This window comes from Gobius niger (assembly GCF_951799975.1).
Source record: "Gobius niger genome assembly, chromosome: 8".
Classification (NCBI taxonomy): Eukaryota; Metazoa; Chordata; class Actinopteri; order Gobiiformes; family Gobiidae; genus Gobius; species Gobius niger.
In genome coordinates, this window is record NC_136859.1 from 38,250,802 (window position 1) to 38,394,980 (window position 144,179).

Here is a 144,179-nt window from a genome sequence, read left to right on the forward strand (position 1 = left end):
CCGGTTGTTTACGTTGTAGACGGTGATGTGCTGTTTAATATGGACACTGTCTGAAATGAACGTTCACGTGAAGGAAACAATGGACAATTTTAACAAAACATGTAACTAATAAAGATCCTATTTTTGTAAACGAATGCCTCTGTCCTGCCAATTTTACGAATCTGTGTTGCCTTTTTCTACATGTTAAATTTAAGTTTAACCTGCAGTCCACTCTACTACATCTGCGTACGGAGATAAACAGAAACTGAAAGAACTGAGCGACCGTTCATATGTAGAGCTGCTTCAAAGGGAAAAAACTCTGTGCAGCTGCTGCTAAGCCCTAACATAACTAAATAACGCTTTCCTGATTGTTTGTGCTTTGGTGACAGCGGAATAGTGTAACTAGCCTACATTTCTCTGACACTCTCTTTCCTCTCTCCCTCTCCTGGATATTATTTCAATACGTGTGGGTTTGAGTGAGTAGTACCTGTCTGTCCAGCAATCATGTATAAAATAACATGTTTGTAATCCAGTGCTTTGTTAAATGCGCCCACGTATGATTCCTCTGATCCAAATGCCTGGGCTCAGGAGCGGCATTTCAAACCGCAGCTGCTGTGGCTTTTCCTCCTCTTTCAGACGCCGTTTTCGTTTCACTTGTGTCTTTATGATGTTGGTTCAAATTAAGATGATCCTGCCGTGTCCGGCGCGTTCACGCCGCTCTGAACAGCTGGTGAGCGTTGAGCTGATTGACACCGCTCCGGCGCTCATCACCCGCACATGTGCCCACACTTCCCACTGACGATGCACAGGAATCAACCGCACCTGCCGTGTGAAAAGTGTTTGGTGTGAACGCACCTTAGAGTCGTGGTCAACGGACACAGAGGGACAGACCGCTCCACATCTGGGGAGCTCCACATCTGGGGAGCAGCAGCGGCAAAAGCTCATGTCTCCTCTGGTTTTCATGTGCGTTTAGGGCACATCCAGAAGGAGCAGGTCAGCTGAGCGAAGTGCCCTGAATAAGGCGTGGACAGAAAGCAGCTCAGGCCCTGTCCACACGAAGTCAAGCTGAGGACCAAACACAAATCCAGTTCATCGTCCATACGAGCCCGGCGTTTTGGGGGTCTGTTAACCAACATTTTCCAAACTAGGTCCCGATCTCAAAATGCCGTTTACGTGGCGCCGTTGTTACGACGCCTCCGCAACTTTTCCTAAAACGATGACATCCCAGAGCGGTGTCTGTGATCCATAATCTACTGACCTTATGATGAGCTTTACTCATGGATTTATGATGGTTTGACTCCGCTCCTCTTTGCTCCACTGCCGTCCACAAGCCACAGGTGACAAGTAGAAAAACACGAGTCAGTCTGTGTTTTTGGACTGACCGTAAAAGTCACTGACAGGTTTTTCTGCTTTAGTCCCGTTACGTCTGAAGAATAAACTCTCCTCCTCGTCTCTTCTGTAGATCCTAAATCCTTGAATCAGTTTCATTTTCACTGTTTACATTCCACAAAAGTTTACTGCACATGCGCCTCTACATCTTGTTCTATTATCTGTGTTAGCGCCACAGCGCCTCACACAGGCCGGGAGGATGAACTGCGCCGTTTTCACAGACCTGAGTCGACCCATGTGGACGCACACATTTACTGAGCTGCTTCAGGCTCACAAAGACAGTCTCTGAAAACATAAGCGTTTTGTCTTCGTGTGGATATAGCCTCAGATAGATATAAAGGTGCCAAGCCATTTAAACATTTTAAAACAATCAAAAGAATCTTGAAGTGGATTCTATGACAGACAGGAGGCCCGAGCAGACGGGCGAGCACAGGTGTGATGTGCTCTCGTGGCCTGCCTCCGGTCAGCAAACGGGCCGCTGCGTTTGGGACCATCTGCAGCCTCTTTATGGAATGTCATCTTTGCAGCGCAGGTGGAAGACTGCAATGTTTTTCCTGACCACAACATGACCCCCTTTGGATGCAGAAGTACTTTTTGAAGTACATCGCTGTCAGCACCAGTTTGGCTTCCCAAAATCTTCTGAATACTGAGAAGTTTGTTTGGATGTGGTCTGCTTTGGGTGGGGCATTGTCTCTGCACCCAGATTCAAACATCTCTTCAGAAATGGCACACATTATTTCTAGATACAAGGATGTGGGTGACTAGGACTGGAGATGGATTGTTGTGATTGTGCATTCAGTGAGATGTGCCTGTGGGGGTGAGGCGCGTGTTGGGGGGGGGGTGCTGTGAGGTGAGGGAGGTGCGGCGCCGGTCTCCTCCTGCTGTTAGCGAGTGTGGCGCACACGATGCAGCGGTGCCGGACCGGCAAAACGGGATCGCTTAGAGCAGCTTTAAAGTAACATCGGCTTTGAGGGTGAACTCACTGCACACGGTAACTCTAACTCCCACAGTCTTTGAATGTACAGTGGATAATGGTGTAAATAATGGTGTGTCTCTTTTGGATGTGGAAGTGTTGAAAAAAATAACGCTAAAATGCGAAGCTACAAAAGCGATGAATCGTTCTTAGACCTGCAGCTATTACATTTGTCCATTCTAAACCTGGAAAGTATTGTTCTTTCCAGGATCGCTGTAGGGCTTGCCAGTCTTTTGGGTTAATGAAAAAAAACAATGGTGCTTTTGGAAGATTGCCTGAAAAAAACGTCTTCTTCTTCCAGGCTTGACACAGGGAGTATAGTGTTCTCTATTTGACGACAAACAAACAAATAAACAACACATGAGTATATACTGTAACACTGGACTGTATCATGTATATCATTTATCCACAATAATTACACTCAGAGCTGCTCAAATAAACTACTCATGGTGACAGTCCAATGCAAAGATAATAAGCTTTGTGAACTTCCATCTTCATAATAATGAAGTTAAGTTAAGTTATACTTTATTAATCCCCGTAGGGAAATTCATCCTCTGCATTTGACCCATCCTCAATGCCGCTGGGGCGACCTGTAGGAGCAGTGACCTGTAGGAGCAGTGAGCTGCCAGCTCGGGCCGGCGCTCGGGGACCCATCTCCATGATGTGCAACCAGGCTGGTGATCAGAAACACCTGGCTGGAGGATTCACCTAATGTACATGTTTTTAGTGGTAGGGGAAACCTACACAGACACGGGGAGAACATGCAAACTCCACACAGAAAGGCCCTGTCCCTGGTGGGAATCGAACCCCGACCTTCTAGCTGTGAAGCACGAGCGCTAACCGCTGTTCTACCGTGCCGTCCAGCACCAGTGGGTAATGTAAATAACAAAAGCAGGTGATTAGTGCCATCATCTGGCCAAAATGTATGTTGGCCTCAAGAATGAAAAAAAAAACATGACATCACAAAATCAATTACTTTATGCAATACATTTTAAATCTTTGTCTCTCATCTGTGAAATACAAAGTTGTGACATATTGATGACTCCCACAGGCCCCGCCCTCATGCTCCTGTGTCAACAGTGTTTCATTGTTTTCTATCATGTGTTTAAATTCCTGGGGGAAAAAGAAAAGTGTTAAATTCATATGCGCCGATTTAAGTTTTTTCCAGTTGGTGCCAGTCCAAAAAAAAAAAAAAAAAAACTCGAGGCTGGGATCGATCTTGCTGTCTTGTAATTGGGAGTCCTGCGCTTTACCTATGGAGCTAACGGAGAGGAACATATCTGACGACCTGTGACAGACAGCCTGTTCATGCTCGGCCATGATTTCTCAATGAGCTCTGTGATCGTTCGTGTGGTCAAGTGCTAATTAGTTGAACCAGTCTTGAATTAGTGACATTAGCCAAGCTCGGTGTCTCTTTGGTGGAACCCAAAAAATCGATCAATCAGTCAAACTTTCTTTATAAAGCGATTTTCAAACCGAAAGGTATCACATTACGGATTACAACATTTAAAACAATGTGCCTGGCACAACCTCCCATACATATTATATATTACCACTAAATAAAAAAAACTCCTCGCTAATCCTTACTTAATCAACAGTTTGTAATTACTTTGGACTTGCATTTGAACTCATATTGAATAGTAAACATGGTTTAATACATAGGAAACACATTAGAGCTGAAAGACGAGGTCCCGCATGTGAGAGTGCTCATCCATGCCCCCATACCCAATAATATAAACATACAATATTATTCATTGAGTCCATGCCCAGGTGCACTCACTGCTCTATTTTTATTTATTTATTTAGTTTTAAGTGGGACAATGTACATTAATGAACATTAGGACAATGTAAATGTACCCGAATTAGCCAAAAGGCTAGTTTTCACCGGTAGTCCCCCTGCCAGATCTCATAAGGCAACCTAGAAAGAGTAATTAAAGAATCACATGTGCCTGTAGGTCAGTGTCACACTCTTCTAACTGTAGAGTTAATGGACACACTGCCCTCCTTACCTTCAGTGTCTGTGTGGTGTGTGAATGCAAGTGTGAATGAGTGAGGAAATCTTTCTAAATTCTCCTTCTTGCACATGCAAAAAGCATCTCCCCTTGTTTAGAGTTCACCATCTTTAGGTTGCTATTGTGTCATATCTTGACATCTTTGATCATTGTGTCTGTCACATTGAATAACAAACTCATTAAAAATCCTCTCCTCCGCGCCCTCGTTCCTTCTTATTGGGGAAACTAGTCTGGAATCAGTCCCGCTTCAAGCCCAGAGTCAGGCCTGTGGTCTGATCCAGGACATTCCTCGGAGCCTCATTAGTGAAGCAAACGGTGCCAAAGCGCTCCATCTCCTCCATCTTTCTCACTTTTCTGCCCACACAGCTTTCCAGACACTATACCATTGATTTATTCTTGTGCTTCAGTCTAAATTACACCGGTAATTAATGACTATCGTAAAAAGGTTAAATGGCCTAAAATGTTCTTGAATTCAGAGAGTTTACACAGATTTTGAGATGATTTGGACAATCGTGAAATGAGATCAAAATGAGATCCCGAGTTCCAGTATCAGTCTCATTTTACGTCAGTCCATATCTACTGTCTTTATCCAAGAACTAATCCAAAAGCCCTTCTCATGGTGCGTTCCAGGCAACTGGTGTCTTTCCCACTTTAAAATGATGCATTACGACCTCAGAGTGTCCAGGTGAACAAAGTCGTATGTAAACAAAATGGCTAATGCTACAACAGTTAGCTCATACAATGCTAACGTCATGTGAACATTTCTCCAAACCAGATATAATAAAAACATGCACCATAATGTTATATTGAAGGCTAAAAGTAACGTTCATGTCACTGATGCAGTGGTTTTTATCATTAGCTGCACTCCTCCACTGGGGGGCGCCATTACTGTGTTCACCTGGAGGTCTCTTAGTTTACAAGTAGTTATTACCAGTCTGGAACACCATTAGTTTGCAAAGGAGGAGAGCGGGGGCGTCTCTCAGTCTGTACCTGTGCGACTGGTGTGCTCGTGGACTCGTGAAACGTCATCACGTTCCTAAGTCCTGTTCTGATTCAACTTGCTCCGCCCGTTTTACTGAGGATGCATCAGAGGAGACTTATGTGTTCTCCGCCAGCTATGTTTCCCACAATCCATTTCGCTTTGACCACGAGCCTCCGCACAGAGACAATGGATTGTCTCCAAAGGAATTCAGATTGATTTGAAATGACATCATTTTTGTGATAATCACAATGACTTTGCTACTATTACAAACATAACGGTTGTTTTTTCAACACTGATTAACAGCAAGTTTTCTGCAAAACTGGCTTCTCAAGTCATTTCCCGCTTTGCTCCGTTTTCTTTTGCAATCTATAAATGTCACTGATAACCTCATGAGAGCCTCATGTTCCTCTGTTCTTCATATTAATGTCATTTTTATCAGATGTGCAGCCCCTTTTCAGTCTTTACACTATACATGTTTTTTTGTGTTTTCTTCATTAACAAAATAATAATAATAAACCCGTTCTCAAAATGTTCTTTTTTAAACGACCACTTCACTGTTCGATGTGATCAATACTTAGTACTGGCATTATCAGATTCACTTTAATCAAACATGTGCACTTTCAATGGCGCACATTGGGCTAACCTGCCTGTATCTTTAGCTGGTGCTTCTTACCCTGTTTTTTCATATGACACATCTGAAAGTAGTTTCGCCGATGAGAACTTGAGTTAAGTCCAAACGCGTGGGAGACTGTGCACGTTCGCAGGAGGGAATGCGGCAGCGGTAATCGGGTTCGGGCCTTTCTCCTCCTCGTGGATAAGACATGGTTTCCGTGGGAACGGCTCCTCACGGTCTGGAGATGCGTGTGGACGGGGCCAGCGGCCGATAAGCCTCTAACGCCGACACAACGGGGGTCAGGGGTGATGGAGAAACCCGAGGAAAACATGTACACAAACTACACTCACACACACCTAAATGTTATCAGTCTCCAGTCCAACAGGTGTGTAGAAGTTTTGTTCAATTTACTGCTAACTAATATAGCATTAAAAATGTGCTTTATGACAAGGCCTCAAAACTGTCTCAATAAAGAACCTGCTGAGGTGAGCAGTACAGTAGTGAACAACTGTAAATTATTCCGCATCAGTACCAAACTTAGATTTCCATATGGAATAATTCTCATCCCAAACATGTATGTTAACGTATGGACGGACGGACACGTATGTGTTTTGTTATCTAAAAGTGACGTCAAACACTGTATAAAACACACAGTTTCAGGCGCTGGGTTACCACTAAAGGACTTCATTGAACAATACTCCTGTTGTCGTGGTCTCAGAAGGAGAGCATCAACGTATGAGATTCATCATGACATTTTGTGAGCTCATCTCTCTGATTGTTGTGTATTGATGTGAAAAATTTAGAATTTCAGATTGTTGTCACGACTAAAACATAAATCAGACAATGAAGCCACAAACAATTACTCAAATTAAACTTACATTATGTTACATCCCGTCAGCCATGGTCAATGCTCACATTGTACTGCAATACAGGGAAAAGGTCATTTACGGCATGTACACTGAAAACCTGCACGGTGGATGGAAGGATGGATCAGGCGTAGAACTACGCTGAGTTCGAAATCATTATGCAAATTGTATTGTTAAGCCCAGTTCAGGGAAAAAGTTCTGAAAAAGGATGTTTCACTTGACTAATCAGACCATCATCTTCAAGCAATAAGGGAAAGAAAAAGGATCTCTCTGCTGATGAAAAGCATAAAATAGTTGAATGCCTTGGTCTGAAGGTGTGAAAACTTTGGATATTATATTAAGCGTAATCATCGTGCTGATAGAGAGATTTGTGGATGATTCAGACACACTCGGGTTTGTGCAGATAAAGGCACAATGAGGACGGTTTCTGCCAGAAACACATCAGATTAAGAGAACAGATGCTACAAAGCAGCAGACAGGTATTTGAAGCTGCTGGTGCCTCTGGAGTCTCTCGAACATGAAGGTGTAGGACCCTCCAGAGGCTGCAGTTGTGCATAATCCTTCTATCCGGCCTCTCCTAAACTGTTCATTGAAGCTGAAGCAGAAACAGCTGCAGTGGCTCAGAAATACATGAGACTCATTTTCAAACAGTCTTGTTCACTGATGAGGCCGTGTGACCCTGGATGGTCAGATGGATGGAGTAGTGGATGGTTGGTGAATGGCCACCATGTCCTAAGAAGGCTGTGACGTCAGTAAGGAGGGGCGGAGTCATGTTTTGGGCCTGAATCATGGTGAGAGGAGCTGGTCGGCCCTTTAAGGCTGAAACACCTGGTTTGAGGACAACCCTACTGTTTTTAGTGATAGGGGAAGCCAGAGTACCTGGAGGACACCTGCGCAGACACAGGGAGAACATGCAAACTCCACACAGAGAGGCTCCGTTTAAGTGGGTATCGAACCTGTGACCTTCTTGCTGTGAAGCACGAGCGATAACAGCTGCACTACCATGTCAACCTAAAAATCCAAATGAACTGAATTGTCTCGGGAGGTTAAATTCTCACATTGTGACGATTTATAGCTGTCTTTCCTTAACGCTTATTGAACAACTATTTTTAATGAAAAGACAATATTTTACAAGTCCTTGGGTCGGCGTGTGTCGTCCCAGGGTGACTGTGGGTCCCGACGTCATTCCAGTTGAGAAGCACTGCCCCTGTGTGTACATTTAATTGCTGGCTTGACGCCTAAAAGTCGATGGATTGACGCCTCCGAAACTTCACTAACTCCTGTGTCTCTTTTTCAGCCGGTGTGAGGTCGACTAACTCTAATAATCACGAGAAGGCGCGTCTTAAACGTAGCGACATCATTGCCACCGCTTTCATCTTCCCAACTCTCAGTTTCTCACCGAAGCCCCTCCCCCGCCCGCCTCTCGCTCGGAGGGTAACGTAATGCCCACTTGTTGCCATGGCGCCCAGTGTTGGAGATCACGCCGCCCTCCCTTTATGCAGCGCCATGTGTGCCAATACGAGAGAGGAGTCTGGAATAAAAAAGAGTCGCCGCCTTTTGTGTTTTCTGGAAATAGAAGCAGTTTCCGAACCTTCCCCCTCCCAGTGTATTTGTGCTGCAAGACTTTCTGGTGAAGGCTTTTTCTTAGTTTGACTGCTAAGGCTTAAAGTGCATACGACTGCTTTGAAGGTTTTACGAGGAAGCCTGTGGGAAAGGTTGTTGAACTCCGTGACAGTCGCCAAATAATTACAGAGAAAATGACCAAAAACGACTCTAAAAATAGTTCTGTAGACTATTAGTACAGCAAATTAACCTTTCTGTTTTCAAAAGAATCATTTCTGTTTTAACACTTGGAATATTAGGCCTGTATAATAACTTTGAAAGGGGGAAAAAAAAGTAAAGAGAATCGAGAAGATTCAGAGATGACTTCAAACATGTGTGAATGCCTCAAATCACAGCTCCATTTCATTGAATTTTTTTATTCTCCAGGAATGTTTTTGATGAGGGAACGTTACAATAAGGTAAAAAAGTTAGTTTTACACAATACCTTACCTTTATGCTGGGTTTACACATAGGCGCCATGCTTTGTGAATGGCATTTTTCCATCAGTCTTGACATTCGTAACATTACTTAATGCATCTGAATCAAACAGAGCACATCGGCTTGTGTTCGTGGAGGATGTTTTTGGCCAAAAAATCACAATTCGCCTTCAAGTCATGGAGGTCGCAGCAGCGTGTGTCCTTTCGTGATGATTAGTGGTGATTCTTCATTCAGCCTGAGAGGATTCTTAAAGCATTGATAGGTGTCCATGTTGTGCGGAGAGAGGCGCAGGTTAAACAAGACAAATGTGAAGCAAAGGCATGAACCAGTGCACAGTTTCTCAATGTTCCAATAGCCCATCATTGGAACAATATGGCCTAAATCAGGGGTCCTCAAACTACGGCCCGCGGGCTAAAAAACCGGCCCGCAAAATGATTTAATCCCTGAGTGTGTCAAACACAAAGTAAGTCTCTAACCCATTCCTGTGCGGAGTTATGACTCATTCCAGCCACTAGGGGGTAACTTAAATAAAAAATAATTCCACACGTGTCCAGCAGAGGGCACTGAGAGTGAAGTGAATGAATGACCACAGTGACCACAAGTGTAAGCACTTATTGCTTTGGTCACATTATGCAATGATATAGTTGTTATAGCCAACCCGGCCCGGCCCCCCATCACAGTCAGGAACAATAATGTGGCCCCAGAGAAAACAGTTTGAGGACCCCTGGCCTAAATGAAGGAAGTTTTGTGTAGGTTTGTTTTCACTCATAACATAAACTGTAACTGCACATGGCTGATTTACATGAACTTCAGCAATAGCAGTGCCCAACAGTGTGGGACGATATGTGTAAGAATTCATGCCATTAATTAGGCCAGTGCAATTTCTCGAAATTCAATTAAGATATTGATAATTACACTAGACGACTAGAAAAATGAGAACAAAACGATTTTTAACACATTGCATAAACTGCGTGTGCATTTAAGGCCTATTCATACTCCACAAGACGCGAGAACTTTGTTCTCGCACCCAGAGCTGCGAGAACAAGCAGAACAAACAACAGCAGAACTATTTTCGGCAAGGCTGCGAGAACTCTGGCTGTGATTGGCTGGATTTTTAGTGGGCGGGGTTATTCTAGCGGAAGCGGGAAGCGAGAATCCAATGTTTACGTCCTAACACCAGTGCGGAAAACGGAGACAACACGGATAGTTTTGCGGCACCGCTCGCGGCAGTAAAATACTTCGCTGAAGGATTACACGGACACGCACATGGCAAAAAAGTCCATGGGGAGAAGCACGCGGACGTTTTGGGCGAGGACGAAGAGGAAACAGAAGAGCCTGGCACTGCCTGCGTGAAAGAGGCGAGTGATAAAGAAAAAAAAAAAGTGGTTCAGGCTTGTGGACAGAGGAATACCAGGCTTGTACATCTCAGACCCTTTCATCAAACACCGGGAAACATCACCAACATGTTCAGTGAAGGTTCTTGGATGGACAAAACCTGTACTGAGCTACACAGACGTGAAACTATTAGATATTATAAGACTTGTTCTTCTCCTCTTCTCCGTTTCATTCATACCGTGTTGGCTTGGCGGTTTTATTGTGATTGCACAACATCACTTTTGAATGAAATAAATAAAATGAAATGAAATGAAACAACATGGTTTTACCGAGTGACACGGACTTTTAACGTTAACGTTTTCTAACATAATAAACCAGCGCGAGATGTGGCTAAACATGAAGTCAATCTTCAAAATGTTTTCAATATCGTGACTGATACATTTTATAATAGTTTGAAGTCAAATGGCTTGTTTTATTTCGGTCATTCCTTGTTTGTTTTGGGCTAGATTTGGCCCCCTGGCCTGACGTTGCCTACCCCTGCTCTATATCCTTTGTCCAGGGCTGGTTGTTGCAGAAAAGTCTAAAACTCTCCTTCAGGAGCAGATCTCACAAACGCAGCTCAAAGCAAACTCGTATTACTTCATGCTGCTGTGATTATTGTTTCTGTTTCCTTCTCACTTCACATGCTTTGGTCCGACATTAACAAACAGCGCCGTGTGATGATGTCATCAGGCCGCGCAGCTTGGTTTGCTTGGGCAGGTGTGAGGGCTGGCCAGCAGGGGGCAGGTGAGCCGGGGACGTCTCTATAGAGGATTAGTTTAGAAACGGTAGCATAGTTAATATAACTCTTTTTTAACTGTCCAAAGAAAATATTTTGCAATTTATATACAATCGTGATTTCAATTATTATTATTATTAACAGTTTGTGATACTCGCTCACGGATGTGGATTTGTAATATGATGTCATCGTTATGTGTGAACCTAGCATTAAATTCCATAAGCCATGCCAGAGTTGCTAGTAGTTGCTGTTTTATCGTTTAGACCGGCCCACTTGCCCCCACTACTTTTAGCTCACCTTGTAGGGTGTTAGCTTTGTAAGTCAGAGGTTGTAGGGTCAGTCCCAGCACTTTTCCTTCACATGGGCGGCTCTACTCACACAATCTGGGCCTGACACGTCTCCACAGTCAGCACATGGAGGTATGAAAATAAAATATTGTTTATCCACTTTTCATACATTGGACACTGATGTCTTTCTGTGGTCTCAGCCGGATTGGACTGTGCCAACTCGAACATGCAATTGAGTTTGTTTTCACAGTAATATCATGTCATTCTCACTTCAGCCTGTAGAGGAAGAACCCCAAAAAAATCCTCACCCGTTCATCTTTCACTTCTTTCTGTCTTTTGCATTATTTCAAATCTTAAAATGGCAAATATCAGTACAGAAGCACACAAACGAATGTCCATTAAGCCTCCGTTATGCTCGATTTGCAGACTAGACATGTTTTTGTCCCTGGGTGTCGGAAAACGATGCATTTTGTGAGGCCACAGAGAAGTCACATAAACAGTCAGGTGTCGGAAACATTGTGTCCTGGTTCAGTAAATAATATTACCTTGTGTTAGACGTCTGCTGACAAAATACTAGCGTCCCGAACCTGTTTTTTTTTTTTTGGGTTCCTCGGTGTGTGGGATGTTTCATGCGGCCGGCCTGAGAGTGTCCATGTGCAGCTGACAGATGCTTTGTCTCTGCCTCAATGTGGATGTAAACGTATACAAAGCTGTGTGGTCTTTTCAAACAGTGGCATGGAGTGGAGTGGAGTGGAGTGGAGCGAGTGTGTGTGGGAGAGAGGGTCACAGATATGAGCATATGAACAAACAGACAAGCGTGTGACCCGTGAGAAAACCACTGTTGTCTTCATGACTTCAACGTGAAACACGACCTTTAACAAACAGTAATTTCTCATATTATCAAGGACTTCATTCACAGTTGACACAGTTTTTATTGTACTTAATTTCCCTGAATAGTTGGTCAAATCTCTGGTTTACATCCGCTAATATTTACTGCAAGTTTAATCACTCCGCACGACTAAAACCTCAAAACTTAACATTTCATTGCAAATCAGAGCTGGCTTTGTGGTTCCAAGGCTGAATAAAGGGTTAAATCCACGCACTGACCACCAATTGGGAAGGTTATAAATGATACTTATCTGTTTACTCTACCGAAGACCAGCGTAAATCAGTAAAATAATATGACCTCCAAAACATTTAATGGGATGCCAATTCTTGAGTAATTGTAATCTGTTAACATGAATGATGTCATGATTTGTGCTTGGAATAGTACAAAAAGTCATGTCATGCTTAAACTGAGGAACATTGAGGAGATTGAGGAACTTCTAGAGACATTCTAAAGAAACTTTGACACACGGTTTTCGGGGTAGGATCCATGTGTAGACCCATAGTTTATATTTTTACTAGTAATGGTTTTTGAAGCTTTTAATAAATGCAACTGTCTGCTGTTGCTTTGATCTGACTCTCATACTAAATGGGATGGATTGTAAACCTTTAGTGTGTTCTCTGTACTCTCTGGCAAACATTTTGGTGGTGTTACATCAGGCTGTTCTTTCCCCGGTTAGCCTTGACCCCGCATGGTCAGGTCTTGTACGTTAGATTCTCAGGGAGGATGTAGGTGTGGCGCTCAGTGGGGCTTTGGCCGAGGTATAGATACAGGCGGCGTCTCGTCATAGAAGGGGGCGTGGCTTCGCCAAGGAGGAAAATAGAATCTTTAAAGAAACACAATTTTCCACTCTTTTCAGCCATTTTCTGGTGGAATATGAACTTATTTATCACATAAATAGAGTCAATCGTAAAGTGGGCCCATATGGATATTTCCTCACAGCAGATTGTTCAGTAGAAGTGAAAAACAGCAGTTGTAGCTAGTGCTAGCTAACCGTTAGCATTAGCCCAATGCTAACATAAAGCATCAAGTTAACATTCTCCGTTATTTATGCATTTATGGGCTGTTGAAGCACTTTTCTCTGTGTCTTTGTATCTTTATGTAGTAGAAAACTATATTCATAATTCAGCGTTTGTTAAAGTAGTTTTTGAATAATTAGAGAAAGTTCTTAGATTTTTGTAGATTTTTCTCCAAATTGTTTTCCGTGCATCAGCGCGTCTGGACCAGGCTGGTGCCACGCTCGACATGGCTTTTCCTGAGACCTCTGCAATTGACGAAGAGCACTGTACTCAAAGCAACAATAATAATCTTTTCCATTTGTATGATCAGACTTGCTGTGAGTCACCTGTAGACGTTGAAAAACAAACATGAAAACCATTGTGTATGTGTGGACAGGGGTGCCCGTTGTCTCCATGCGTGTTTGAAGCAGCGTTAATGCATCCGTCAAAGCCATGCAGGACGCCCGGGGGTCAAGAGAGGAAGCAAGGGAACACACAGCGGCCATTTTGGGTCATGTTAAAAAGGTTTTATTTCAACAACTGTCTCAATATTATTATTTTTTTTGTTTACTCTCATTTCAAAGTTGAAAAAGTACAAAAAAAAAAAAAAATCAAAGTACATCAAAGGATTAGAAATCACACCAATGAAAACCAAGACACTGTGTTCCATTAAAATCAATCCAAGCAAAGTTTCCAATATTTATACACACGCACTGGATTAGTCATACAGCAACATCAAAAACGCTCAGTAGTTTCATCTTTTTTTTCATTATTATTATTATTATTATTATTACAATGACAATAAACTTCTGTATGGTTTATTTTTTATTACAAAATACACCGATGCAGGCAGGGATGAGTGTTGAGTGTACACATTAAAAGCGTGGCTATGTTTTTATTTTCACTTTTTTTTTTCCACTGTTTGTCTATATGTGCATGTGCAAGTCGGGGGCAACAGGGGGCAGTAGAGTGACAATAACGATGTACAGGGGTCAGAAGGGGGAAAGCAGAAGAAGAAGAAGAGGAAGAGGAAGAAGAAGAGAGGTTATATTCAGCGGGGCAGTGGCAGCCATAGACACCAGTAGAGTCGTAAAGCTCTAGTCCTGACATCTTTCTCAATTGTGGAGCGAAATCAAACGATCAACTTAGAAGTTACAGAAGTTACTAATCAATAGTGATGGGTGGATCGATACCAAAATATGCATATTTCAAAAGGTTTGAAGTCGTTTAATTAATTGTGCCAAAATCAATAGTATTAAATTGGATTAAAACTGGGATTAAATCTATTTTCACCAATCAATCCTAAACATTCAACTGCATTTTTGGCTGAAATTCTACACCGTTGATTTGCTCAAAAAGTTGCACACTGTATCCAAATTGCTTTTTTTTTCTTCTACTTTTTATATCATTTTATTTCATCCAGGAAAGATCCATTGAGTTTAAGAATCTCTTTCACATGGATATCCTGGCCCAGATGCAAAAGTTTCCCCTCATTCCTCTGTTTCATGGAATTTTTGAAAATCTTCCAAAATGACTAATGTGTATTTGTTTTGAGTTTGTGATATTACAATGGTATTAAAAAAACACACACCTTAAATTTGACTTGAATGCTTGACCTGAATAAACCCTGAAATAGCAATAGATTAAAGTGATAGTTTGTAAGTTTAAATACCAATTTAATAGCTTACGTATAACTGGACTCGGGCCTGGACCTGCAATTTGATACGTAATATTAAAGAAATATTAAAGAAATATATTTTTTCTTCTTTCCCGTTCCAGTTCTCAGTTCTCTTTGACCAATGAGACGTGCTTTCCTGTGAACATCCAATCAAGAGGCGAGGGGGAGGGACTGCCTTTCTCTCCTCATTCTGCAATCTTACAGACTATCACTTGTATTTCTTTAAAATGATGTTCATTTGCCTGATGAAGGCCATAGCGCCGAAACGTTGACCTGATAAGATCAAATATATTTTTGCAAGTTTTGGCAGGATTTTTCCTGATCGATGTAACATGGGTCGCTCCCTCGTCTCCTGCGCACCTGCTCTAAGTATTTGATGTGTGAACTCCTCTTCTCTGTTTAAAATGATGCTCGAAAACAATTTCATGGGATTGGCTTTACATTTTTCGGCTCGGCTAGCTCTGAGTGTCATAGCGCTTCTTGTGAGCAGCGTGAGAGATTTTGGCTTGTTTCGGTGCATTTGAATGTAAAACGCATTGGTACAACACAAATCTTAGCCCTGTAAGTATTACGTAGCACCGGAGCAAATCACTGGCATCGCCCATCCCTACTGATCTACTCATGGACTTATGGCTGATGTATTTTAGAGATGTGTAAAAATTGGCAGTGTGCTGAAGATCATGTTAAACCATGTTGGTATGAAAACTAGAGCCTAATTCGAAAGCGACCTAAGAAATTCCATTAAAAGTCGTGGAGTCAACAATACATTGATTGCCCTCACCAATTTCTTCAAACCCGTCAGTGCCACGTCAATGGACCAGCGTCGCAATCGGAGCATCTACTGATGACTATGGTGGCGGCCTTGGATGTATTAGAGAACCATAGAAGGAGTGGAACAAGCGTCTTCCTCTGTTGTTTTTAATGAGCCTCTCGGGTTAAATCTTACTTGAGTTATTTACAACAACTATAATAAACACATAGCCTCCAAATTCAGGGTCAAGAGTTGGCAAGACCATGGGTAAGATCATCCAATATTCTTGAAGACTGTTTTCAGGTTCAGATATTTTCAGTTGGGAGAAGCAGACAGCAAAAGCCAGGCAGACAATAACACTATAGTCCAGAAACCCCGAATTTGATGGACTGGAATGTGGGGACAGTGTCATATTGGTGTAAAACGTTAAAAAGCTTTGTCCGTCTCTCCAAACTGAATATGCGATTGCAGAGGCTCCAACACTCACATTATTTTCGTTTCAAAACCAGATACAGCATTTGGCAATAGAGAAGTCTGTAGTTTTCCCAAAGTTGTAAAGGATTAGTTTTACATTTAAATAACAAGATTCATACTGTATTTGCGACCACAAATCAGAGCCGAGGGTGTTAGAAACATTTTTTTCAATATACGTAAACCAATTTGGTCCAAAATACAAAACGACATTTCATAATCGATGGACCTTGCGTCGATGCAAAGATTTAGATTGTCCCTTCAAAGACAATCGATAATTCTGCAATCAAATCAACCAAAATGGTGCAATTTTTCATAAACCTTTGCAGTTCTCGTAATACATCCATGGTGGCAGCGGAGGTGGAGTGCGGTTTATTTGATTTGTTTTGTTTTTGAAGCAGCAGCAGCCGGGACTGCTTGGTGGCAGTGTAGCCGTTACAGAGACGGTTGACAGACTTGGGTTGTCAGGCTGGTAGTTGGCAGGCTGGTTGGTTGGTTGGTTGGTCGGTGGGTTGGTTGGACCGGTCAGGCGGGCGCAGAGGTCAAAGACAGAGCTGAGGAGGAGGAGGAGGGCGCCCCCTCCCTTTTGCTGATGTCAAGTGTGTCTGTGTTTCACATCATGTTGTTCTGCAGTGAGTTTACCTCGGAGTTCTCCTCTCCCAGGACCTTGTGGTGGTCGGGCTTGGGGGTCAGGGAGTTGTGGATGTTGAGGGAGTCGTCCTCTTTCGGCGGGGCCTTCACCGGGTCCTCCAGCTTGTTCTGGGAGTGAGGATCATCCTGCCCAAACAGGGGCCGAGGCAGGGCAGAGAGCACAGTTAGAACACAGTCGAGAAGTTAGCGACATGTCAGCCTATGCTTCTATACTCTCCTGTTGTCCCATAAACTAAGCGCTTTATACAGTCAGGGTCCTCTCACACCCTATACTCAGACAGCCTGGACTGAAGTAGATACGGTATGTGAGTAGCGTGTGTGTTGATTGCATGTCTATTGGCTCTACATACAGTGGCGATAGGCTACACCTGACTGTCCTTTCAAACGGCCAACCTCCCTGTGTTTTGCTTGAAAAAACAAATCAATGTTTCAAGACTCGGGCTGGGTACTGTTAATATTTATTTAAATACCAGTACTTTAACCATACTTGGTTTCAATACCAATTATTGACATTTTGTGGGGAAAAAAAAAAATTATAATAATTGTGAAAACTAAAAATTGGAGCAAATTAAGAGAAAATAATGAGAAGAGAAATGGGAAAACTGAGAAAATGGAGCAAATATTGGACAAAAAAATTTGAAAAATTGGAAGAAAAAAATTTGGGGGATAAAAATCATTTATTTGAGCTGAAATATCCAAGTCACTTCCTTTCTTGGTGTCCCTGGACCAACAGCATCAAAACTTGGACATAAAGATATACTTTTTTTGGGGGGGGTATCTCTCGATACCGGTGGTACTGAAACTTTTTTTCCGATACCATACTGGCATCGTTTAACAGTACCTAGCCCTATTCAAGACAGCAAGTTTCCTAAGGATAATGTTCAAACATAACTGGTCCTACTCCAAATGTTACTTCTCTGCTAGGTAGGTGTTGTTGTCCTGAAGATAATGCAGAAGAAGGACCTAGTGGCCAAATCCTTTATTCCAGCCTGCAAAATACTGTATGATCCTGACCCTACACTGGTTAATAAAGCTGATCTTGTTGTGTGTAATGTGATGCCAGTCTTCTATATGAGAACGGCAAATTCAAAAACCCATTGTGGCCCATACATCAAAAAGTTTACCCCAGCTAACGGCTAACATGAGTGAAATTTAAATACAAAAATATGAACTGATTAGAATTAAAAAATAACACACCATCTTAAGTTTACTTTCTATTTAGTTGTTTAATGTAGTTTAGCTTTAGCAGTTAGCTCTCACATAAAAACGTTTATCTTTATGAAGTATGTTGGACTCCATATCTGCCATGTAAACTCTATATTGGCTAATGTCCCATCCCGACAGAACGGCCGTCTGAAAGGGCATTCAGGAGGTCACTTGTGTGCATATTCTCCATTAGGCTTGTTTTATCGATACAGAATGTTTTATTCTTGTAAATTACTTACTTTCTTACCTGCTAAGTCTGAATAAAATGCAATAATTAACATATGCAGTTTATGCTAATTTCTCAATATATTTGAAATACATCATTCTATCAGATGTATTTGTTTTCACATGCACAGCCTGGGTCGCACCAACAATGATGGATGTAGCAACTGTTAGCATTAGCATATTGTTTTCAAGCTAGCATAACTTAGTTTCCATGTGAAATCATTGCTGCTGTTACCCAGTTACAGTCCACGCTAAGCTAACCCATTCACCTAAGGCAAGCTGCTAATGCAACCTCTGCGGCATTGGCATTTTTTTTGGTTTAGCAAATGGCTAATGGTTTGAACCCCATGCTCTGTTGAGGAGACTGGGTGACCTGTCGAGCGACCCCACCCCGGGCCCCGCCCCCATGGCTTGAGCAGCACAGTCAGAGCGCATGCACATTCACTTCATGCAAGACCAGCGGCCTGTCGTCGCTCACACAGACCACCTCCGTCTCCTCAGCTTCACAACAGATTCGCCCTAGAGTTGACCTGGTAAGAGAAGTGCGTACCACCATCAGACATTCCCAAGCAGTCTGTTTTTAAGAGCTTTCGGTTCACTTCGCTGGGAGCCCATTAAGGTCAGGGGGGGGGGGGGGATTGATTGCGGAGTCCATTTTGGATGTTTTTTTGTCCAGCCTGTTATCCCGGTTAACACTGGACTGATCTGATCGACACAACTGCTCAGGGGCAGGATCCTGGGACCACTAGCTTTTACGATCAAAGACATTTGTTCAGAGAGGTCACGGACTTATAATTCTCTATTTTGTGAGCATTTTAGATCTGATATTGATATTGATATTGAGCATTTTCTTTACTACAGAAACGGGTTGTCATTTCGGAATTGAGTGCATGGGTCCCAAACTAAAACTGCTTGAGGTCCACAAACCTTTCCTTGCAATTCATCTGCGGTCTGGACATTGTACTGTGTACATGGTTTATTTGGGGAAAAGCGAAGTAAAGCTGATTATACTGAAATAAATTGATATATATAGTGTTCGTACTATATTTAACTTAATCTAAGCTTTCTGCGCTTTTCAATTTTATTTCCACAATAGTTCTTATTTGTCTACTTATAACATTTCAGACAGTATAACAATGTCTTTTGGTAATTGCTGCTGTTAATGAATCATTATGTTTGTATTCGAGATTAACAATACTCTGGGGTCCATACAAAAACCTCTGGACAGAGGCCCGTCGTATATGCATTTTTTATTCATAGATGAAAGATTTACACTTTGTTTAAAGCTAAACTTGTGAAAAATGTTCCAAAATCTGCATTGGTGCTGTTTCCTGGCTGTTCATAATAACAAACAAGACATGATGTAATCCATTGAGGACCAGTGTGGACGGTAAACACACTGGTCAAGTAGAATTTGTACATGACCTTTTTTAACATAATAGTTTTGCGTGCCCAAGTTATCTAGTACTTTTTCAACACAGTCACCTATTAGTTTGGATTGTCTCCTCTCTCAGCCTCAGCATTTCCTCCACCCAGAACATACCTGTCTTGTTTTGGATTTGAGCTGCGAGCTGTCCCGCTCCAACCAAGCACCAAGAACGGTCAACTACGGTGGTTTCCCGGCAGAAACGGGAGACTCGGCAGCTATGCTAACCTCGCGACAATAATACTTGCGATTCTAATGACAGAGTTTAGTTTTGAGAGGCAGAGGAATGTTTTTTTTTTTCCCTTTTTTTATAATACGGAAGAATTACGTGATAATGCTAATACGTGAGGACGGTAGAAAAGAGTAACATGCAGTAGTTTCTTGGCCAAAGCAGGAGATTCGGCAGCTATGCTAATCTCGCGCCAACAGTTCTCGCGAGACTGATGACAGAGTTCAGTTTGGAGAGGCAAAGGAGTTTTTTTTCTTCTTTTTTGTGCTTTGGTAAGTGAGAGGAGAAGCCGTCTATCCACTTTCAGCTCTGTGCTTTTACTACTTAGTTTTTTCATTGCGTGAGCCACAGACTGTTTTCAAACTCTTTGCGAAGACCAATCTGTTCATCTTCACCCAATTGTCCGGCCTTTGAAGGATGCCACATGCTGATGCCTCTTATTGTGGACTGTTGCTACAGTTTGTCAGTGTAAATATAGAAACAGCTCCCAACAAATGGATTCATCGCGCTGTTATTTTCGCATCCATAAAAAGAAGCTATGGTTTGCCTGGTTTAGCTTCTACGGCGGCTCTGCTTGTGAAATGAAGCAGCAGGTAAGAGATAAATATTTATCATTGCTAACTTTCATGTACAACATTAGCTAGTTTTCCAGAGGAGTAACAAGGAAACCCGACTGAATTACTTTTGAAGGTTACAATAACAGTAGATGAACCTGTTGCTGCTAATATCTGAATGCTGTTCATAATATGGCGAGTGCAATCTGAATTTGGCGGAGTAGATCATGGACCAGCTACACACATGCACAGAACACACAGTCCAGTCGTCTGTCTCACATGTAATGAGCTGGGGGGGCAGCATTAGCCTGACTTTGTGCCGGAGAAAGGTGGAACTTTGAGAAAAGAGCATTTACCCACTGGCTGCTGGCCTAGATAGTAACTTCAGGCAGGACGTGTGGGTACGTCACTTCCATGGTGACGGGATAGGGGCCCTCTGTCTTCCCGTCAGCGTGAAACTGGAAAACGTTGGTTGGTTGGTTTGTTGGTTTACAGATTCTTAAATATTGAGTATGGCGGGGGACGGGGGTGGAACGGGGGAGGCACCAGGACTTCAGAGCGGGTGTCGTTTCGGGAGTGGGAACAGATATAAACAAGGCTCTGATGGAGATGGAGATGAGGATGGAGGCACAGGACAGGCCCGCAGTTCATTACTATCCAGTAAGTTCAGCTGCCTCACGATCACAATGAAGCTGATACTTTTGTCAAGGGATAGTGGGCGTTGGATTGAAAATAAGTATTTGAATTATGAGAAACGTAGTGTTTGGTAATAACAAATAAACTGTCCTGATAAAGTGGCTAATCTAACTTTGGGCATTTTGTTTTGTCTTTTAAATTCTACAATTTTAAGACTCTCACGGTCAGTAGAGACAAAAAATAGGGATATGAATTTGAAACACGTCCTGTAGATTACTGGACATACATTTAAAGCAGTACTAAGTAACTCTTCCCCCTAGAGGCCATAAGCGCAACTGCAGGTGTAGTAGCAAGTTACGATTTTTTTATGTATTAATTGTCTTGGAGAGTAAATATAAATAAATGCATCCAATTATACAACGGACATTTTTTTTTTCACTCAAACTTGGCTGTAAATACAGTTTAAAGTGACGTTAGCCCACAGTTAGCTTTGCCCGCTAGCATGTTAGCTTCTTCTTCGTGATTCCATTAGTGTGTATTGCTTTCTCCGGACCGGTGGCAGTCAAGTTGCAAACATGGTTTTCTGGCCAGAGACACCAGGGGGGTTTTCATATGGAAAGTGTAAAGAGTAAAATTGGCTAAAATTGTAGCAAAAAAACAAAATCAGAACAATACAGTGGGTTGCATAAGTATCAACCCTCTTTAACTTTTCGACATTTTGCCATGCTGTGGACCATAAACATAAATATATTTAATTGAAATTTTATGTGAAAGACACACACAAACTAACACACAATCGTGAAGCATTGTGGAGCAGAAGCATCATGAAGTCCAAGAACACCAGACCGGGATAAAGTTATTGAGTATAAAGCTTCTTATGGTTTTCTTTTAAAAATGCCACTCTGCCATAAAGGCCAGATTTGTGCAGTGTGCGACTAATAGTTGTTCTATGGACAGTTTCCCCCACCTGATATGTGTCTCTCTGCAGTTCATCCAGGGTCATCATCGGCTTCTTGGTAACAGCTGTGGTCAGTGCTGTCCTTGTTCGGTCAGTAAGTTTAGGAGGACGGCCGGGTCTTGGTAGGTTTGCAGTGATGCCAGACTCTTTCCATTCCTGGATGGTGTATTTAACTGTACTTTGAGAGATGTTCAAAGCTTTGGAAATCTTTTTAAAACCTAATCCAGCTTTATACTTCTCAATAACTTGATCCTGGACCTGTCGGGTGTGTTCTTGGACTTCATGATGCTTCTGCTCCACAATAGTCTCTGACAGACCTGAGACCATCACAGAGCAGCTGTGTTTGAACTGACATTAGAAACACACAGGTCGACTCGATTTAGTCACTGGGTCAACATGTGATCATTCAGAAATCATCAGGAAACTTCTGAAGGCCATTAAAAGGAAAACGAAAAGGAAAGGCTTAGCCTGTACTTTTGCACATCACACTTTTCAGTTTTTTATTTATATATATATATTTTTAAATCATGCATCAATTTCATTTCACTTCACGATAGTGTGTGACTTAGTGTGTGTGTTTCACATAAAATTTCAATTAAATATATTTGTGTTTATGGTCCATACTATGGCAAAATGTCTAAATGTTAAAGGGGAGACAATACTTGTGCATACCACTGTAGATATAGACAGGTTTAAATTATGTCAATATATTTTACATTATTTTATTTGACATATTGGTGATGAAGCTTTGTCGAGATTTTGTAGATCTTGTTTAATTTTTGAAAATGTGTGGGAAGAATCTGATTAAAACATCTACTTTTGCCTTGTTTTTGGAGTTCAGATCTAAATCTATCAGACAGTAAATTAGATATTGAAACCTTCAATAACACCTTCAGAATATGGATAAGTATGACATCGACCTTGATTTGACAATTTACATACATCTATGGAGAAAGTTGAATCAGTGCAACATTTAAACTTTTTATGGCAACTTTTTAGGCAATTTCTGTGTCTGTGCTCGGATCTCTCTGGGGCCATTCTTTGTAATATCATCAACATTATGTTCCTGATTGGGGCATGTGGTGACTGGTTGGCAGGGCGGGGCAGTTGGGCGCGGACCGGGGCGTCGAAGGGCTGACAGGGCGGGGGCCACAGTTACACTCATAATGGTGGGGGGGCCACAGGACTTCGGGGGGACAGGAGGGAGCGGGACACTAAGGTCACATCTGGTCGGGCCTTACCTCGCAGTCGGACTCCTCTTTGGTCTTACACTCCCAGGTGTATCTGCTCATGGTTTTCTGGGGGGAGGGGGACGGGGCACACGGTTATACTCCCACAAGCAACAAAAGGAAACCTCAGTAAGACACGGCAGACGAGAGCCAGAGAGAGACAGAGAGAGAGTGACCACTGACAGCAAAGAGGGGGCGACGTCAGGTTCACTGGATTAGAGAAAGTCTATAGGCGACATTCTTGGTGGTCAGATGTTCTAATGTTAAAGTGGTGGGAAGCTAACGGAGCCAAGATATTTACAACCTAATCATTCTAAGAAGGAAGAGAGACAGTTTTATGGGATATGGCCTTTAGTGGAGCAGAGGTATACTGCAACAACGTTAAGGAGAATGGCATTTGTAGCGGATCAATTATGTGTTGGCATGGCAAAAGAGCAGATACGTATCGGCTTCAGGAACACAGCAAGGCTTCAGGCTGTCATGAAACGATCAGGCACAGGTCGCATAAGGGCAGTGCTTTCGTTTCGGGAACACTTTTGGACTGATGTGATGAATTTGGGAAACAGGCCAAAACAGTTGCTGGAACACTCTCATGAAGTACTATTGTATCATCTCAAAATCTTTGCCGGATTCTCCCAAATACTTCCTGGATCCTTTACCTTGACAAACTGAAAGGTGGGGGATGTTTCCCCGAACATGAGATCAAATTAAGTAGGGGCAAATAAAGAACCAGATGTGGGTCATTTTGGCCTGCAGTCTGAACATAGCCCTGATCACACCTGGATTCCTTTCTGGACTTGTTAAGTGTCCAAGACTTAGTATATAGAGACAGAAGGCATCTGAGGGAACGCCCACAAAAGGCCACAATCGAGAGGGGAATCTAAGCTCTTTCACCCATTACTCCACAGCTGATTTAACAAATGCTGTTTTCCAGAAAATAAAGATGTAGAGACAGAGTGGAGCAAAGAGGTTCTACAGTCCATAAATACATAACTAATGTTAGCTCTTTGCTACAAGCTAACGGATAGCTTCGAGTTCCATTTTTTTTAAACTTCTAGTAGACAATCTGCTCTATAAAAACAGTCACGATGACCCGATTTTGAATATGCTTATAGTCCACCAGAAAACATCTGAAAAGAGTGAGAAAAGATTTGCAATCTTTTGCAATCTTTTCTGCAAGAAAAGATTTGCAATCTTTTCTGCCTGGCTGGTCATCTACTGTCCTCCTCTTCCAAGATACAGTAGAGAATTAACGTTATATCTCCTTGACTTCTGACAGGCGGAATCATCCAGTCGGAGAAATGCATGTCGGTTCCGGATCAAAGCAAAAACATGGCTGCTTAGACGTCTGAAGAAATTGTACGGGAAAAACTACTCAATGGGCTTTGAAACAGTGTGGACAGTTGACATCACGGAGGACTCTTCCACCTTTTCCTTTTTGCTGTCAGAGTTCATTCAGGAGGAAAGAGAGTAGACAGACAGATCAGATAAAAGACTTTCGGAGCCCGACTTCCTGTTAGACGATATTCCCGGACAACGTCTGAACTCCCAGGATGTCAAACGTGAGCCCTGCCATCGGCGGCTGGTTAGTTTCAAGGGGTTTCGTCCATTAGTGGGTTTTGTTTAGGCTCGCGTGGAACTAAAGGGCAGAGCATGAAAGGTTGAGGATCGTCTATGATTCTAAATTAGGAAAAGTTCGAGGAAGGTTTTTGAGTCAGGTAAAAAGTAGTTGGAAATGCTTCAGACATATTTTAACATGAATCTGGCAATAGCCTGGAAGAGTGTGGCCGAAGTACAGCTGGTTTTAAAGTAGAGGTCAGTCATCTTGACTATTGTTTGATTAAGCATTTGTGAGATCGATGCAAAACTGGCAAGTATGAGTGTCGCTGCCCCTCTGACATGGATTCTTGAGTGAATTGTTAGATTTTGTGAGGATTTTTGTCTCAGTGCAGCGGATAAATGGGTCATGGGTCTATGTAAAGCCTTCATCCAAGAGAACAGTGAAGAAATTAAAGTTTCATGGCAAGAAATTACAACGGAGTTACCTGAACTTTGTGAGTAGCTGTGATGTATCTGCAAATATAGGGAGTAATTCCAGAAAGTGTTTTTTATGTAAGATATTCAAATCAAAGTGTTGGGTCTATGACAAAAGCCGAATCTTTAGGATCCATTCTTATAAAGGAGCGGTTCAAAAGACTGATTAATGTTTTACTTGAGTTTAGTTTTGATTAGCACGCATTCACTGTGGCATTGTTTCAGAAATCCTACGCTTCCTGAACCACTCTTTCGTGTGAGCATTGCCATCTTGGAATATGCCCATCAGTGAAGAAGAAATCCATTGATGGAATAACCTGGTCATTCAGGATGTTCAGGGAGTCTCACTCTTTGGGAACATAGTGGTGCTGAACCTAGACCTGTTTAGTAACATTCAGATAAAGAACACTTTTTTTTGGGTCCGGCAGTGTATGAAAGTTTACCAAAGTTAGTGAATTGTTGTCATAGTGATGTACTGTATTTGAGACTGTAGGGGGAGCTCTACAACAGAGTCCTGCCAAGCACTGAAACAGTATCAAAGTTCAATGGAAGTTTTACTTGTTTTATGATTTGAGAATTTTGTGCATTTTTTTTTTCTTTTTCTGCTGCTGAACTCGGCAACTCTTCGGTTTTGCCCATCCCATTTTGAAAACATCTTTACCAACCCAAAAAACGGTCACGTCAAGCGTTTCCAACCACTGTTTTCTCTAGTCGTAACTATCAGAGAATATGTTGGAGGCGGCAGGTGGTATTTTTTAGGGGATAAATGTATTGACAAGATTTTAGTTTTCTGTCAGTTTTTATGAGAAAGGTAAAATACTCTTGGGTGAAATTAGTGGATATTTACACCGCTAATGATGGATTAATATGAAGATTAAAATCGGAGAGATGACTGGGCCAGTAGAGCAGCTTTGGAAACTACTGATGGAGTTGTTAAAGGGTGGTACCACATCTTGAAAAAATAATGAAATGAGAAAACAAATCTAACAACCATGCTGCTACCATGTCGTCGCTAAGAGCTAACACCATGCTTCAGTTAGTTACAAGCTCAAATCTATGGTATCTTAGAAGTTTATCCTGACCTTATTCCCCCAAAACTTAAACAAGGTCACATCTTTATCTTACCTGTGGTTCATATTTTACACCCTCCCTCCAAAAAACAGTCCCCAAATCCCCAAAATCAGGATAAACAAATCAAGCAAGTATTAAAAATGCTTTGGGGCACAGTTAGCAAAGCAGGCTAGCATGTCCGCTCTGGAGCATGCTAGCACTGTACATGCTTTAAAATACACAGGACCAGCGGTGGGAATGCACATCGGAAAGGCGGGATTTCTTTCAGCGCAAGAAGCGGACTTGTCTCGCAAACTCGAGCATCAAGAGGCCTGTGCGGTAAAAGTCTGCGTCTGTGTCTCAAGCTGAAATCAATAAGCAATAAAGTGAAATCGATGGCTGCAATGAAAGTGTAACGACTCGAGCCTTGAGGGTTTCCACGGAAACGGGCGGCACGGACAGCGTGGTTGTTATTGTCACGCCCCAACTTGGGTCATTAGGAAAGATCTGGTTTGTCCCGTTCAAGACTTCTATCACGTCTGTGCTTTCACCATCATTAACATAGCCGACTGTTTTATAGGATGATGCTTAGTGGCCACTGGATGTGCGTACAACACAAAACAATAACTAAACTGAACATGATTTAGCATGTAGCTCAGAGGCCACCTTTAGATGCCAAATCTCATTTAAAGTGAAATCTCAAAAGATTTACTCAATCAATAATTAATGCTAGGCTTTGATTCGTGGGTGTTTGATGGGTTAGTGATCACGGAAAACATCAAGATTGTTCAAAATGTTGTTTGTCTGACAGCTATTGCTAACGGCTATAGGAAAAATACATTGAGCAGGCTAACGTTAACGGCTATAGAGTTCGGGAAAGTCTACAGTTACCATGGAGATCGGCCATCTTCGCAGCTGTTAGCATACATTTCCATTGACTAACATTAGCTAAAAACAGTTTATAAAGTGGAGAAAATAGCCGTGGAACAGCTCCGTTAGCTGCTGAGATACTGCTGGTAAATACATCTAACTCACTGTGGTGTCCAAGAGTTTTAATGTGAACAATAACTCCAGTATTTTAACTTCTAAAATCTCCATTAGTTTACAATTGCTGCTAATCCCATAATGCTTAGCGATATGACGTCACATTCCCGAACTCTATAGGAAAAATACATTGAGCGGGCTAACGCTAGCGGCTATAGGAAAAATACATTGAGCAGGCTAACGCTAGCGGCTATAGGAAAAATACATTGAGCAGGCTAACGCTAGCGGCTATAGGAAAAATACATTGAGCAGGCTAACGCTAACGGCTATAGGAAAAATACATTGAGCAGGCTAATGCTAACGGCTATAGGAAAAATACATTGAGCAGGCTAACGCTAACGGCTATAGGAAAAATACATTTAGCAGGCTAACAGCCCCCGCAAAACTGTCTGCATAGGTTAGGATCGAACACCGCTTTCCCCTTTTTTTAAATTTCTATGTAGTGGTTCATTTACCCGATTTGCGTCAAGATTGGCAACACATAACGTTCCAGGAAACAAGTTTTTAAAAAGTAGATAAGACGAGCAAAAAGAGCAGGGCATAGAACAACTCGAGGTCAAGGTGCGATCTTTGATGCGCTTTGCTTTAAAAACAAACTCTGTGAAGCATGTTTTACCGACTTCATTAACCCTAAACGCAAAACGTATTTACAGAAAAAATGATATATATGTTTGTTCAGGCTAACGGTTAGCATGATTGACTCAAACCGGCTAGGCCTAAATGACTCTGGGAGTGACAGTAATATTGTTTGTTGAAGAAGTTCAACTAAGCTAACAAGATAACAGTACTTTTACAGGCCAATGAAGCAAATCTCTCTCTTGCTATAGAGATTGGGATCATGTTGCCAGAGCACGACTGTCCCGCCCCCTGTCATGGCGTTCCCACCTCAGCCCCGGTCCAGACACTCATGCCCATGCATTAGGGGTCAGCCAGAGGGTCCCGGGCAGGGTCAGGGGGAGGGGGTGGATGCAGAAAAGGGGTGAAGAGAGAGGCAAGAACCACGTTACCTGACAGATAATGTTATCATAGTAAGCCAATGCACGGGCATGGGGGACGTTAGGAGGGGTGTCGCACAGTTTCCTTACATTTGGGTGGGAGCCCTCAGCGATGGTGGACAGCGAGAAATTGTCATTGTGCTGCTCCGACGAAGGTCTGTACTTACTGTGGAAGGAGAGGGTTTGGGAGGAGGACATCGAAGGGGAAGAGAGGAGGCAGAGGGGGGAGAGACAACGAGAAATGAGCATTAGTATATTCTTTATTCTTTATTAGGATAGACATTAGCACCCACAAAGTAGTTGCTTTTCTTAGCGACGTCCTTGGGTAATGCCAAAGTCAGCTTTATTTTTATTGCAGCTAAATGTGCCAAAGGGCTGTACAACAATATAATATATAAATCAGTGCGTACATTACTTTATCGACCCAGCAGCTGAATGGGTGGTTAGCATAGCGCCTTTATTTTCCATCACGGTGGCCTAACTGTGTCTTTTGAGTTTCTGGATGGGATGTGTGCGTAAACATGGAAATGGACCATCAGCAGCGAAAACCATGAAAAACAATTGATCCCAGTGCATCCTTGAGGCCATCATGATGAAAATGAAAGGTGTTATGCTAACCACCCATAAGGAGACTGGGCCAATACAAGGTCAAATACAAATAACTTTTTCCTTGTAAAAAGTTACATAATGTACCTTATAATGTACCTCATTGATCTACATTGTAAACACGACATTGTTGTGTGTCTAAATATCGCACATTTTCCTCCAGCGCGAACCAGGAAGTCAGAAGCTAAATTAGCATAGTGTTAGCTTGGGCGGTCTGCTTTGTTTATGTCAGAACTCTGTCGCGCTCTGAACTCCGGCTGAGACGAGCGTCTAATTGACTCAAGTGAACAATTGAGATGTGCATGATGGTCTGTGAGAGCGAGAAACGAGCTTAGGCGACAGCTGAGAGAATTTACTCAACTACCTCTGACTTTCACAGTTTAGAGTGTACGCCACACTGTTCATGTTCCTCTGATACCGTAAAAGAATACTGGCATATTCTGTGCTAATCGTTCTTTTACTTATCCTCTTAAAGGAGAGGTTATTGTTGGTGTCTCTAAAATCAGACAATTCCATCCATTTGCTCTTCCGTTGGGACAACCAAAGAACCTGAGATCTCTCTTGGCAAAAAACTGGAAAACTGGGCTCTCGCTCCATCAGAACTTTGTATGAAAAATTTCGCCATCCTTGTACAACACTGACATTTTGTTGGAAACTGTGTTTTACTTGACCCGATCACCAAAAACCCATGCAAATCAAGCCGCTGGTTCATTCTCCCTCTCTTTCGTCTACTCTGGAAGACTCGGGGACTTCCCTCATGCCTGAACCGTCTTTGAAATCCCCCCCCCCCCCCCCCCCTGCGTCTTGAAATAGGACGTGTTTGTCGAAAGGCCTAATGAGACTAAGCTCTGACGGCGGCATCACAAAAGCGCCATGCAAGGCTTTGGTCCCATCCCGGCCTTCCAGAACGCGACTGTACAGTGCTCTACTTCTGTCTCTCATCCACACGTTTCTGCGGGAAGGATAAAAAGACAGCGCAGCATCCATTTTCTCTGTGCCTCCCCCTGCTTTTAGCTCTTCTCTGGTGAGATGGCTGTAATCACAGAGCAGATGGGAGAGTGGGAGTTTCGACAGCCGACTTTCCTTCCTCATCTCGCTCTCTCGTCTCCTCTCTAGCTCCCGATCTCCGTATGACTGTGTATTAGGGCCATTTAGCGACAATTAAATAGAGTAGACTTTTAAATGCACAACATGATGAGAAATAAAGTACATTTGCCTGAAAATAGCAGAAATGTTTGGATGAAGAGCGGCCCGCAGTCAAATAGAAGGTTTTCGTGAGCTTTCTTGCAGCAGCATTTTGAAATGATTGGAATTGACCTTTCGCCAAAGCCCTGCCTCCTTGGTTACTGTTGCCAGCTTCATCAAGAATTAATGTTTTATGCTGCTGAATTTAGTTCAATGCGTTTAACAATTATGCTGTTTGGTGCAATATCAGCGCGGCATCCTCCAGATCAAGGAGGTGGAGGAATATATTCAAAATACGTAACAAAGTGGACACTACAGCTGGCCTCATGTGAAATCGTGGAGAAAATAAAATGAAGCTACTTTAAATGCAACCGGCTCAGTTGTACGGACTCGTCATGCTCCTGCACTACCGGGTAAGTTCTCTTCCTGTCTCGTATTGGAAATATGTGAGCGTTATTGTTTAGTTAGCTTAACCTGCTAAACCTACAGGACCAGAGTGCATCAGACTCACTGCTGTGGACCACAGAACAGGCCGCCATTTTTCCATACTGAAATATGTTCTTGCCTGAGCTTAGACGAGTTGATGCGTACCTGTCTGGTCTTTGTGCGAGCGCTCAGTCACACAAAACGACCAAAGACGTTGTTAGCATTTTGGCATCTCCCAATGCTCTTTCATGGGCACACACAAAGACCAGACAGGTACAAATCAACTTGTGTAAGCTCAGGTTAGAACATATCTCAGTATAGTAAAACGGTGGCCTGTTCCTTTAAAACTTAAGATATTCCAGCGACAGAAAAAGATTTGTTTGTGTTGATGTTCAGCAACGACGGCTCATGAAACTCTTGGCAAACGGCAGGACGGACCAGTCTGACCTCGGTTTACCATTTAGCAGGAGCTGCGTTTGCTTTTTGAGGTGTGAGACAATGACCTTTAGGATTATGCTGTGGCAGAACTATGAAACGTTCAACAGCACAGTCTTTACCAGTGATAGACGGCTCTGGTGTTATTCACGACTGATGTGTGTGATTCTGTTTGCTTGTGTCACTGTCCAACATGAATTTCTTAACCTTACAGTTACCTTTACCTACAATATCTGAAAATATTACATTTAACTACCTGAAAAATTGTCACCCTAGAAACCTCAATGGATATGTTCATGCATTAGAACTCATCTTTGCAAACTCCATTATACATGTAATTAATACTTACATGAATAACTTTTTTATACTTTGTTTTATTCCCATTACCTATTATTCTAGTACCTGTTACATGAATGACACTGTAAACACGTAGCTTCTTTGTCTCGTGAGATCTTCCTCCCTAATTGCTCCTTCTTCCATCTCCTCTCTCCTCCTTTGTCTCGTCAGTCTGTCCGCTCTCATCGATCCAGGATTAGGAGGGACCTCTCTTCCCCACGCCGCCGCCGCCGCCCGCCGTAGGTTCCTCGCGGCTGTATGTAGGTCACACCCGCCTCCCCCTCTCCTCCTCCTCCTGCTCTCACTGCCCTACTTTCAGCTGGATCCGACTCTGCACATCATGACATCACCGCTTCTGCTGCACCGTGCTCTGGCTCAGCTCTGTGGCGGCTCTCAGCGCTGCACTAAGGTGGATCGTCATGATCTCTGTACGGACCCTGCACGGCACAGGTGTTCATGATCATGTAAAATGTGTTCATCCTTTCCTCAAAAAGCAGCGTAGCAAATAAAGCGCTCCAAATCCCGACTGATGTTACAGCGCAAAAAAACATAAACATGTAATATCAATCTGGAATTACTTTTCCGTTTTGTGTTTTCATAGATGTGTAATGGCAGACTTTGCCTTTTTGTTAAGAAGCATCGGTGCTTTGTCGTTGGGAGAATCTACAAGGAACAAAAACTGTCCCAAAGTTCAGCGTCTTCTCTCAAGTACAAGGGGCCAGTTATTTTCTCTGAAAGCTGTCCAAAAGTGGCGACAGTATTCAAAACATGGGCGTGATGGTGGTGGCCAATACAAAGGACTTTCTGCGATAAGAAATAGTTTAGTTCTGTTCTCTTTACTTCATTCGTGTATTTCAGGGACAGTGTAGAAAATACATTCATCTTAATGAAATCTGCAGGTGCACAATATTGAAACACACATTACACATAACTGTCATAGCAGTAACAAATACACACATTATTAACATTAGCTGAACAACAGCCATTTCAAAAGTATCAGATGGTTTGTTTTCAGGAAACCGTCACAGCCTAAAATATGTACAAAATATTTAAAACCTTATGCTTTGATAATATAACAGGTTTGTGAATCCAATCAAACCAAACACTGATGAGGCGCCACATTTGTCCTTTCTCTCAGGAGATTTCACGTTCTAGAATAGGAGCGTGACAATATATCGATTTTCCGATATATCGCGATATTTTGTGGGACAATACAAAGCCGATACTTTTGATTACGATATCGATACTGTTGATGACGTCATGCATATTAATGAGCGACGTCATGCATATTAATCAGGCAGCAGTGCTTTCACAGTCAATAGAGGCCAATAATGAGCAAGATACAGTCAGGACAGCAGGGGGCAGCACTACAGTTTTAAGCACTTGAAGCAAACACTGTCACACAAATACATTTCTTTAAATGACATATTTTTATACTTATAAAGAAGATTAATTTGGGATTGATTTTGTTCCTTTTGAAATAGGACTGTGGTTTCTAGTTTATTTATTTATTTATAGACACAGAAAGTGGTACAAAGCACATGAAAAGACGTGTAAATGATGAAAATTGTGTTGAAATAAATAATAAATCGTGAGGTATCGTAGGTTATTTTTGTGCAACATATCCCAGTATCGGCGTATCGTGAGATAACGATAATAATAATAATATCGACTCTAGAACATGAACTTTTGAGCCTGAAGGTTCTCGAATTCTACTCCAGTCGGAGCAGGTGCCGATACAACTCTATAGGCGAGAAGCAGTTTCCAAAAGTAAAATGTCCAAATGTTTTCCCTCATCATTACTTGTTAGTGATTGGATTCACAAACCTGCCACATTATTCTTATGGCTATAAATCCAGCATCACGCTCATGTTTGTGAATATTGTCTCTATAAGGAGATAATTATCCCACAGTTCATTTGTGCTGGAAGAGAGGACTTGAGAGGACTCGTGTGAACTGGCCCAGGAATGACAGAGAAAAACGAACTAAGACTAGCCTTTTAAGCCTGTAAAGTGTGGAGTCTGTAGGAGCGACTACAGTGGAACGAAAACCTCATTTGGAGAAAACGTCCCTAAAGCTTAGTCCCTTTGTCTGCACATGCGCCCTGTGTATATTTCCCCCGTCTTTGGCCGCTGCCGTCTCCCACAAAGGAAGTGACCATATTTGGATTACAGTGTCATCTTGGTCACAGCCTTTCTTGCTACACGTGGATACCAAACCTGTCAGTATTTGTGAATGTGTCAGCATGGGAAGCCAGCCGGTGCCTCACGATGTTGTAGTTACTTCCTGGAAATCTCTGACCATAGTAACTAAATGAAATGTACAAATAAAAAGTATAACAGCCTGAGGTCCAGCGGAGACTTTGCCTTTGCCTTCTTGTTTAGCATTAGTTTTCCCTTTCGTCGTCTGCGTCTTCTCCTCTCTATCCGCAGATGGAGAATGAGGAGTCTCGCACATTTGTGGTGCCGCTCTGTTACCATGGAGACGGCGGCGGCGGCGGCTAACCCCCCCCCCCCACACACACACACACACACACACACACACACACACACACGCAGCTGCGGCCTCTTTCATGTGCGCTACACCACAGAAGAGCCGGCCCACTCGCCTGCACAGAGACAGTCCCCCCTCTACAGTGAGCGCATCTGAAAACACTGACACTGACCTGCAGTTTGTCTGAAACTGAACACACACTTCTGAAGCCTGTGCAGGAGGTGCCCAAAAGTACTACAACAGAATTTGCCTGTATTTGTTATTTGATCAGGGATGACATAGTAACGAAAATATGTTACTTACTTCTGGTTTCAACAAAAATGCACATTTATAAACTTGCATAAAGTTTATATATTACAATATAAACTGTGTAAACTTCTTTTGTTTAATGTTGCCCAGCCCTGTTCACAATGAAGCGATCATTCTCTCAGTTACATCTTAAAGAGCAGGTATAAAAAATGCAATATTGGTCTAACAAGTGACTGTAACACTGTAACAAGTGAATTTCTCCTTTGTGAGATGAATAAAGGTTTATCTTATCTTATCTTATCTTATCTTAAAACATCCACTTTTTTCCCTTCCTGATCCTCCAAGTGAGCTACCATAAGCCCCGCCCTCTCCCTTTCTGCTGTGTCAGTAAAAAGCAAAAAAAGAGTTGCCACCAATGAAGACGTGAAGATTACTCAAAGATGCACAAAGCTCAAACCACAGCTCCCAGTCTGTTTTTGATGAACAACTTAGTCTGATTGTAAAAATCTTAAATCTGCATATTTTGGTGCCTCCCTGTGAGGCAGCTCCACTTCAGCTCCAACTACTGTGACGCACAAACTAACGCCGCGTGAACTACAGCTTGTTCATGACACTGTGTGGAAGAGTTTCCAAAGGCTCACGGTTTAGAGGAGAACAATAATTGACTAGATTTGTTTTTTGCATCTTAAAACACCAGTTGAAAAAACTATATATATATGTATATATATATATATATATATATATATATATATATATATATATATATTGGGTGTAGTAATAGAAACCATACGAAACCGTATGTAAAACCATGCAATAAAGTAATTTAAAAAATAAATAAATAAAATAAAACAATAGTCGACGGTACAATGCCGATCTGAAAAGGCAGTGTGAGCCTCTCCAGGGACAGACCGATAGCTTTGTTAATAAGCTTTTACTTGTGGCTAAGCTGTTCCCATTTGGTTCCAACATATTTGCCACTGGCCACACTTTGCGCTGAGCTGAATCCATGCGTGAGTTATCAATAAACGCCTGGAGTCCAGTGCATTAACAGCAGCTCAATACTTCACAATGAGGCATTTTCCAGTCAGACTACGAGCACTGCAACATTTGCCCTGATCCGAGTTAGCATCGCTCCTATATATGTATATGTCCTGTGTACGTCCTTTATAGGACACATAAAGGCACATGAACTGGAAAAAATAATGATATTCAATAATAAATGCCTTTAAAGAAAGGAATGTGTGCCGTTTTAGACTCATTTTAGTGAGATTCTTTTACGGAGACAGTCCAAACCAGCTCCAAATCAGCATAAAGGATCTTAAGTCAACACCTTTTGAAGCCATTTATCTATGACAGCCTTAGACTCTTTCATGCCAGTCGCCTGTGACGGTCCAGTACAGTATGTTCCCATCGTTTTCAAATATTAACGCACGTTTCTCTGGCTGGCATCTGAGCGCCGTGTAGTGTTTGAACCTTTATTTGTGCTTGAAATGTGCATCTCAGGTAAATATTTGTGTCCAAAAACGCCACCAAATCCAGACTAGTGCCATGCTGGATTTGAATTTTGATACGGATGACGTCCAGCTACACAATGGTGAAGGTTAACTCCAGCTTCACAGCAAGAAGACGGGCCTTTCTCACCGTGTCTCAGTGTTGAGCTCCGTTTGGCTCTGACTCTAAGCTGTTTTAAGTCCTCCATTAAACCTACCTGTTTGCAAAGGCTTTTCAATAAGTTGAGCTGTCTCTCCATTGTATTTTCTAACCCTTCCTAACCCTTTCTTTGTTCTTGACGGCCTTGATGCCCTTTGGGCAGCCGTGGATGTTGTAAATGTGCTAAAGAAAAAAAGTTCACCTTGACCGTGTCTGTAGGTTTACTCGACCACTAAACCCTACATGCATAGCGCTGTGTATGGATTGAATGATTAAAATCCCTCAGACTAATCAACTGGTATGTTTTTTTCTTCCTTTCATTAGTGATAGATAAGACAAAATACAAAATAAGTATTGAATAAGCATTAGATGATCTTGTAAATTTGGTCACAAAATTAACACTGCAGTAGTGTCTATCCTTTTCAAAAATATATTTTAAAAATATGTAAATAAATGCTCCCTGGGAAAGGCTCATGGTGGGTTGGGTCAACTTTCGGGTCCCGACCCACCAGTTGAGAACCACTGCCCCACCCTTTGTGAAGCACTGTGAGAGAAGTTCTATATAAATAAGATTCCATCGGCCAGTTGTTACTCATTGTAAAGGCGGCTCTTGGTTAAAGGAATAGGCCACCGTTTTTACATACTGAGATATGCTCTTACCTCACTTTAGTCGAGTTAATATATCCCCGTCTGGTCTTTGTCCGTGCGCTCTGTCACGCAAACGGAGCACATACGCAGCCTCTCCCACATGTCATATAGCTCCAAAAAAGCTCACGATAGAAGCTACCAAGCTCTTCCACGTGTTCCCTATTTAAATAAAGTTACGTGAAGTGTTTTCATGCGAAGTATATTTACACAGAAATGTAACGTGTCGATTTTATAAGCAAATAAAAAGGGGGACTATATTGTGAGGCGTAATGATACAAGGAGCAAAACGTCCGCGCAGTAACTCCTAAAGACTTCAACCGCTCACTTCCGTCAATAACCTTTAGCACTTTAACACTTGACGTAACTTTATTTAAATAGGGAATACGTGGAAGAGCTTGGTAGCTTCTATCGTGAGCTTTTTCGGAGCTATGTGACATGTGGGAGAGGCTGCGTATGTGTGAGCGCACGGACAAAGACCAGACGGGGATATATTAACTCGGCTAAAGTGAGGTAAGAACATATCTCAGTATGTAAAAATGGTGGCCTATTCCTTTAAAAGGGATCAGATATTATAATAAATAAAAAACAAATCAGCTTAAGCTGTTACATAGCCAGAGAACATGGGAGCGGCTCAATACGAAGGAAATATGTATCACTCATTACAAATGATGTCCATGTATTGTCTTGTGGGATTTGTGTCTTCGCCCACTCCTAGTTCCTACACTTTGTAATCACTTAAGAAAAGTCACACAAACCCCTACAGTTTTTAAACTCCTCGTGAAGTGTGAGCGGCGGGTCTGACCTGCGTCGCCGTAGCTTCTTGTTCTCCGTCTTGAGCACGTGCAGTTTCTTGGCGAAGCAGACGATGATCATGAAGAGCAGCAGCAGCACCACGGCCGAGGCGCCCACCGCCAGACACAGGACCTGGAACTCGGTCACCACGGACTCGCAGCGCACGCCCTTGTTCCACATGTAGTCCTGGATGTTACACCTGGGACAGAGAGGCGCAGGAGAAAGGTGAGGTCACTGAACCCTGAGGTATAACACTCTGAAGACACTTAATCCAGAGGTATAACACTCTGAAGACACTTAACCCAGAGGTATAACACTCTGAAGACCCTTAACCCAAAAGTATAACACTCTGAAGACACTTAACCCAGAGGTATAACACTCTGAGGACACTTAACCCAAAAGTATATTACTATGTAGATCCTTAACCCAGAGGTATAACACTCTGAAGATCCTTAACCCAAAAGTATAACACTCTGAAGATCCTTAACCCAAAAGTATAACACTCTGAAGATCCTTTACCCAAAAGTATAACACTCTGAGGACACTTAACCCAAAAGTATCACACTCTGAAGCACTTTAACCCAGAGGTATAATACTCTGAAGATCCTTAACCCAGAGGTATAGCACATTGGAGATCCTTAACCCAGCGGTATAACACCCTGACGATCCTTAACCCAGAGGTATAACACTTTGGAGATCCTTAACCCAGAGGTATAATACTCTGAAGACCTTTGAGAGAAATAAATGACCAAAATAAAAATCTACCAATAGCTCACCTGACCATGATTTGACCTGCTGTGTGAGTCTTTTGGCTGACAGGCCTCTCTCATGATCAACATCACACATACATTTCTGAATATTGCCACCACTTTTGGAGACTGTAAGGAGAAGTTAGTAAGGCTCAGTCCCCCCCAGGATTTTTTTTTACATCAAAATCAAACTTCTCTGGGCATTTGACATCATTTTACACCCTAACCCTGGCCAAAGACACTTTCACAGACCTAAGGATGAATATCTATTTATTTTGCTCATGAACTTTGAGGTTTGACTCCGGTTCAACAGAACTGTGACTCCTAAAATTCACGCAGCAAAGGAAGCTCCAGCCCCTCACACAAACGGCTCCACATCACGGGGAAGGGAGCGATCGATAAAAGCCTATTACCAAATAAAGATCCAGCAGCAGAGAAACAAAACTCAGACTCAGGCGAGAGAGCAGTCCTCACTGTCGCTTCAGTCGGAATGACTCAACCCCACGGAGGCGTTGGACGCTTACAACAGGTAAAATGGATTTTACTGATCAGAAACTCACTTGACTTTTGGGAAAGTTGCAAAGTTAAGGAATAGTGGGAAAGTGGCAGGCTTTTGGAAACGTCCCAATGATGCACTGATTTAGCAGATTTTGCTTGGTTTTGAGTTAAAAGTTGCAATCTCAACATCGCAAAATCCTGGAGTCACTGGTTTTGCCTCGTATCATATGCCTATTTCTGAGAGAGAAGTTGAATTTTGTGCCAGTTTTAGTGTCATGTAAGGATTGACAAAGATTATATCTTTGTCAATAAAGCCATAAATCAAGAGTTTCACAGAATCTCTTGGCTTTTGGATTCGAGTTCTTATACCAAGAGTGAAAATCTGCTGTTTGACAGTTACCGTAGTTTTCACCACAGACTCCAAAGCTGCCCGCCATCTCAATTTCAAACCATAAATGGTCACTGAGAAGGTGAGCGCCCCCTGTGGGTGAAACAGAAGCTCTCATCCGTGGAAATTTACATTTGAAAAGACGTTTTATTTGTTTTATTTGTCAAATATGCAAAGGCAAAGGAAGTGATCTGCTGCTTCAGATCATTCAGGGAAGATGGTTAAACTGAGCAGAATTCACTGTGATCATTACATCAGTAACATTTGCTTTCGTAACTTTGACTTTGGTTGGTTTATAATGTCATTATTGCTGCAGCTTTTATTCTGTCACTTTCATTTTGTTAATGAATTACTCAGCAAAAGTGCAAGGTTGTTGGTTCCATCTCCAGGCTCTTAAGATTGTGATGCAACCTATTGAAGAAAACCGCATCATTTTACGCAGAAACTAAAACCAAAAATGCTAAGCATTTAAGTTGGTTTTGGGAACAATATTATTGAGATTATGACCAACCCTTTTCAGTTCGGTAAGTCTCATTAACAAAAGTTACAAGCAATTTAAATGATGTCGATGTAGCTTTGTAAATCAGGCCCTAAACAAGTTAAGAACTAAAAAAGGGATTTTTTTGCAGCTTAGTAATGACTCTGTTCACAGTCACAGACGCACCCGACCCAACCATCTGAGCTCCAGCTGAGCCCGGGGATCCTGGTACACCGCGGCGTCGCCCGCCCGCTCAGGGCCAGAAACGTCTCGCGCAGATGGCGTTGTCTGCACACACTCCCGAGCCGTTTCTTACGGCTCTATATTGGGTTCAACAAGACTGTGCGGCGCCATGGCAACGCAGATGCACGTCGCACAAGATGACTTTTCATTACGCCACGATTTAGTGGAAGGTGTTCATGCAGTTGGGCCTTGGGTTTACTTTTATACTACTATAATAATGTATATACACCTTAACTCGAGGTACACGCACCAGCATCCATTCAATTACTGCGAGTGGTGGACGGTGTGGAAGAGCGGTGTGGATCAGTGGCTATGCACGTTACACATTCAACAAATATGTACCAATCATCTGAAGTTGGAGCAACATTACCACCTCTTCTACATCATAAAGACACAAGTGAAATGGAGAAACGGTCTGAAAAGAGCTGGAAAAGCTTCAGGATAAGCAGCAGCTGTGGTTTGAAACGCCTTTCCCGAGCCCAGGCATTCGGATCAGATGAATCCACACCAATAAATGTACATGGGCGCAATAAAGAACGCACTGGATTACAAACATGTCTTAAAGGGGATTTTATCATGACATGATCGCTGGACAGACAGGTACTGTACACTCCCACACATATCGAGATAAATGTGGGAGAGGCAGGAGGGGGGGAAAAAGTGAAAAGGTGTCAGAGAAAGTTAGGCTATTAAAACTATTCCACAGTCACCAAAGCAAAGAATCAGGAAGCTCTGTAGTTTCAGAGCTCATCTTCTCCAGCGCATTGTTCTCATATTCCTTCTTGGAATGCGCCTTGAGATGCGGAATCTCATTTTCAAGGGGGTCCATCAAATGCTATTGAAAAAACATTGTGACAATAACATCTCCACAGAAGGACACACACACCAGTCCTGTACTAAACCTCTACTATTTCGTTCAGAAGGATTTTTCAATATGTGACTCCTGTCCTGATTTACTGAGCTTTGAACCCGATAACAAAGGCAAAGTTAAATGTTTTACTCATTTATCGCTGCAGTTGTTCAGGTCTAGGTTCGGCAACACTTTGTGCCCAAAGAATGAGATCAGGTTATTCCAACAGTGGATTTGTTCTTCCCTCATGGCACAGACATATTCCATGATGACAATATCAGGATTGGATGGAGATGGATCTGAACCTTATTGAGAATCTTTAGGATGTGCTGTAGAAGGCTTTGCTAGGTGGTCACACTCTCCCATAAAAGGCCTTATTTTTACATTTAAATAAATTGAAGAATACTCAGCACTCATTTGGTGTCATATTTACGTCCATAATCCACAGCAAACGTTTCAAATTGATTTTCAACCTTCCAAACTAATTCACGAATCCCATACATTTCAGGACATGCCCTGGAAAAAGAGTATAATCAGATATGTTTTAAAAGTCAAAAGTGAATTTGTCTGATTCAGCTGGGATTTCTGTTAGTCCCATTTGCATTGGACCCTTTATTTTTCCAGTATGTTTGTAGTGGCCTAAGGGTTAGCAGGAGACTATATAGATATTCACGTATAGTCCTCTGTAGAAGACACTTCATTGTAGCCCGACAGCGACCACTGTTTCCTCTTTTTCTTGGCACAACGTTCACATTTGTGCAACGCCTGAATCCGAGTCTCCTTGATGCCTCGGCTTTCGTCGCACACAGAGCACCGCGGCTTATGTAAGTCACTCTCAGAAGAAACAACGGGAGGAGAACGAAGAGGCGGCAGAGGAGACGGGTCGCCGTGGCAACCACAGTAGCAGATGTCATTCCAGCACACGCACCTCTCTCTCCTGTCGTCCTTTCATTTGTGCCACTTTCTGTCGCTGCCGTCTCCTGACCACAGGCACATGGATTAATATCCACGCAAACAACAATCAAATTAAAATACGTATCGGACTAAGTGATTATGTTCCGCACAGACGGAGGTTTAGGAGATGTATCAGGATTGTTTTTTCACAAATGTAGTATTCTCATAAAGTTCGTTTTGTGTTAAACTTAGACCAGACTTAGACCAGTGTGATTTTCTTGGTCACTCTCCCCCTCCTCAGAGTTGGCCACATGACGTCGCCCCCTCCTCATGGTTTACTGTTCCGAATTTCAATCCGATCAGAGCTGGTGCTTATCTTTCTGGGGCCCTACACAAAAGTCCACTCAGGGGCCCTGCAGTCCGCATCCCATGGCTAGTCGGCAAAGGGTGAACCCATTTACTGTCATAAACAGTGACGCGCAGAAGTGGAACATAATGACCTCAATTCGGGCCCTGCCCCACTAACCGCCACGGTCAGACCTTTTTAAAATGACTAATGGTCACATTCTCTCACCTCTGGGCCCTGACCCACAGTTTGGGAACTGCTGATTTAAAAGTGAAACCTGCACCTGGATGGTTAGTTCTGTCTTACCACTGAGAATTGGCCTGATGGGAACTTGTTTTAGACCATGCACATTCAGAGAACTGCAGTTACTGAAAGTAACCTGTGGTGTGGATTCAGCTCCTCTATGAGATCGCTCTCTTCTGTTCGCCAAACTACTGACCTGATCCTCTGCTCCAGAAGACAGTTTTAATGAGTGTGTGGCCGGTGCGTTGAAGCACAGCAGAGAAAACACGAGGCGAGCACCGTGGGAGAGGAGGGACTCGAACAAGGGGAAGCTGATGGTCTGTCCTGGGCGTCCGCTTCTGCAGACTGCAGCATTTTGATGTTACATGTGGCAAAGTATACGCATTGATTAACACATGAAACAACACCGTTATTTGACTGACATATGGGGCCCTAATGCCTGCGGGGGCTCTACGCAACTAAACTAAACTCTCTTTTTTCAGGACAGTCCAAACCTACTCAAAAACAGAAAAAATGGTCTGTATTCAAGCACATTTATGCGTCTTTATAGGTTAAGATGGCATTTTTTTCCATTGCATATCCCTTCCCTGTTTTCTTCCTTTGTATAAACACTGTGTATCCTCTGCCCCGTACACCCCCTCCTGCTCCTCCTCCTCCTCGCCTCCAGCTGAATCATGTCAGTGCACTCGCTTGCTCGCTCGCTCGCTCTCTTTTCATATCAGCAAGAAAAAGTGCAAGTGAGCACCCAGGCGCCTCTTCTCGTCTTCAGCTGTTCCTTAAGAAAGGGTCACTACAGAGAAGCATCAGCCTAACAAGTGCTGTCCCTCCAACACTCGCTTCACGGGACCTACGCTTCCATGAGGAGGGATTCGGGATAATGTCTGTTTGTAAAACTGGGGGCAGGTCAATGTTGGAGAGAGTCCTTTTCATGTGCGTTTCCAAATGTGAACAAAACAACATGACGATTGTTAAGAGTGAAGCCAAGACATGATGGTGACCTCACATCTGGCGGCACGGATACGTCAAGTTTATGAAATGTTTACGGGAAAATATAAACACAAATGAGTCACAACATAGTTCCGACAAGTGTTTCATTCTGCAATCATTTTCCCATGATGTAAAACATATTTTTTCCATTTAATTATCAAAAAAACACTACTTTTGGTGACCTGACCCTTCCAATGACATACTACAGTATATTTTATTGTTTGACTTAAAGGCCCCATTATCTGATCTCAAATGAAAGAGGAAGAGGGTTCATTTTTGATGAACTTATACAGTAAAGAAATCAAGAAATTAAATGGCAGTTTGAGTCCAATTTAATGGTTGTATAACGACAAATCACAATTATTTTAATGCCGTTTAAAGGTGCATTGTGCAACTTTTTATGTGGAAAAAAAAGTTTATCAACCAGTAGCTGTATGAGTGGTCAGCGAGGCGCCTTCATTTCAATCACAGTGATCTCTACAAAGCTCCAGGATCAATTGTTTTGTAGGTTTTCGTGTGAGAGGCTCCGTCAGCAGTGAAAACCTTCCAAACCGTTAAAGGAACAGGCCACCGTTTTTCCATACTGAGATATGTTCTTACCTGAGCTTAGACGAGTTGATGTGTACCTGTCTGGTCGTTTTGCGTGCTCTCAGTCACGCAAAACGACCAAAGATGTTGTTAGCATTTAGCCTCTCCCAGTATATTCCTATAGCTCCAAACGGGGTGAAGTTAGAAGTGACCAAGCTCGTCCACGGGCACAAAGACCAGACAGGTACACATCAACTCGTCTAAGCTCAGGTAAGAACATATCTCAGTATGGAAAAACGGTGGCCAGTTCCTTTAAGCCTGGAGCGTCCTAGAGACCACTGGGATGGTAAATAACGGCACCATGCTGACCGCACATACAGCCACTATAGGTCCCAGCTTTGATGTCCCATGATAACCCTGTTTTTGCCTTGTGCCTCTTTTCCTCTAACCCTCATTTTCCTTGGAGCAATTCCATACCTCTTCCCTGCAATCAAAGTAAGTTTCTGATCAATAAAATAGGTCGTACCGGTAAGTGTTAAAGGGGGTTCAACGAGGGCTTTTGACTGTTCTCCCTGTGCCGCCTCATGCTCGCGTCAGTCTGACTTTACAGCGAGCACCGATCTGTGTTCAGTATTTTCTGACAGAATAAATGCTGCGTGCACGTTTTGATCACCTCTTGTACCGGGTGTGGGCGGGAGTTTTAAGCAGGGAAGAGGGGGAACGGATTGAATATGGGGCGTTGCCACATGCACGGATGGAACAAAACAGCACTGATTGGCTGTGGAGTCAAAATGGCCGACTTTAGCTGGCGTGGTCTTGTCTTCTGAGAGTAGACCCACAGCCCCTTTGTTTCTCCTCCCACAGTCAGTGTTAGCCGATAAGACTAGCCTAGTGGGACCCAGCAGGGCTTACAGAGGCCGATAACGGAGTCGATGTGAGGCTGGCGGGGGGGCGACCGAGCTGCAGATGTGCCTTGCTAATAAGACCCCCCCCCCGCTGGTGCGAACAGGGTGAAGGTGAGGTCATGGACAATTAAAGATTCAAAATATACCCATAGACTGGATCGAAGGCTCAGGGTTAAGCGGATCCTGAATATCTTTGCATAAATACTGCTGGAAATGTTTTGGAAATCACCAGTCAGACCCAAGCTGTCAAATAAGGCCTGAGAAAGGACACAGCAGAGGTCAACACGCGAGTCCGTCAGTGGGGAGGACGGAGGTGGGATCGTGTTGAAAGGCGTTACATGGAGCTTTTGTGCAGGAAAGGGCTAAACAAGGCAGGACAGAAAGTGCTGACACCGAGAGGCTGCAGTTTCACCCCACTCTCAGAATCACATTGTGGACACTCCAGAACAGGGGAAGGCTGAGGTGAAGCGTCACTTTCTACAAATGCCTGTGTTGTTTGGTACTACAGAGAAGAAAAAACTGCCAATACGTGTGAGCGTCACACACAATAATAAGTTACTTCCGGGTCAACTTTATCTGAATCTGCTGCTGAAATAACAACAGATAAAAGTCCCAAACCCGTTCTACTCCTAGCTAGAATTATATATCTCATCAGCAGCTGTTGGATCTGCCCAAATCACATTGTACCCGCCCCTTATGGCCTCTCCTACAGGTGGTGGGTCCACAGAAGGACGGCCTCAGGATTTTAACCGGGCCATAAGGAGCTTCTGAACTGCTCTTTGTCTGACCGTCACCTAGGACCTGGTTGCCCTGGGAGACCCTACCAGGGGCACGAAGCCTCCGACAACATAGCTCCAGGATCATCCGGGTGCTCAAACCCCTCCACCACGCTACGGTGGCGGTTCCAGGAGGGGAGTGATTATCGTGACAGGCATAAGTGTTGCACCTCAAATTTTTCCGAAATGGTTGTTCGGCGAAGACATTGTAAAGGAATTGACAGTATTTTTCACGTTTCTAGAGTGAGGGCCAGACGTTCTATGATGGAAGGCCGGTTTTGGCCCCCGGGCCTGATGTTGCCGACCCCTGCTTTAGAAGGAACAGCCAATGGGTTGCACAATGTCCCTGGTACTTTGAGGTTTCATTTAAATTGTATTGGTTTATTTGAACAGGGACAACGCACATCGATCAACATGAAGCTACTTTTCCAGCGTAGTCACTGGGAAAGATGAAAAGAAATCTTTCAAACACTAGTAATGCATTTTAAGTACTAGAAAAGTACATATTACAAAAGCTTCACTGACCATTCTAATCACAACTGCAGTTTGGAGTTATGCACACGAACAGCGTCCCTCTAATGTTCAATCATTTCAGTAACTGTGTTTGCAAACACTGTGGTTTAGAAACCCGCTGACTTAAGAATCCTGCAGATCATTCCTACTTCAGAGTATTGGCGTGTGTAACCACAGTCTGTTCGGTAAAGCCCCTGTCCCCGGAGAGCTTTTAGAAACCCATCACCACAACGCAATTACCCCGGCGCAGATGTGGTCCTCTGCAGCCACATCTCAGAGAGGCTTCAGCGCTCGTTGCTGAAAAGGCACAAGTTGCTGTGGTTACCTAAACGTTCAAGAAGCAAGTGTTTTTTGTTTTTTTTTGCGCAGAGCGATTCGTAGGGACAAGTCTCCGAGACCCCCGCGGCCCCGATTAGTCACAGGAAGCCCCCGTTCCCTCTGCTCGTGCTCACACTGAACCAAAGTGACAGGACATGCAGGGCTCAGTGACGTCTGCAAACTGTGCCGCGTGTCAGAAGGCGTCTGGATCGTTCACGGTGGAAACTCAGGGTTTGAGCAGGCGGAGTGTGCAATTGAGGCGTTGGGAGTTTACGGAAAGAAAAGAGTCCACCGGAGTTTTGGAGCTTCTGTTTATGAAAGATGAAAGAGGGTGAGAGAGGGTGAAGAGTGTAAGTGGCTTTAAACTGGTCTGGATTGTGAGTATTAAATAAATATTTAAAGATTTTTTGCCCTTTGAGTGACGCACATGCACTGGTGCTACTATCATCTCCTGCTACCACACAGGTGAAAATGAAATGAAAGACCAGCCGCCCTGAGCAGGCGAGGTGCAGCCAGTCACACATCAGGCCCACGGCGAGTGTGTAGACACAGCTCCATATGCACATGAGCAGGACACGTTTATTTCAAGTTTAGGCTGGGCATATTCAATAGGCGGCCCGAGGGCAAACAATTAAATCTGACCCGCGTCTTATTTTCCATAAAAAATACTATTTTTTGGCATGATCCACTTTGTGTAGCTGTGTTTATGCGGCTCCGCTACCACCACCTCAGAGCGGCTGAAATGTAAACATGGCTCCTTAAACCGGTGGAAACCGGCTAAAGTGAGAACACTGGAGGCTGATCGCTGGATGGACTGACAGATTTTACCAAAGCACAAGGACTCACTTCACAGATCATCACATGAAGGAGCAGGATCTTCACGGTCCTCAGCAGATGGGCAGCATGTTTCCCTTCTTCATCAGTACAAAGGGCCTTTAAGGTCAGGAACTTCAGTTTTGGATGTGTTTACAGGGTGGGTGATGAAGCTGATGTGGTCACACCGCCTTTGCTCTGCCCAATCCCGTCAGACCTCAGACGCTCAGCAGGGAAGGGCCTGGTCGGTGCTTGGATGGGAGACCGTTTAGTAACACCAGGAAACCTAGTGCATGTAGTGAGTGAGTGAGTGGTGGTGGTCGGAGGGGCCGATGGCGCAGACTGGTTGCCTCGCTTCCGTCAGTCTACCCCAGGGCAGCTGTGGCTACAATAGTTAGCTCACCACCAAGTATGGAGTGAATGAATAGTGCAATGTAAAGTGTCTTTGAGTGTCCAGAAAAGCACTATATAAAACCAATGCATTTTTATTGATTGACTGCGGAATTCTTCCGCAGTCAATTATTGGTTTTCATGTTCTTTATTATTATTCCTCTTCCATCTTTTTCCCGATTTTCTAGAGCTTTCAGCACCTTCATGCTTTGTGCAATTTATGCAAGTTATGCATCAAAACGTTCCGCATGTTGAGGAGAAGGGTGCTATTACTTTTGGGACTTCTGCAACTTACGGTTTTTCCGCAATCGGCCAAAATGTCGGAGATTTTTCCCATTGACTTATAATGGGGCTGCCGCAAATCCATGTTTTTCTGCACTTTTTTCTGCATTTTATGCAATTTCTGCACTTTGTGCATGTTCAGCTTATGCAACTTGTGGGTTTTGAGAAAAAATTGTCCTTCTGCAGATTTCCAGTTTTTTATACGGGGGTTTGAAATTTTTGCATTGGTGTGTATGGGGGAATCCAGCCAATGGGGAGACTCCAGGACTTTCAGCCATTTGTGCTTCTGCCAATCAAGCACTGAGGCCATTTCAACAGTTTGACCAGTTTATGGAATTTAAAAAGTTTATGCAACATTAACAATTTATGCAAATTAACCACTTTATGCATTTTAAACCGTTTATGCAACTTAAGAGTTTATGCCATTTAGGATTTATGAATTTTAAAGTTTATGCAATTTACATAATTTATTTAAATCAACCTATTCATGCATTTTACCACTTTATGCAGTTTATACAGTTTATGCAACATGACATTGTATACACTTTACCAGTTTATGCAAATTAAGCAATTTATGCAATTTGAACAGTTTCTGCAATTTCTGCATTTGCTTCCCGCAATTCCGCAGTCAATCGCAATGGCGCAGCCATTGCATTTCTAGTTATTATTATTATTATTATTATTATTATTATTATTATTATTATTATTATTATTATTATTATTATTATTCATCAGTACAAAGGCCTGACCAGTAACTAAGGTAAGGAACTGTGTTTACAAAGCGGGTGATGAAGCTGATGTAGTGTGAGTTTGGGGAAACTGCACCGGGCTGGCACGCGTGTTAAACCTCGCTGTCTGGACTCTAACTTAGCCAAATAATATCAGAACAGTTCATTTGACAGGTAAATGTTTGCTTCCTTTCTCCATTCACTCAATTTGATCTGCATTTGTGGGAAATGTGACGATACAAGTGCAGAGATGTTTCTTTGCGATGGTTGGAGTGAAAGGCTGAAGCAGAATAAAGGATCAGCAAACATGAGCGCGTCCTCTCATAAGAGCCTAATTACTGAGTTTTTCATGAAGTGCCAGGTCTGGCAGGAGAACAGCGGCCTCTTCAAAAATATGTCGCAAAACCGCGAGAATTTGTTGATTACGCAGAAAGGAAGAATCCAAACCGGCACAGCCCTAGCAGGTACTGAATCCACATCCACAACTGCTAAAAGGGGAGTTTTTTTTCTGAAACGGTCTCAATTTCTCCACATTTAGAAAGTGATAAGACAGGCCAGAACAAAATGTGCAAACCATAAACACAATTGGAACAAGCTGGCTGGTCAAATATGGGCGTGTCACTAATGTGGGCTTTTCTAAGCCAGCACAAGCCAAACATTACATCTTCTCATGAAGCTTCGGGTCGGTTTGGGCTCGATCCCGCCGTGCTCGAGGTGCGTGGGTGTCCTGCGATGGCCTGGCCTAACGCAGACTGGGAGACAAACTGCTGTTCAAAGCCCGTGCTAATGACATCAAGCTGCGCAGACAAACAGGACAATAGCGGAGCTTGGCTGCTGTCGAGCGTTTTTTGTGTGTGTTTTTTTTCTTTTCCACTCTGGCCCGCGCTCAGCCCGGTGACTCACTCGCCGCCTCCGCTCTCCCGACACAAGTTCATGTTCTGAGCACTGTCAGAACCCAGGCTTTTATTCCAACTGCAAATGTTCAAGGGGAGGAGACGCTTGTTTTTGTGACGAACTCAGCAGAAAAGATTTCAAACGAAACTGCAGGGAATGAGAAGAGAAGTTGGTACGGCATTTTAACACAAAGTTTTGACGGTTCAATCCCAGCTCCACAGTGAAGGATCTCTTTATATTCATGTCAATAGAGGAGATCTTCTGTCTCACCCTAAAGGGGACGATAATCGTCTGTATGCCGTAGTGGTTTCTCCCATAATAGCACAGACAATCAAAGAAACAAAAACAACAGTTGAAGACTGAGATGAGGACCGGGTTTAGCCAGAGGTGACATCAGTTATAGATCATAAAACCATGTCCATAAAATGACTCGTGACTCTGGAACTAGACTGATGTGTTTAGTAGGGCTGGGACAAAATATCGGATCGGACTTGGATCGCAATACTTTGAGCTGCAATACCAAGTATCGCAATACTCTCAATACTTTTGTTTGGAGGCATTTTTATCCTGCACTCTTTTCTTTTGCAGTAACATTCTTTGTTATAGTCTGTTTATTTAATTATTTACTGTTTTGTCCCCACAAAGTCCTTGGTACTCAGTATATATATAAGATATCACTATTTTACTATTTAATTGTTGTTTTTTTTCTCACATTTTCCTAGTGCCTATTTGCACACCTTGAGTGTAATGTTACGGAATGTAACAAGAAAATGTCTCCATTGTGAGATCAATAAAGGCTATCATATCATATCAAATCATATCATATCATATATCAGATCTTATCATATATCTTATATCATATCATATATCTTATCCTATCCTATCTATCTATCTATCTATCTATCTATCTATCTATCTATCTATCTATCTATCTATCTATCTATCTATCTATCTATCTATCTATCTATCTATCTATCTATCTATCTATCTATCTTTCTTATCTTATCTTATCTTATCTTATCTTATCTTATCTTATCTTATCTTATCTTATCTTATGTGTTAATGCGCTTTTTGATCTCAACACTGGACACAACTGTCAAATGGCATTGGGTTGATACATTTTGGAAACATGTTTTCTTTTTACAAACTTTCAGGTAAACTTATTACAAATCATAATTACTTAAGGCAGGTGAATAAGGATTTTTTTTTTACAGATATTAATTTGAAACTGGGATAAATGTGAGAAAAAATGCATTGCAAGTTTTCTGTCATTTATGTTTTCATATCAAAACAAGGTGTTTTATGCCTAAAAATGCCCAAAATGTAGAAATCTGAATAACGGACTGAGCTACATTAAAATGTATGGTTTTACTTCATTGATAAATGAGTTACCAACACTTTTTCAGAGGGGATTTTTAATATCTTATAATAATAATAATAAGCTGCTTTTTTGTGGAAAAAATTGTAAAAATTAAATTTTGCCTTATTTTTTCACATTCAAAACTCAATGAATCAGGCAAGGAATTAGATATTAAAAAATCCCTCTGAAAAAAATGATGAAATTGCATTTTCCCATATAAATCCATGGGAAAACATTCATCATTTAAACATGTTATTGTGAAAATTAGGTGGGTTTTTTGTTTCCAAGTGAAAGCTTATATAGAGACCAATTTGGCACAAAACCTGAAAAAAAAAATGCCTGTAGTGTCTCCCCTTAATTGTATCGCAATATGTATCGGATCGGCCCCTGAGTATCATGATACGTATCGGATCGTGACAAAAGTGTTTAGGTGCAAATCTGCAAGAGCCAAGCTTGTTTTACACCGTCTCTCACTGTACCGTGTTAAGCCATTGGGAAAAATAACAACATTGCGTTTATTTTTCCCAGTAATTTAGAAAAAAAAAGAAGAAAAAAAAAGAGTGGTGCGCACTGAATGGTGCTGCTGCCGGATGCTCTCTCATCGAATGCAATTTCTCCATCTGTGAGATCAATAAAGTACCATCTTGACAACATTATACATTATATATTCATGCACCTCAGATCCTTCTGTCATCATCTGGATGCTTATAACCGTGGTACAAACTGACAGTGAGCTACAGCGGCTGATCCCAGGTCAGCGCCCGGCCGCTAACGGCTAACGGGCCACTGGAGGCGGCTGTAATAGAATCCGTGTGATGTACGAGCGACGGCAGCAGACACACATGAGTGAGGGGGCAAAGTCACGTCTGCACATGAACTGTCCTCTGGGCTCTGCTGTGGTCAGCGACTGCTCTGGCCTCACAGACCTGGCCTGGAGGTGGCAGTGGCTCAGTGGTTAGCCCTCTCACCTCGCAGTAAGAAGGTCCCATGTTCTCCCACCACTAAAACACTGGTACCCAATCTTTTTAGGCCAAGTGACACCTCAGAAAATATTTGACATTCAGAGAGCCAGGATGTCTAGATCAAGATGAAATCAGGACTAATAAAGTAGATTTTATTTGCACTAAATCAGGGGTCATTGAGTTGCTCGAGAGCTACCAGATCCTAAAGACTTCAACATACACTGTTTACTTATAGGATATTCACCCCATATTTTATCAATAGCATTATTTTAAAGTCGTATTGAGTCACAAGAACAGAAATAATCTTATTTTTAAGAATCAGATTCAAGAAAATGAAGTGTTTTACTCCTTAGAAAAAGTCTCAAGGGCTACTGGGCATGCCCCAAAGGGCACCTGGGTGCCCCACGTTGGTGACCCCTGCACTAAATAATGGTGAAACTAGGTGTAAAATCCAAACCAGAACCACGTCCAAACCAGAAAAAAAAACGGGAAAAAAGAATCACTGCACTAAAACATGGACTGTAGTAGCCTGGCACGAGCCAGACTGATCCTCCATGTTAAGAGATATATGAGGATACAGTCTGGAATTGTGCGATTTGAATCTCGCTGACTCCGGCAAAACCAGGCAGAGCCAATCATAGCACAGGAGGCGGGAGTTAATGGTGCGTCATCTTCCGCGCTACGATTTCCCATCAACCAGTGACCAAAACAGTGAAGATGGCGGCGGCCGCGACACAACAATCTTTTACCAGTGCCCTTTCTTCTGTTTGAAATGAGCTGGACTTGTCCTGAAAGCCACAGAAGCTGCTCTGAGGACTTTCACCAGAACATTTACTCGACTGCACGTGTGGACGACAAACTATCATGGCGGAGGACGTGAACGCAAAGCGTACGTCGCTTTGTGTTTGATTGGTTCGCTCTCGTTCAAACTGCGATCGTTAGCCCCGCCTCCAGTCTCCATTTGGAAACTGTGTCCTATTACCACAATTCCAGACTGTCTTTATATGTATTTATAAATACATGAATAAAGTCAGTCTGGCTTTATGCCAGGCTAGGACTCTAGGGCCAGGACTCCCCTGAAATTGAGAATTGGATTTTCATTTGAAAACAGTCAAACAAAAGACAATAAGCGAGGCCAATGCCGGCGTTCATGGGGCAGTTTGATTTTCTGAGATGGAATGTCGTTTTCGGTTGGTTTGTGTTCATGTGCTTTTTTTTTAGTGAGTATTTTTGATCTTTTATCACTGATTCACGTTTAACTGAGCTAATCACTTAAGTATGGTGTTAAACTTTGGTTTGGTGGTTTAACATAACATAATGGAGGCTTTCTTTTTGCGTGCATGAATGCTGGGCAATGGGCATTTCTCTTTACGTTTCTCCGAGGTCAAGACCAGCTCACAGTAAACTGAAGAAAGTAGCAACCTGTTACTTACCGTCCCCCTTGATCAGGGGGTTAGGGTTAGGTGTCCCTAATGAGGGTTATGATTAGGGTTTGCAACGGCAAATGTGATGTAAGATCTCTATAGGCTGTAAGCTCTCCAGTCAACACACTGAGATTTGGATATAAATAATTGCTAACACTAACACTAACCCTAAGCTGGCAGGTAACAGGTTGACAGAAAAGCTCACAATAGACAATAAACTTACAGATCAGCTGATTTTAGTGTCAGGCAAAAAGTTGGAAGCTCATTTTGACCAGAGTTCACTTCTTTTTTCCCAGTTGAGTGAACGTTCTTGTGCAGATTCCAACTACCACATGTGCCCACATTAGGGCGTCACTGAATAATCAGCATCATGTGTGAGAAACTTTAATTCTATTCTCAGCTTCTTGAGTTACAGCTCGCTGAATGTCTCTCCCCCACTCTTCACCGCTGAAAGATTCTTAAAAAAGAAGACCAACTGTGACAAAATACTGTGAGAGTCTATTGTTTGAAGGTAAAACTTGTTGTACGTCTTTTAAACCAAATTCACTCATTTCAAAAGGATAAAAAGATGCTAATTCTCAGTCATCCAGGTGAGTTACTGAAAATGTCTTCCATTTTACAAAGTGACTCAACCGCCTTCCTCAGATTGGTATTTCAGAAACAGTCCCTAGATGGGTCAGATGCAGAGCCATACCTTAACAACTGACTGGCAGAGACTAGCCCTTAAGGTGCCTCTGGTCTCTGATGTGGAGACATGTCACTCGCTGCAGCTGAGAGAATGTCCCAAAGGAGCACAGTAAATGGGCTACAGGCCGGGAGCAAATTTCCCTCGGGGGAAAATCCAACTCGGAAATCAGAGGGTTTCATAACACAATACTAGAACTGCGGGCCATCTGTCATGAGCTTTAAAGATGAGGTTTTCATAAGAACTTTAAAAAATAATATTGTAACTTAAGCAGCACATGATATTTCTCTAGACCTGATTCTGGGAAGCAAAAACTTGTCGTAGCTTGATCATAAAAAAGCGGGTCTATGCAATTTACTGTGACAGTGCACTTTCCTGACAAATATAGAAGTTGCGGTCAGATTCATTGACCAAGACTCTTATCTTGCAGTGCTAGCAGGTTTTATACATTATCTACATTGAGACGAGACATTGCAATTCCTATTATGCAATTATGCATCCCTAATTTCCACTACCCCTCCTGGAACTGCCACTGTAACGTGGTGGAGGTTTGAGCACCCGGATGATCCTGGAGCTCTGTTGTCGGGGGCTTCGTGCCCCTGGTAGGGTCTCCCATGGCAAACAGGTCCAAGGTGACAGGGCAGACAGAGAGCAGTTCAGAAGCCCCCTATGAGAGACCAACAGGCCCGGTCAGTCGCGTGGACCCACCACCTGCAGGAGGAGCTGGTGCAATGCCACGACTCGGAAACGGACAAGTGGAAGAAAATGGATGGTCGGATGGATGGATCATTTCTACTATAGGTGGCATAGTGTTGTTTATCTCTTCACATGAGGCCTTTGGTGTTCCACTGCTCCACTGACCCACATCATGGGGCTGTGACAGAGTTTATTCCCCTGTCTGCACTGTAACAGATCTGCAAAGTGCATCCCAAACCTCACACATGCTGCTGAGTGACACTCACACTGGCAACCAGGGCCCCTCGTAGATTTGTGAAAGTGCCCCTAAGCAAGTATACCCCCCCAGCCCTGACCCTCTTAACCCCACAAAAGCACTATAAAACCCATAGAAAAACAATGGGGACTGTAGCCTTCTATAAACAGGCCTAGTGTAAATACTGTTAATGTATGGACTATAAAATGTTACCACTTTTAATCAGGAGAAACCACTAATCAGAAAGAATTTAAGATTTTAAAGTGTCATGGCAGAGAAATCAAAAAGTGTAGTTTTAATGGAGGTCAATGTCAATAATATATAGGGGGAAATTAATAAAAACACGGCTTTACATGAAAATGTCAAAATATGAAAAGTCAGTGTTGTTACTGACTTTGTTACTGACATGCCCAAGAGTAAAAGGTCCAAATACTTTTAGCTCACACTCAAATTTCGCATAGAACCTGGTGTGCCATTTTATCATCATATCTGACTTTGCTTTTTTTAATTGGCTTTAAATGTTTACCTTTCGATTTTCATAAATGTCTTTTCCTGCACAGAACTGAAGAGGATTGACAGACACATGAGCAAAAAGTTTGAAAAAAAGACAATTCTACTGAATTTCAAAGCACTGGTAAAATGCCAATAACCGAACATAGGATGTTTCGTAACACAAACACTTCGGTTTTATTCATTTGGCTGAAGATTTCCCAGTGTGTTGATGTGATATTCAAAAACCACAGCTGGAGTACAGTATATTTTGTCGTATGTGAGTGCATATTTTTGCATGTAAATAAGTGCAGCTGGACACTAACTAGTCATGTACTGATTGGCTGGAGCTTGATATAATTAAACAGACCAATTATGTACTTACACAATACAATAAAAGTTTGATAAATTCCTACAAAAGTTCATTTTCATTTTTAAGCAAATTCAACATTCTTAGGATCTTAGTGACATGAGCACATTTACTTCTGAGCCTGTGATGAGCTCTGTGGAATCTGTTCAGTGTGTGTCCTTTGGTGACATTTACTCGATCTGACACACCCTGATGTTCATTAGATATCGCTTGCCTAAAATAGCATTTCTATATTTCTGCTGTATTGTGTGTCAGCTGACATTTAGAGCCCGAGATTTCATTCCACAACAAACTCTGTTCTAAAAGCTGTTCTAATTGTTATACTGAGAGATCATTTCAACAGAAGGCTATGGACTTTCTTGAGCCTTTAAAAAGTAGGTCCTGTGAGATTTGGATGAAATATTTAAGAAATATAGGAGATTTAGGCTACGTTCAGACTTCAGGCTAAATGCTAAAATCTGATTTTCTGAAGGTTGTTGATATTACCCTCAAATGCGACCTGTCTGTGATCTCCGTCTGAACAGGATGCGGCTCCAGTGTGTCACGCAGTAGACGGCCCTGCCTTTTTAGGAGGCGAACGGAGCGAGAACATCAATAACTAGATCACTTTAAGAAGGTAGAGAGACTGTTTTTTGGACTATGGACTTTTGTGGAGCAGAGGCAGCGATGTCTTTAAACGGATAGTTCACCATTTTTCCATACTGAGATCTGTTCTTACCTGATCTTAGACGAGTTGGTGCGTACCTGTTTGGTACTTGTGTGCCCTCAGTCACGCGAAAAGACGTTGTTTAGCCTCTCCCAGTATATTCCTATAGCTCCAAACGGGGTGAAGTTAGAAGTGACCAAGCTCTTCCACGGGCACAAAGACCAGACAGGGACGTATCAACTCGTCTAAGCTCAGGTAAGAACATGTCTTAGTATGGAAGAACGGTGAACTATTCCTTTAACGAGGAACGTGCTGCTTTGGAATTCAGCGGCATGGACTTTCATTGGAGAAGAGGGTGAACGGCTTCACTCGCGCTAACTTCATTCATAACAAGTGCACGTGTAGTTTTTCTCCACTCCCGTCTACTTTGCTGCAGAATGAATGGAATCTGTTGTACATGGATGACGTTTGTCGGGTAAATGTGACCTGGCTGTTCAGACTGAAGTCATTGCAAAAGATCAGATGCGTATCCGTCCAGACTGTAATGAAAAGATCAGATACAGGGGCGCCAAAAAAAAAATCAGACTTGGGGTCGCTTCAGCCTCAGTCTGAATGTAGCCTTTGATGAGATAAAATAAAAGTTTACATGGGACAATCAGAAAGCAGAATGAGACCCACACTCTTGTTTGTCATATCCAGAGGCTGCATGAGTGGTCAGCATGACGCCTTAACTTTCCATCACAGTGGTCTCCTGGACGCTCCAGGATCAATTGTTTTGAAGGTTTTCTTAAAGGAACCATGCTGACCACTCACACAGCTCCTGGGTCACTACAATGTCAAATACGCACAAATAGCAAACAAAAAATTTCTCGCATAAAAAATTACATAATGTATCTTTAAAGGTGCATTATGCAACTTTTTGGGTGAAAAACACATTTGACCTTTTAATGAGGCAGTGGTGTTATGGGTGCAGCATGGCAACTTTGTTTTCCCTCACAGTGACCTCTAAGACGCTCCAGGATCAATTGTTTTTAGTGGTTCGTACCAGAAACGGGCCAGAAACCCAAAAACCATTGATTCTGGAGCGTGATAACGGCCACTGTGAGGGAAAGCAAAGATGCCATGCTGCACCCATAACACCACTAAAAAGTAAAATACACACACATATTAAGTCTTTTTTTCTCACATAAAAAGTTCCATAGTGCACCTTTAAAGTAACTCAGGCTCCATTGTGATTGTAATGGCCTTTGCCCTTAACAACCTTTGACCATATTTTACAAAATGTTCCCACAAGAAAAATAGGCAGAGAGAGTTGTGTTTTGTTTTATTCATGCATGTTGGAGTACCATATGCAGCGATCAAATTGCCATCACTACTAAACATCCATCCATCCAGCAGCAGTCTCAGCAGAGATGTCCAGACTTCCCGGTCCACACACACCTCCTCCAGCTGTTCTGACCCCGAGGCGACACCAGGCCAGCTCGGAAACATAGTCCCACCACCGTGTCCTGGGCCTTCCACGAGGCCTTGTCCCACTAGGACATGCCTGGAACACCTCCCGCAGGAGGCAACCAGGAGGCATCCAGAACAGATGCCCGAGCCACCTCAGCTGCTCCTTTCCTCTAAACATGATTTGGAATATGTACTATAGACTTGATTGTCTCAGTTGGGATTTTGTTTTTTTCCTTTGCATTTGACCCATTCTTCAAACAGTGTCTCTTGGCCAGGTGTACCACGTGTTTTCAGTCTACTGTGCATGTTTTGGGTTGAGCAGGGGAAAGTGGAGAAACCCACCCAGCAAAGTCCACACAGGAAGGCCCAACACGGCCCAGGAATCACCTTCATGAGGCGAGAGCTACAAAGTTAGTGTCTGCCCATGCAACAAAAGGTTTTGTGTACACCTGAATTTCATCATCTGTTCTAGAAGTTGCTTAAAACTCTTACACATCTGGATAAAGCTAAATAAAGACCTCTTAAAGCCTCTGAACAGTGGCCAGGCCAAATCTCAGAACTACAACAAATCAGTGTTTAAAACGGTTTTGGAGCAGCGTCGTCATGATCCATGCAATCTCACTCTGGCCTGGAGAATGGACATTTCCTCATAAAAACCCTTGTTGGCTAATCCCTCCCATATGTCCTGGATACAAACACTTGTAAATCTGAAACTATCCGAGACAGACACTGTGAGAGCGAACAGAGCTCTGGTTTCACATGACGGAGAGAGACTTTATGGCAACAACAGCAGGCGCATTCTTTCCTATTTTGGACTTCAGGTGGAGACAATATGTCCTCCCTTTGGTCACAAACTTAAATCAAACCTTTATCAGTGAAGGATGACTTTCAGGATTGTTCTTTATTTTGAAACATAGAGGTTCAACATCATCGACTGGACTGAGTTGGTCGAGTTGTCGGAAGCTTCTTCTTGCTCTTCTAGTCAAAGTGTAAGTAAATGTAACTACAAGAGTCTTATGTTTTGACTACAAGAGAAGACACTTCTGAAGACAGAAGAAAAACGTCTCCAACTGAATCAACCCTGTCCAGTCAATGATATTTGGAATTCTTTACGATGATGGATAATCTCTGGACGAATGAGAGCTTTTGCAAACACTTTCTTAATATCATTGATGCTTTAGTAATGCATTTAAGTCAAGTGTTTATTCTGGTTTGACATTTGTACACCAGGTTAGAAAGGTCTATTTTGGGATTTAGCTCCATTTAAGACCTGGTTTAGTCCTGATCTGATCTCGATCTAGGCCTGATTTTACTTGGAAGATCATTGAGATTCTACATTACATATAACATCTTTCATTACACATATTTTTGGTTTGAAACGTTTGAGAACCACTGCTGTAATCGGAGCAAAACAGGCTCGCAATAGAAACAGACTCTGGGAACAGCCACAAAAGGTCATGATTGAAGGAAAACAAAGGAGGAAAAGAACTACTCTTCAACTACTCAATTATAGATGTATTTTCTACCAAAATGAAGATACAGAGACATGGAGAGCCAAGTTGTTCAAGAGCCCATGAGTGGATGAATAATGGAATCATTTTGGTATTTTGGATGATCTTTTGCAGTAAAAAAATGTTAAGCAATGTCTAAATTTTCCAAGAAAGGTTGATAATAATACCAGTTTGAATCCAATTGAATGTTTTTTATTTATATTAAAGGCCTTGATTTTGGCACAATTCATTTAATGGCTCTTAAAGACTTTATTTGTGTGTGCTAAATGTGCTTTTTTGTGATTAATTCTCCCCTTGGCTCGGCCACCCTAGTATGACACATAACCATCTATATACTCCCTGCAAAGTCAAACATTTGTAATGAAATAGATGGTATCCTGAGTATTGCATTAAATGGTATGCAGTAGAGTATTTAACATTATGATCTCAACCCACAGCTTTGTTTTACACGTTTTCCCAGTCAAATATTGCCAAGTGAAGTTCTCCGTACCTGCAGAAGACGCCCATCCCCTCCAGCAGGTAGCACTGTCCCCCGTTGAGGCAGTAGTTCTGTTGCAGGTCACAGGGCGAGCGACAGCTTCCGTTCACCCTCTGGTACCCGACCCTGCACCCGCCCCTGCCGTCCGAGCCGTCCGCAGAAGCAGGAGGCCGCGCTACGGGTCCCCCCGCCCCGGCACGCCCCGCGCCGGGCAGGAACGAGCTGGGCCCGGGGATTCGGGTCCGGGTGCGGGACAGGCGGAGGTCCACGTCGCTCTCGTAGGCGTCCGTGGTGGTCATGTAGTAGTCCTCCGCGGTGGGGGACGCGCCGTCTTCGTACGGCGTCAGGTAGTCATAGCTATCCGGCACGGCCCATGACGTCGGGTCGCCCCCCTGCAGCTCGTGCGCCACGGAGGAGGGGGAGGCCGGGGCCAGGTCGAGGCCACGCCCGTGCGAGGAAGGGTCGAAGAAGTCCACGTGCAGGACGTCCTGGCTCGGGGGGTTGGTGGAGGGCGGTGGTGTGGTGGTCGTGAGCCGGTCCATGTTGAAAACAGCCGTGTCTTTGCTGTGGATCCAGGGCGGGGCGGTGTGAAGCTCCTCCTCTTCCACCTCCTCGAGCTCCGTCACCTCCTCCTCCTCCTGGGCGTTGCTGGGCAGGAGGAGCTCGGTCTCGGCCGAATCGGGGCTGATCTGAGGCGGGACGGCCACCTCTTCCAGCGTCGCCAGGGGATCCACCGCCTCCGTGAAGATGCCGCTGCCCCCGTCCTGCTCTCCGGCGCGGGGCATGCGGCCCGCCCGAGGGCTCGCGGTGCTCACGGTGTTGGGGCCAGCCGAGGCGCCCGCTCCGGTTACCGTGACCACAGAGTCCGCGGCCTTCTCTGGCTGCGCCTCCTCAGGCAGCAGCGACGTGAGATTGGCTGGAGTCTCCAGCTCGGTGCCGTTGGACAGAACTTCATTACCTGTAAAGACAAGAGGACACAACGGTCAATTATTGCTTTAAATACGAGGTCAGGGGTGCTCAAAGTGCGGCCCGGGGGCCAAATGTAGCCCTCAGACCTCGAGGTTCTTGATTAATTGGCACACATTACCAGAGATGGTGCTTTTTACTGCAAGTTTAAATCTTTAGTATTATAAGCTTGAATACTAATATCTTACTGTGGGAACGACAAACTGAGGTGGTCAGTAATGAAGTAAATTACTGTACTTATAGATAGATAGAGTTTATACTTTAGTATTTGTATTTGTGAACTTTTACTACACTACATTTAAATGATGAATATAACACTTTCTTCTCCACTACATTTCTAAAATGTCTCCAAAGTGTCATGTGTTTTGTTCATTATAAAAGCCTAATAATGCACACCATGAACAGTAGGTGGCGCTGTGCAGATGTACTGTCAAATGTCACTGACTTACAACAAGCAAGAAGGTTTGTCCCCGTCGCGTTGCCGTACAGAGGGTGGATTTGGGCACAATATTCATGTTTATTATAGGTTATTTTACACTTAGAACTTTCTACTTCTACGTATTTTCAACAGCAAATACTTCACTACTTTAACTTGAGTAAAAACTGACTTTGACCAATTTCAGGAGTCTATAGCGTGCAAAGAAAGACATGGAAGAATGTTTCCTTTCGCTGAATTATTAACACAGTGGAGATAGGGAAAAAGAACTTGTTTTGAACATCCATGCAAAATCTAAAGCCATTTTTCAGTAGGAATATCATTGTGAAGAAAGCTTTTAGGCTTTCCATTTTCGAAGTGGAGGACAGCGATCTCAAAATAGTTGTGTGCCACTTCTGTCATCCTCCTGAATAGTGTATGACGGGGAAGTCCAACCAGAAGCACAGGAGCCACTAAACTCTCCAGCCCTTTCTGCATTTCTACATACGCTGGATGAGTCATGTTGGAACACAATCTGAAAACATTTAGAGAAATAATGTAGAGGAAACTCAAGTCATCTGCTTTTATTGTGTTGAAATTTGTGTCTGAATTCCACCTCAGTCGCATATTTACAATTGCCTTCAAAGCATAAGTAGCTCACTGCCATTTTAGAGTTATAGAGATATGGAGAGTAGATTGGTATTACTGTAAAGTATACAAAAACATGTTCTTATGACACTAGTTTCACAGAGAAATCAAACAAATGATTTAGATTGTTCATGCCTGATTCAGGCCAAAAATTCAAACCAACAAAGACAACCTGCATGTTTGCTCTGAACAACATTTGCAGGAGGGGTGCGACGCTGTGCTGCCTGTGAGGCCGCAGCCACTAGCAAACAAAGTTCATTGCAGGTAGGACTCCAGATCAGTCTTTTCACAACGCAAAATTCGTAATTAAGCGAGAAATACAGCGAGCAATGAGTGGGCTTTTTACAGGACAAAGACTCACTGCAGTTTGCCGGCTCCTGCATGATGCACGAAACGAAAAAGAGGGTGATGCTAACTGGTTTTAAATTAGCGGCTGAATTGATGCACAATGTACTTGCATTACACACGTTCATTGCTACATAACCACATCCCCATGGTAATTATGTTCTGAAAGAACTACCCCCAGAGAAGGAGCTGAAAACAGCCAAGCTCACAGTTCTTCACTGTCCAAAAGTGCACCAAATAATGGGCTGGTACTGAACCAGCCCCCATTATGCAAAATGGACTTTTTACAGCTTTCTACCATGTTACAAAGTTGTTCTTTCATCAAAAAACAACCTGGCTGTGGATTTTGACCCAGTCACGCATCTTTGAGTAACATTTGAATGTGCTAACCATAGTGTAAGACAGTGATAAAGATGTGTTTAAGATTATTGCCTGCAAAAAGCATAATGCCCCACTTAACGGACTATTTTCGACTAAATGCAGTATTGTACATGCAAAGGGGGGAAGGGAAACTTATTTGTAGAGCGCTTTTCATATGACACAACTCACACCCAAAGCGCGTCACACATGAAAGGTAGGGGGTTCATTCACTCCATGCTGATGGTGGTAAGCTACATTTGTAGCCACAGTTTCCCGTGGGGCAGACTGACAGAAGCGAGGCTGCTCACATCGCGCCAACGACCACCACCAACCACTCACACAAAGGAATTGGTTGAAGAGTCTTGCCCAAGGACACAACGGCAGTCTGCATCTGCCAGAACCGAGATTCAAACCCATGACCTTCATGAGACGACCCGCTCTACCATCTGCACCAATGTCGGCCCAAAGGGGGGTCTGGGAGTCATCCCCTATGGATTTTACAAAGCAACGGAAAAGACTTTTGTATGTTTGGTGATTGCATGTTTTTTTCCCTCAGGCCTGATGCTGCCTACGCCTGAGCTGGAGTCTATTCTGCAAAATCTGCTCTTCAGCCAGCGGGAGTGAAGGATGGGTCAAAAATGCAGAATACAAATTTCCCTACAGCGAAATGACGCTGACCCTTGCGCTAAGGCCTATGTATCCAATAACCATAGCTGCGATTGGCCGATCCGTTTCGCGGGAGTCGACCTGTTGACTCATGCAGACAGGCGCTCTCCGCTGCCCCCTGGATTAAAAGTGTAATTCCCTAATGTACTTGCGCGGCGACGAGCTTGGATTACGGATTAGTGGCGGCGACAGGGGGTGGGATTTGGTAAGATTTGGGGTGAAGGAGCAGCAGGAGGTTGACGGACCACACAACACTCCACTGTTTGAAACTGTTGTGAGGTCATGGGGACTCCAAAACATAGACTTGATCTTAATCTGTAATGAAGAGCGTTACGCAAAGACTGTCACAGAAAGTGACATCAGCGGCATTAATGTTTCATTCTAGACCGTGTATTAGTCACTGGACTGGGAAATGTGTAGCTGGAATAAAAGTGATTGTAATTTCCATTATTCCATGTACAGTACAACAGAAAGGGTTTAAGATTGAGATAATGTCTAACGCATAATTCCATGAGGAAAAAAACACCAAAAATGGCAATGAACCCTTGCAAAGCGTCCAACCGAAAATAAATATACAATTACCCAGAGCAGACGAAGCTCCGCCATACCAAAACACAAACACCAAAACACCATGTGGTCATTTCCACCTGCATGAAAATGTCCAAACTAGGGTCCTCAATTCACCCAACAAACAAAATCAATTCAAGAACTACACCCCTGTGAAAACCTACCCCCAGCAACACCTCCCAATGGCCATCATCAGTACGATACTGTAAGTGCCCGATTGTAGCTGCGCCACATCTGACCCTTGGTTATGATCTCAAGGAATATCAGCAATGGGCTCATGAAAGTGGAGACGCTGCTCTTTAAACCATGAGACGTCATTCCTGGTATCTCTGGCCAGAGCTGGTGTTCTTTAGCCTTTTAGATGGCTTTACTCCCCTTGAAGATGGCAGTCACACTCCATCCATCCATCCATCCATCCATCCATCCATCCATCCATCCACCCACCCATCCATCCATCCATCCATCCATCCATCCACCCACCCACCCACCCATCCATCCATCCATCCATCCATCCATCCACCCACCCACCCATCCATCCATCCATCCATCCATCCATCCATCCATCCATCCATCCATCCATCCATCCATCCATCCATCCATCCCACCCACCCACCCACCCATCCATCCATCCATCCATCCATCCATCCATCCATCCATCCATCCCACCCACCCACCCATCCATCCATCCATCCATCCATCCATCCATCCATCCATCCATCCATTCATCCAACCATCCATCACTCCACCCAAACCATCTGAAACTCGTGATACAAATAAGTGAATGAAACTTAACCTGAATATGGGCCCATTTGAAGCCACGCTTTATTGAACTTAACATTTTCCAGACTTTGAAGGTGAGGTCGTTCGGAGGCTAATCTCTGCAGCAGATATAATACAGTGCTGTTGGACACATCAGCCTGGGACAGCAGACACAGCTCCAAAACACAGACCCGCAGCCCAAACAGAGCAATAATACACCGACAAAAACCAAAAATCCATACGGCGATTTTATCAGCTCAGGTGCACTGGGCTTTACACTGTGCTGCCTTTAAAAAGAGGTAGAACAAAAACGTTTGAGTGAAAAGTTCCGAGATAACAGGATGTGACAGGAGGAGGCCGGGGCACAGAGAGGCGCAGTGACAGGGACAGAAGACGAGTGTCAAAACTGTTTCAAAAGGGCGTCCACCGGGACCATCCACACCAGCGGCTGGCCAAATGTCACAGTGCTTTCCTGACAGTCTCTCCGTCCACAACGAGGACACGGAAAAACACTGTGCATTTTTTAGGCCAGGTCAATATCACCTGTAGCAATTTTTAAAGACTCAAGTAATGTTGCCTAAAAAGTCTGCTCTAAAGTCACTCATCCGGATCATCTCAGACTAATTAGCTAAAAATGAACAACCTAAAGTCCCGTTCTTCATCTGATGCTCTGGGTTCAGACGGAGTGGGCTGAGACGCAATCTGACAGTCATGATGCCATTGTTCTCCTTCTAAACACTGAGAAGAAGATGAATCGCTACAGTTTAGTAATGTTTTCTTGCGTTTACCGAACACAGACATATTTAAGCTGATTCAAAACGTCCAAAACAGCAGAGTCTTAATGATCCAGATATCTATTAGCCAACTCACTGGATCTGCTTTTGTGGGCTACAGGGCGAGGGGTCTGATAAAGGCCTACAAGTGTCCTCATGCAGAAGGCGGCGACATGCATGCGCTGATGGGTGGGCCGGGGCGGGACGCAGGGGTAATTGGGGTCAGTCCCAGCCCCCCTCCTGTTCGGGCTGGGGAGAGGGAGTGTGTGTTTGATTGTTTCGAGGAGACACAGTCCTCCAAAGCCCATTCATTTAACAGGCAATTAATACAACAAAATAATGCTGAGCCACTTTTTGCTTTGGTTATTGTGTAAAAAATGTATAATATACATATAAAATAGAACTATTTACACACATTGTGAGATGTTTTCTGTTTGCATCTTCAAAAATCTTGGCTCACATTACTCCAAGAGTGGGAGACGTTGAACCAGGCCTAAGGGTAAATTGATCCACCAGATTTAAAGGTGAAATTAACACTTAAAGCCATATTTTCATTTCACATTATAATTTCCAATAGCAATTTTATAGGCATCATCTGTAGATTATGACATTTTGTCTCTAAAGAAAACCCCCAAATAATTTAATGGGATATTTACATTTTAATTTGCTCATCTTCATTATAAGCTATAGAATTGTAAATTAGAAATGTCTGTAGTTTCTTATTCATTGTTTCTTCTGGAGCAGAGGCCTCAACGCCCCCTTGTCAAACTACCCCATTGTTTCCTTCTTTGAAAACACCAAGATGATTGTGTTTATTTTAGAAGAAATCTGCCTCAACTATTAATCTGCTTGTACTGTATCCCGAGCAGACGGATCACCCTGTACGCCACTGGTCCAGTGACAGATTATGTTTTTAAAGGAACAGGCCACCGTTTTTCCATACTGAGATATGGTCTTACCTGAGCTTAGACGAGTTGATGTGTACCTGTCTGGTCTTTGTGTGTGCCCTCAGTCACGCAAAACGACTAAAGATGTTGTTAGCATTTGGCCTCTCCCAATGTATTCCTATGGCTCCAGATGGGGATGAAGTTTGTGCCTGTGGAAGAGCGTGGTAGCTTCAAAGACCAGACGGTACGTAACATATCTCAGTGTGGAAGAACGGTGGCCTGTTCCTTTAAGGCGAGACACCAGAGTGAAAACATCAATTGAGGTTTACACTGTTCTTTACAAAACCGTGCACTCTTAATCAGATGAAGACGGTCTGGTGTGAGTGAGGGGGAAGGGAGAGCATCTATAGTGCAAAATCAATGGCTTTAATCAGGGCTGGAAGCACAGTTCTTTCTAACCATCGACAACAAAGGTGCGATGATGAGATTTTGGCAAAAGAGTTTCATAAATCGGAATCTGATCCATTTCACTTTAACTGTTTCTCCTTCTACTCCAGATGAATATTTCCTGGATTTTGTTGCATCACAGACGGAACATGAACCTGTCCAGTGCATTTGAATCGGTTTGAACTAATAAGGGACATAAGCGCCACTGCAGGTGTCGTAGCATGTTGTGTTTTTTACTCATTAATTGTCCGTGAGAGTAAATCCTACGCTGACAGAAAAGACAAAGGGACAGAGGGATATTGTTCATCCAATTACACAATCATTTTTTTCACTCAAACTTGGCTGTAAATACTGTTTAAGTGGCGCTAGCCCGCAGTTAGCTTTGCCTGTTAGCCTGTTAGCTTCTTCCTCGTGATTCTATTATTGTGAATTTGTGACTCTGACCCGGAGGCAGCCCAGTTGCAATTGTGGTTTTCTGGTCAGAGACACCAGGGGGAGATGAAAGACCCCCCAATCATCCCAACACTTGTATTACCCCCAGAGGGACTACGGAGAGGATTTATTAAAGAAGCTCGATGCAAGTTGGTCATTTTTGTACTCACTACTGCCACCTCAGGTCTTATGCAAAACTGCAGCTTCTATATTAAGCTCATGCATGACGACACTTCAGACACACCTTTTGAGTGACAGTGCAGGATTAAAGGACACATTAGGACATGGAGGAACATGTATGGGAGGAGAATACTTACTTTACTAACTTACTTAACTTTTTAAACCCCGTATAGTCCCTTTAAGGTAAACAAGTTACTTAGTACTGCTTTAATTCAAGTAAATGTGGGTCATGTCTTCATTAAGATGATGATTAGTTTTCCAGTCCAGAAAGGAAATGACCATATTTGGTTTACAGCTTCATCTCAGTTGCTTTTCGTGCTACACGTGGATGCCAACAGGTCAGTATTCGTGAATGAATAAGCGTGCGAAACTGGACGGGGCGGCGCCATGTTGTTGTTACTTCCTGGAGATCTCCAGCTCGGTCACTTCAAACTAAGATGTAAAGGGAGAACACGATCTACAAATCTCAGCAAATCAATATTTTCACCTTCAGTTCTATAACATGACTTCTGCATATTGCATTGATCCAGCCTTACACTGAAAGCCTTCTCACGGTGACACCATTTGTACTTCCTCGTCCCCCCCCCCCCCCCCCTCGTCTGGACTCTCCTTTCGCTCAGCTCACATAAATCCTTTCATTTGAGGCTCCACAGGTGGCGGGATGCGGGACGGATCTGTTGCCGTGGCGACGCTCCCGGGCCGCGTAACCGTGGGTAACGGAGGATGCGGCCGGAGACAGGAGGAGATTGTGCTTGTGTCGGAAATAGAAGGATTTTCACGCCTTTGATGCGGCGAGGGTGGGAGCGCGCGGCGAGGGTGGGAGCGCGCGGCAAGGGTGGGAGCGCGCGGCGAGGGTGGGAGCGCGCGGCGAGGATTTTGTTTTATCTGGATTTTAGAGTTATTAGAGAGGCACTAGCCACGTTGTAATCAACACCTGGACTCTGTAGGACTTTCTGGGTGAGGTGTGTGTCCTTTCTTTATGTTTCAAACTAGTTAAGATTAACGGTTAACGGTTAATCGCAAGAGTAGTAGCACCTGGAGAGGTGTCTAGAATCTAGATCCTTTGATCACACTGGGAGAAGTGCCATCTTATCTTCAAAGGAGAGTAGTACTACTTGAGTATAATATAATGAAGTATCTGTACTGTAGTCACAATCAGTCTTACTCTTCCCACTATGAGTAAATGTTTCACTCTGATCTGTGAAATGGATGTCGATCACCACATGCACCTTGTTCTTTAGATTCATTTGGTTTTCTCTGTATTTTCTGCCATTTTCTTGGCATTTTCTTTGTAAATATCAATATTTCCACATGATTTTATACTTTGTTTCACACATTTTATGTTGTCACACTTACTCACTGTAATCAAGCAAACATTTCTGCAAGTACTTTTTTACTTTTACTTGAGTAAAATGACTTCAAAGTAAAGTGACTCTTACCTGAGTAAATATTTTGGTGACTCTACCCACCTCTGCTTACCTTATAAAAAAGGCTTTAATATGCTTGAATTAAACCCTTTGATTTTTGAGTCGGTTTATACGGTCTACAATGAGGTTGCAAATGGAACAAGTTTCACAATGACAGAAATGAACTTCTGTCATTGTAAATGACAGAAGTTCATTTCATGAACAACTGAAATGAGACAGTTTAGTCAAAGAACAAGCTTGTCCCGTTGGCTATGAGATCCAAACCGCTCATCAGAGAAAAAAAAACATCCCAGTTGCAAATGATATATATTTTTGTTTTTCCCTTGACTCCATCAGTGAAATGACGGCAGAACTGTAGGCTGAGTCGTGGTATGAACGTCACGTGTCCGGTCCTTCTCAGTCCCAGATGCTGCAGTTTCCCTGAGCATCCATGCAGCAAACAGGCCTTTTCTACAACCTGCGCCTCTTTAGAACACACGCAAATTAAAACTGCTCCTCATGCAAGACTCAGGCTTCTCCCTGGAGCAGAAACATCAAACACGCAACTCGCACTTTTGTTTTGTTCCACACAGGCCACTGGGAGGTTTCCTGAGTGTGACCAGGTGACCAGGGGAGAAATAAATAAATACAGAGATATCAATTTCAAACTTTTGCTGATCCATAACAGGTGTTATGGATAAAAACGGCTTATACACTGAAAAAAAAAAAAAAAAAAAAGAGATAAATGCCAATGGAAGATGCAGAAATCCCACTTGAAATCAGGTTCACTTTTAACATCTTAATCCCCACTTTAACCAAGCACATTTTCTCCTGTTTGGCTCTCACGTTTTTGTCACGTTTTTTGTTGTATTTTCTTCATTGTTCATGTCTCGTTTTTGTTGCTATTTTGACTGTTTTTCCAAGAAGCTTTTAGATTTGGGTAATGCCAAACTGGAGATAATGTGCTTGGTTAAGGTGCTGGTTTAGAGATTAAAACCTTTTTTTTTAATACAAAATCATCTGAATTGAGAAATCACGTACTTGTTTCATTAGCCAAAAGAGGTTTGATCTGATCTCGTTTTCCCGAGATGTGACGTCATTGTCCCCAGTTGGTTTGTGTTCGTGTGGTTTTTATGGGTGAAAGTGGGGATTTTGATGTCATCAAATAAAAATGGTCTTGTATCATTATTAGCGCTTAGCTAGGCTAATTATCTAAATGTGTTGTTAGCGTCTCAAAAGCTAAACGTTGTTTAAAAAAATATTTCACTTTTTGCTAACGCTGATGTCGGGCATTTCTGTAAAGTCTGTAAAGTGCGGAGTCTGCAGGAGCTGCTAAAGTGGAGATGTTGTTGAGAGAGTGGAATGAAAACCTCGTTTGGAGAAAACAGCCCTATAGAGTTTAGTAACGTCTGCACATGTGCATATTTCCCCTGTCTTTAGCCGCTGAAGCAAATGACCATATTTGGATTACACCGTCATCTCGGTCGCCTTTGTGCTACACATGGATCTACATCTGTCTGAAAAGTACTGCGTTTAAGAGTGTGTACCACTTAAAGCTGGGAGAAGAAGAGTAGTACAATTTAGCAACTAGCAAATAAAGACTAAAGCATTTATAAACTTTCTCTTCAATCTCATCAGAACTGAAATTCACACTGCGCCAGTTTCTAGAGACACAACGAGGTTGACCACTCTGCCAGAGCCGGATCGAGTCCAGTCTACGGTCACTAAAGCCGTTCTCACCCGGACCGCGACTGCATGTGTGTGTGAAGGTGAATGCTGAATGCTAATGGGACAGTGTGGCGGGACGGAGGAGCGTGCACGTGCAGACAGAGGAGGCGTGCGCGAGCCGAGAGGAGGGGGAGGCGTTCTGGTGTGTGCATGAACTCGGTGACACGCTCCGCCAAGGACAGAAGCAGCAGAAGAAGAAGCGGCGGTGGCGGTGGCGGTGGCGGTGCACAGCAGGTGAACAATCAGACCCATCGTCTCCAGATCCACCATCGGCCTCGTGTTTATGATGCTTTTCTCAATCTGTGCAAAGAGGTTCGTCTGGCAGCTCGGCTCACGTTCCCAAGTTTTGACAAGCAGGTGATTGAAATATAAATATGGCCTCATGAGTAGTAAGAATATTTGACTTCAATGTGCAGTAAGTAAAAAGATTTGCAAGAGGAAACAGTATCTTTGCATATAAAGAAAACAAGATATATACTTTGTAAAATCACCTTCAGAGAAATGAGATACAAAGCCTGGATGTAATGAACTGGTCTGATCTGGGGTCGGGCAGGTCTAGGTTCAGCAACACTGACCATCCTGAAGGACCAGGTTATTTTACTTTGTGAAAGAGTGGTTCAGGGAGCATGAGATGGATCAGCCGCCACAGACCTGGTCTAAGGCCCCTCACACTAATGCCATGATCTCCCGTAGGTGGTGGAGCAGGTTTTGGTGGGGCGCATGTGTGTGGTGTGAACAACAGCGTCGGCCTGTGGGTTCACACCAACCTGACGACCTGTCTCGGCCTGGCATGCTCAGGTCTCCTCTCGTCTGCTCCATGTCACCTGCTCAGAGCAACATCTGTACTGAAGTGACCCCAGCCCGACAGCTGCTCATTGCGCATGTGTATAATGTATGTAGCCGACATTTAGTATGCAACGATTACGATTCAAATTTAGAGAGTTTAATAACTCAAAAACACAGTCGAAAAGCTCTCCTTCTAATATTCAGCTGATCAGCTGACCAGCATATATTAAAATGAAGATTCAAAGCTTTAACAGGCACTCCCAAAAATGTGGACAATTAAAAGTAAATAACTAAAAACATTGTTAAAATGTCCTAAGAAACCAATACATAAAAATAGCTAACTAAATGTTTTAAGTAAATACTTTTAAATATAGGAACACTCTGGGCGAACCTCGGGTCCTTGGGTACCCTGTTCCACACATGGGGACCATAGTAACTAAAAGAGGCCCCCATATGAGTTTTGGTTTGAATCTGAGGGACAGTTAAAAGGTTCTTCCCGATGATCTGAGGGTCCGCGAGGGCTCATAGGTCATGAGTAACACTCGGACAATCATAGCGCTCCGAGGAGACGCCAATTTGACAAACACAATCGATCAAAACCGGCTTCACCGACCTCCACAGACAAGCGACGGTGCTGTCCACACCGAACACACGTGTCCCGACGCCGGCCCAAACTGCCTGACCGCGCCCCTGCTGTCGGAGTTAAAGGCTTTGTTTGTCAAAACAGCGTCTCTCTCCGTCACCGCACCAGGAGCGCTGTGATTGGCCGAGCGTTACCCTCTGGCCAGTGAATCAGCTGGACATTGTAAGGAGAGCTTTTCTACTGTGTTCATGCACTAAAGTTACTCCCTCGCGCTTGTTTGTTATAAGTGTGACAGACAAAGAAATAAAAAGGCAATGGGAGAGAGACCAGAGGCTGCCACCACATGACATTTTCGCGAAACATTGCACTGTGCTTCTGTCGGTTTGGTTCTTGGTTTAGATCACTTTAGTGTAGATGTTGTTCTGAGCAGGTGAGACAAACAGTGGCCCTGCTTCTTTAAACAGCGATAAGGCGTTTGATTGGTGTCAATGCAGCAGACATGGAATAGTCCTCCATTAGGTTTAATGCTAGTCTGCTGTGCCAGTACATACAATTATACTCAAGAATGAATCATCTTTAGAAATCAGAACAAGGCTCTCAGCACAGACCTTCAACACAAAGCTATAAAATGCAGCTGTAGCCTGGAGAAAAATCATTTTACACAATCTTCCCATGGATCAAGTACAAATCCATCCAATCCAACAGCAAACACCTTCACAAACTTCATACTTTCAAGCAGACAAAACAAGATAAGCTAAGTGAGCCAAAAGTTGACCAAGATGACCAAATTATGGACAATTCATGAAAACACTGCTCATCTCTCACCTCAAGACATCGCTAAGTCAGTTTTCACAACATTGTAGCATCAGAAAGTCAGGCATCACTTTAACTTATTTTGTTCCATTTGTCCCACACGGTGATGTAAATGAAAGTCCAAGGGTAAAGCGGAGGACGCTGCCCGCTCAGCACATCGCAGCGCTGTGTAATGTCATTTAGTTCGTCTTATCCAAGAAAGGAAAGAAAGAAACTTTGCCAAAGCGTCCGACGACCTTGTCCTCCACTTCTGCAGCGAGGTCTGTGGGCAGATGGGGCATTTGCATGAGGACAGTGGACACTGGCAGGTGGAGACGCACACAAGGTGACTTAAAGGGGAAATGTTGCCAGATACTTTTCGCTTGATCGGCATCTTTTTCTTCTTTCTTTGTTGGGAATATGAATTGTGAAAGATGATTTCTTTGCATTAGACGAGCCGGGTTTTTAATCACGCTCGATCGTACATATTTCCCGCCTGCATTAGTGAACAGATTAAGCTTAGCAAGAGATCAAGAGGTGAGGAAAGCATTTCCTGGACATAGGACATCAGTAGGGCTGCACGATTAACTTTTATCCAATCGTTTCTGTAATAACCTGATCTCAAGGCACTGAGGGTTTTTATTGTTTGTTTTTTCCCTGCCTTGCCCCTCCTGCTTTTGAGCAAAAGATATGTTCTCCAGTCAGAATGACCGAGCCGTACATCGTTTGGCTGTTGGCCAATCAGAAGTGGCTTCAGGAGAATCATGTTTGTCTGCTCTGCAGTTGCTGAAAAATAACTCCATGTGTGGAGCCACGGGGAGAAAGAGTCTGAGAGCGTCACGTTTGAGAGTGATTAAAACTAAGGATGCTTTTCCAGACAACTCCATATAATGATGATGAAGCTGAAATGTAGTAAATGTACCATGAAGTTTAACAGCAGTTTCAGAAGTTTATCTGCAGCTCAATGATCAACTGCAAGAAAAATAAACCATATGCTGTACTGTAAATACTTAGTATAAGTATAAATACTAAGTGGAAGCTCTGCACATCCGAGAAGGCGACAGGTGCGTAATAGAATCGATTACTTAACTGACCTTCATTAGACTTGGAGTCAAGTCTGATGAAGGTCAGAGTGACCCAAACGTTGCTGCTATAAAAGCCGTGTAAAAGAGTGAGACAGTGTGCGTGAGCTTTTTTAAGTTATGTATACAGAAAATTAAAATTGAATCAAATTGAATTGCAATATCTGTTTTGTTGTTTTCAGAATCGTGCAGCCCATCAGGAGGAGCCTCAGGAAGCTCATCTCTTCACAGAACTGAACTGGCGAGACCAGACTGATGTCCCTCTGTACTTTTTATACTGAGGGACATCAGTTTGGGATATATGGAATATTAACACTGAACCGGTAATAACGCCGCATCAACAGCAGACGCTCGCCCTTCGCTCATTGGTTTACTCCACTTCCTGTTCGCTGCGTATGTACGGGTGTGGAAATGCAGTTGATGCCACGGTCACCGGACTCACAGGTACAGCGATGAATCTGGCTTCCAAGCAAGCAAAGAACAGCCACTGGGGAGATTTCAAAGATAACTCAAAGCAGCGCGAGTGGGTCCAAACTCCAGGTCTGTTTTTGACGAGAGAACAACTTTGTGGTAAAACACAACTTTAAAAAGTCCATTTTGCATAACCCCTTGTTTAGTCTAATTTTAGTCATCAAAAATATGACCTTGACTAAAACGATGAGAGGAAATTGTCGTTCCGGTCAAACTGGGCTTCCAGCTTCAGCGCGCTCCTCATGACGCCTGCACGTTGTACAAGTCGAGACACAAATGGCTCCATTGTGTCTTCCCCCGGCGCGTGGGTCGCCTGATTTCACGGGCCGTAAGCTGCGGCCGAGATAACGCACATAAACCTGTCGCCTTCTCTGCCCGCGTCCTTTTCATCATCGTAACGGGCCGTGAATCACGCAGGAGCTAGTTGGCGCCATGAGGTTCGGACACATTAGCGGCTAATTACACGGTCCTTATGCTCGGGCTAAACACAGACTCCAAAGTGGCACCAGAATTACAGCGCATTAAGTCCTGGACATGTTACCGTCGGGGTGGGGATTCTTTTAAAGAGTTTTTTTTTTTGCGATGCCAGTGTCATATTGGCAGGACAGACCATAATGTTTGACTGTACTGCAGTGCAAAGCAACTCATTATGTACTGTGTGCACATAGAGGCGGCAATACAGGAGAAGATCAAAATAGCTGTTTGGAAGATATGCAAATGTAAAATATTGAGCACTGTCATTTCTGCACTAAGCAGCTGCTTTTTTCACCACACTTTGAACCTCGCAGCAGAGGGGGTCCACATCATGAGTTTCTCTCCATTTATGCCCATAGCAGCCGAACTCCACATATTTTTCAAAGGTCATTTTCACACCTTCAGGGATCCAAAAAGGGCCTAAAGGGACCGACCAGCTCTCTCACCATGATTCTGGCCCAAAACATGACTCCGCCCCCTCCTTACTGACGTCACAGCCTTGTTGGGACATTGCGGCCATTCACCAACCATTCACTACTCCATTGATCTGACCATCCAGGGCTACACGGCCTCATCAGTGAACAAGACTGTTTGAAAATGAGTCTCATGTATTTCTGAGCCACTGCAGCCGTTTCTGTTCATCAGCTTCAATTAACCGTTTAGGGGAGGCCGGATAGAAGGTTTATGCACAACTGCAGCCTCTGGAGGGTCCTACACCTTGATGTTCGGGAGACTCCAGAGGCAACAGCAGCTTCAAATACCTGTTTGCTGCTTTTTTTTATTATTATTTATTGACCTTTATTTAACCAGGATAGTCCCACTGAGATTAATAATCTCTTTTTTTGGGGAGTCCTGGCCCCAGAGGGGAATCTATTGTACATGTTTTTAGTGGTAGGGGAAACTGGAGTACCCTGAGGAAACCTACGCAAACACGGGGAGAACATGCAAACTCCACACAGAAAGGCCCCGTCCAGATGGGACCTGGACCTTCTTGCTGTGAGGCTTGAGCGCTAACCGCTGTGCCACCGGGCCGCTGCTTTGTAGCTGCTGTTCTATTCATCTGATATATTTGTCTGGCGGAAACCGTCCATATTGTGCCTTTATCTGCACAAACCGGAGTATGTCTGAATCATCCACACATGATTACGCTTCATCTTTCATGAAATATCGAAGGTTTTCATACCTAGACCAAGGCATTCAACTATTTCACGCTTTTCATCAGCAAAGAGATCCTTTTTCTTTCCCATATTGCTTGAAAATGATGATCTGCATAATAAAGTGGAACGTCCTATTTCAGTAGTTTTTCCCTTAACTGGGCTTAACCTGAAAACTAATCATCCCAGGTCTCTGAGATTAATGTCAGTGATTCAAGGACCCTGAAATACAAATACATACTGAAATAATTTGGAACGTGTCTTAAAATAAACATCACACAGGGTAAGTTTTGTCATTTTTATCCTCTGACATGAAAACTAAGATGTTAAAGGGAGGAAACTTGCTAAAAATCTCCACTTCGACCACTGCGTGAAAAATCAATACTTTCACCTTCCGTGTCTCGCCTTAAAGCACAATCTGCCTAGTTTGTAGATTATTATGGTCGTACTGAATATTGCGTCAATAACAATGCACCAACATTTAAAACAAGGGGGTCCAAAAACACTCAGCTAGTTCTACTGAAAGAACTCCAACGTGATAAAGATGTAATAACAGCTCCACATCTAACAGAAAGTTTCAGTTCCTCTCAGGCGTTCCCCACTCATCTACACAATAACTCTGTGTCCCTCTGTCCACGGTGTTTACTGCACACCGGGACGGGGGAGCAGGATGCCCTCCCGCGCTGCTACGTGCATCAGGAGCTTTTGTTTGTAAACTCACAAACACAGATTCGGCTTGAAGGCGAGGTAAACAAGATCCAACTTTGCCTTCTTTTGTGAGCACTTTGCAAAGCCTTCTCCATCCCAAAGATTCTCAATGAGGGTTAAGATCTAGACTCTGTGATGGCCAGTCCATCTCACGCTCTCTGAACCAGTCTTTCATTAAGTGAGCCCCATGAATCCTGACATTTTCATCTTGGAATTTGCCCGTGCCATCAGGGAAGAAGATGACTTCCTGTGCCCCTCAGAATACAGCATATTCTATTTCCCTTTTCTTATGTTTATGACGATAATCCAGAGGGAAGGTTTGGCACAAAACCAAAGCATGAGCTGCAGATGTGTGTCAGGAGGAGGCCGTGCGTAAAACAAAGCAGAGATGGCCTTGTATGAAATATGGGGGAGGGGAGAGAGAGGAGGACGAGTGGGATTTAATGGAAAAGATTAGCGACGATAGCGGAGGGTTTAGCCCAAGGTTACGCCGGCGTCCGTGTGCCAGAACTGACAAAGTGTTTTAGGCCAGATCCACCTGAGCCTGAGCGGACCTGCGCTCGCTCTGGTGCAGAAGCGATGAGCGAGTTCTGCTGAAGGGCTGTGTCGGACAGGAGCGTGAGTGAGTCAGGAGGACATTTAGTCTGACGATATCGGCCTAATTATGGCTGTCAATGGTGCGTCTGGTAATGAATGGACTGAAGCTGAACCGTCATTTCAATCAGGGAGACTGTACTTCCCCGTCTTGTGCTACCGATCATAGCAATGTGCTTGGAAATATTTCAGATTTTAGAAACCAAAGGAATGCTGTTCAAACATGTCAGGATTTTTCAGTCTTTCAGCCCGGTTTTGAACACAACACATCGTCTTTTTACTCGAAATCTGAACTTCACCTGATGATTTTCCCAATGATTGGCAACAATCTCAACATTGGGGTTACTTAAAGGATAAAGGTTTATCTCTATTAAAGAACTTTGATTATATTCTTTAAATGCGTGTGTATTCAGTGAGGCCAAAGCGCTGCCCGCACAGCGACCCCCCCTAGGGAGTGTGGCCGTGTTTAGAGCCGCCCTCCTCGGTCTGTTAGCGCCCACAGCCTCGGGAGCTCGGGAGATTTCCAGTAAAACCAGGCTGACCCTCCATAATGTTTCTGCAGGGAGAGAATGTAACGCATTCACTCGAAGCCACCTAAGCTAAAGCCCCCGCCCTGGTGGACAGATGTGCAGGGAGACAGCGAAAGAGTGACACATGACACGATATTGAGTCTGACCATAAAAAGCTATACATTTCTCGCACCGTTTTATAAGCAGCAAGGTTCAAAGGGTGGCGGTGTATAGTCCGCAAATAAATGTTCATTTAATTCATTTATGTTCGAGTTTTCCAGCAGCAGGTCTTGGCTTTCAAATGAGGCGTTACACTGGCCTATAGGCTGTGAGCTCCAGTCAAGAAGCTTTTAGGTTTAGGTCAAGTCAAACTGGAAAAATCCGGGACTAAGAGATTAAGTAAATGAATTGATTTATTGTCTAATTTAGTTTTTATTAAAGATGTAATATGAGTAATATGTTCTTGATCTTTTCATGTTTGTGATAAAGCATGCACAATTGATTTTTTTGGTTCGAGAAATGCTGCACGCAAAACCACACTGTTCATTTTAATCATGTTTCTCAGTAAAAGATTTGAATTTCAGAGGCTTATTTAGCTTTATTTTGAACACGACCTGATCCTGAATCGTCCAAAGTTAGTCAAATAAGAAGCTTGACTAAAGCGTAGAATAGGACTGATAAATGCACCAGTGTGTTCAGAAGCCATGGAGCTCCCTCTGTGTTTAAAGTTAGGTTAAAAATAGCACGCGGAGAGGACATGTTTGGGTCAGTGTGTCGTTTCACAGCACAAAGGTCCAGATGTGCACTACTCCTGGACACGAGCCTCCCTTTTTCCTTTTGAAGGCTCCCAAATCCTGCACTCGGATCCAAGACAAGTAAACACAATCCTTTATGTATGGAGCGTCACAAGGGGCGCTATTATTACAGTACAACTGATATACTACTACTACTACTACTACTACTACTGCTACTACTACTGTGCCCACTCTCTGTGCAGTTGTGTGTTGATTGCAAGTTTGTTAATTCTGCACTTTACTGCACATCAATAATGTTAAAGTGAACTTTAAGACAATTTGTTCATTTTTAACTGAGTCGAAAAACACAGAATAATTGTCTAGCTTTAACATTAATGTCTGGGTGGAAGGCCTTGTCCGTGTTTCGGACACCAGCTGAAATAATGATGGGACAAACGAGGTACAAAGGACAAAGGGACTGATCTAAATGCACCTCACTCAGCTGTGATCAAAGCACTTTAAATGTTCATGAGAATGCACATCCGCTATGATTAAGCTGTTTTTACCATATTTCCATTTAGATTTATCCAGAACACTCCTAGTGTTCTTACCAATTCCAAACTTTAAAAGCTCAACATTTTTCCTAAACAAAACCTCTTGCTGATCCTTATGCCAGTGAAGTTGGTTTGGTCTGTTTTGTTTCAAAAGAGAGCGATTCATTTTCTAATGAGAGGAGTTTCATGTCTTCAACACCAGGGGAAAAAAGGTATATATTAACAGTTACAGCTCCTTGAGTTAAGAGTGTTGGAAGACTATCGATTACTGTACTATCTTTATTCAACGATTTTGATACAAGCCAATAATCTAACAACCTGAGGAGTTTATTGTTAGCAGCTGTGTGATCCTTCAATTTTATACCTTTCAAGACCCTGTACACAACATGTACACTCAAAAAAGAGCTAGGTAGCTACTTGTACTGCCATTCAAGCAGACTGTGCACTTCTTGTATGACCTTGTCCCTACAGGCCAAAGCTGGAACTGCACTTATGGGACCAAAGGCTTCTCAAAGTGCTAAGCCAACAGTTCCCCAAAGTTCCCCACAGTGGAGTTAACCCAAATATCAAGATTAACTTTCTAGATACAGTGACTGGTCGTTACATTTTGCAGTGAGGGTGATTTTGAGGGTCGTGGACCGAAAGCTTTGGGAACCCTTTGCTTTACACTGTAGCCATTATTCATTCATTCATCCCACACTCAGCGGTGGGAAGCTTCTACTGTAGCCACAGCGGCCCCGGGGTAGAAGCAAGGCTGCCCTTCTGCGCCCGTGAACACCCCTGCTTCTATTGACCTATGAATCAAAGGTGGCAGCTCTTCCACAAAAACAAACTGAAAAACCACAGAGGAGATGAAGGCGTCAGGTGGAGCGTGGCGCAGCTGCCGTGTTGTGGACAGTTCTGCGCACAACAAAGTGAAAAATCAGCCGTCCGTCTCTCTCTCTTCCTGTGTTTACACCCCCCCTTCTCCCCCCCTCACCCCTCACCCCTCACCCCTGTCTGTGTGTATGAGAATGCAGTCCGTCGCGCTCCCCTCATGAATTATTCAGCAGATGGGCCCTAATCCCGCTCCTCTTTGTGCTCTTCTCGGGGGTAGGCCCTTTGCTGTGTTTCGCCTTGTTTTTAGCACATTTTTGGGGGCCTTCAAGAGCAGTGCCATTCCTTCTTTTTCTCATTTTCTTCCTTTCCTTTTTTTTCCTTGCTGAAATACTCCCCCGGTTTCCCTCTAGTGTGCGGGGGGCGGGGTTGATGAAGACTTAACGCAGCGATTTGCCATTTCCATACCATTATGTATGTGTCAGTGCTGCTCACTGAAGGCATTTACGCTTGAGCTATGGCCCCGGTAGAGTAAACCAACTTCACAGATTTGCCGTCCTGTTGCCACGGGACACCATCGTGATACCATATATTTCGTAGCAATGTTCAAGGCAGGATCATCTGGAATTTAGAGATGGCCCGCTGCTACCTGGAAGGTCAAATACTGAGATGATAGTTGTTGTGAAATGTTTGAGATCCACTAGTTTATTTTATACTTTTACTTGAAGGCAAATGTGCAACTGCATTGAAAAGATGGTTGCAGCAGATTTAGCACCATGCTCATAAAGATGAAGAGCAACAGTCAAGAGTAAAGGATGCAAACTATGTATGAAACCTGGAAGGCTTAAATCCAATTAAACATCATTGGAAGCAACTGCATTATAGCATAAGTGTATGGGGGTTGGTTTGATATTATACACTGCCAGAAAGAAGTTCACACTCTCTAATATTTGCGTGTAGCGCCTTTAGCTTTGATTGTTCCAAAAAGCTTCTGCAATGTCACAAGATCCAGTGTGGCATTCATCTCTCACCAAGATCTTGTATCGATGTTGGGAGAGTGTGACCAGTGCGCAAAGGCTTCTCCAGCACATCCCAAAGGTTCTCAAAGGGGTTTGTGGTGGCCAAGCCATGTGTGAAAGTGATGTTTCATGTGAGCCCCATGAATCCTGCATGGTCATCTTGGAATATGCCTGTGCCATCGATGAAGAAGACGTCCACTGATGGAATAACCTGGTCATTCAGGATGTTCATGTCGTCAGCTGATCTCATTCTTTGGGCACATAGTGTTGCTTCACATCTACTGAAATGCAGGTTCCTGTACAAGTTTAGCAGCTCATATTCTCTCCAAATGCTTACGCAGACATTCACTTGCTTTGAGAACCGCAGTTTCAGCGTATAAATCCCAAATACAGTGCTTTATATCATATTGCAGTAACTACATTTGACTATGAACATGACTTGATGATTTCTGCCTTGTCCTGTTCTTTGTTGAGGCAGTGCCAGACAACAAAGGCCCGTGAAGCTTAAGTCTTCATTGTGACCTAATTCAGGGGCTGATGCCAGTCTCGCTCCCCCCTGTGGAAGCTCCCATGGAACTGGCTGCTATAGAATTCGACTGTTCTGAGCTGGAAGGCACAATAGAAACTCAGCGGTGATTCTGAAACTGGTTCAGTGCCAGTAGTTCATGAAATCTGCCTTTGGGTTTTAGATAGAAACGTTCTAAGGGAAAGAAGACAAACTGCGGTCCTACTTCCTTCTTTTAACCCTTTAATAGTCAGTAATCATAACACTATACCTCCTGAAGCCTAAAATGGAAATCCATGAGTAGAACACCGAGCCACGCTGTCATAAAGAGTTGCTTGAGTCGGCCCAGCCTTCAAAGCTTGGGGTAACCTGTCAAAAACAATGCAGCTGTTGCAGGAGAACATAAAGTGGACGGGAAAGTCACGGTACTCAGTGGTACTGAGACGTTGGGAAAACTCTGCTCAGTGCTGGAATCGAACCTGAAACCTCCGTAGACAAAATTGCGCCACTTCTACATCAGACACTGAGGGGAAAAAAATGAGAAATTATGCAGTTTTATGTTGCATAAAGGGTGTGTACTACACTGCCAGGAAATTCTGGTCGGGTCAAGCTTCAGCAACACTATGAGCCCAAAGAACGAGATCAGCTGACGACCTGAACATCCTGAATGACCAGGTTATTCCATCAGTGGGTTTCTTCTTCCCCAACACAACAATGGCGAGATTCAGGGAGCCGCCAGAGTCCAGATCTTAACCCCATCGAGAGTCTTTGGGATGTGCTGGAGAGGGCTTTGCGCAGTGATCACACTCTCCCATCATCGATACAAGATCTTGGTGAACAATGAATGCATCACTGGGTCTTTGGACATTGCAGAAGCTTATTGAAACAACGCTACAAAGAATGGAATCAAAGCTAAAGGCTGTGCAATGAAAAACACTGGTACTCCAAGACAATGACCAGGGCAGCTCTTCCAATCCAAACCCCAAGCCTAAAGCCATAACCCAGCTGATCTCCACCTACTCCTCCACTGGTCAGTCTGACAGCAGTCCTCCTAACCATTTACCTCAGCTCTAACCCCTAAATCTGAGGAGAAACGGGCCATGGTTCACCAAGTCACACACCTCAAAGTGTCTGGAAACCGGCTCTCATGGACTCTCTTTTAAAGTTCCAGTTGTTGCGTTCTGGCCCAGATTTGGCTCAAGTGTGGACTTTGCATGCTCTCCTCATATCTAGGTGGGTTTCCTATGAGTGCTGTACTGTTCCCTTTTTAACTCGAAGGTGCGTCCTAGCTCAAGAAAGATCTGGACAATGATCGGCCATTGCTCCTGCCAGGTCTCAGCAGCACTCATGGAACGATGGGTCAAATTCAGATGACATTTTCTGCTATGAGGACAAAGACAGCTGTACAAATACAACACTTCTTTTTATGCCCGCTGTCATGAAGCTATTTCTGCAAACTCTCTGGTGTCAGGTGTGTTTCCAACCCGCTGAAGATCCCGGGTTTCAATACAACATTTCAACAACTCTAAATTCATCATTCTTCCATTTCTTTAACCTGAAGTAAAGCCTATCTTTAGTCTCATAATCCTTTACGCAAATGAATCAATGTGCAACAAAATGGCAATAATCCAAACATGTACAAATAAAAATTCACTGACAATTGCGTCAAGCACCTTTGAAACCCTGTTAGTAGGCGATACAGGCGCAAGGTGTAAGCGGCGGCTCCGTAACCCACAATCGCAGCCTCACTGACCTCCTTTTCAAAACCGCGGCAGCTGCCAAGGGACACTGCTGCAGGGGAACGAGGAGATGCGGGGAGGGTTTAATTGTTAAAAGATCACAGTAACAGGCTGGAACCATATTTAATAATGTGAGATGGGCCATAGTCGGCCGATTTGGGTGACAATTTGACAGCTGCGCTTCCTGACAATCAAGACGGGTTGATGGAATTCCAAAAATACCAATGGAGCTGGGAGTGTAGGGTCAAACGCTGAGCTTTATCAGCAAAAAACGGACTGGCAAGAATGAAAAATATAGGCCAAGCAATTCAACCATGTCAAGGAAAGTTGCCGGTTAATCGGATACAAACCATGACCAGATCAAAAGAGTGGAGCTGGATGTTAAGAAGACAGTAATTCAGTGTGTTTTCTTCATTAAGACATACTATGACGTGTTGTCGACATGTTGGAGACGATTTAATAGATCATTTTTAGCGTGTAGTGAAATGTAACGTCCTTTGTTGAGTGGACATTTCTCCAGAGCAGATGTTGGCACTGACAAATGTGATGAAAAACCGTGCGTAATGAGAACATATTTGGTGCCTGATGATGTTTGGAACTGGTTTTAGTTTCCCTACGCTTGTGGAATGACTCCGGAGCGGCCGGTCGTCTTACCGTGCACAGCCAGCGGCATCAAGTGCATCGCCAGGACGCACGCGAGCAGCGCCAGTCTCCCGCCTCCCTCCATCCTTCCGTCCTTTGCGAGAGGTAAACACAAATCCAACCGAAGCAGAAAGCAGCGAAAGGGGCAAAAATAAAAAATGAAAAATAAAAAAAAAGAGTCCTAAATCAGAGAGTTGCTGGAGGAAACGATCCAAAGACAATGATCTTCTCTGGATCTCGGGAGAGTGAGGCTGCTGGTGCTCGTAACGTGGTCTAGACTGGAGCCAGAGCGCGCGTCTCGTCCATGGTCCTTGCGGCAGCGTTGGGGGTTTACGGGTCCATAGCCCGGGGAATGGTGCAGCAGGGGAGGGGGGTAGCCTTTTCTGTTAAAGAGTTAGGTGTAATGTTGCCGCTGCTGCTGCTGTGTGTGAGTGAGCGGTTGCGAGTGAACGGGAGAGTGCGGAGCTGCGCAGGCTTCTTCCTAACCCTCCTCCTCATCTGGGGCTGGAGGGAGGCAGAAACACACACACACACACACACACGGACCGACGGACGGACCCCTCCCCCCGCCTCTGCCTCTCCAAACAAGACCCCCGCCTCTCCACACACACACCCCTCCGCACACTCTCTCCATCCTTCAACTTTCAGCGAGTCTCTTCTATTCATTACATCATGGCCTACAGTGCTGTGGAAAGGCAGAAGGTGTTTTTGAAAGTAAAGGCTTTTCTGGTGGACAGTGAGCTCGAGCCAATACTATCGATGTGTGGGGAAGGTACTTTATCTACTGCACTGGAAAGTATGCCATCTTACCTACAGAAATCCCTTCAAATGTGCTTGATCCTGCTGTGGTTGAATGTCTTGAAACAAGAGCCAATGCAACAAGCACACATTTGACGAGAACAAGACGAAGTAACTTCAAATAAGGCAAAGACACTTGAAATGAGACAAAAAAGAGGGATAAATAATACTCTTGTGCCCCACTGGAAAACATGCAATCTTATCTTAGCTCAGTGGTGACCAAAGTGGGGGTCAGGACCCCTCAGGGGTTTGTGAGGCCTTGGGTGGGGGTCCTCAGATGATTTCAAGATATAAAAAGACAAATGCTACTGTTTGTAGTATATTTTTGAGTGTAAAGCAGCATACAATTTGTGAAATCCTTTCAAATATCCCAAAAACAGTTTAATTCAATAAACTTGTTTTCAGAGCATGGTGTCCTGCACTGGTCAGCTCCTCCTTCTTCCTCTTCCTCCTGTGCAACTCCAGTCTTTCACCATCTTCTGGGAAGATCGTAGCAGATGAATATAATCCATCTCATTCACCAGTGAGTGTCAGAACAATAATAGGGATAGAAGATTTTGGCTGAACTGCGAGTCTTGCTCAGATACCTCCTCTTGTGACGCCTCCACTGTGCTGCAGGTGTGGGGGCTCTTGTTGCATCTTCAGGGTTTCAGAAGAATACATTTGTAGGTCCCAAATGTCTTTAGCTCATAAGCTAGCGGTTTGTTTACTTTTCATAAAGCCTGGGTCATTCATAGCTAGTACGGACTCTCTGCAGTAAAAAAAAATCCTATCAGTACCCGCAAGTTTGGAAAAGTATTAAATGCAATTGCAAAGGTTACAGTCAAGAAGGGAAACGAACAGGGATTGTAGTTCTCTTGAGGAAAGAGAACTAACCATTGCAGAAGAACCAGATACATTTTTCAGAAGGGCTTCATTTTATGGATGGGGAGGACTTTCCAAAAGTGCCAGTGCATAATAGTCAATCCATCCATCTTCTTACTCTTGATCTAGTTTCGGCAGCAGCAGAGATGCCCAGACTTCATTATCCACACACCTTCATCAGCTCTTTTGGGGGAATCCTGAGGTGTTCCCTGGCTACAAAGAGACATATATTGGAATGTTTCCACTGGCAGTCCCAACCCAGCCCAGTGCAGGTCTACCCGGTTAGGCAGAAAGAGCTAATTCTGGCTGACCAGGTACAGGTTTCGGACTTTAGTCATCCCTGGGCCAAAGCGCTGAACTGATACAAGCAGGACAGAGCCGCTGTTTTCTATGGAGATGCTACACATGAAAGACCATACCATGTCGCCTACAATGACTAAACACAGCACTCCAAAAAGGAACATCATTACATGTCTCAAATTGAGCATAATACTATACATTTGAGTTGTTTTGTTTAGTTTAGATTATTTCACTTGTTTAAACAGGTTTTTGACTCGTTACAGTTTGTCTTTATTTCAGATCCAGTAAGAAATGTCCTCAAACTATAGCTAAGTCAACTGGGTTTGATCAGGAATAAAATGTAAATTCAATAGGGTGGGGCAATATGGAGCTAAACAAATATCACGGTATGTATCATGATATAACAATATGATATAATTAAATTGACTGATTTACTAAAGTTCTTTATATATAGTCTTATATGAGTGGTGGTCTCTTTCACAGTAAAGCTCTCCCAGCTGCTGGAACATTCATTTTATTGCTGCTAGTGGCGGAACACTGACATCGATGTCACTGCAGGGTTCTGTACTTTCGCTTTGCCACAGACTTGGATAATCTGTTGTTATCTCGTGTAAAAGGCAAAGTTTAGACAGAGCTTTTCTGTCATGGAACAGACCAGAGAGAAGACAAGGCGCTCACTCTGAGGCGTGGGTTTTACCTGCCCATGGAGAGCAGCTCTGAGATCACTTCCAGGACGTGATGGTGACTTTATTAAAATCCTGGAGGGTTACACGTTTGTTGCTCGCCCTGTTTCCAAAAATAGTCACAAGAGGTTTGAAAAGTGGCTAAATCAGTGACTGACGACTCTTGGATCAGCTCCACTCCGCGGTTTGTTAACCTCTTGCACGTGAGTTTTCATTTACACTGGTATGAGACAAAATCTTATCATAGGGATTATTTCTACTGGTTTTCACCTTATTACGTAAATTCACATGTGCCGCCATGAATTGTGCCGCCCCTTCACTCTTATTAGTTTACATAAAATCAGTTACTACACGAATGCAAAGTCGATTATAGGCCACGCAGAGAAACGATGCAGTGTTGACATGTTGGTGGAAAATAGGGATATAAATAGGGATATACCGACACCAGTATCGGGTATCGGGCCGATACCACATGCTTGTACTCGTACTCGTACTCATTAATGAGGTTCCGATACCAGAAACCGATACCATTTGACGTGCGGCCAGCGCACCAGCTCTCAGCTGAGGAGAGGGAATAGCAACAAATTGTAGAATTATTTAGTGTGAATCCAATATTCCACATAGAGCTGACTTTATTACAGACGACACTCCCGAAATCAGAGTCTGTGCTGGATTTAACCAGAGCTTAATGTTGTTAGTGCTGCAGCGTGGAGTCTGCAGTGTTTACAAGATACAGGCTAATGTTGCTAAGTAGCCTGCCGCTAACTTGTGGCTAACACTTCTGGCAATTCTTACGTCGTTTTATGCCCAAAAGTCCTCAGAAAATCCAAAATAAAGAGATACAGCATGTCCATATTGAGCCAAAATGAGCTGCAGCAGAACCATCAAAATGCTGTAGCTACTGGATAAGTTGCTAAAAACACAGAGCTGAAGTAAAGGCGAGAAGAGAGCATTAGCTGCAGTAATAAGTACCATCTCAATACTATTGTTAAGTAGTAAAAACACATACATGAATAAAGGGGCGGAGTGAGGTGAATACCGGTGGAAATCGCCCAAACCCTAATTCTCAATTCAAGTCATGCTTTTGTGGTGGGGAAACAGCTACATTGTCCTAGATGCCTCTCGACGTGAAGGAGCAGCAGTTGTACTCCGAGCTCCCCTCGAGTGACTGAGCTCCTCACCCTTTCTTGAACGTTGCGCCCAGCCACCCTGTGGAGGACACTCAACTCGACCAAAGGGGAGGGTACATGGACGGGTAACTCTGTAGTTTAGTGACTCTGAGCAACAGAAAACCCACAGCTTTCCACTGTGTGACATTAGAAAGTGCTTGACCAGATTTCGGGCCATCTTTCTTTCCCATTTCCTCCCCCTTCAGCCCCGCCCCAGGACACTCTCCTCTGCCCCCCTCCGCCCCTCTCGGCCCTGTCCATAGCACTGCATTGGTCTCATTCATTGCCCCAGTGCATGGTGTGAATCAGCACACTCGCTCTTGTCTCTGTGTGTGGCTCCTGGGGGCTCCTCGGTTTCCTTTATGTCAGACCTGCCACTGACGCTCGGCCCAGTGCTGCAAACTTGGCTCATTAATGCGGAAAGATGTTGGAATTAAATCTATGTAAAGAAATAACTTCTAAAATAAGAGAAACAACACTTGAAATGAAAATAATGAAGTGTCCACACCCGGATGTCACTGACTGTTCTGATCTGGGGCCGCTGCAGTTTGTCAGGTCGAGGTTCAGCAACACTATGGGCCCAAAGAATGAGATCAGAATGCCTGGGCTGAACAGCCTCAATGACCAGGTGATTCCATTAGTGGATTTCTTCTTCCCTGATGGCACGGGCATATTCCAAGATGACAGCTATGGATCGGCCGCCACAGAGTCCAGATCTTGAGGATGTGCCACTGGAGAAGTATTTGTACAGTGGTCACAGTCTCCCATCATCAAGAGATCGAGATCTTGGTGAAAAATGAATGCAACACTAGATCTTTTGACATTGACATTGCAGAAGCTTTTTGAACCAACATAGAAAGTAAAAAAAAATACTGGAGTCAAACAGGGAGCGCTGAACTACAGCCTTTTTAAATTATATTAAATAGCCGAGTGTCCACTGCCCATGACGGCCTCCATCCACGCTGAGGCCGCAGCCAAGGACCTTCTATCAGTCGGCCTCTTTTCCACCCTTTTTCTCCTTTCCATCCGTCCTATAGTGCAGGTGTCCCCAGTTACGGGCAAAAGTAATTGTCAAATAGTCAGGTAAAGTAAAACCAAACAAGCACCAGACAACTATGAACGTGCAAAAGAAATAAAACGTTCCCGGTGCCAGATGGCATTAGTGCGATTAGCCTATTCAGTATTATGGAATCAAGGTTATTATGACTGTACAGAGATGGTATGGACAGCATGACCCAATATGATTCTTTTACACTGTGATTCTGTCACGCACATATTTCTACAGTTCTGGCTCATTTACAAGGACGTGAGACAGACATCTGTCCCAAGTTCCGACCGTTCACACTTGTTTGAGGCTTGTGTGAGTAAAGGACCCGCTCTTGCATGTAAGAGGAGAATGGTAAATAAATGGTACAGTGTTCGCTCGTTTATGGCGGGGGTTATGTTCTAAAAATAACCCGCAATAAATGAAATCCAGGTAGTCAGCTTTATTTTTTACTATTCTATATGTTTTAAGGCTGTAAAACCCCTCACCACACACTGAGGGGTTTACACTTTTCTCAATCGTTCACAGGTTCTCCCTTATGCCTGGTGTTTCTGTGGGATTTTTTTTGTCTAATAAGATTTTTAGATTCACATTAGAGAAAAGTTCAGAGAAAGTAAACGCAGAGTCGGACCCGCTCATGCCCGGCCTGTGACTCTGTGGGATGTGACGGTCCACAGAGATCCTCTCTGCAGCGAGACGAGGGCTACTAAAAATAAATGAGCAAAACAGCGAGGCTGCGAAAGGGGGACCGTGTTATAGTGAGGGACCGCTGTAAAGGGTCTCAACTTGTAAAGCACTTTTCTACCTTCACCAAAGCGCTTTACAGTCAGGAACCAGTCGCGCATTCACACTCTCATTCATACACCAGTGTACGCAGACACTGGAGGCAAGGAGGGTGAAGTGTCTTGGGACACAACGAGGAGGAGAAGAAACATGTCTCATGATGTACAAGTTATACATATTGAATCATTTTGTAATCAGGGCAAATTCAATGTTACAAAACAGTGAAAATGAACTTTCACTTCCAGCTCTCCACGGCGCTGTGAAGAACACACTGGGGTTCGACAGAATCAAAACGTGCTGCTGAAGTAGAAGTCGAACTGAAAGGTTTTGAAACGTGGACGTCTCCGCAGTGACAGGCTCCTGACCGGCCCCAGTGAAACGTTCAAACGCGCCGGACATGAAAAGAAGCCGTCATCTCGCCTAATTTATAAAGCCCTCCTCTGCCCGTTCTCCGGACCCTGAATGGGGTGATACACGGAGCGGCGAACAAAGAGGGTGGGGGGCCACGGGGGGGTCATGAGGGGGGGTCGTCTGGGCGGACTGCGGGTTCATGGGGGGGTGTACACAGTGATGAATGCCCCTGAGGAGGGGGAAGCATAAAGAGAGGGGGGAGGGAGAGAGCAACGTGTAACAGTTGGCAATTTATTTGCTCATGTGGAAGCAACAGATTTCACTACGAAATTCACATGTGCGACAGAGCTGATGCGCCCAGCGGGGTGTGGAAAGTGGGTCAAGAGGGCGTTTTGGAGTCTGCCGCATGAATTCTAAATAAAAAGGGGCGCATGCATTAGGCATAATCGACCCTTCCCAGAATATCCTTTTTTAATCAAAAACGTGCCTGAAGTTGTGTCATTGACTTCATTCACGTAGGTTTAAGTAATGCTGATTCTTCTTCCACTGCTGAAGCGCTACAGTGACACTCTGACACACGGAATGAAGTGTGTTATGGAAATCACTCTTTATTTCACTCTTCTAGTTGAGTATAAACATTTATCGCACACAAATAATGTGTCAAATAAAGTCAAATCAAGTCCATGAGAATGTCCTGAGACAGCAGATTGTCCAATAGATGTGAAATAACGGCACGAGAAGCTAGCTGTTAGCAAGCTGTTAAGCTAAATTTAGCATTATTGTTAGCATCCCCTGTTAAATGTACACATTCGAGCTGTTGAGCCACTTTGCTCCTCTCCATGTCTCTGAATCTTTATTTAGTAGAATATACATCCATAATTCAGCGCTTGTTAAAGGAACAGGTACCGTTTTCCCATAGTGAGATATGTTCTACCTGAGTTTAGATGAGTTGATACGTATCTGTCTGGTCTGCGTGTCCGTGGAGGAGCGTGGTCGCTTCCAACTTCACCCCCGTTTGCAGCCATAGGAATATGCTGGGAGAGGCCAAATGCTAACAACATCTTCTGGTCGTGACTGAGGGCACGCACAAAGACCAGACAGGTACGCATGAACTCGTCTAAGCTCAGGCATGAACATATCTCACTATGGAGAAACGGTGGCCTGTTCCTTTAAAGTAATGGTGGAGCAAAACGGTGAAAGAGTAGCTTCAAATGTGTGTGGTTGTAGGCGTTCCCTATTCTACAGATAGAATCCAAAAGTGCCGTCCACATTTTCAAAGCCATAAACCAGAGGTGTCCAAACGTCTTTCACTGAGGGCAGCGTGTACAGTGTATAAAGCATGGTGAGAGGCCAAATGCTAACAACATCTTCTGGTTGTTTTGTGTGACTGAGTGCACGCACAAAGACCAGACAGGTACACATCAACTCCTCTAAGCTCAGGTAAGAACATATCTCAGTATGGAAAAACGGTGCCTGTTCCTTTAACACTTGGTGATTAGTCACTTTCGAGTTGCCCCAAAAACAGGTCTTGTTTTGAAGGAAAGACAGGGGTAAATGAAGCTGTGTCTGGGTGATGTTTCATTTTCTGTAGGTGTTTTCAGATCAAGTCTATGATATGGAAGTACCTTTTTCATTGTAAGTAGAAAACATTGTCTTTGGTTCTGGTTTGTGTTTTTACCAAGTGGAAACACTGAAACGGGGCTTTCATGTCTGGCTCAGCTCAAACGTGGTCAGGAAGTGTGGCTCGGCTGTATTTGGTAAACAGAGCACAACTAACCTGTGTTTCATAACCTCAGCTCCTTTTCCAACATTCACACTGATCCGATATGAACTCACTCCAGAGCAGTCAACATAGCTCACGTAGCCATCAGAACACCACACGACTAAGCTAAAATATTTGGACCTTTATGGGCTTTCGGCACACGGATTGAATGAATGAATGAATGAATGAATGGAGGAGGGCTCATGTATTATACTGTCTTCCTCTCACTAATGTCACTTCCAGGGCTTTGCCGAAACAAGTCTGTAAATAAGCACAGAGTCGTCTTTAAACAGAAAACAAACAAAAAAGAAGTCACCGAACGAGGCCAAACAAGATCACCAAAATGGCAGATCTCCACAGGGATGACATGACCATTTGATTTCAGTGCCCAGCCCTAATGCGAGGTATCCGGCTGTGGAACTTCATGCCTTACGTTACATAAAGCATTCTCTTTCTCATCACAGCCGTCCTGCTCCTGAGGTGGTACAGTGACCCACATCTCCATCATGAAGGTCCTCAGCCTGTTCATTATAGTATGACTGCACTAATGAGAGCCTCGGAGCATCCACACTTATATAGGAAGAAGCATTATAGTACAGAGGGGTAGGGAAGTCTAGGAGTCTGGGTCGAATGAAACTGAAATCTGAAAATACTGAAACACTAAAAACTCCTTATACAGTGCACTATGTAGTGGTCAAATGTTTTAGTGGCGTCTGAATGGCAACAAAGCAGTGTTTTGTCAACCCAAGTTTTTCATCGTAATTCTAGGCTAATGATTCTGCTGAATGAAACGAGTTTAAAACTACATTAAGGGTAGTTAATGAGACAACAGCTATGACTCAAATCTTTGTTGGCTAATAAAATCGTCAATGTTTGGAAGAGAGCTATCGCAGTTACAAAGAAAGAAAGCAGAATAACACTTTAGCTAGCACAGCGATTTACGATGTACTGAAGAGACGAGGAAGTGGATTTATTCTTCAGACTCGCGGGACTCGTCAGTGACCGAAGTTTCGCTGTCCGTCCAAAAACACAGACTGAATGGAGGCTAACTGTGCCGTGTTGTTCTCCTTGTCACCTGTGGCTCGCCGTGGGGCAGAGGAGCAGTAAAACTCATTCTAAGGTCAGTAGATTATGGATAACAGATCTTTCCACTCTGGGATCTGGTTGTTCATTTAGACTATATCCACACAAAGACATCCATCCATCCATCCATCCATCCATCCATCCATCCATCCATCCATCCATCCATCCATCCATTTTCTTCCACTTGTCCGTTGCCGGGTCATGGGGGCAGCCGTTAGAGCTGCACAAATCACATTGCCCCTTATGGCTCCTCCTGCAGGTGGTGGGTCCACAGGAGGACACCCTCACGATTAACCAGGCCTGTTGGTCTCTCATAAGGGGCTTCTGAACCGCTCTTTGTCTGACCCGTCCCCCAGGACCAGTTTGCCCTGGGAGACCCTACCAGGGGCATGAAGCCTCCGACAACATAGCCCCCAGGATCATTCGGGTGCTCAAACCCCTCCACCACGTTAAGGTGGCGGTTCCAGGACGGGCCACACGAAGACAATATTTTATATTTTCAGAAACTTTCTCAGCAGCTCAGTAAATGTGTGCGTCCACATGGGTCGACTCAGGTCAGTGTGATTCATCCTCCAGGCCTGTGTGAGGCGCTGTGACGCTAGCACAGATAATAGAACCAGATGTAGAGGCGCATGTGCAGTAAACTTTTGTGGAATGTAAACAGTGAAAATGAAATGGATGTAGGATCTACAGAAGAGACGAGGAGGTGAGTTTATTCTTCAGACGTAACGGGACTAAAGCAGAAAAACCTGTCAAACAAACACACCAAATCAAGAGCCGCCAGTGTGTTTGGTAAACGGAGCACAGCTAACACATGTTTCATAACCTCGGCTCCTCTTCCAGCACTCGGACCGATATGAGCTGGATTCTCACCAAAACTCGGCACAACGGCTCATTCACCGAACGCAGGCCTGTGACGTCAGCTTCTGCTTGTTCACCGAGTCTGCAGCTTCAGCAGACTTCCACGGAAAACAAGAGGGACAAGAGGAGCAGCGCCTCTACTCCGAGCTCCTCCTTCTCTTTCTGGAACCAGCAACGAAATCCATTTTCTGATTTCAGATTCAGAACTTTCCTTTTCCTTCTTTCCCTTTTTCTTTTCCTTCTACTTCAGTAAAACAATCGTAAAGTAACACGCCTAAACAGAGGTGGTCAGTAACAAAGTGAATCTACTTAAGTGCTGCACTTAAGTAGAGTTTGTGAGGATCTGGGACTTACTAGAGAAGTATTTTTGTTCATCTCTTAACCCCCACCTGAGCCGAGCCTATTTTCTACAGTTTGGCATTACCCAAATCTAAAAGCTTCTTTGAAAAAGTGTCAAATTGGCAACAAAAACGAGGATGAAAACGCAACTGAAAAGTGACAAAAAAGAGCAATAAAAACAGGGCAGAAAAGTAACACTAACACAATGAAACGAAAAAGCAACAAAACTGCCACAAAAGAGCAAAAAGAAATGAGAAAAGTGATGACAAAAATGTTTCAAAAATGTGGCAAAAAAGTTAAGATCAGTTATGAAGGTCTTAGCTTTCAAATGAGGCATTACACTGGCCTATAGGCTGTAAGCTCCAGTCGAGAAGCTTTCAGATTTGTGTAAAACCGAACTGGAGAAAATGAATCTCCGCATTTATCAAGCATATTCTCCAGTTTGACTTGAACCAAATCTAAAAGCTTCTTGAAAAAAAGCGTAAAAAATAGCGACAAAAACAAGACGTAAATGAGGATGAAAACGGAACCAAACAGCTTAGATCAGTTTTATCGGTCTTAGCTTTCAAATGAGGCGTTGCATTGCATTAGGCTGTAAAGCTCTTTGATGGAACTGGAGAAAATCCCCTCGGTTAAAGTGGGGGTTAAGAGGTTAAGAAATTCCTACTTTTACTCCACTGCATTTAAAAGTCCATTTTTAAAATCATTACAATGCACACTCCAGAACAGTAGGCGGCGCTGTGCAGATGTATTGTCAAATGCCTCTGACTCATGACAAGGAAGAAGGTTTGTCCCCGTCGTGTTGCCGTACAGAAGGGATTTGTTTTTTTTTTTTGTGCACAATAATTTCATACTTTCAGTTACTGAAGTAATATTTGACCAGTCGTATCAGTACTTCTACTCATGTAATGAAATCAAATACTTTGACCTCCACTGCACTGCCCTTACAGGGACTATACAGAGTTTAAAAATGTTAAAATTCTGCATTTCCCTCCCCCTACATGTTCCAGCCATGTCCTAATGTGTAGAATGAGTCCAGACCTATTAGGCAAAACTGCCTCTAAAATCCTGCACTGTCACTCAGAAAGCTGTTAATTCGGGTCCGAAGTGCCGTCATGCACGAGCTTAGGGGGGGTATTATGTAAAATCGACTTTTTCAATCTTTCCATCATGTTATTATGTCATTCCCTCATTAAAAACATGGCTGAAGTGTTGCCTTGGCACATTCACGTATTTTTGAGTAATCTGTAAAAACTCTGATGGCGGCCATTTTAGGGACAGGTTTGCCTGAGTCCTCCTAGGAACGCCCCCACCTCCTGGAGACGCCTCCGAGCTTTGGTCACCAGCCGAGTAACCAACCACTGCTCCTCAGCAGAACCCCCTCCCCGCTGTGTCCAGCCCTAAGATGTAAACAGAGTCATCATGGAGGATTAGCTTCATGTGTTGTGAACCGGAGCCACAGCAGACTTTACAAAGACACATCAGTGTTTCTGTTACCGAAACACCCAGGATTAAAACCGGTGACAAGAACACTTATTTCAGTGTCTGGTTCTGCGCTGGGCCTTGATGATGCACAGAGCCTCCGGAGAAAGCTAATGCTAAGCTAAACCTCGAGTCATCACGTGGAAACGAGAAATATGCACAAATAAAGTCAATAAAACCACCACACACATAAAGAACCGTTTAACAATGATCACACACGGAGCCAGGCTTGTTGATTTGGAAGTTTATTGCTCACATTTCATCTACAATGGGTCATAGCCGAATGGCTTTCTCCCGGAGCTAACAAGCTAGCCGCGACAAGCTAACGGGAAAATTCACTGAATACAAGCAGCATATTATGCATTGAAAACGTCACTAAAACAGGCAACTGCTTGAAGCAGCCTTTATGATGATCACACACTGAGCCTGGCTTGTTGATTTCGTAGTTTATTGCTCACATTTCATCTACAGTGAGTCGTAGCCGAGTGGCTTTCTCCCGGAGCTAACGCACTATTAGCCACGACAAGCTAACAAGCAGCTTGGAACATTGAAAACAAGCTTCATATTATGCACAAATAACGTCAATAAAGCAGCAACTACTCGAAGCAGCCTTTACGATTATCACACAATGAGCCTGGCTTTACACATTTGTGGTTTATTACAGACTTTTCATCAACAATGAGCTGTGGTCGATTATAACAAGCTAACGGGTAACCTCGAAAAACCATTGTCCACCTGCACAGATAATGTCCGTATGGGCTCCTGCAGATCCTGGTGTCGTCCATGGGGGTATAGTTAGAGATCCATAGGGCATGGCAGATGCAAAGAGAAGCCTCCAAACAGCAGTTATTTTTCAGGCAAAAGCTCCTTAGCGTGCGGTGTGGAAGTTCGTCTCCAAAGTCACTTTCCAGGTCAGACACTGGATCAAATCATATCCTGTGTGGCCATTGTTCACAAAGTGATAACGCGTAGCTCCTTTCCAACAATAAAAATTTAAAATGCACCGAAAATCTATTGTAGTTTGAAAATGTGTGGAGACAATGAGCGTGTGGAGGGGGCGTGTCGGAAAGGCTCAGAGGTTCTTAAAGAGACAGAGGCCTATTTCAAGACATTCGCTACAGCCATTTTGAGAGAGCAATTTTATACAAGGCAGTTATTCTAATTTACTGCATTTACAGACCAACAGAAGGTTTGTCATCATTGTAGTGTGATATAGACTGGTGCTATGTGGCTGAAAAAAGCAAAATACCCCCTCTTTATTATAGAAGCTGCAGTTACGCATAAGGCCTGAGATGGCAGTAGTGAGTATAAAATCCCGAACTTGCATCTAGCCCCTTTAACCAACTCCGAATTTCACAGCTTGAGACAGGAGGAAGTGTGAAGCGCCGCGTCAAACACTGCACTGTCCATAACAGTGTGACTGTAGCAGAGGTCGTCTCCCTTATGGCTGACGGAGGTTATGCAGGTGGGGGGCATGAGCCGGGGGAGACCCTGTGGAGCTCCAGCGCTGGCCTACTTTCACCCTCTCCATTTTTTATGACCCACCATCACAAGCAGCGTATGTACAGGTTCATGTACTGCACAGGCTCATGTACTGCACAGGCTCATGTACTGCACAGGCTCATGTACTGCACAGGGTTATGTACTGCACTGGGTTATGTACTGCACAGGGTTATGTACTGTACAGGCTCATGTACTGCACAGGCTCATGTACTGCACAGGGTTATGTACTGCACAGGCTCATGTACTGCACAGGGTTATGTACTGCACAGGGTTATGTACTGGACTGGGTTATGTACTGCACAGGGTTATGTACTGTACAGGCTCATGTACTGCACAGGCTCATGCACTGCACAGGCTCATGTACTGCACAGGTTCATGTACTGCACAGGTTCATGTACTGCACAGGTTCATGTACTGCACAGGGTTATGTACTGTACAGGCTCATGTACTGCACAGGCTCATGTACTGCACAGGTTCATGTACTGCACAGGCTCATGTACTGCACACGCTAGACAGTACACACGTCAAGGAGCTGGGATGAAAAATTATTGTATTTTTCCAAAACTGTAGCCGGAGGTAAGATTTTACTCCCAAGACTCTCTTTTTCCAATGTTCACACAATGGACCAAAAATGCAATATCACAAGATTCACAACGGTTAGTTTTCACAAATACGTTAAACATTTTCTTGACCCAATTTCAATAGTTTCTGCAATCTTCTTGCTAGATGTTTTTCTCTGATGTTCAAGCACAGGTGGTTGCGCTCACACCAGTCCACAAAGAATCGTCGGAGAACTTTTGCAGATGACACCTGTCCGTGTGTGTGAAGTAGATGGTGAAGAGAAACGGTGAGGGGACGGTGCTCTGAGGGACCCCAGTGCTGCCACCTCAGACTCACAGCTGCGCAGCCGCACATACTGTGGTCGGTCCGTGAGGTCGTCGATGGTCCATGCGGTGAGATGCTTCCCCTGCACCGGTCTGATGGTGTTGAAAGCGCTGGAGAAGTCAACATGATGCTACCAGGCTATGGTACATCAAAGTTTATCCAAGAAGCAAATTTGAAGCCCTCTCCATGCAAAGATGATTTACTCAAGCATTAGAAGCTTCATTGTGATTTTTTATGTTCATGAGCTGAGCATTGGATTAGCTGCGATCTCCGTCCTGACTCCAGTCGAAATTAAAATTACACCAGTATAACCAGTGTTGGGGAGTAATGTAATACATTTTTAAAGTATTCTCCCCAACACTGGGTATAACTATGCAGATTATGGCCCAGCTCTAGTCCATTTAGCAACCTTTTGTTTTGGCAGTGTCTGTTTCAAGGCTAGATTAGATATTTTATACATCACGATTTCTAAAGGCATAACAGATTTGAATGTGCACGGTGGACAAGAAGCATATGTGCGCCGCTAACTCGATACATCACCAATCTATTGTGACGCCATGTTCTGTGTTGGACATGTGTGAAGCTGAGATGGTTTCATTATTACAGCCCGCCCCCTTGATGTGCACTGATTCTGCCACTTCACATCAGCTCCACTGCTCCTGCACCGTCTCACTGTGCACTGATCCAAACGCCGCTGAATCTACACAGACACAACAGAACCGTGGGAAATAACAATCACTATAGTGGAGCGCCACACCAGTGGAGCAGTGGCTCTACCCCAAGATACTTATTGTGTTATACGTGAGAGAAAACCATGTCTCTCCACAGATTTTCAATAGGATTTAGGTCAGGACTTTGACTGGGCCATTCATAACACATGTTTTTATAAACCATCCAAATCCAAATAAACCAAATCTTTGTGTTTAGGGTCATTGTCCTGCTGAAGGTGAATCTCCGCCCCAGCCTCAGTTCTCTTGTGACTCCAGCAGGTTTTCCTCCAAAATGTCCCTGTATTTGGCTCCATCCATCTTCACAACTATTCTTACAGTCTCCCTGCTGAGGAAAAGCAGCCCCACAGCATGATGCTCCCCCCGTATATTTGACACTGGGGATGGTGCACTCAGGACCATGAGCAGTGTTAGGTTTGCTCCATACATAACGTTTTGCATTTGGGCCAAAAAGTGCAAACTTCAAACAGGATTTTTTATGGCCTCCTTTCAATAATGGCTTTCTTCTTCCACTCGTCCATGAAGGCCAGATTTGTGTAGATACGATTTATAGTTGTCCCATGCACAGATTCCCCCAGCTCAGCGGCAGGACTTCACAGCTCCTCCAGAGTTATCTTGGGGCACTTGGGTGCATTTCTTACCAGTGTCTCCTTGTTCGGTCTGTTAGTTTAGGTGGATGACCGTGTCTTGGTAAGTTGGCAGTGGTGCTTTACTCTTTCCATTTCTGAATGATGGATTGAATAGTTGCTCCGTGAGATGTTTAAATCTTGGGAACTTAACTTAACTTAACGGTGCTTTAAACTTCTCCACAGCTTTATCCCTGATCTCTCTGGTGCTCCTTGGCCTTCATGATGTTGTTTAGTGACCACAGCTCTGAGGCCCTCACAGAACAGCTGAAATTATACTGAGAGTAGATCACACACAGGTGCCTCTATTTAACCGTTAGGCCAAGGTGTGAACATTCTGGAGTCATTAGGAATGTTATAAAGGCAATTTAATGCACTCAGAAAATGCTGTATGAATACTTATGCACGGCCCACTTTTCACTTTTCTATTTTTTGAAAAATAACAGAATCATGTATCATTTTGCTTTCACTTCACAGTTGTCGGTTACTTGTGTGTGAACGTTCAGTAAAAAAATCAAAATAAAATCTTTATGTTTAGGGTTGTAAACATGACAAAATGTGCAAAAGTTCAAGGTGTATGAATACTTTCGCGAGGCACTGTATATAGACAAAAGACAAATAACAAAACAATGACAAATTGAATAAGGTAAAGTGAATGGCCATTATATATAGACAATAAGAAACTTAATTAACACTCAGTATAGCAAAGTTCAAATAAATATATACTTCATTTGAGAAAAGTCCACACACGTAGAGGGCTTTGTTCGAGCTCTGTTCTTATGTAAAGGTGCAGATCCTGAGGCAGGTGCAGGTGATTACTGTGTATTGTCAATGTGAAAGGCGCGCCCATGTGCGGTAAATGACTGCTGTGGAAGGTATGGACAGCAAACTGCACGTGTCAGCTGTTCAGAGCAGGTGATCACAGCGTGAGGAGGCACAGGCAGAAGCAGCGCGTCAGGTCCACATCCGGACAAGGGTCTGCAGTTTGAGAAGACCTGCTCTGGGTGAGATTTTTTCTGGGCACATCTTAGTGCAGTTGCAGAAGAATAAACGGCGGAGTACCTTCCATTCTTACAGGTGGCTGAAGTGTCTTGCTCATGGGCAAAAGGAAAAATACAGACCTTCATAACCTGTGGAGTTAAAGAAGCCATATATATGTCATTCTGAGATCAAACTCTGGAGAATGAGCGCGAGTGCAGCCCATTGCGCTCCAACAGACTTGTGGATGCACACTCTTCTGCTCCTCTGGGTGTGATTGGACTTGACCCAAATACCCCCATCCCCCTCCGACCCCCCCGCCCACCGTTTTGGAGAACGTCCTCTGAAATATTCATACGCGGCGCTGTGTTCTGGAATCATCTCCGTGGTGCATGATTGGGTGTGAAGCGCCGCGGGTCCTTGGCCTTTTTGTAAGCGGGAGCCTGTTGCTATGGCGACGCCTCTGTAGACAGTCGCTGAATTGGAGGCATGCGGCGCTCTCGCTCTCTCTTTCAGACGGATCCAAGAATGACATCACTCCCTTCATATGCAAAATGTTATGAAGAAAAATGATGCTAAGTGGGCTTCATGTTGGAAAGCGCTGCTCTCAGACGACTTTCTATCCACACCAAACAAGAGCCACAGTGATGTTCTCATCGAGCGGCCTGTAGTCGTTACAAAAGGAGAGTACTTTTACGTCTGGTAATAGCCACAGCTGCCCTAGTGTCGAATGGCTGCCAATTGGCTATTTATGGCTAGCAGAGTCTTTGCAATCTGTTTCATTAAAATCTTTAAACCATTATTTTTTATCACGCCAGCTTATTCTGAGTAACTGAGTTACAACAAAATACTTTTTGTGAGGTGTCTATTAAACTTTGTCACTGATTTTCACTGAACATTTTTGCAACGCAGAATCTGAATATTTTTCTGTCTCAGGTCAGGCTTTTGTGCTGACTGGATTTTCCAATATGTGTATTCCACGAGGCACATGATTTTGAAATTTTGTAATGTAACAACCACTTTTAACACTTTCCTGGCAATTTTTTTGTTAACTCATGTATTAAATAGAAAACGGAATGTAGAGGTGCTTAAACAAGGAATAAAGCTCAAACTGCATTTCAATTCAATTCAATTTATTCCGGACTCGTAGTCCATTAAAAATGAAATAAAAAACAAACGATTAAGATGGCATTTTAAAAAGACAATCATGCCAGTGTCTCCACAAGTCAGATTGATAAACGTGTCGCACTCCATTTTATATTTGTGAGGGACACTAGTATTTCATTTTCAGACATGTTCAGTCGACACATAAAGCTGTACGGCCTGTAACGTGTTCACTCTGGTATTGACAAACATTTCTGTGGCCCTTGACCTTCTGCGCCGGAGCATTAGCCTGGGCATACAACACTCTGCATTGTCTATAGATATCATCATCATATGACACATCCAATTCAATTTTAGCTAAAACATAGTGAACGTGAAGTTTGCAAAGTGAGGAGAGTGAAATTTGAAAGTAAACAATCAACTTCCTTCCCTCTTCTCCGTCTGTAAGGTTCTCCCATTTCCTCAGAATAACTGGAGCTCTGTCAGAGTGACCATCAGGTTCGTGGTCTCCTCCCTGACCAGGGCCCTTCTACCTGGTTGCTCAGTTTGGACGGGCCCAGCTATGTAGGAAGAGTCCTGGTGGTTCTGAACTTCTTCCATTTACGAATGATGGAGGTCAGTGTCCCCTCCTGGAACCGCCGCCTTAACGTGGTGGAGGGGTTTGAGCACCCGAATGATCCTGGAGCTCTGTTGTCGGGGCTTTGTGCTCCTGGTAGGGTCTCCCATGGCAAACAGGTCCTATGTGACGGTCAGACAAAGAGCGGTTCAGAAGCCCCTTATGAGAGACCAACAGGCCTGGTTTGAACCATGAGGCCGTCCTTCTGTGGACCCACCTGCAGGAGGAGCCATAAGGGGCTGGTGCAATGTGACTTGGGCAGCTCCAACAGCTGCCCCCACAACTCAGAAACGAGATCTGTGCCTCCATACAAACCTGTCTCTGAGTCTACGGACAGTTCCTTTGACTTCAGGGTTGAGTTCCTGCTCTGACCTCACTGTCAGCTGCGAGCCCTTATAGAGAGTGTGTCTCTTTCCAAATCCAATCCATGTCATTTAGCACAGGTGGACTCTGGTCAGTTTGTAGAAGCATCTCAAGGACGATCAGTGGAAAAGCATTTACAAAACATTCAAAAACATCTTTTCTCACTTTGTCATTATGAGGTATTGTGTATAGATTGATGAAAAACAAAAGCAAATGTAATCAATGTTGGAATGACGCTGTAACATAAATGCTTTAACATCCCTCATTATCCCATCAAACTAACTACAGGAGAAACTTACTGCGTGGCACAAACCGAAGAGAGTGGAGTACAGCATTGGAACAAGGATAAGAGCTAAGTTTAGCATAATACAGGGCCTTTTAAGCTCATTGCGAGCATGTGTTAGCGCAGCGACAATGGGAAGCTATAGATGGAGCCGAGCCGTGAGTGGCTCTCCGCGGCAGCAGGCCCAGTGGAGTGGAAAATGGAGCATATAGGAGTTACTTCAGCCCTTTCCCGACTCGGAGCACATGTACCGCGCTAATGTGGCAGAGAACACGGACACCCAGTTCAAGTGCCTAACAAATGGCTCTATTTCAGCACTTACACTTAGTAGTTTGCAAATGAGAACAAGTAGTTTTCTAAGTGCAGGTAAGTTTTGTAAAGATCGGTCATTTCTATATGACCGACTCATAGGGTATTGGGTTTATCTGGGGATGGTGCTATTGGTCAGGTCTAAGTTCAGCAACACTTTTATTGGGGTGTTTCCACTGCCAGGTCCTACCCAGCCCAGTGCTTGGTCAGCCCTGTTGGGCGAGTGTCCCCACTGCCCAGGCCAGGACTAGTCCGGTCTGACCAGGCACAAGTTTTCAGACACTGGCCTCTGAATGGCCAGAGGAGAGAGGATAGCCCTCACTATAATATGCAGGTGATACGGGGTATTTCACAACATCATAAGCTGTTCTAAAATGTGATTTTGCTGATGAAAGCATTTAGCCACTGTTAGCACAACTTTTGCTGCTGCTAGCATAACATTAGCACGTAGCCTACCTTCATAGTTCATCTTTAGCTGCTTCTTTGTCCACATCGCAGCTCACAAAACGTTTCTGTTCCTTCAGTAATGTGTATTCCAGTGCCTGTCTGGGGAGTGCCGCCCACAACAACAGCAGCCCTTTTGCTGTGGCTCTATTTTGCACAGCGCGACTCGACCACACATCTACGTGCACATGTCGACTTTCTCAGCACATGCTACTGTTTCCACTGCACACACACACACGCATTTGTAGTGGGCGGGTCCCCCACAGAGGAGCACGCTGTACAGATCGTCATTAAAAGTTTAAAAGCCGCGATGAGAACAAATGTGGACAAATGCTGCCTTCTGGTGGGAGTTATGGAATCATTCAGAGGTGCCTGTAAAACAGAAAAGCAACGGCTAACGAATGCACTATGTAGGTAAGGCACGGTAGCGCAGCGGTTAGCGCCTCCGCTTCACAGCTAGAAGGTCCCGGGTTCGACTCCCACCAGGACGGGGCCTTTCTGTGTGGAGTTTGCATGTTCTCCCCGTGTCTGCGTAGGTTTCCTCCGGGTACTCCGGTTTCCCCTACCACTAAAAACATGTGCAATAGGTGAATCCTCCAGCCAGGTGATTCTGACCATCAGCCTGGCTCTACATCATGGAGATGGGTCCCCGGGCGCGGCACTGCTCCTTACGGGCTGCCCCAGCGGCATCGAAGGATGGGTTAAATGCAGAGGACGAATTTCCCTACGGGGACAATAAAGTATACAAAAAGCAACATACAAAATGTTATGCTAACACCAACTAAAGTTGCGCTAACAGTGGCTAAAATACCCTTTTAGAGCAGCGGTATGAAATATTAAATCCGCATGACCTGCCTGTTTTAGTGAGGGCTGGTTTGCCTATCAGCAGCCAGCAGTCTGTTCACGTCACGTTGGTAGGATTCAGGCGACAAGCTTTGGCCACAACCAGAGGTCGGTCCCAAAACGTATATCTGGTCAAACTGTTTTGGCACTGGCCTTTGTTGTGGAAAAGCAACCGGGTAAACCAGGCATTGGGCTGATACGCGCCTGCCTATGGAAAGACAGCTTAGGTGGAAACATGGCTTACGTCGCTAAGAATGAGGTGAGTTGACCAGGTTCTTCTGTAAATGTTTTCCTCCATAGTGGCACGGGTGTTTTCCAAGATGGCAATGCCAGGATTCACTGGGCTCAGTCCAGAGAGTTTTTGCCTTGAGCTGGAGAAGTTTTGTGCCATGATTTCAGTTAATGATTTTATTTCGGACCAACTCTGAATTGAAATGAATCTTGTGACATTGCACAAGCTTTTTTTTTTTTTTAAACCATTGGTGTCCTGCTCTGATTTTCTGGAATTTTGCCAGAGCTTTGTTTGTTCAGAGGGTCAGATATTAATTGAGCAAATAAAATAAAAATCATCACATGTGATCAAGAAATGACTTGATGTGTTTGAAATACTCTTTATGCTATATGGCCATTGTTTTCATGTTTTAATGCATTTAGGGGAGCACTGATTTAAAGGAACAGGCCATTGTTTTTTCATACTGAGATATATGTTCTTACCCAAGCTTAGACGAGTTGATACGTACCTGTCTGGTCTTTGTGCATGACCGTGGAAGAGCTCGGTCGCTTCTCACTCCACCCCGTTTGGAGCTACAGGAATAAACTGGGAGAGGCCAAATGCTAACACCATCTTTGGTCGTTTTGCGTGACTGAGCGCACGCACAAAGACCAGACAGGTACGCATGAACTCGTCTAAGCTCAGGCAAGAACAAATCTCAGTGTGGAAAAACAGTGTCCTGTTCCCTTAAAGTAGGGGTTGGAACCCAATGGGAGGTCACTACACTCTGGGCAGGGGTCCTGATGGAAACAAAAGAATAAAGCCATTGTTTGTTTCCTTTTTTTGCAGAACGTTTCATATGAAAAGGTATAGAATTGGTCAAATCCTCTCAGATATCCAAATAAACTGCTTAAATACATGATTTGAAATGTTTTGCTGGCCTTAAGTTATATAAGACACACTCATTTTGAAGCTCAGACTTAAAGACCAAATGACTGCCCTAATCAAAGCTAAAGGTGGTCCAATGAAATATTATGTGGCCCGTGTTCTTTTTTTTTTTGGTCTTTTCCATAAACAGAAATGATTTTAAGTTATAAACCCATCCGGAAGTAGATCGATAAGCTAATGTATGCAGCCAGAATCATCTTTCCACAATGGTAGACACAATGCGAGGAGACAGAATGTGCTGCTATCTGGTCATATGAGAGCGCACTTCACTGGCCCTGTCACTCATCTCTCTCCGAGCATATCAGATCAGAGCTGAACTGTCCCGTTAGTCAAACATCAGCAGGGGCAGGAGCCAGGGAGGTCACAGGGTCTCGCCCGTGGGACCGTCCCGTCAGATACTGCACGGGCGAGGACGTCAGCGGAATGGAAATGGGCCCCTGTCTGTGGTCTCTGGTGGGATGAGAGGGCAGTGAGTCTCCAACAGTGAGATAAAAGACTGAACATGTGCAGTGTTTGCACTGTAGTCTTCTGGACTCTCCTGCAGTCCCACTTCTTTCAGATAATATTCAAGAGATTTAATAAATCTGTGGCTCGATAAAGGATGCATTAGACGACTTAAAGCGATATTTCAGGATTTTGACATAGGGCCTCATTTCCTAGTTTTCCTAGAGTTTGGTGAGTGCTAGGCTAGTGCTAAGCTAGTGCTTGGCTAGCGCTAGCCTGATAAACCACACCCACCTTCTTTCTGCACGAAAGAAGGTGGGTCTGGCCACGCACGGTAGACAAGTTGTTGATTGGCGGCTAAGGCCGAACCGAACCAATCACGACCGTCACAGAGAAATGAGAAGGTTACGTCACTCGCTGCACCTCTGTGTTTTTAGTTCAATTAACGTTAACATCAGCCAAAACTAATCATTGGATGAAGTAGTCAAGGATTTTGCCTCGCGTTCTCCGCGTGAGTTTATATTCACTTCATATTTGTTTAATTGGACACAGCTGTCGTCACGTCCGCTAATCGCTAATTGGTTTATTTCACTGACAATCTGTGCGCGTTAGGCCCCGCCCCTTCAAACTGCTCCAATTGCTCCGTGACCAGACTAACTCCCTGCATGGAATGGACAGGGAAGAGTATGGCAGAGCCAGGCAAGGCTAGCGCATGTCTATGCTAACTGGTAGCCTGCATTAAAAACAGTCTGCGGCAAGCACAGTACCCTAGCCTAGCACTAGCCTAGCTCTAGCTTAGCTCTAGCCTGGCACTAGCCTGGCAACTGCATGAACTAAAATATGTATATAAAATATATATATAATATATATATATATATATATATATATATACATATATATATATATATATATATATATATCTATCTCCAGAAATCAACAACACTCTGCATAACGAGGAAATGAGGCTCTATGTCAAAAATCTTGAAAGCTGGGGTTGTACATACTGTAGCCTAGATGGACCTCCCTAAATGAGCTGAAGCGACAGTAGTTCCAGAGGGCTGCTGCTGCTCCAGTACTGACAAGAACCGTAAAATACGACCATATTAGTCCAGTGCTTAGGTTTCTGCACTGGCAGTTGATCAGAGAGTTGTTGCTCGTCTCGTCATGGTCTAGCACCAAAGTTCATCTCTGACATGATATGGGCTCGACAATTGGACGGCCATGTCGCTCCTCTTCAGTTCATTTCTGATGGAGCTAGCGCAACAAAGTGAAAACCGTGCTCCCTCCTTCCGCCAAAAGACGCTCAGGCATGTGACATTTCACGCTCGTCCACGACGTGCACTCATGGGCTTGCAACGCGAGACAAGAAAGTTGAAAAATGTTAAACTTTTGACGCTGCCGCCCGGTGTAACAGGCAGGGCTGCCAACTTTTCACCAAACTTTGGAGTGAGACATTGGTCGGTCCCGAGCTGGGGGGCCTTTTCATGGCGATAGTGTCTCGTAATCGTATTAAATTCTAAGCCAAAAGCAAGTCTACGATCTACATGACTGAGCACATCAGGAGCTGCATATGGATCAGAGGGGGTTTGGCACCACCCCATATGAAAGTGTGGGAGGGTACTCTGAAGGGGGGTTTGGGGGTCCTCCCCCAAGAAATGCGTTATTTATAGCCTGGCCTACCACAACTACTAGATGCACTCATGCAGTGTTCATTTTAATTGAGTTTTAGCGCTTTGAGATGGAGCACCTTTTGAGAGAAATCATTATTATAGGGGGTTCGAATCCCACCTCCTGAAAGTGCACACTGTCGTTGTGTCCTTGGGCAAGACACATTGCCTAATGTAGGTGGAAAAGCGCTTTATAAGTTGAGACCATTTACAATTTTCAGTTTTAGCCACGTTGGTGTAATGTACCATGACCTTTGACCTGGGAAAGTGGACCTAGCATCCGGTTTGGCACTACAACCAATCAGCGAGGGTTTCATTGACAAAACCCAATCTGACAGGGTAAGATTTTCATAAATTCCCCAATATTAGTAAGCCTGTTAGAACATTCAATATGTTTCCCACATTTAAAACAATCAACAATGATAATAATTTCCTTCATCTCCACAACATGTGAAATACCCTCCAATTTCATAGCTCAAAAAATCTGTATGATCTTGTGATCCGTCCCGCTGGTCGCTGTGGTTTTCACCTCAGAGGCGATGGGTTTCGCTCAATGGCCGCTTGTAGCAGAGATTCACGACGACGACGCTCGGGCCGCCATAGCTGTAGTAACTTCATATGGTGGCGGCAGAACAAGCTAGTTTTACACTGCATAGCACTGGACTTTAGACACGTTCTAAAGCCTGGTGCCTGTTTTTTAAAAGCTTTCTACAGCTAGATATTGCTCCTGTGATAACGCTCGAAATCTTGTATACTGTTTACTACACGTCACACAAGGGCCGAGTCTACAGTGAAGATCCCGCCCTTATGCCCTTTTTAGGAACAGGCTTCGTCAGAGCTAAGGAGGAGGAGTTTGTAAAGCCGCCATGATTTCCCCCTTAAACGTAGTTATTTTACAAACGGAGAGGACAAAATAACTACATTTATTTTGTCCTTTGTGGGTCGAGTAATCTTATGTAAAGTTGTGAAGCATTTTGACTGTTATGAACAAATCATCCCATAGTGGCCTTTGATTAAAACATGCATTATGCAACGATGCATTTTAGCCAACATGGCATTCCTCAGTTTAGAGGAGTGGACACCCTTCTACAGGGAGGGGCCACGTGGGCCTAAACTCCATTTAAAGTGAAGCATAACCATCACAATTTACACATCGAAGGTTTGCTAATTTTCCAGTGCTGGGAAGAGTCGTAATACCCACGATTATAAAGTGGTCCTAGCACTCATAGCCCACATTAAGTAAACTGATCTGCGTCCATAATCCCACACTTTCCAGCGGTCGATGAGAGTATCTGGCGTTAGCAGCTTAAACCGTGTCTATGAACTGCACATGCACCGTATACCCGTCGCACATCCCCCCTCCCCCCGGGCCCAGCCGCGATATTCCGGGACAGAGGGGAGTAATCGCCCCTCTCTGCCCCATCTCATCCCTCTCAGTAACATCATCGCGGCTCAATCTGGACCCACGCTTCAGATTACACTCCTGGATTAGGCCGGTGTTACTCTCATCTTTCCCACTCCCATCTACTGCTGGTAAGAAGATAAAGGGAGAGCATCTTGTCGGTGGCCTTGTGTGACCGGACATTAGTCTAAAGCAGGCCTTTTCAATTTTAGGCCCATCACACAGAGGGACGGGGAAAGGGCAACTAGAAGTCTGGGGTCTACAGACTGAAGGACAGGTCACCTCGAGTCTTAAATGTGTTATTTGTGTCATTGACGTAAAGGGACTCTTCAAGGTACAAAGTCCCTTAAACTACTGAACTCGGCCCATGTTTTGTCCTCGTCTCTCTGTCCATTAGTGATGTGACCGATCGGCTCTTTTGAACAGCTCGAACCGGATCTCAATTGCGAAAAGAGACAGATCGTTTATTTTGTCAATTTGACCCAGAACTTCCCCAAATGAACACAAGAACTGGTCAAACAATGGAGCAGGTGAAAGCTTTTTGCACTTCAACTGATTTGTCAGACAGTTGCAGCCTCTTTTAATTAGTTGTGGTGCAAGATTTTAGTCACAAACACACGGAAATATCAGTCCCATTGTAGTTTTAGATTATTGACTTTAAATGTCTTAGATATTGTGAGTTATCTGGCTGGCGTTAATAAAATGTTATATTAAAGAGAGACAGTCTTTTGAACGGCTCTTTGAAATGTACAGATCCAAAAGACTCAAATCCCATCACTGTCCATTACCTGCCGGAATGGTCAACAAGTTCTAGTACTCCAGTTATATATGCATATATTAACTGCAATGCTCTCCCAATATCCTGTATTTGAGGACATATGTGACGCCAGTTCCCATAATCCCATCGACACAAGGGCCATCGGACACAGGGTTAATCCAGCTTCCACCGATGGAAATACTGATGGGGGAAAAAAATGCTGTTTGACGTCACCAAGACACATCACAATTTCATTTATGCAAGAAATGTAACGTCTATTAGTTTGAACTTTTTTTTCCAAAGGTGTCCCTCAGGGGTCTGTACTTGCTGCTTTGAAGTTCCTAAAACATGGATCATTGCTTTGTTTTCGGTCTTCATTTCAGTGTATGATCAAACAGAGAAACCTTGAAGTGTAGAAATAAAAACTAAATTGACAAGTGCCATTTTGTGTGTGAAGTGATTGTCTAGAAAAGAACATCAAGGGTCTTTTCTTGCTTCGAAATCATTTTTGTTTCAGGTATGTAAAGACTTACAGGTATCACTTTATTACACTCCCTTGATAGATTGTACCCAACTGAATTTAGCACAATGCAACAATGTGTAATAACGTGTACCGATGGGTTAGATACACAATGGAATAACTGTGTAGGTACATGATGTAATGTTAGGGCTTAAGGTTAGGGTTGTGTTTTGTTACATTATGCACCTACAAACTACAAACACATATCACTCCATTGTGTATCCATCCCCCTTGGGAACAAGTTATCACAGAGTTCATTACATATTAACTACATTTAGTTCGGTACAATGTATCAAGGGTAAAATAAAGTGTTAGCGATGCAAAAAAGGCAGTAAATGAGTGGAATATTTTTGTCAGTTTTGTTTCCCCAACCAGGGGGTATTTGGGTAGTTAGCAGGGAGAAAGAATTATTTCAGATTAATTTCAACAGAAAGTCACTGTTATTTGCTTTGCAGTAAAAGGTTTGAGTATTTGATCTTCATTTTGAACACAACGCACTATTAAATACTGAATAATCTAATTTTATTTGGTCACTTTGTAATAATATTGGCAAGATCCTCGAGGTAGTGGGTACTCGGAGTATATACAAACAATTAAAGGGCTACACAAGACTAGAAAGGTTGGGAACGTACGGGAAAAAAACAACACAAAGACAACCGGTCATACAAAAAACAATTTATTTGACAGTGTCCAAGGTCCAAGTACCAACAGACCACCATTACAAAATAAAAAAAAAAGAAAGAAAAATCTACAAACTTTTAAACAGAGAGAACTTCCATCTACACAAACCTTTTCTTAAAAATACATTACCAATAACACAAAAGTAGCAATTTTAAGATTATACGTAATAAGGGAATCCCCCCGTTATATTTAGGTGATAACGAGCCTGACCGGGGAGGAGGAGGAGGGGGCACAGTGGATTCGAGTGAATGACTGTAGTGTAGCCTCCGAACACGCTAGGGGGCAGCAGTGAGTGATGCAGCAGTCACACGGGCACTGAGGGGGGGGAGAAGTCAAAGAAGGAAAAGAAAAAGACGAGGAAACAGGAGGTAGCGAAGAGGTAGCAGAGACAGCGAGAGGAAGAGGTTTATTTTTTTTTCTAGAAGAGGTAGCTATAGCGAGGGCGAGCGAGGAAGAGGTAGCAGAGGCTAACAGTGCGAGCGAGCGAACGGCGACGGGAACGGTGCCTGCTCAAGACTAACTGGACTGCCTGATCTGAGTAAAAGACACTTGTAGGAGTTTGGGAAGAAAAAAGAAAAGATTGGTGCGTATATGCTTTTGTGATGAGACCACGGGGGCGACGCTATTGCTTTTTGTGTAGTAATTGTGACGTAATTGGGAGTAAAAAGTCAAGTGTGGGTCAGAGGTAGGCAGCAGCAGATGGATGTACGGAGTTGTACGTCTACAGTAATGGCGCCTCAAACTGTTGATGGATAAAGGAAACTCCTCCCTCTACGTTAGGGCTGAGGGGGGGTTTGCAGGAGATTATAGTATGGGCATATGTGCGGGACGTGTACACGGCTCGGTTTCTTTAAATGATCACAGCTAAGAACGGAGAATGTGCCAAATACTAAGGAACAGCATCATTTTGGTTTATATAATAGTTATTCTCCACTTTGCTAGATCTACAAACCTTAAAGTAAAAATTTAAATATCACGTTCTTAACAGTAACATCGACAGCATCGTGTTCCCACTCTCACCGCCTCCACACTTTTACATCCAAATTTCGTTCTAGCAACACGCACGCCGACCTCCGGGGCCCACTTGACTGTGGAGCTTGTGTCGTCTTGTCTTTTTTTTTTTTTCAACAGAGTGAACGACGTAAAGAGTGGACTATCAGTGGTCAGAGAGGAGCACCTCACACACGTCTACAGTGTATTACTTAGGAGGAGAGGTAGATACTCAACAAGACAAGAGCGAGGGCAAGGCTAGATCCTCTTTGTGCATGTGTGAGGCTAACGTCAGCACCCAGGGACCAGGCTCAACTAACGGGAGACGGAAAGGTGTGTCCAAGACCCAGCGAATCTGTTTGGCCAACTACAACTACTTGTACGGTTGTTTACACAGTCATCCCCCCAGCCTCCGACTGGCCCAGGAGCAGAACAGTGTTACTACTACAGCCGCCCTTTGCCTTTTGGTGCCCGGAGGCGTCTGCTGTGTGAGTGTAGAGAACGGTGGGTCAGTCTTTGTTGAAGTGTGTCCTGTAACAAGAGTTCGTCCAATTCTTGAGCTATCAGCAAAGGGCCACAAAGCGACTGGGAGGCAGAGAACGTGTGCTTCTTGTGCAGGGCCATTAGTTGTCAGCCACTCGTCCACTGGGGGGCGCAGGCGGCCCCACAGGAGCTGCTGGCAAGGCATCAGGTTGCGCAGGTACGGGGCCAGGATCTACAGCACAGAAATGTATTTAATGGAAGTGTTGTTTCATGACTCTACATAGGTAAGTAAACAGTGGACTCACACATGCCGTTGGGAGCTCCAGGGTGACGAGGAGGCATCATAGGAGGCATTCCTCCAGGAGGAGGCCCTGCAGAGGGGGGACCAGCCATCATCCTGCCTGGTATTGGCTGGCCTGGTCCCATAGGGCCTGGAATGGAAGACACCATGAATATACCATTTAAAGGATTGGGGACAGTAACATCATATGACACCGTGGTGAAGTAGCAGATTTAGTTTGGCTTTTTTCTTTCGTTAAAGGGACTATAAGGAGTTTAAAAATGTTAAAATTAAGTATTTTCCTCCCCCTACATGTTCCAGCCATGTCCTAATGTGTAGAATGAGCTCAGACCTGTTCACCACAACTGCCTCTAAAATCCTGCACTGTCACTCAGAAATGTGTTACTTCGGGTCTGAAGTGCCGTCATGCACGAGCTTAATATAGAAGGTGCAGTTACACGTATGACCTGAGGTGGCAGTAGTGAGCGTACAATTACGAACTTGCATCCAGCCCCTTTAAATAAATAATTGAAGTCTTAAATCAGAGCCATAATTGACTCCAAACTGTACCAAGGAAGTGTTCAAAGAAACCCACCTGTCTGGCCGGGGTGGTGCGGAGCCATCGGGTGGTGACCCATGGGAGGATAGCCTGGATGCATAGCAGCTCCCGGTGGAGGTCCTCCATGATGGGGTGGGGGGGCTCCATGATGAGGTGGGGGGGCTCCATGGTGTGGTGGGGGTCCTCCAGGATGCATGCCAGGCTGAGGGGGCCCGGGGTGAGGTCCAGGATGTGGTACTGGATGCGGCCCATGTTGAACTGGATGGGGACCAGAGTGAGGTCCAGGGTGAGGTCCAGGGTGGGGTCCAGGCCCCTGTGGCCCCTGGCCCTGTGCCTGGGCGGCGGCAGCGGCTGCAGCCTGCTGCTCCATCTGCTGGCGGGCCTTCATCTCTGCATACTTGAGCTGCTCCATGTGGAAGGCCTGACGCTCCGTGAGCAGCTGCTGCCTCTGCAGCTCCAACTGTTCAAACGACAGAGACATGCAGGTGATGAGAACAACGGGAGTCCAGAACATTTGGTTTTAGTTTTGTACTTACAGAGCAGCGATTATTGAGCAGAAACTCCTGCTGCAGCAGGAGCCTGTGTGGGAGTGTTTAGTCCCAGCGCTAATGGCACAGGGCACTTGTTGCTCTCTCCATGTGAATCTGTGTTTAACTGCCCACTGCTTTACAGCCCGTGGCAGTGAGCTCCTTCCAGCTGCCTGCCTCCCTTTGAAAGCTTATGTAAACCTGGCTCTTTTCATGCACTATTTACAGCTGGGGAACTGGGCTACTGTCTCTGTGCTTATTCAGTCAGACACAGTTTTGCACTCTCAGTACTGTCTCCAAGGACAGACTGCAATAACACACACCAGTGTCTTCACTTTGCTTTGTGCTTTGCCATGTGATCATTGAAGATTTAATTCTATGTAAAACGCTTTAAGCAGTCACTCACCGCCTCCTTCTCCCGGTCCATGATGGTCTCCAGCTCTTCGAAGTGCCTCAGTTTGATCTCCAGCTTCTTCATCTGTGTCTCCACCAGCAGAGCCACCAGAGACTTGATCTTCCTCTCCTCTACTGCCGCCAAATGCTAAAGAGAGGAGTTGAAAGTGTCAACACACACCGAGCTGAACACACTGGTGCAAGTCTAGTTAAGGATCGCTCTGACCTTGGCTTTGGTGGCAGCAGACGCCAGCGCGGCCGCAGCAGCAGTGGCGATGTTGCCCTCTCCGATGTCGTGCACCAGCTTTTTCCTGCGCTCTTCGGCCTCCTCTGACGAAGCCTTATCCTCCTTCTCCTTCTCGGTCTCGGAGGATGAGGTCTCCATGGTGTCCTCTTTATCCTTGTCTACAAATACAAGTGGAACGCAAGATTTTAGCCACTTTGAATGAGTTCAGCTGCCATGATCAAAGTAGGGGTTGATCGATAGATCACAATAATACTGAGGCTGCCAAACAAATAAAGGCCACTCATGCTTCATCCAGGCTTTTACAATGGCTTTCCACACCTTAGCATTGGTATTTTTGAACTATAACCTAAATATTAATGTAAAACAAGGTAAAATTCACGCGTCTAGAAATATACCTTAGGGTGAAATATGTTAATGCAGTTATACAATAAACCAGCAGAGGGTGCAATCCCTGGCAAGTGCTTAAAAAAAACTGCGAAAATATGTGTACCGCCAAACGTACTGATCAGCACTGGAAAGAGTTTGTCCACAGACTGAGTGCGTTTTGAGTAATGAGAGGGAATAAAACCCTTATTGCTCTTCCTGAAGCAGATTGTTTCGCAGCACTGCCCCGGAGCCTGGTCTACTGACAGCGGGTCACGTGACTAAAGTGTCGAGTCGCGTTTCAGTATGTCTCTTTGGCAGCTTTGAGCAGGAAGGCACTAACCACGTATGTTTTCCAGTCCTTATTGTGGCGACGTAAACCATGAGTGATAAATAAATGTGCCGCTCTTCCCCGTTTTCTATTGAACCAGTTTTTCTGCACCACCATGTTAAATGTAAGGAGCGCCATCTACAGCAAATAGTGACTAAATTAGCTCTGACTGAATGAAATAAAAAGACAGGGATAGGGCTGTCAGATCATTTGATTTGATTTGCAATTCCAATATTTTATAGCATAGTTTTCATTTTTCATGCACTTGAGCTGCATATACACTTCTAAAACCCCTGTTGGTACTCTGATATTACATTTCAGCGTCATGCATCAAGATACAAATCTATAGGAGGCAAAGACATGTTTTAATCATTCTCTAATAAAACACTCTCCCTATTCAGCGACATAAAAGCAAAATGCTGCTTGTTTTATGAGAATTTGCCCCATAATTACATCCAACACCTGCTGTTATAGATAAGATGTTATAACTAGACACATCTCAATACAGTGCAATGATACGCGTGTACAGCGACAAACGGGGGTGACACACTGTATCGTTACATTTGGGGATTGACAATGAAGTTAATACTGCAAAAAGTCAGCTTTGCTTGATTTAGGGCCTTGTGTTTTTGGCTGACCTGCAGCAGAGTCCTTCTCCTGCTCCTCCTCTGCCTCGTCTTCCTCCCTCTCTGAAGACTCGGCTGCGTCTGCTCCCTCTTTCTTCACCTTGTCAGTGCCCTCGGGTTTCTCCGGTTTCTCCGCCGACTCGTTGGGCTTCTCCGCCTCCTCCTTCGACTCGGCCTGATGGGCGAATGAGTGAACGTGAGGCTCCCACTCAAATCATAGCAGAGGAATTATTGTTAAAAGGCACTGATGCGTTACCTTGTCGCCCTGCTGGGAGTCTGAGTCCGTGTCCATTTTCTCTCCCTCTGAAGGTTCTGAAATCAGAAAAGGCATTGGGGATTTTAAGCTCGATACGATCATTTTACAGGCCTTGTAAAACCTTGAACGTTGGGAGGTTGCAAGAGGGAAGACACCAACTCCTGTTAGAAAAGATTGTACATTTTCTGATTCCTTATTTTCAATCACTTTTATGTAGTCTTTCAATCCTACAACTCCTAATCCCTTTGGTTCTCGACTGGTGGGTCGGGAGTCACATGTGGGTAATGGGACCGATCGTCATCGCAGCAATATTAGGCGCTTATGCACCACATGGCTCGCTTTTAGTAAAACAACCTTTGTAGCGTGTGTCCGAAAGCTCCAGGTCGCACTTTTGAACAGTGGAAAATTCTAGACTACAGCTGGTGAGTATAACTAGCTTTAAGTTAGCGGCTGGATTGCGCGTTTTAAAGATGATTCAAAGCACAGTGATTCACATGCACTTGCCTCACATACGTCTCATACGAAGAGTTTCAGGTGTGACTAGTCGGGCTGGGACGATCCACTTTTGTCACGATCTGATACGCATCACAATACTCAGGGGCCGATCCGATGCGTATTGCGATACAGTAAGAAATTATGATTTATAACACGTTTACCTTAAAATTTGTTTAGAAACCCAATGCCATTAACACAAAAAGTAACAAAGTGCCATTACTGGAAAACAAAGGAGTGCATGGTAAAACAAACTGGAAAAAGCATCCATACTAGCTACACGATACAAAGTATTGCGATCCAAATCCGATCTGATATTTTGTCCCAGGCCTGGTGACTAGAAAGGAGGGACAACGGCCCAGTCTCAGTTCTCCCCTGTCAGAAAGCGATCAAAGGGGGGTATGGTACTTAAAAGAGCACCAAGAACGGCAAAAGGTTCCTGTGGTCATAAAACGCTTGTTAGCTGACCTGACATCCACATCGCAGGAAGCCACACAATATCTCTCATAATTCTGAGATCGTCTACTTGATAATAACACTAAAAGAACATTATTTTGAAAGGAAAGGCTATTCAAACAACACTTGACTTGACAAACATCTGACTACAGTCAGATGTTTGAATTCTAGCTTTATTTTCAACATACAACATTGTCTTAGTACTGATTAAAGAGTACTTTTATTGATCGCTTCTAAATAATCTGCAACTCCCTTGAGGTGGGGGTACCAGTCCACTGCCCTACATTACTAAAGCCAGTTTCCGTAAAACAGTTTGTCATGATTATGGTAATTTTGTGTCATTTCCCCCTTATTTTGGCCCTAATTTGGTAGGAACTGTTGTTTTTGGTCAGTTGAATAAAAACCTGCTTTGTTATTTTGACATTTAAATATTCAATACTGTTTTATCATTGACTTTTATTGTATCGTGAAGATCTACAATATTTCAGCAATGGAGGATAAGTGAGAGTGTGAGTCTAGAAGGGCCCGGCTGTAACATGCAGCTGCTGTGGTCAAAGATACAATAGTTGCGAAGGAATTGATGCAAAACATGATGAGGCGGCTCGGAGAAACCGCTGGCAAACAGAGAAAGGGGAGGGAAAAAAAATGTGCACATTTCAGAGTGATGACCTAGATTCAGCCGCCCTCCTCCCTCCCTCCCCCTCCCCATCTGTCTGTTGTTTTTAATCCACTGGTTACAACTGCAGTAAACACACGTGTCGCAGCTTTCGGCAACTCATTTGGATGTGACAGGCCACCGCGGGCGAGCGCCCAAAACTCGGGCCCCGAAATGTCAAGACGCTGATTATCGGAGCGAATCTGAAACGTGCCGGGGAAAAAGGAGCTGCGCAATGATTAGGAGTCACCGGTGAGGAGCAGCCATGTACATGTCCTGCATATTAATCAAGGCGTTACTTCAGCGTCTGCTGCGCTCTAGTGCTCAGGCCGTGCAGCTACACCAAGGTGTGAAGGCCTCGATCCAGAGCCAGGATCTTTCTCATTCAATTATATGAAGATATATATATATATGAGAATATCTCAGAGGCACCGTGAATGTGTATGCAGATAGAACCTTTGAATTCTAAAAGACGATTTAGGCCTATATTTTGGCACAATTAATTAAAGCAACTTTTTTTTAAATGAATAGATTTGTCATGTTTGTGGCATTCAAACAGGAATGAAAGAGAATTCTGATTTTCTAACACATCAGTCAACCTCTGAGCATAAATTAGTGCCGTGAAATACATTTTCAGCAATAAAATGTGCTTTAGATCATCTTTTTAGCATTTTTTTTTGGCAATGTTGCTTTTACAGAAATGTAAAAGATAAATTCAAGTACTTTTCAATGCTCTGTGACTGGAGCAGTGTCATATGACAGTGCACAAGTGTTTTAACATCCGTCATACAGCGATCACTGGCAAACTCCAGTTGAACCAAAAACGTAGGACTTGTTTGGACCCTAAAAATCAGACTGAAAAAGCATGAAAGATTTCAGCTCAGAGCAGAATATTCCCCCTTTTTCTAAGAGCAGTATTGTATCTGGGCGAGTCTTGATTTGTCTGTTGTGTGAAACTCACCGGTCTTTTCGGGCTCCTCGGGGTCCGTTCCTGCGATGCCGCTCGTCTCCAACCCGAAGGTGGGGTCCAGTTTCCCGGTGTTACGGGCCGCCTCCTGCACCTTCTTCACATGGGCCTCCAGGATGTCAGAGGGCACCTCCTCACGCACCCGGGAGAACTCCTCTGGAAGACACAAATCAGGCCTTTCTAATACTCACTGTGGATGGAGAACAGGCCTAAATCTGACAGGTCTTACCGAGCGCCGCCTTGGCCGCTGCAGACGCCACGCGCGGGTCCACCACCGACGCCAGGAAGGCCACGGTGCTCATGACGGGGTTCCCCGACTGGCTGAAGGGGATGGGCTGGTAGGCCAGAGGTCCCAGGGAGGACTCGGTGCTCTCCAGGTACGGGTCCTCTATGGGCAGGCGCAGGAAGTGCAGGATACACTCGTCCTGAGTTCGGGAGCCCACATGCTCAGAAACCTTGTTCCAGTCGTCTTTGAACATCTCCAGAGCCTGTCCAGAACATTCAGAAATCACGTCAGGCATAACTACTCACTTTACTTTCTTTCTAATGAGATTTTTGCACCTGATGCCCCTCCTGACACAAAAATAAACACTGTGAGCTTTTTATTGCAGCGATGAGCTTGTAGGTGTAGATGCGCTTGTCCTTCTCATGCTCCTCCATTAGACGTTTCTGACACAGGGCAACCTGGCTGTTGTTGGACAGATACAGCTGGATGACCCTGTACGTTTGTGCCACAGCCTCTCACAAACAAAACGTCTTTAAATGTGTAATAAATACATGCAATACTAACAAAAGGCACTATTACCGAGGAGTGAAGGTGCCAATTGAATAAAAACTTTAAGGTATGGATATTGATAAGATTTGACCTATAGCAGCATCAATGACAATACCTCTTATTCCTGTTCTTTATCAATTCTGCTTGATTTCGAAGTAGTAATAAAAAGCAGGCGATGTTTTGCTTCGTCTGCTCTCCGTGTGTATAAGTTCGGGAATTTTGTTTTTAAGTGCAAACCAATATACTGAGCACATTGTTAGAGAAGTACCAACTAGTATTCCTTTAAGCACAATAAACCGTCTGCAGTAAGTCTGTGTCCTTTGTGGTATTTTGATCTGCCCATCCCTAATAAACACATTTCAGGTGTATTGCATCTTACCAAGAAAACAAAAATTTAATTATGTAAAGAGAGCTGCTTTGGACAAGCTCATGAAAATGTGATCTCTCAGTTTCTTGTAGGACCTCGTCTGTCAGCTGAATTGTCATGGATTTGTACATTCATAAACGCAAGAGAATTTTTATTGATACTAATTAACAATGTGGCAAAGACTGAACAACACCAGGTGCTGCTACAGACTTGCAAACCAAACATTTCTCGAAACTAATTTCAGTTTGTCGTTTGGAGACTGTGCTGCGATTGTGCTCGTGATCCGATCTGCAAAAGTTCCTCCTCTCCCAGAATGTTATTACTCAACTGTGGGTAATCACTTCTACACTACATAGAAATCCAGTTCACAAACTGAACTCAGTGTAATAGTGCGTTTGTGGTGATGTTATATTGCTTCATGATCAGTGGATGAACTGACCTCCAGAAGGAGCAGCGTCTCCTGCTCAGTCCAGTCTCTGGTCGAGGTGCTTCCTTTGCTCTGCTGAAACAAAACAATCTTAAAGTTTACAACAGAACGTCACGAGAAATCAACCTTAAAAGTTACAAACTGCAGCAGACCTTTGGGTTTTTCTTGGAGTAGAGGTCGGAGCGAAGGCTGAAGTTCTGCAGGTCGATCTTCTCTTTTCCCTTTTCTCCAAAGTTTGGCATGGGAGGCACTGGGGGAATCTACACAGACAGAAAACGTGTTTGTGTAAGCACTCGGTTGTACAAGACTTTCCCAGCGTAGACTTGAAGGTTTTCTAGTGGCCATCTGTACTGGGATGTTATTTGAATGGAAGAGTTTGGGGAGAGTTCGAACCGTTGGCGGGCGGTGGTTGAGGGGCATGAGTCCGGAGGGCGTGTCGGCCAGCACGGTGAAGTGAGGGGTGGGGGGAGGTCCCATGGGCAGCGGGCGGCTCTCGGAGTCCACCTGGTAGTTCACCAAACCCCACTGCTCCAGGAACGCATGGACCCTGGAACACAAAATGACGATCGAAGACGTCACTTAAAGATCATCCTTTCATGTCATTGGATTTAAAACATGTTACTCGCAGATGAAGTCTTTAAATTGTTCATTTTGTGATTCTTAAATTTGGCAAAAAAGTTGCATCTAGAAAAAAATAAAAAAGCTGTATCTACCGTTACCCGATTGTTTTATTTTTTATTTGACCTTCATTTAACCAGGAAAGTCCCACTGAGATCAATCTCTTTTTCAGGGAGTCTATTTACCAACAGAACCTCTTTTCTCCATTGTGACACCAACAAAGACTTTCCTTGCATGAGTGCTGTTATCTGCGGTATTTTGCGCAGTGATTAAAAGTACTTTTACAAACGTTTGCAAAGGCAACAACAAACTCTCTGATTGAATTCTCCTGAGGTACAGCGTATTCATGGAGAATTCGTTGGTGAAAGTTGTGTTTTTTTTTTTTTTAAAAGTACAATCCGATACTGAGCCAATTTTTTGGCTCAGTCTATACCCAATACCCCAATTAGCGAACCGCTGTCAGATGGCAGTTCCCTCATAACTAGGGATGCACCGATCCGTTACTGGTATTGGATATCGGAGCCGATACAACTAAAGTCAGTAAGGTCAGGCTGTATCTCATCCCTCCCTCTGGGGACAAACAGGGCGACCTCCACTTTCCTCCCGACCTCCATCCGCCTGCTGAATGAATGACTGTGTGGACCATGGTCTATCAAAGGCCCACTATATTGTTTTTAATGTATTTATTATTGCCTATTGCACGTGTTGATTGTGTTGTATGTCTGTGGATGTTCTGCTTTTATCGGGCCCATACTGGCACTTCGTCTGCAAATGAAGTTCCTAACGGATAAATAAAGTGAATTTGATTTGATTGATCTGACTTTTTGGTTGCTTTTTTTTTTTTTAAACGTTTTTCTGTTGTGTTTTCATCATCATGTTTTGGTCACTTTTTCATTGCATTTTTGTGTTACTGTTGCTCTTCCAGCATGTCACATTTTGTTTCATTTCTGTTCATTTTGGATGGGGTTCAGCAGAAGTTACAAAGAACACCAGAATCATATGTTTAAGTCCAACCTCGTTGCCTTTCATGATCTTCTGTCAGTGACAGTGCAAACGTCATTTTCCACAGCTCACCTCATGATGGCGCACACGTCTCCGGTGAGGTTCCTGCGGCACGAGGTGGAGGTGAGATACTCCTGAGGGTTCAGTCGATACGTGTCGATCATGAAGTTCCGATAGGCCAAGTAACTATTAAAGAAGAGCGCTATGTTTAGCTTCATGACAAAACCTTTCGTGGTAAGAGTGAGAGGATCAGTCACTTACATCTCCGGGGTTTTCGACTTGTTTTTGCCGTTGAAGAACTCGGGCAGTGCTCGTCTCTCGATCTCGTGGATGCTGTGGGCGAGAGACAAAGTGTTCATTTAATCATAACTTTTAAGAAGCTTCACACGGTGGCTTGATGTTCTCACCAGTTATAGTCGAACCAGGCGCCGTAGCTCGGGACAACGATGTGGTGGGTTTGTTCGGTCACATTGTCCTCTCCGGAGTCCAGCAGCCGGTTGGTTTCACTTTTGCCCTGCTCCTCGTCGTCCTGCAGAAACACAAGTCAATTCAATCTGACCTAATCATTTCAACACAGCAGGATCTATTCAGTTCACACAAAAATCATGAACACCAAATTAATGGACATTACTGAACTTTTGCACATTTTTAAATAATCTCCGTCAGATGGAAGACCTAAATGTGACATATTGAGGCTTCTTACTATATGGATAATACATCGAACATTGAAGAAACAGTTTGACAATGTATTTTATTAGAAACAGGGTTGACAATTAGCAGTAATGACATTTTCATGCTCAAAATACAGCATTTTTAATGCCACAACTGACTTTTCACTGTTATTAGCTACGTTAACAACTGGAGTTTAACTGGGGATGCTCTGATCCAATCCTGTCCTTAGTTTTAACCACGCAAAATGCTGCAGCTAGCAACAGTATGCTAATGCTATCAGCAACTAATCAAGTCTGGGACAGAAACTATGACTGATCACCTAAAGTAATAAAATTAAATAAAATAGCCACTGCTGGAGTGGCTAAGTGTTTGTATTTTAGTTTATGAAATGCAGTTGTAATGATCAGTTCATGTGGTGAGTTGTTTATATTAATGTACCTTAAAGAGCATAAACCAAAGGATATTTAGTGCTGAAAAGTTAAGTGATCCTTGTGCAATGTCCATTAGTTTAATAATAGATGAATTTAACTGTAACACCTTGTTTGTAAGAAAAGATAAGACTTTATTGATCTAAAAATGAGGAAAAGAGAACCGCCCTCTTAGTCAGTCATGGCAGCCACTTTTAAGAAAGTCTCTTGGCATCGGTTAATGTCGGATATGGACATATACTCGGACCCCCAGTATTGGTATAATGGTAGTAAAAAAGCCGTATTTGTACATCAAGTTTAACACATGTTATAACAGGGAGTGAGCGAGTGCTAGTGACCGTTTTTGGTGCAATACCAGCACAACATCCTCCAGATCGAAGCAAAATGGGTTATAATGTGCAAGGATGTACTCAAAATGTGCAACACACGCACACGCACGCACAAACCATGGTGATCGGAAATCAGGGGAGAAAACTAGTCAAGCTGACCACCGGGTAAGCTCTCCTTTTTCGTTAGTCCAGTGTTGAAGGAATATGAGCATTGTTGTTAAATTAGCTACTTGCTAAACGTCCTCCGCGGTTAGAGTTCTTATTCAGTGAGGTAACCTATTAGTCATGATTCTCCAGCCACAATGTATGAGGGGGTTTTGCAAAAGATTCTTTCTTTTCCTACATATCTGAAGCCAGAATTACATTTTAATCCAACAGGCAGATGAAAAGATTTGTGAAACTTGCAACTGAACTGTGTTGTAGACCATACATTTTGCATTTTGACTGAACTTTAACTTCATTATTAGATGCACACAGAGACAGTAGGGTGGATCCTTTCAGATGGACTCACCTTTCCACCAGACATCATGGAGTCTTCTTCCATGTCATCTGAAAATAACAACAAATAAAGAATAATAATAATAAATCAATCAGGTTTTAGTTGGAAATGCGCTTCACTTAGACAAAGGTCTGTGAAAAACATACCCATGTCCCCTTTCATAGGAGTGGAGTCATCCTTCTTTGAATTTGCTGCAGAGAGCGGAAAAACAACAGCATGATTACAACATATTTTTAAAAGAAATCTAAATTGAATGACTGTTTGAATACAATTTAATCCTTTAAGGGCCAAAGGAATTAAATGAGGTTTAAATTGAAAACAGCAACCGCATATCTAAGCTGGATTGTTGCACAGTGGAGTGATGGTTGCGTGCTGCTGCAGTGGTACCATTTTTGGACATGCTCTCGTCCACGCTGGCCCCTGCAGAGGAGTCGTCCAGGTCTTTGGTCAGATCCTCCTCAGTGTCGTCCTCTTCACCGCGCTGACCACGACGCTTCCAGTGAGACCCAGGGTTTCTGTGGAGGACGACGTAGGGAAAGTAAAGGATATGCAGATGTGACGAGTGTGGCCTGTCTGGATCATAGAAGAGGGGCCTGAGTAGAGCGCTGAAATATAAACTGCTACAACAATCCAGAACATGTTTGTAAAGGTCTGAACTACAGGGCTAGAACTTTTCTCACAGCCCGAGTGAAAGTTAGAGGAGCACATTCATACCCATACTCAAGGTTGGGTGCTCCGGTTTCCACTACTACTAAAAACATGTACAATAGGCCAGGATGAATAGGAGTGCGAGTGAGGGACATTAGCCCATTTCCACCGAGGCAGCATGAGTCTTATGTTCATTAACATGCACTGTCCGCACCACATAAACAATAAACAGGTTAAAGCTTCACTACCTGCATCAAACTGTGTAAGTCTGAGGTGGTTGAGTGAAATCTCTCAGCTGTTGCCTGAATGTGTTTCTAGTTCTCACAGACCTTCAACATTGTGATTGTTCACTTGATTTAAGAGGTTCATCTTAGCTTGAGTTCATAGCGAGACAGAGAGGAAAATGTGCTGTATTTAACACACAACAGTGCGCATTATCTGTTTTTCTTTCATAAATGTCACATTTACAACATAGATCTATGGTACAAAAAAAACTTTCTCTACTACAAGAAAATAATTTGATTACAACAACTTTAAAGCACGACGGACCTTATAACTGACCCTAGTGGAGATATATTATAATATAGAAGTACTAATAGACATAAAGGCAGATTCACAGACTCCTTCTACCCTGCTCTGACGGAGCATGTTCCTAAGGGCATAAGAGCGGGATCTTCACTGTAGACTTAGCCCTCACGGGGCACGTAGTTCGGGGCACGTTGTAGCTAACCCAGCGTTATCACAGGAGCAATATCAAGCTGTAGAAAGTAATAAAAAAAAAATAGAAACCAAGCTTTACAGTTGTTTAAAACGTGTGTAAAGTGCAACACTATCTAATGTGAAACTAGCTTGTTTTGCCGCCCGCATATGGAGGTACTACAGCAATGGCGGCCCCAGACGTCGCAGTCATAAACAGTGCAACCAGTGGCCATTGGTTTTATATCCAGGAGTAACCACCTGGCTGAATCGCTGCCATCGTTCTTGTAAACATTTTTCATGCCTATGTAGATTTTGACTGGGATTTCTACTTGTGGCACTAGAGAGGAGCCTGGACTTATGAAACAAAGACAACTGGACTGAAAACATTTCACACTCCATCTAGAGAGCTTCCTTGAGGCAGTTTTTGGTGCCCCCAGACATTATAGATGCAGGGCTTTGGTCTGGAGGGCGTCGCAGTCATCAGAAACTGCCATGAGAAGGCCCCTTAGATGGAAAATGTAGCTGAGGTTGAGCCATTGTCACACACATATCAGTTGTAATTCGTGATGTTCGTGTTCCTACTCCTCACCCCTTCTTGCCTCCCTTCTTGCGGGACTCGACGGGCGTGCTGGGCGGCGATGGCGAGCGCCTCCTCTTCTTCCCCGCAGAGTTGGCCTTGCGCTCCTTGCGATCGGGTGTACGGGAAGACTGATCAGACAAACCCCGCGCAGAGCAGGGAGTGGAGGGATGGAGGATGGAGAGAAAGAGCCGCAGAATGAGAGAATGAGAGGATGGAACGGTCGCACACACAAGGGAAGGGGAGCAAAGCATCGGGGGGACGACTGGGGAGGGGGCGGAGAGGTGGGGCGAGATGCTGGGGGTGAAGGGTGGGCCAGGGCTCCTGCAAACTGGAGTCGGACATTCTTCAAACTACACCTTACCAGATGAGGTTTGAAACACCTTGTGCATATGGAAATTCTTCAAATTTGTAAACCCTCCATTACTGCAAAAACTGAAACTATAAACATCACAAAATAGGTCAAACTAAAGAAAGCGGGCAACATTTTTAGCAAAATCTTGAATATAATTGTGTTAACTGTGTTTTAAATTGTGTCAATGAGTCATATGCACTTTACCGGACGTGCAATTGCTGGGTTGCAGGTGACATCTCAGCATTCTAAAAGCCTATACTATTGTATAGAGGAAAAATGATTTTGTCTTTGAGGAAATGTTTGGTCTTGTACAGAGAGATCATGGACCCAGTGACTGAGATTACTGATTATGTTTCTAATCCACACATTTCTTTTTAGCTACGACTTGTGGAAGTGTAATGCTGTTAATAGGACAAACTGGCTCCGCCCCCCGTTGGGTCCGGTGACATCATCATATTATAGAACCTGCAACCCAGCAATACGGGGAACAAAATATCAGACAAAAAGTCAGCTATTTTAAGAACCAGCCGGCCTATACGCGTATTCTAACATTCAACACAATGTTTGGCCTTTCACAGGTTGGACGTGCCTCGCCAGATGGAACTTTCTGATCATCTAACACGCGCCTTTTGCTACGGAAACCCCTGAACACATCGGACAGACTCATGAGGAAAGGTGAGGATAGGATGGGTAACGGACAGTGGCTGGATGCGGTAAGAGCGTGCAGACTTAACATGCAAAAACGACAGCAGGAATAAACAGTTGGACAACACTTCATACGGGACATTGTGCTGGTCCTACCTCCTCCTCTTTGGGGAAGATCCTCTGGCGGAAACTGACTGGCTTCTTGTTGTCGTCCATCTCGTAGTCCTCCTCGTTCATCCACTCGTTGAAGGCGTCTGTGTCCAGCACCCACTTGACTTGGACCTGAGCAAAAAAAAAATGTTTTCCCTATTTTTGCAACAATTTCTCCCAATTTTGACCCATTTCTCGACACTGGAGATGAACCCGATATTGTAAATTTGTACATTTTTAATATTTCTGTTGGTTCTAGATTACAATTGTTTTAGTATAGGTATCAGAAAGAGTATCGTTCAGGTATCGGTAAAACCAAGTATCATTAAAGTACTGGTATCGAAAATACATTTTATGCTAGTATCTCATGGCTCACCTTCCATGGCCTGTCGTTGCTCGGGGGATCCTCCACGTCTCCGTCCACTTCGTTTGCGGACATCCAGGTGTCATAGCTGAGGAACGGAATACAAAGTGTCGTCAGAGGCGTTTTCTCACCATTTACAGGGAGAGCTAGTAACAAAGTAAGTGAAGGACTTTACTGAAGTAGTTTGAGGATTGGCCTTTTACCCTACATTTGATAGATAAATAGATTTATACTTCCTAGGGCTGGGACAATACACTTTTGCCATGATCCAATACACATCACCATACTGAGGGCCCAATACCATACAGTGCAATATTTCAAGTATTTAATTTAGGATTTTTTCATTATAACAAACCCCATATATAGAGATATTTTACCCCAAACACGCAAAATGTATAAATTAAAAATAAATAAATCTGTATTGATTAAAACATTTTGAAAAGCGCAGAAAATGAGTAGCTGAAGCATTTTAAAAGTCTGGATCAGCACATGGTTTCTGATATGATACACGTATCAAACCAAAGTATTGCGCTATATTGCAAAAGGATATTTTACTACTTTCTTCTTTGAATACTACTTTCCACAGCAAATCATTCAGATGTACATGTCCACATGAAAATAGACAAAGTAGTCTTAGGCACACTCACTGAATAGAAGTCCTTTATTCTAAGCGGTCAGTGTACCTCAGACTACTTTGTCTATTTTCATGTTTTTTACATCAGGGCATATTTTATAATTCACTGTTTTTTGAAGAGCACCCGTCTGCACAGTTGTCATACGTCTCTGACCCAGTAAAGCGCTCCCGCTCTGTGACAGAACATCGGCGATGTGCGCATGCTTGTGTTGAATGCCAACATCTGCACTAAAGCAGCCGGATCACACTTTTCATCACAGAAACTTCACATTGAAGCAATAAATACAGAGCGCATTGAGCAGGCTTCGGGAGTTTGCAGATAGAGCGTATGTGTGGTTATTACGGCCACACTTATGCAAGAGATACACACATACTGTATTAGTGATGAAACGGGGAGTAAATCTGGCTTTGACATCCTCAACTGGATTGTGCAATACAAATATTTCAAAGTAATTCCCCAAATGCACATCGAGCGAGGCCTGTGCTTTACCGGGACTCTGCACTTTGGGGTCTCACCTGTCCGGGAACCCTCCCCAGTGCACCAGCATCTGCTTGTCTTTCTTCAGAACGGGACGCAGCCACTCCTCTGTGACAGAAGCACAATTAACTCTCAACACAAAAGCTCAAATATATCAGACAGTGCAGTGCTTACCTTCTTCTTGCTGAGTTGGAGAGGGGTAAATAACGTGAGTGGCCTTTGACTTTTCATCAGTGATGGAGCCCTGAAAACATTTGCCAAAAAACGGGGTCAACAAACAAGTTCACATCATTAGGGAGTCTTTGAAACAGTTTGTACCTGGTGCCTCTTGATGATGTCTTTGAGCTTACTGGCTTGTTTCTGCTCAATGTCAGGTGACAGGAAGACGACGGGTCTGGTCAGACAGTTGTTCTGGAGACAGAGGATGTGCAATGAATCTGGGTCCTCCACGTAAAATAGAGGATTACAAAAAAACATTTATAATCTTACCTGTACCAAGTTCTTCTCGACATTTAGAAACATTTCCACATTACGGTCCATTCGAGAGGGATTCTGGAGGTCAAAGCGACGCCTGAAACAGTGCAAAGTGTAGGTTCAGAATGATCTACATTGATACTTAATGCTGAGATCTGTTTAGAATGTCTAAGTGTTTCCTACACTCCCACAAAGTCAGGGACATTTTTGAGCAAAGCAACATGGGATCCATTCGCACACAGTCATACAGTATCCAATGGTAAGAAGTGCGCTCAGTCACAGGAGGGCCATTCCATATCAAATCAACACAAAACAAAACAGGTCAGCAAAAAATTCTGCAATCCCCAATTTGCTTGCAAGGTTTCTACTAGGGCTGAAAGATATATCGTCATCGTATCGATATCAACATATTAACATTCAAGACATTAATATTGAAAAAGCAAGATATAAACAACATAGACTTTCAACAATAAAACTGCACTATTTTGTATTATGAAGTTTTAATTTGTTGGTTTTCACCGAACCCGTAGTTATATCGCATCGTATCGATATCGAGATACCTGGCATTAATATCGATATATGAAATTTTGTCCATATTGTTCAGCCCTAGTTTCTACACATAGCAGAATGTCACATTTAATACTTTTTAATACAATTTCAATGCCTAAATATCATGTTTGTAAAGCCACAAAGGCAAAAATGAATTGTCTGCATTTTTAATTTCGTACGATTTGTAAACATTCAATCAAACCGAGGAGTGAAATTTTGATATTGAAAACTATATCAGTTGGGACAAAGTTTTGAGAAAACAACTGTTGTAAAATTTCAGACAGAGCTGCAGTGGAACTTGTTTTACATCATAGTTTCTGTGTTTTTGACAAATGTATTCTGTAAAAATAGTCATTGTGGTGGGTTCCGTCCCCAAGGGGAAAACAAATCTAAGAAATATAGATTTAATACCATTTTGATCGTTGATTAACCCAACAGTGAAGGTGTGAAGTCGGTATCTTTGTATTTCGCATGTAACCATAACCGCAAAAGTACAAAAGAGTGAATGCTGAACTCCAGAATTGTGCATCAGTCATCAATACTGCCTGACACACACTTTTTTAAACCTATTTATCTCACAAACTACAAAAGATTCTAACTCCAAACTTCACAAACTCATTGCTGGGTATATCAACAACCATCAGGCTAGGGTTGAAGCGTATCCAAAACGATAGTTGCCAACTCACCATCCCTGTTCACTTTTGAACTTGTAGACTGAACCCAGGATGTGGCACAGAGCTCCCCCAGCTTTGAAATCCATGAAACATTTTGCCTACAGAAACAAAGACAGAACTCATGATTCAATACAGTTCAAAGTCTGCACATTTTCGAGTGTCCGTTTGACCTACAGGAAGCTTCGTGAGCGCGGGGTTGTTGACTCTACGTCCGAAGGCATCCTCCTGGAACTGCAGCAGCTGGATCACAAGCCCGGCCAGGTTTTTGCTGGAAGGAGAGTCGTTCTGGACGTACTGCAGGAGAGAGAGCAATAGGTTTAAAAACAGCAGCCAGAGGTGGGTAGAGTACAGCACCTGCTGGAGCTGCCCAAATAACATTGCACCAGCCCTTATGGCTCCTCCTGCAGGTGGCGGGTCCACAGAAGGACGGCCTCATGGTTCTTATGGCTCCTCCTGCAGGTGGTGGGTCCACAGAAGGACGGCCTCACGGTTCTAACTGAGCCTGTTGTCACATAAGGGGCTTCTGAACCGCTCTTTGTCTGACCCGTCACCTAGGACCTGTTTGCCATAGGAGACCCTACCAGGGGCACGAAGCCCCCGACAACAGAGCTCAGGATCTTTACCCTCCACCACGTTAAGGTGGCAGTTCTAGGAGTGGCAGGAAAATACACAATAACAAAATAATTCTAGTAGAACAAGGAGCATGAGACGATCTACATCTATTTTATGGATCAAAATGAAGCATTTGACACTTGAATATTTACTCGCAGAGGGAAAACTAACAACTATTTTTCACTAAGTAAGAGTACAGACTTTTCATGATAATTTTACTCAAGTAGAAGCAAAACGTTCTGTATGAAAACCTACTCCAAGAAGCACCACTTCTATAAAAAGTTACATGTACTTGAGTAAGTGTAACCGAGTACTACTCGCCTCTGACAGCAGCTAAATAAGTTTCTGAAATAGAACATAGAGAGACGATAAAGGGGCCAAGGACAATTCAGCAATTCATATTTTAAAAATGAGGTTACAGCGGCTTCCAGAAAAAGGTTCAAAGCTCCAATTATAGATATAAGGACAAAGGCAAAGCTTGGCAGACCCACTTTCTACTTGGATTGTTTTCAACAGAAAAAGTATATTCAATTATAAGACATAAAAAATTCAAGTTAACATTTTTGTCATTTTAGGTCAAATTGATGCTGACCTAGAAACTATTTAAGCATCAACCGGGTTCTTTTTTTTCTTTTTCTTTTTTACCATTTTGCCCTAGCTTGTTTTTGTTTGTTTTTTCATATTAATACATCATATTGTTTGGTAATATTGTAAATTGTTATCAGACAGCAACATAAATCCAGAAAGTCCCCATAGCATCAGACAGAAACAAACTAAATGGAAACCAAAACGTGTGACAGCTGAAGTGAACTCAAAGATCTGCATGACTGTGTATTTGAAACACTAAACAAACAGCGCCAAGTGCCAGCGCGTGAGGACCAGTCTGGCTCCGGTCTATTGTTTGTCTGTGGGCGAGGAGAGCAGCTGCTGTGTTGACTAAACCCCGGCGCTCGCTCGTACAGTAGTTCGCACATGTTGGGCATCAAAGGGGACGAGTATTAATTTAACAGCAAAACTTCAGTGTGCACGTCCGAGCTCTCGGTTTGCATGACCCCGTGACTCGGTGTCTGCTTTAGCCGCTAGCCTGTCAGCTCGAGGCTAACAACTCAACAGTTCAATGGACAACTTCGCAATAAAAGCGATCGGGAATGTAAAGTGGGGAATAAGTGGAGATAGAACTAAATGCGCGTGTGGTTTGAGCGGTGGGATGTCCCCTGGATGTGTTTTATAACGTTAAAGAGGAGGCAGCTAACATGCTAACAGGATGTTAGCATGAAACGATAACAACTTTGCAGAGACGCGTTAGCTCTTCCTTCTGAGGACGCGGACGTGAGGGCTGTAGGAGTCAAAAGCGCGTGGACACAGTCCCGTGGTGTTATCTGTGCTAAAGTGTGCATCACTTTGGACAGCTGTGGTCCATTGTGCCCGCGGGAAGCGGCGGGGCCTTGGTTCAAATCAATGGAGCGGTGTGGCGCTAGCTAACACTAACCTTCTTGTAGTGCTTCCCGATCCAGAGCCGAACCGTCTCCAGCTGCGAGACGGTCTCCGAGCTCTCCCAGAATTTGGAAGAGGGGGCTCCGTCCTTTTTCCTGCCCACGGCCGTGCCCCCGCTGACCGCGCCGGCAGCGGGTCCACCTGAGGCCGCTCCGCTCGCCGCTGTGGTCGCCGTCGCCATTGTGTTTTTGTCTATGGAGGTTTGTGTGGAAGCTGTTTGTCTCTCTCCCCGCGGCGCACGCGTCTGCACCGCTCTGCTCCGAATGACACTGCGCAGGCGCACACGGAGGGGAGGTTTATGTGACGCGAGATTAGAGGATTGTGGGAAATGTAGTTTTTAAGATGGCGCAGCTTCCCAGATAAGATAAGATAGCCTTGTTTATACACAATGGAGAAATGTACTTTTCACATTCTTAGAAACATCCAGTGTGTGCAAACAGGCAGGAAATGTGAGAGGTTAATTGTTTTTATTAACCTCTTAAAGCAGTACTAAGTAACTCATCCCCCTAGAGGCCATAAGCGCCACTGCAGGTGTGGTAGCGTGTTGCGTTTTTTTCACTCATTAACTGTCAATGAGAGTAAATACTACTGGAGAACGACGATGGAAGAGAGGGATGTTGTACGTCCAGTTAAAACAATGGAGATTTTTTTTTCACTCAAACTTGGCTGTAAACACTGTTTAAGTGAAACAGAAGCTTGTTAACTTCTTTGTGATTCCATTAGTGTGTATTGGTGACTCAGACCCGGTGGCAGTCAAGTTGCAAGCATGGTTTTCTGGTTGCTGCTTGTTTACAAGTCGCCATGATAGAAAAAAAATAGGAGGCTGTATTGACATAGTTAATATTTACACTGACAATAGTGAATGAATGAATGAATGAATTTGGGTCATTTTGAAGTAATAGTCAGAAATGCTTTAATTGTTTATAGTTATGTGCAGATCAGGGCAGAGCTCAGGAATCTGTCAGGGTCTCTTTTCCAAAACCTTCCTCAGGCTGGTACTTTCTCGATGTACTACATTGTGCAAGATGTTACTGTTCTGCTCATTATGCACCGTGTCAGGCATCGAGCCTCCGAGGGGCTCCACATTTAGGTCACTGTGATGAACATTGAACAGTATTTGTGCCGCAGTTTCATGAATGCAGTTGACAAAAAAAAAACAGCCTGATATTCTATGAGAACGATGAGGAAGAGGAATTTAGGAGAAATGTCCCAGCATGCCCGGCGATCCACGGCCTCCAGCCTCCCAGAGGACACATAAGATAAGATAGGACTTTTTTTTTTTTTTTTTAATTTATTTGAAAAGGAGGGACAATACATATTAATGAACATTTTTACAAATGTAAATATGCCAGATTATAGCCTTAGGCTAATTTCCATCTGCAGACCCCCTGGGGTCTCACAATGGAGAATTGCACTCGTGACAACTTAGGGGTGCAAATAGAGAAGAAACTGTGCAATCAAGAACAGGAGAATGTGCAAACAAATTATAGGAAATATAGGTCTTTTATAAACAACAACCTCTTAGCCCCACGTGTTTTTTGTAACTGTCAACTGTCCAAATTTGAGGACATTATTATATTCAAAGAAAATGTTGACAATAATATTGTAGAACTATTTCCCTTTCCAATCCAGAGCACAAGAAGAAACCTAAAAATAAAACCCAAACCAAAGCTGGGTTTCAGGAGGTTGTAAACCTATAAAGGCTGTGTTCTACCCGCTGCACATGTAACTCACTCAACTCTTCTGTCTGGGGTTTAAATTAGATACAAAATGGCGTCCGCATCCAGACTGGAGCAGGACCTGATCTGTCCCATCTGCTGTGAGCTCTTAGGAGATCCTGTGGTTCTAAGCTGCAGCCACAGCTTCTGTAAGGTCTGTTAGGAGAACTGGTGGGAGGGCAAACCCCTGAAGACCTGTCCAGTCTTTAAGAGAAGGTCCTCAAGGTAGAATCCTCCTCTGAGCCTGGCCCTGAAGAACCTGGTAGAGACGTTCACAGAGGAGAGAAGGCAAACATCTCCATCTCCACAGCAGTCTGAGTGCAGTCTTCACTCAGAGAAGCTGCGGCTCTTCTGTGAGAACCATCAGGACCTGGTCTGCCTGGTCTGTAGAGACTCCAGGACTCACAAAGATCACAGCCTCAGACCCATCGAGGAGGCGGCTCAGGAGAGCAGCTGAGGAGACACATCAAACCATTACAGGACAAACTGAAGGTCGAGGCCCTGTCTCACCGGAGGAGAGTTGTAGAGACATTGTGGAGACTGCTGCGATTGTTTTAACAGCATTCTTCTCATCGTGCAAATCTGCATTTGTACAATAAACAAGTCCTTCTCCCTCTTTTTGTTTTACCATTTTCTTTTTTGTCTTTGTTTTTCTCTTTATTTTCCATTTTTATTTATTATTATTATTATTATTATTATTAGGCCCGAGCGGCCTGGCAGGGCTCGGGCCTATTGTAATTGTACGGCAGTGCGCGGAGCGCACTGAAGAAAGACGTGCGCGTAGCGCACGTCCCGAAAAGAGCGCGCAGCGCTCAAGAAACAGAGCGCGGAGCGCTCCCCATGCATTAGACAGTAATAGGGGGGACTCCCGGCACCACGCCCTGTCCGGTGAAATAGGCGTGTGCCGCGAAAGCGGCACATTTGTAACTGCTCGTGTGAAAAAAGGTGAAAAATCCAGTGAAGGCGCAACATTGACAAGAAAGTAGTCGATGACGAGCGCAACGCGCTCGTCATCGACCATGGCCACTCCCCACTACCTAAAACACTACTAGAGTGACTCAGGGCATCGAGGCCTATCCAATGATATAGGTGTTTGCCGCGAAAGCGGCATATTTGTAGTTGCTCGCACAAAAATCTGAAAAAAAAACGCATTAAGAAATATTGACAAAGAAGTGGTAAAATACGAGCGCAACGCGCTCGTATTTGACAATGAACCTCACGGGTGGGTTACTGGACGTGAGACCTTTCCGACGATATAAATATGGGCCGCCGGAGGCGGCGCTATATTGTTATTGTAAGGGTTTTTCTTATTCTTATTATTATTTTTCTTCTCCCCCCCCGGAGGCCGTTTCGGCCACTTCCCACCGACGAAAAGTCCTGAATTTTTGCCCAAAATTCAATTAGGTGAAAAAAAAAACTTTCACATCTCCAAAATTCAAAAATTCAAAAAAATGGCGCGTCAGCGCCCCCTGGAAAAACGACGTTAACATTGCGGCCTATGGCCAGACCCCCCAAAATCCCGAAAACCCCCAAAATTTTAGTTTGTCGTAGACGAAAAAAATTCGGCACAGTGATTGGTCACATGAAGCCAAAGAAAAAAAGATATTACGCGGTTGCTAGGCAACCAACTATACGGCGGCCATATTGGCCAGAAGAGCGACCTGGCGCCGAAGGCGCCTTTTCGTGCCCTCGCATTTGAACGAACTCGTCCTAGGGCGTTGAACGCAGCGACTCCCCGGTCGCTCCAGATCATCTACACATGTGGGGCATTAAAAGTTATTAAAAACTTTCTAATAGGATTTCCGGTTTTGTCATGGCAACGCCATGAATTTGGCGTTCGTTTTCGGCGTTCGCCGTCACCTTCGAAGAGTCATAACTCGCACATACTTTGGCCGATTTGAGTGAAACTTTAATCGTTGGTCGAGTCGTCGGCCCCGGATGTTTTGATATAGGAATTTTGAAAATGGGCGCGATAGCGCCCCCTGCAGAGCACCAAATAAAAATGAATTGGGAAAAAAAGTAAACTTTGTCGTAGACAAAAAAAATTTGGCACAGACATCCGTCACGTGACCACGATCAAAAAGTAAATTATGGCCACGCCCATTTCCCCACCGTGTTGCCATGGCAACGGCCCGATATAAAGTTTGGCGTAGCCAAGCCAAAATTGGTACACACCTTCGTCATGACCGTCCGAACAAAAAAGTACATAACGTGGTTGCTAGGCAACCTACACGAAGTCGGCCATTTTGGGAAATATCGCGTGATCTGGCGCCGAAGGCGCATTTCTTGCCTTTGCTCTTTTATAAACTCAACCGAGGGTGGCAGCGTCATTTTAACCACGTAGGGCGCGGCAGCGCCCCCCGGTTGTTGCGGTGGCGTGCGACGGCGTGCGCCAACCGGCCAACGCTGCTCGCGAGGGCCTCTAAATGCCGCTTGCGGCTTTAATTATTATTATTATTATTATTATTATTATTATTATTAATTAAAATGTTTTTTTTCCTTTCCTTGCTTTGTAATTGTTCTTTCATTTGCTTTACCTTTTGGAGCAGTTGGCCGGCACAGGGGCTCCTGTAATCATATATGTCAAAATGTATAAATCCATGGTCAAGTATTCATCTACATTTAAAATCAGTTTCTGTACTGTAACATCAACCTGCCCAGGGACTACAGGTGGAAATTAGCATCTTTGCTATAGCCTGGTACAATGCATCTTTCCTTTTGGTCAATGTTAAATTGTGCACTGTCCCTGTTTAAATAAAAACCACACCATATAGCAGTGCGGCCATTTTGGATGAAAGTCTACGAAGCGGACTGTGCCATTTTGTTTACACGTTGTACAAAATCTATTTCCTCCTAGGGCATTTATCGGAACAAGCTAATACAGGGGGAAGGGGAACTTCAAAACTTATCCAAATATTTGTTTTAGGTTTTTCAGTATTTATGCGGCAAAACTCTATACTGAGAATTGTGTGAATTTTGCAAACAAAAACTTGCCCCTGTTTGCACAAACAATGTTCATTTTTTTTATAAGTTTGTTATCAGTTGTTAAAGCAGTAATAAGTAACGTGTTTACCTTAAAAAATCCTCTCCGTAGTCCCTCTGGGGTAATACAAGTGTTTGTGGGATGATTGGGGGGTCATTCATCTCCCCCTGGTGTCTGTGGCCAGAAAACCGCAATTGCAACTTTCTCTGCACCAGGTCGGAGTCACCAATGCACACTAATAGAATCACAAAGAAGAAGCTTGCAGGCAAGCGGGCAAAGCTAACTGTGGGCTAGCACCACTTAAACAGTATTTACAGCCAAGTTTGAGTGAAAAAAATTATCTGGATTGTGTAACTGGATAATATCCCTCTGTAGAATTTACTCTCACGGACAATTAATGAGTAAAACATGCTACGACACCTGCAGTGGCGCTTATGGCCTCTAGGGGCATGAGTTACTTAGTACTGCTTTAAAGTCCCCATCCTAAAGGCAGTTCACTTTAATTGGGGGAAATTCAAATTGGGTGAAACAGCGCGCCCAACAGGATTTTCTGATGAATAGTAAAAATGTTTGACTTTTTTGAAGTTAGATTTTGATATTTTAGCTAGAGGTCAATCTATAGACCTATGGGTTTTTCTAAGGCTGATGCTGTTATGCACCACTGATATTTGTGGCTGATTTTTCCAAATGTCTGTCTATAATCCCGTGTATGAAGCTTCTAAACTGAAAAACATGTCTGTGTTGAACTGTGACAGCAGGGGGCGCTTTATTGGGGCATAGGGTTGATTCATTCATGTTTAGTAGGTTCTTCAGAGGCAGCTTGCTCTAAAGACATCTGCAAATGGCAAATTTGAGACTGTATGTGATGAAAATTACACCTCCTAAGAGCGTCACACTAGCCTTTCCAAATCCAGCATGAACGTTCACAGTGATCTGAGGCAGTTCAGGGCATTTTATTGGTGTTTTTGTCACACAGGCAAAAACAGGATAGAAATGACAATCACAGTTCTTTGAAAATCTCTTAATGTGTTAACATGCTTAGCTCAGTATGTAACATTATAAATTCTCAAAATGCACCAACTTAAATGTTGTGCCTTAAGAACATAAAACTGAACCACTAATAATCACGGATATTCCACAAGTTTAAAACATGTAAACTGCTTTATTGCTCTGTCTGTTTTTAAATAAAGCGTATACTGCTACAAGGGCTGTTCCAAAACTATCACCAAATGTATCATGTGTTTTTATTAGTAAAATTCCAGTCAGTAATTGCTGGGTTGCAGGTTCTAGAATATGATGACGTCACCGGACCCAGTGGGGGCAGGAGCCAGTTTTTTCCTATTAACAGCATTACACTTATCACAAGTTGTAGCTAAAAAGAAAATGTGTGGATTGGCAAAATGATCATTAATATCAGTCACTGGGTCCATGATCTCTCTGTACATTTCCTCAAAGACAAAATCATTTTTCCTCTATATAATAGTATAGGCTTTTAGAACGCTGTGATGTCACCTGCAACCCAGCAATAAGTTACTAACATCATCATTGTGTTATATGTTTTATCATTCGGTTCTTTCTTTGACTCTTTCTACCCCTGCGACTCCTGCTCAGGCTGGAGACCCTTCTGATTGTGATCCTTTGACAGTGTGATATTACAGAAACACTCTTAGAAAACGCACAGCCTCCGTCTTTCTAATCTTCTGCTTTTTATTGATTCATCTAAAGCTTTTGACAGTGACAGGAATCTGTTTATTTAACCTGATGCTCTGTGTTTGAATTTGACAGTGAAATAAACAGGGCAGGATTTCACCTCGTGTCGCAACGGGTGGCGCCATCATGTGTTCAAATTGTGTGTTGCATCTCCCCTTTTCACCGCCTTTACACACAATAAACAGATCTACTGTGAAGCAAATCCACCGTGAAAGTGCGCCCCCTGCTGGATGAAGCGCATCCACAAGGGTATTTATAGTCTTGGCCTTAAAGGAATAGGCCACCGTTTTTACATACTGAGATATGCTCTTACCTCACTTTAGCCGAGTTAATATATCCCCGTCTGGTCTTTGTCCGTGCGCTCACACATACGCAGCCTCTCCCACATGTCACATAGCTCCAAAAAAGCTCACGATAGAAGCTACCAAGCTCTTCCACGTGTTCCCTATTTAAATAAAGTTACATGAAGTGTTTTCATGCGAAGTATATTTACACAGAAATGTAGCATGTCGATTTTATAAGCAAATAAAAAGGGGGACTATATTGTGAGGCGTAATGATACGAGGAGTAAAACGTCCGCGCAGTAACTCCTAAAGACTTCCCCCGCTCACTTCCGTCAATAACCTTTAGGAGTTACTGCGCGGACGTTTTACTCCTCGTATTTAGAGCTATATGACATGTGGGAGAGGCTGCGTATGTGTGAGCGCACGGACAAAGACCAGACGGGGATATATTAACTCGACTAAAGTGAGGTAAGAGCATATCTCAGTATGTAAAAACGATGGCCTGTTCCTTTAACCTTATTTTGTGCAGTTTAGAATTTTGTTTTCAAACACATTTAAACATATTTCATGTTTTACACTATTGTATTGTTGGGATTATTATGTGTAATTTAGAATGAGTATACATGTTTTAGTCTACATCTTCTTTCACTCCAATTGTTTTAGTGTATTTCCCAGGGAACTGTATCCGGTATTGTTGATTATTATTTGGGTTATTTATATGTTTTACTCCAATATTTCAATGTATTTTGTAGGACAGCGCCTTCATTTGTTCATTTCAATAAAAAGGAACAAGGCACAGAGACAATTTTAAGAACAGAAAAAACATTTTTATTGTGAAATACAACAGGCCATTGTAATCAGTGCAGAAAAGGAGAGAAGTCATTGGGTTAATAATGTTTGCTTGCAGATTAAATAACTAAGTTAAAAATGTTGTACCTTCAGCTCCTTAATTCAGCCCCAATCTTGAATTGATTAGTTGAATTAATTGAATCTGAATTGAGAATTGTGTTGTTGAATTGTAATGTCAATATGAAATAACGCACATTTTGAGGACGACATATGAACGACATATATCTGGGCTCATAATGACTAAATACGATCAGTAGTCTGGAATGTGTTCTTAATAACGTCTGATGACCTCAAAATGGTGCCACTTCACAAATTCTTTCAAACTATAATATGCAATATTTTGTAAAAGGTACACTTAATACATTATGAATAAATTATACATTTACTTACTAGAAGCATCTACGTTTTCCACATTTGTTCATAAGAAATAAAACACTGAAATGACTCGGTTACAGACGACTCACGGGCGTTGAGTTGATCAGTCTTCCTAAAAGCTCGGTCTATATCGGGCTTATCCAGCAGAGGGCGCACTTTCACGGTGGATTCACTTCACGGTATAGGTCTGTCTCGGGTCTGCAGAGTGCACAGTTTACTTAAGACTTGGTAACCGCCTTGTGCACTTACCTGACAATAGACTCACTAAGAAACTCTTTAACTGTGATCAAACTCCTCAATACTTTGGTCACGTGAGATCCTTTAAATATTTATACAAAGGAATTAAATGAACAAACACAGACAGATGTTATTTGATAATTACAAAGAGCAGTGGAAAAGGGAATTGCTAAACAAACCTTAATTAAAGAATGTTTTTCCACAGAGATGAATGTGAAATGTAACAGAGGTCTCAGAGCAGGAGTGCTGCCTCTAGAGGTGGAGGCGGGTCATTACAGAGGGGTCTCTGAAGAGAATAGACTGTCATGTTTGTGGAGGATGACTTTCACTTCATGTTCTATTGTCCACTGTATAACGATTACGATAATGTCATAATCCTGATCTATTTTGGTTGGCAGAAGGTAAAATATTCTGTTGGTTGTTTAGAAATGAAACATTTAGCACGGCAAGATATGTAGAGAAAGGGGTGCCATGTCATTAGTCCGACGTCTCATTATTCCGAAAGTTTACCAAGAAAGACCAGGCCCAGCAGTTTGGCTTTGTCTACTTGTTGTAAACTTTCCCCAGCTCCGTCTAGAATCCCAAATAAACACTTTAAATTCTTCACCTCCTCCACAATTGTATTCCTATCTTTTCAATAAGCTTTCTTCTTTCGGACTTTCACCTTTTTTACAGTTTGATTATATCTGTAAATGGATGATCCAACCAGGAAGGATTTAGAGCTTTATCGTTTGTACAGTGTTTATTACTTCTATTGGATCAGTTCACTTTGTCAAAACAACAGCACGTGCCAGGATTAAGACTCATTTCTGCAAATGATAAAAGGGACTTTGTTGCAAAAGTGTTTTCTTCAAACAGCAAATTTTACACATACAAAAATATACAGGGTTTATACAGGCAAGTCAAATTGAAAGCTTTTTAATTGCCATTTTTTATGCCCAAATAAATAAAATTCATATGTTTCTCATTCACACACTTGCTTGAACTGGTTAAAGTACCCCAGAAACAGATCCCATATCCATCCATCCATTTTCTTCCGCTTTATCCGGGGCCGGGTCGCGGGGGCAGCAGTCTCAGCAGAGATGCCCAAACTTCCCGATCCACACACACCTCCTCCAGCTGTTCTGACCCCGAGGCCACACCAGGCCAGCTCGGAGACATAGTCCCACCACCGTGTCCTGGGCCTTCCACGAGGCCTTGTCCCACTAGGACATGCCTGGAACACCTCCCGCGGGAGGCGACCAGGAGGCATCCGGAACAGATGCCCGAGCCGCCTCAGCTGCTCCTTTGGACGTGAAGGAGCAGCGACTCTACTCCGAGCTCCTCCCGGGTAACTGAGCTCCTCACCCGATCTCGGAGGGTGAGCCCAGCCACCCTGCGAAGGAAACTCATTTCAGATCTTGTCCTTTTGGTCATTACCCAAATCTCATGACCATAGGTGAGGGTGGGAACGTAGATCGATCGGTAAATCGAGAGCTTTGCCTCGACTCAGCTCCCTCTTCACCACGACAGACCGATACAGCGACCGCATCACTGCTGACGCCGCACCGATCCGTCTGTCGATCACACGCTCCATCCGTCCCTCACTGAGAACAAGACCCCGAGACACGTGAACTCCTCCACTTGAGGTAAGGACTCCCCACCGACCTGAAGAGGGGAAGCCACCTTTTTCCGGTGGAGAACCATGGCCTCAGATTTGGAGGTGCTGATCCTCATCCCGGCCGCTACACACTCGGCTGCAAACCGCCCCAGAGCAGCTGAAGGTCCTGGTTCGTTGAAGCCAACAGAACAACATCATCCGCAAACAGCAGAGATGAGACCCTGAGGCCCCAAACCGGACGCCCTCCGGCCCCTGGCTGCGCCTAGAAATTCTGTCCATAAAAGTAATGAACAGAACCGGTGACAAAGGGCAGCCCTGGCGGAGACCAACACGCACCGGGAACAGGTCTGACTTACTGCCGGCAATGTGAACCAAGCTCCTGCTGCGGTCATACAGGGAACGGACAGCCCTTAGCAGAGGGCCCCGGACCCCATACTCCCGGAGCACCCCCCACAGGGCACCACGAGGGCCCCGGACCCCATACTCCCGGAGCACCCCCCACAGGGCACCACGAGGGACGCGGTCGAACGCCTTCTCCAGATCCACAAAACACATGTGGACTGGTTGGGCGAACTCCCACGAACCCTCGAGCACCCGATGAAGGGTATAGAGCTGGTCCAGTGTGCCACGACCAGGACGAAAACCGCATTGTTCCTCCTGGATCCGAGGTTCGACTGTCGGCCGGATCCTCCTCTCCAGCACCCTGGAGTAGACCTTACCGGGGAGGCTGAGGAGGGTGATTCTTCTGTAATTGGAACACACCCTCCGATCCCCCTTTTTAAAGAGAGGGACCACCACCCCGGTCAGCCTTGGTGGTCTTGAAAAATGTAATAACCTTTGTTTTTTTGTGCAGGAGAAAATCTGGCTCTCCAAGGAAAAGCTACACAGTCTTCACTGCATGGCAATTACATGGCATACAATGCTATAGATGGAAAAAGAAACAGTGACTGGAGCACATGCTCTCACACAGGGGCTAGTGTAAATGCCCGGTGGAGACTGGACCTGAGGAAAACACACAGGATCTTCTCTGTCAATGTGACCAACGCACCAGGAGGTCATCAAAGACTTAACGGAGCAGAGATCCGCATCGGAGATTCCCTTGAGAACAATGGCAACAACAACCCAAGGTATCTTTAGAATTGCAATGGCAGCAATAAGCATGTGGCTCAAAAAAGAGCACTGCCCCTTGAGCTATTGTGTGACGTGTTGGGAGTTTGTCTGATGCTTCTTCCCATCCGACAGACTCAATAATAATGTACAAAGTGTGGTACTTTCAAAGATCAGACAATAAAACTACAGTATGAAGAAGTAATAATCCTATCTATCTAGCTATCTGAATCTGGGGTCAAAGAGGGAAATGTTCAAGTATTTAAAATTGTCATCACAAACACAAAGTCCTGGCCAGTTTAATCACAATATGACAAAAAAGTATGATTGCTTCAGTTATTTACTGTCCCTTCAAAAAGTGTCTCAAGAACATGTGCTGTGAGGGTCATGTTCTTTGACTTCTCCAGTGCCTTCAACACCATCAGGCCGGCGCTGCTGCGGGGGAAGCTGGAGGACGCGGGAGTGGATGAACATCTCGCCGCATGGACCATCGACTACCTCACGGACCGACCACAGTATGTGCGGCTGCGCAGCTGTGAGTCAGAGGTGGTCGTCTGCAGCACCGGGGCCCCTCAGGGCACCGTCCTCTCACCGTTTCTCTTCACCATCTACACATCGGACTTCACATACAACACGGAGAGCTGTCGTCTCCAGAAGTTCTCCCACGACTCCGCCATCGTGGGCTGTGTGTCTAAGGGGAACAACCTGGAGTACCGGTCAGTCATCATAGACTTTGTGGACTGGTGTGAGCGCAACCACCTGTGCTTGAACATCAGTAAGACGAAGGAGATGGTGATCGACTTCACGAGGAAGCCACTACCGCACACACCGCTGAACATCCAGGGGGAGGACATTGAGGAGGTGGACAGTTTCAAGTACCTGGGTGTTCACCTCAACAATAAAGTGGACTGGTTCCACAACACCAACGCCCTGTACAAGAAGGGCCAAAGTCGCCTCCACCTTCTGAGGACACTGAGGTCCTTCTGAGGAGACTGAGGTCCTTCTGAGGAAACTGAGGTCCTTCTGAGGAGACTGAGGTCGTTCGGAGTGAGCAGGCCTCTGCTCAGGACTTTTTATGACTCTGTGGTGGCCTCTGCTCTCCACTACGCTGCCGTGTGCTGGGCCCCGGGCAGCACAGAGCGGGACAAGAACAGACTGAACAAGCTGGTCAGGAGGGCCAGCTCCGTCCTGGGCTGCCCCCTGGACTCTGTGGAGGAGGTGAGGGACAGGAGGGTGTTAGCCAAGCTCACCTCCATCATGGACACCTCCCGTCCACTGCACGGGACTGTAGAAGAGCTGAGCAGCTCTCTCAGTGGCAGACTGAGACACCCTCAGTGCAGGACGGAGCGCTACCACAAAGCCTTCATCCCCACTGCTGTCAGACTGTACAATAAGACTGTGAAGTAACATTTGCAATAATCTCTGTATTAGCTGCACTTTATTAACTCTTCTTCTTGAACGCCGACTGTAACAAGTGAATTTCTCCTTTGTGAGATCAATAAAGGTTTATATTATCTTATCTTATCTTTTTATTTCCTTTCATTTTATTTTTTGTGATCAGATATTTATTTGCACTCAACACACAAATGTGAATGTAAAGGTATTTTTTTTTTTTTTACAAGGGACAAAATAAAAAAATAAATAAAAATAAATTAAAACCCCAGCTCATGGTGACCATTACCATTAGATTAACTGTTACTAAAGCTTATTCTGCACTGCTCAGATGCATTTATTTTCCCATTCACAAACGAAGTGCATTCATGTTTCTCCGCCTCATATTTGTCAGAACAATATTAATAATGTGCAATGTCCGTGACAGAGATTTAATACTGTATTCCAAGTGGTAACTAGCAAAATGTTTGTATATTTGTATGTATTTTTAATTAAAAAAAGGAAAGCAATTTGAAGTTACTGTTCCATCAAGGGGTGAAGAAAACAGGTTTGTCTTGTGAAACTAATATATGATATAGACTCATTACATGCAAAGTGACACAAGCCTTTGTTGGTTATAATTTTATGATTATGGTTTACAGTCCATTTTCAAAATATTCTAATTCTATGAAATTTGTGGCTTTTAATAATCACAAGTGCTGTATTGTTTTCATTGATCTCCCTTTTCATCTGTAAAATCCCCAATAATCTTTCCAATAAGCTTTCTTCTTTTGGACTCTCACCTTTTTGATTATATCTATAAATGGATGATCAAACCAGGAAGGATTTATAGCTTTATCGTTTGTACAGTGTTTATTACTTTGTCAAAACAACTGCACGTGCCAAGATTAAGACTCATTTCTGAAAAGGCACTTTGTTGTGAAAGAGTACTGCTTTCTTCAAACAGCAATTATTACAAATGCAAAACTAAATAGGCTTTATACAGGCAAGTCAAACTAAATGCTTTTAAAATACTATATTTTAATGCCAC

At 43.8% G+C, this 144,179-nt stretch overlaps 2 protein-coding genes across 14 annotated transcripts; both read right to left on the reverse strand.

Moving 5' to 3' along the window:
• Positions 1-15,050: 15,050 nt before the first annotated feature.
• On the reverse strand, positions 15,051-83,464 carry cspg5a (chondroitin sulfate proteoglycan 5a). 12 transcript variants are annotated; one of them, XM_079562239.1, is made up of 7 exons: positions 82,980-83,464; positions 59,239-60,184; positions 37,106-37,294; positions 28,366-28,441; positions 23,165-23,221; positions 20,686-20,787; positions 16,658-16,797 (listed from the first exon to the last, which is right to left on the reverse strand). In XM_079562239.1, exons 1-6 carry the CDS (start codon positions 83,050-83,052, stop codon positions 20,701-20,703), a joined length of 1,428 nt encoding a protein of 475 aa, XP_079418365.1. In that variant the 5' UTR covers positions 83,053-83,464; the 3' UTR covers positions 16,658-16,797; positions 20,686-20,700. The 12 variants fall into 12 exon arrangements, with proteins under 12 accessions (XP_079418370.1, XP_079418369.1, XP_079418374.1 ...); XM_079562249.1 differs by having other exon boundaries at positions 16,676-16,815; XM_079562244.1 differs by lacking the exon at positions 20,686-20,787 and having other exon boundaries at positions 15,051-16,797; positions 82,980-83,463.
• A 27,442-nt stretch (positions 83,465-110,906) lies between these two features.
• On the reverse strand, positions 110,907-131,147 carry smarcc1a (SWI/SNF related BAF chromatin remodeling complex subunit C1a). Of its 2 annotated transcripts, none has more exons than XM_079562214.1 (28): positions 130,890-131,147; positions 128,963-129,082; positions 128,801-128,886; positions 127,581-127,662; positions 127,410-127,502; positions 127,266-127,335; positions 127,130-127,199; positions 125,992-126,067; positions 125,622-125,747; positions 124,478-124,596; positions 122,929-123,056; positions 122,688-122,732; positions 122,554-122,591; positions 121,021-121,142; positions 120,875-120,946; positions 120,686-120,799; positions 119,387-119,540; positions 119,146-119,253; positions 119,006-119,065; positions 117,654-117,912; positions 117,419-117,580; positions 114,855-114,910; positions 114,611-114,773; positions 113,258-113,436; positions 113,045-113,179; positions 112,148-112,571; positions 111,578-111,703; positions 110,907-111,504 (listed from the first exon to the last, which is right to left on the reverse strand). In XM_079562214.1, exons 1-28 carry the CDS (start codon positions 131,073-131,075, stop codon positions 111,413-111,415), a joined length of 3,465 nt encoding a protein of 1,154 aa, XP_079418340.1. In that variant the 5' UTR covers positions 131,076-131,147; the 3' UTR covers positions 110,907-111,412. The 2 variants fall into 2 exon arrangements, with proteins under 2 accessions (XP_079418340.1, XP_079418339.1); XM_079562213.1 differs by having other exon boundaries at positions 119,006-119,068.
• Between the last annotated feature and the right edge of the window lie 13,032 nt (positions 131,148-144,179).

Bases quoted from the DNA above. Each gene is read 5' to 3' on its own strand.
- cspg5a (XM_079562238.1), bottom strand. From the start codon at position 83,052: ATGGAGGGAGGCGGGAGACTGGCGCTGCTCGCGTGCGTCCTGGCGATG. The intron at 60,185-82,979 runs GTAAGACGACCG...TTGTCTTTACAG, and splicing joins GATGCCGCTGGCTGTGCACG to GTAATGAAGTTCTGTCCAAC. The intron at 28,442-37,105 runs GTCAGACCCGCC...CTCCTTCCACAG, and splicing joins AAGAAGCTACGGCGACGCAG to TAAGTACAGACCTTCGTCGG.
- smarcc1a (XM_079562213.1), bottom strand. From the start codon at position 131,075: ATGGCGACGGCGACCACAGCGGCGAGCGGAGCGGCCTCAGGTGGACCC. The intron at 127,503-127,580 runs GTAAGATTATAA...CTCTGTCTCCAG, and splicing joins TCGAGAAGAACTTGGTACAG to AACAACTGTCTGACCAGACC. The intron at 123,057-124,477 runs GTGAGGAGTAGG...CGTCCTCCACAG, and splicing joins AAGAAGGGAGGCAAGAAGGG to AAACCCTGGGTCTCACTGGA.